Source organism: Peromyscus leucopus, chromosome 9 (assembly GCF_004664715.2).
Source record: "Peromyscus leucopus breed LL Stock chromosome 9, UCI_PerLeu_2.1, whole genome shotgun sequence".
NCBI lineage: Eukaryota > Metazoa > Chordata > Mammalia > Rodentia > Cricetidae > Peromyscus > Peromyscus leucopus.
In genome coordinates, this window is record NC_051070.1 from 76,334,205 (window position 1) to 76,477,223 (window position 143,019).

Here is a 143,019-nt window from a genome sequence, read left to right on the forward strand (position 1 = left end):
GCATGTGTGAGGGGATGTGCACGTGGGGGTCTGACGACAACCTCGTGGGTTGGTTCTCCCCTTCCGCCTCAACGTGAGTTCTGGGGCTAGAACGAAGGTCAGCAGGCTTGCTCGGCGAGCCTCTTTACCCCTGCGCCTTCTCTGCCCAAGCTGTAGACTTCTGAGCAGCTTCCGTTCCCAGCTGCTCCCCCTCTCTCCCGTCTGCACCTTGGGGATGGGAGAGTTCCTTAGGTCTTTCATCGTTAGCATCCACAGGAAGAGCTACCATGGCAGCCTGTGCCTGCAGTCCCAGGTGGGGAGGCGAGGCTGGTGGATCTCTGGAGTTCTCTGGCCAGCCTGCCTGATCGGAGGATGAGCTCCAATATTAGTGAGAGATCCTATCTTCAAACAGACAGTGGAAACCAGAAATTGAAAAGAAAAAGATGAGGGGCTGGAGAGACAGCTCAGCGTTAAGAGCGCCATCGGCTGCTCTTCCAGAGGACCTGGGTTCGAGTCCCAGCCCCCACATGGCAGCGCACAAGTGTCTGTACTTCCAGTCCTAAGGAATGTGCTGCCTTCCTCTGACCTCCTTGAGCACCAGGCATGCAAGGGGTGTGCACGTACATACACGACAGGCAAATCACTCAAACACATTAAAAAATGAAATTAAAATAAATCTGTAAAAGGAAAAGCACACACACAAAAAGGGGGGGGGAATAAAAATAGCTGGGTGTGGTGAAGCACACCTTTGATCCCAGCACTCAGCAGAGGCAGGTGGATCTCGGTGAGTTCGAGGCCAGCCTGCTCTATATAGTGGAACTTGTCTCAACAAAGAGTGAGAGTGGGAGGCCTGGCCCCGCCCCTCATCAGCCATAGGGTGGCATGGGCAAGGGGGAGATTGCCCCCTCCCTGCCTGAGGCGGGTGGGAGAGCGGGCCCTGAGGTCCTAAAAGCAGGAGAGCGGTCGCTGCCCCTCACCAGCTGCAGCACTTGGAAGAGCAGGCCCTGCACCTCACCTGGACAGCACAGTAGAGCTGGCCCTGCTGGTGCAGGTGTGGGCGAGCCGACCCTGAGGACACGAAAGCAGGAGAACCAGTCCTGCCCCTTGCTCGTTGCTGCAAAGGGCAATGCCAGAGAGCTCACCTTGGTGAGGAGGACAGGGAGAGCTGGCCGGCTGACCAACCCTGCAACTACCCAGTCCCAGAAACAGGGTTATGAGTTGGCCCACCCCAACATCCACCCCATCTATGATCTGCTGGAGCATGGGAAGGGGCACATCCTGCAGACCCAAAGCTACAGGATCCCCACGACACAGGGCAACAACAGGATACCCAAGAGGAGCCCCAGTGAGGGCCCAGTATAAATGATGTAACAGAAACCAGAGACCTTGAACCAGACCGATGACTCTGCAAGGAACACCTGCAAGTAAAGATATATGGACAAAGGGTTTACTGCGTGACTCACTGTGTCACACTGCAGCTTCCAGGACGAGATTTTTTTCTTTTTCTTTTCTCTCTCTCTTTTTAAAAAAACAATCTCTCTTAAATTTTATTTCATTTTATTTTGGGGGGAAGTTGCAAGGCAGAGGGTGGATACGAAGAGACAGGAAATGAATGGGCTCGAGATGCATGATGTGAAAGACACAAGGAAAAAATAGAAAGAAAGTTAAAAAGAAAGAAAGAAGACAAATTAGGATCAACCAAGCTTCCTGAAATGTAACATATGAGCAGAAACATGTATGCATCCTAGGTGTGCTGCTTGGTAACTTTATACAAAATGAACACATGTTCCTCGGGTATCAGCTAGCCAGTCTGAGTAGTAGGACTTTAGCTATAACCCAAAGTTCTCCTCATACCCCCCACCCCCTTCCAGTTACTAATCCCGACTTCCCACTTATCATACTCATTTTGCTTGTTTTTGAGTGTCATTTCTGATGGTTAGTTCTATTTTAGTTGCTGTATGGTATCCCACTATATAAATGGACCACCATTACCCATTCTCTGTTGGTGGAATTTGGGTTGCTGCCAGATTGGGCTGTTACAAATATTACACTTCTGGCCTGGCGATGGTGGTGCACACCTTTAATCCCAGCACTCGGGAGGCAGAGGCGGGCGGATCTCTGAGTTCAAAGCCAGCCTGGTCTACAGAGTAAGTACCAGGACAGCCAGGGCTACACAGAGAAACCAATCCTGTCTTTAAAACAAAAACAAAAACAAAAACAAAAACAAAAAAGCCCAACAAAACAAACAAAAACAAATTACACTGCTGTGAATATGCTTGCGTTCTTGTCTTTAGCTGGGCACAATCCAAAAAGAATTTTCACTCACAGTGTATACATACATTCATCGCTGATGGACACTGGAGATAGCCATTATGTGAGTGACGGTCTATTTTTGATAAGGGAAAGAACACAGAGCTGGCACCAGGCCCCAGATTTTTGGTCCCCTCTCAGGCTTGGGCTCACAGGAAGCCCAAGCGAATCACTTACCCTCTGCTTCCCCGGCTGTAAACTGGAAATAATTAATGCCTTCTCTGCCTGCTCTGTGATGGGAGAGCCCTCTGCAAACACTCACACAGCACAAATGTGAGCCGTCATCAAAGTGGCAGCTTTTAATTATCAATGAAAACTAAGGGGTTACTACACTTACGTGGGTTCCCATTTCTAATTAAGAAACCAGATTAGATGTGGCAGCTCCGCTAAGCACAGAGCATTGCCAGGCACCACGAGGGAATTCCCAAACATACCCTCAGTCTTGCCTAGAAGATTCCTCTCAGTTTCTCCTTTCAGTTGCCAAATACTCCAGGTGTCTTGTTCCCTCCAGTACCAACATGAGTTTGCTTAGTCTGGAAGCACCATCTGGCTGGGGTCTGCCTGGTTGGACAAAGTGTATCTCTCTGGGAAAGCCACAGGGCAGAGTTGGTCCGTGCCTCCACGCACTATTAACACACTGACTCAGTATTGCCGATGAGATGCTTTGGTGCCATGGTGAAATACCAAAGGTTATATGATACACTGACTCAAGAGCAGTAAAAAATAATGAATTGAAAGTATCCACATCTCGTGGCATGTTGGTTCCCATGAGGATAGTTACACAAGCAGGAGACAGTGCCCTCTCCTGACCACTGTCACACTTGCATGGCTGTGACGGGTTTCTGACTCACTAGACCAACTGGCTTTTTCCCTCGGGGAGGCCCATCCTGGAGTTATCATCAATCTTGAATAAATCATTTTTTGTTTCCTGCTGCCCTTTCCCCTTTAAACAAGCAAAATCAAACCTGTGATGGATAATTTAATGAGTCAACGTGGATAGGTAATGCTGTCCAGTTGTCTGATCAAACATATCTATTCATTGCTGTGAAGACATTTTAATTAATTAATTAATCGGTTTCCATTTTATTCACTTTCTTTTTTTTTTTTTTTAAAGATTTATTTATTTACTTTATATACAGCATGTATGACCAGAAGAGGGCACCAGATCTCATTACAGATGGTTATGAGCCACCATGTGGTTGCTGGGAATTGAACTCAGGACCTCTGGAAGAGCAGTCAGTGCTCTTAACCCCTGAGCCATCTCTCCAGCCCTCCATTATTCACTTTCATACAATGCCAGCCTATTATAAAACAAAACAATCCATTTCCTTATGATAAAAAAGAATTAGAACTATCACTACATACCTTAAATTGAAACAAAAAGCATTCATTCAGATGGTTTTATTGATGTGTGCTGTTGGACACCAGGTCCCAAGTAGCTGGGGATGACCATGAATTCCTGGGTCTCTTACCTCCTTCTCCCCAGTCCTAGAAGTGCAAGCATCCCCCATCATGCCCAGCCACAGTTGTGTGTGTGTGTGTGTGTGTGTGTGTGTGTGTGTTTTAAGGATGGAATTGTCTACTGTGAACAAAACAAAACCAAACAATAAAAAATGCAGGAACAACACCCCCTGAGGGACCAAACCTTAGGCCCTGCACACCCTGGCCGGGACCGACCTCCTGATGTGTGGCTGCCATGCACAAAGGAAAAACTAGATGGGATGCTAAGGGCTGGGAAGACAAGGAAAGATGGAGCACAGAGATGATCATCGAGGTTGTAGGCTAAACCTGCCCCCCAAAGCCAGAGTCCAATCCTGAAAAGGCCATTCAGGGAAAGGAATGAAGGTGTCGGAAGGAAGGCCAGGAGGGCGAAGCTGATGCTGACGAGGATGGCCGTAACCCTGCCCAGCGTGGAGATGCCAAACAGACCAGGCACAGAGGATGCCTGAAGGTGCTGCAATTGCCAAGTGCATCACTCTGGTGCCTATACAATTTTTTAAAATTCAAATGTTATGTAAACATTGGATTTCATTTTATTTTCCCCTAAGCTATCCTATGATGTCAGCATGCAGGACACTTCCTGGTATTATTTATTTATCTGTTCGTTCATTCATTCTTTATTTATTTAATATATCCTCAGCTCTGGCTGGCTTGGAATTTACTGTGTAGACCAGGCTGGCCTCGAACTCACAGAGATCTACCTGCCTCTGCCTCCAGAGTGCTGGGATTACAGGTGTGCGCCACCACGTCAGGCCACTTCCTCGGTTTTTTAGAGGAAGGAGAGAGCAGGTGCCACTGACACGTTTCCCAGGCTGCACTGGGAGGTTGGGGGAGGTGCCTTTCCTTGCTGGTTTTGAGATCTTCTTGGCTTCCAGAAAGAATTCCCTGATGACACATATAACTACAGTAGCCCAAACACCTTACAGTGTGGGAAAACTCAGATCCATTTCCTTCTTTCTTTCTTTCTTTCTTTCTTTCTTTCTTTCTTTCTTTCTTTCTTTCTTTCTTTCTTTCTTTCTTTCTTTCTTCCTTTCTTTCGAAGCATATTAATTTGTAATAAAGGAGTTTGTGTACAGTGTTGAAAAATCTACAACTTCTTGTTAAATTCACATTTGCACTTCACCCTTTTAAACAGACATTTATAACCATTATTTTATATAGATATAGATATGTAAATACAACATCGAGTTCAGTGATCCTTCAGCATTCTCCACTTAAATGTTTTTTTTTTTAACATAAAAACAGGTTACAATTCCAAAATCCAGAGTTATTTGAAACTGGAAAATATTTTCTCTGTAGAAAATAGTAAAAATGATAACATTTCCCAATAAGCCGTTGTAAGCCAAATAATAGCTGAATTATACATATATTGATTAGATTCTGGGATATAGAAGAAACCTAGCTTCATCTGTTCAGAGAGCTATGTTTTACTTAAATTGTGTAAATGAGACTCATATTCATCTTCCCCTTCACTGTTTGATTTATGGCAGACATTTTTCTATAGGCTAATCCATAATCTAAAAAGATTTTAGCCTCTCCTCCTGAATATCCTTTCATCTGCTCTATATGGTACAAATTCTTATCCTATATAGTGAAATGTTTCACTAAAGCATGCCCAGTGATTGGGCAAAACCAAAGCTTATTATAAGCCACAGTCATCCTAGGGTCCTCCCTGCTAGGGAGCCTCCCTGGACCTGTGGGTTGCAGTCAGATCCATTTCTGTGTCTTGCCTTCGACTCCCTTAAAAGCTGAGGGACTTTGTGGTGGTTTGAATAAGAATGCCCTCCATGGGGGGGCAGTGGTAGCCCACACCTTTAATCCCAGCACTCCAGAGGCAGAGGCAGGTGGATCTCTGTGAGTTCGAGGCCAGCCTGGTCTACAGAGTGAGATCCAGAACAGGCTCCAAAGCTACACAGAGAAATCCCGTCTCAAAAACAAACAAACAAACAAAAACAAAGAACAAAAAAAGATGAGCTTTGGGGTTGGGGATTTAGCTCAGTGGTAGAACGCTTGCCTAGCAAGCACAAAGCCCTGGGTTCGATCCTCAGCTTAAAAAAAAAAAAAAATGAGCATCTATTGGGTTCAGACAGATTCAATGTGGGCTTCCTTTTTAAGATTTATTTAATTTACTATGTAGACAGTGTTCTGCCTGCATGCCAGATCTCATTACAGATGGTTGTGAGCCACCATGTGGTCACTGGGAATTGAACTCAGGACCTCTGGAAGAACAGCCAGTGCTCTTAACCGCTGAGCCATCTCTCCAGCCCCCAAGGTGGGCTTCCAAAGCTCTTCCTTCAGGCAAGTCACACAGGAACCCTGTCTTGCAGTGTTCTACAGAGACAGTATGGAATGTCTTTTTGCCCATGCAAGTCTGCTGAAGTCTCCTTCGTAGTCTAAGGCTGTTAAGCAGAGTGTTCACATAGGCACAGTCCTTTGCGCACACGTAGCCATGGCAACTAAACTTGGGCCTCTTATAATGAGACCAGGCGTCTATCATGATGTCTATCATGATGTTTTCAGAAAGCAGTCCTGACAAACTACTTTACCACAGTCACCAGTCACTAACAAAAGCCACCCGATGGCTGCATTGTCAGCTCTTGGCCAAGGCCTTACTCACCGATCCCTCAGACATGTGCAAGGCATAAGAGAGCTAAACTGCTCTTAACTCTTTTCTCACAGTCCCTATTTTCTAAGATGTCTATAATTAACTTTATCTATTAACTTCGTAGTCATAAGAGGAGCTGTTACTATAAAAGCATCCAGAGCTAATGATTTTCTTCTTAGTTATCCAGTGGGGTTTTTATAATCTTGGGACATTTCCTGCAGTCAGCAGAGCTGCTGGGAAGCCTCCCACAGACGCCCATGGGTCTTCTCCTTTGGGGAAACTGTAAGCTTAAGCACAAAGGAGCATGTGAGACCCAGGAGGAAGCCACTCAACACATCTAGTTCAGCTTCTCCATTTCACAGACGAGGAAATGAGAACTTGGAATTGCTGTCTGTTCAGTTGCTTTTATTGCTGGTGTGTGTGTGTGTGTGTGTGTGTGTGTGTGTGTGTGTGTGTGTGTGTGTGTGTCTTTTTAAGACAGGGTCTCACAACAAAGCATTGGTTGGCCTTGAACTCACAGAGACCCACCTACCTCTGCCCCGAGTGCTGGGATTCAAATTGTGTGTTACTGTGCTTGGCTTGTTAGGCTGCTTTTGAATGTCTTTACCACAGGGAAGTGTGATGGTGAGCATTAACTGTCAACTTGACAGGATCTAAGAGTCAAGTGCCTGGGCATATCTGCAAAGAATTGTCTTGACTAGGTTAACCAAAGGGAGAAGACCCTCTGTAGATGTGGGCCCACCATCCCATGGCCTGGGACATATGAGTATAACACTCTGCATGGAAAGGAGAAGGGGGGCTAAGGACCAGCTTTATCATTTCTGCCTCTTGACATCAGATGAAGATGCCTCATCTTCCTGCTTCCTGCCTCCACCATGATGGACTGTGTCTCCTTCAACTGTGAGCCAACAAGTCCTTCCTGTCTGTCTTCCTTCCTCCTTCTTTTTTCTTTTTCTTTTTTTTCTTCTTCTTTTTTTTTTTTTTTTTTTTTTTTGGTTTTTCAAAACAGGGTTTCTCTGTGTAGCTTTGTGCCTTTCCTGGAACTCACTTGTTAGCCCAGGCTGGCCTCAAACTCACAGAGATCCACCTGGCTCTGCCTTCCGAGTGCTGGTGCTGGGATTAAAGGTGTGCGCCACCACTGCCCGGCTTCCTTCGTTTTTCAAGACAGGGTTTCTCTGTGACGCCCTGGCTGTCCTGGAACTCAATCTGTAGACTAGGCTGTCCTCAAAATCAGAGATCCACCTGCCTTTGCCTCTTGAGTGCTGGGATTAAAAATGTGTGCCACCACTGCCCAGTTTAAATCCTTCCTCTTCAAGCTTTTTTTTTTTTTTTTTTTGTCATTTTTAAATAAAAAACATTTATTCATTCATGTATGTTATGTATATGCATGTTCTGTCTTCATGCACATCATAAGAGGGAATCATATCCTATTAGATGGTTGAGTCTGTGGAGGCTGGGAATCGAACTCAGGACCTCTGGAAGAGCAGCTAGAACTCTTAACCTCTAAGCCGTCTCTCCAGCCCCCTTCTGTTTTTCTTAAAAGTCTTTCTGCATATCCCTGTCTTGCTGACCAGTCTGGCCTTGAAATGGTGACATCATCCCCTCCCACCTCTGCTACTGAGTGCTGGGATCACAGGCACCGGCCACCAACGCCACCATCCCTTCTCTGTTGCCCTTCTCCCTTTCATTTGTCTTGTCCTGGCCTGGGACTTACAATCCTCCTGGCTTCAGCCTTTGGAGTGCTGGCCCACAGGTAAGAACCGAACTATTGCTCTCTTCCCAACTTCCGATGTTTAGCACTGTAGTTGGCCTGAGACTTTGGGATGAATGGTTCCTGTGTATTTCCCAAACCTGCAGGAAGGGATGGTGTGGCTGCTTGCCGGCTAGCTGCTGACTTTATGGGCATGGCAAAAGGAAAGCTGTACCCAACATGCCAGTGTCGTCTGTACGGCATGTCCCACTCAAGGCTGGAGGGCTCCTGCAGACTTGGCTCTTCTTTGGACACAGCATCTGCCTGCCCTTCACATCTCCCCCAAACTCACACCCAAACCTGTGCTTCCTGTCTGTCCCTTCTACCCAAGAGCGTATGGACTTGATTGAGAAAATACAGCTGCGGACTAAGCAGCAGGTGTCCCCGTCCTGAGACAGGTTTTTCTGAAGGGCCTGCTCTGAATCTCACTGTTGTGCCTGTGAGGCCTTGATGAGAAAGTGATTAAAACTTTCAGAGGCTGTTTGACTCATCAATGCCACGAGCAGTGGCTGAGCAATTGAGGCTTTTAAAACTATGAACCTTTTGGAGTCTCAATGTAACAGCAGAATAGCAAGAGAAAGAAATCTGAAACATGTTTTATTCTTTTATACACCTTAAGTCACCTTTTTATCATTACTTAAGCTTTTTATCCTCAGACCTTTATAATTTGCTTTTATATACTTTTCTTCTTCCCAAAACATTTTTTAAAAAAATATGTCAGCTGAGAGTGTTTCCCATATCAATGACGTCACACCGTTCTAGAGGCTTGGTTCTCACTTATTTCCTTGGCTAGACTCTTTAACAGTCTACGAGCCTGAGACAGAAGTACCCTCCAGGCCTCAGATAAGCTCACATACAACCTGCCGTTCAGTGGGTGTTGCGGATCACCACCTCTCCTAATGACATGTGGTTAGGTATTTGCTCTACCCTGAGTTTTTTTTTTTTTTTTTTTTTTTTTTTTTTGGTTTTTTGAGACAGGGTTTCCCTGTGTAGCTTTGCACCTTTCCTGGAACTCACTTGGTAGACCAGGCTGGTCTCGAACTCACAGAGATCCGCCTGGCTCTGCCTCCCGAGTGCTGGGATTAAAGGCGTGCGCCACCAACGCCCGGCTATCTCTACCCTGAGTTTTAGCTGAACAATGAAGGTAGTAATGGGCTAAGTGACTCGTTCAATGTCATTTATCTAGTTAGTGGGACGCCCAGGGTTTACACACTAGGACCAAGAATGTGGGCTCTTTGTTCCTGTTTTCCTCCACTTACCTTAACAGCACAATAAAAGCATCACCCCATTGCTCCCTGTGTTTGAGGGGCTACATCCAGTCTCTGGTTCTCTCCACCACCAGGCCTGACAGCCTTGAATGTCTGACAATGGTCTCTTTGGGTTTGGTCTCTTTGGCTGGGTGTGACATGCTGGTTTATGACTCATTCATTCTCAAGAACACGTTTTGGTGGGTGTTAGTGGACATCAGGCTAACGAATTCCCTGGGGAGAAGACCCTGTACACTTATATTCTTAAAATCAAATGTTTCTTAAAGCAATTAATTCCCCCCCCTCCCCCAAGACATGATTTTTCTGCCCTGGAACTCGCTCTGTAGACTGGCTGGCCTCAAACTCACAGGGATTCGCCTGCCTCAGCCGGATTAAAGGCATGCGCCACCACTGCCTGGCTGAAGCAATTAAGAGAACTTGAGGCTTTGTGGTGTGATTTATTGCTACTGGAGGCAGGCTCTTGCTGTGTAAACCAGGCTGGCCTTGAACTTACAGTCCTCCTAAGTGCTGGCATTGCAGGTATGCAGACTGTTTTCAAAATTAAGTGTTTAGGTTCCATATACTTTATTATTATTATTTATTTATTATTATTATTTATTTATTATTTATTTATTATTTGTGTGTGTATGCATGCCTGTGCGAATATATGCTACATGACCCTAGTGCCTGCAGATGCCAAAGAGGACATCATCCACCAGAGGGAAGTTACAGATGGTTTTGAGCTGCCTGAGTTGTGCTGGGAACCCAACTTGGATCCTCTGGAAGAGCGGCCAAGTGCTTTTAACTGTTGGGCCATCATCTCTATCCCCTCCACATGCCTTTTAAAGACATGCCAGTTGTACACACAACTGAGCACCACATTGAATTGAAGGTGTGAGTCTGTACAGCACTGACCCATTCGACAACCTGTCATACCAAAGCCTATCAAGTCCTCCACATCCTTTTCCTCCCCGATGATGCTAAGCCTGCAAAAGACGTTTTCCGATGAATTAGGTGTGATTTCTGAGCACTAGCCATGAAAGGCGCTGGCAGCTAATGAATAGCAAAGCTTGGAGGATTCTGAGGCACCACTTTGCAAGCAAACTGACATCACAGCCACGTGCAGTCTGCATGGTGAGAACAGATGTCATTCACTACATGGAGGTCTATGTGAAGAATTAACCATTCTGGAATGTTCTATGAGCAGATGCTGCAGATGGGGAAGAGCAGAGTGCAAAAGGTGGGTATGAAGGGACAATAAGCTCAAAGCAAAGCCAGTCTGCTTCCCCCAGTTACAAGAACATTGCCATGTAACTGTGAGGTGGTCATGGCCGTGATGGGAATGCAGCTCTGACAGCCTGAGGATGACACACACCAGTGTGACAACTCAGACATTTGATTCTTCCTGAGGACCACAGGCTCTAGGGTTCAAAAAGATGCCCCCACAGCCAAGAGGGGGCACCTCCTACTCCAGGCAGCGGCCACATCTGCGGCAGTGTGACAGGCCTTTGCTGTTTATTCCCTGCCACTGAGAGGTCCCGTGGAGGGCCTCTCCTCTTGTTTCCAAACCAACACTCTCGGGCTGGAGGAAGCCAGAAGGAATCTGACCACACAGTGGGCCAAATTTGTGTGCGGCAGTCACCAGGAGCCAAGAAATGTGGTCATTGTTCCAGACTGTATGGGACAAAGAAAATCTGCATTAACTTGTGAGAAAAAAAAAAAAAAAAACATAACTGAGAACATGAGGTGCTTTGGAGGGACAGACACCCAGGGAAACTTCCTACCCACCCCTCATTTCAAGGCACCCTTCTCTATACAGCTTGTCTATCCTAACACGTATGGCTTCCAAGTCTGCTTCCCAACTGGAATATACTCTACTTGCCAGTGAGTTACTGAGAACATGACTGCAAAGCATGACTTGGATATTTTTCTTCAGTTTTATACACAGCAGAATGAATAGCATCCTAATATATACTAAGTGAAGGTTAGTTTCTATGCTAATACGTGTGTTAGGTTGGAGGGGCATTTTTTTCTTCCAAGATGAACACGAAACAATTTACACTGGATGTATAGATTTTTTATGTGTGTGTGAGAGTGAGTGAGGTTAAATGTGTGCCTGCTATACTTAGGATAACACTAAAACTAATTCTTAAAACAGGATGCTTTTCAGCTGGGCATAATGCATAATGGCATATACCTTTAATCCTAGCACTTGGGAAGTAGAGGCAGGCAGATCTCTGTGAATTCGAGGCCAGCCTGTTCTACATAGTGAGTTCCAGTACATCCAGGACTTCATAGTGAGACCCTGTCTTTAAACAAACAAACAAACACCCAAAAAACAAAAAACCAAGGCCCAAACCAACCAAACCAACCAACCAACCAAACAAACAAAAAACCCAACCCAACCAACCAACCAACCAAATTCAGAAATAATTTTCTCTCTAGTACTAGGAATTGAAGCCAAGGCCTCACACGTATGAACTACAGCCCCAGCAAAAGGAAGATGCCTTTGAGAATGCAAAGCAGAGGTAGAGGGTGGGATGAATAATTATGCTTGGAATTATTCCAGGCAAAGAGGCATGTCTGATCACTTCCTTAGAGTGCAAGCTTAGTGTTTGACAAGTATGTAAATTTTAACAAGCACAATCTAATTTTATCTAATATGACCTGCAGCATATTAGACATACATTACTTTGGTTATTCTAACACAGCAACCCAATCTCTGGCTAGAGGGAATAATGTTCCACCTTTTCCTTCTCAGTTCTGCGGACACTGTCTTATGGACAAGTAAAGTGCACAGGAAGCCAGTCAATCGCTGCAAATCACCCTGCAGCTCAAAGCCTGGAAGAAACCCAGTCTGTGCCCTCAGCAGTTAGGTAGTTTGGTGCATCAAAAAGGGCCACCTTTTGGACTCTGTCCAATTTGTACTGGATGCACAGGAGGAAGACATCTGTCACTACCTCACTGGCAAGAACCTCACCTGAGGCCCCTTCTACAAAGCCTAAGTCCTAATAAGTGGTCATGTATTTGGACTTTCCTACTTTAGCTTCTGGTACCGATCTCTTAAAGCATCTGAGAAGGAATGCAGGTACTGACTGAATTTAGTGCTCAAGGCGTCTTTATTTACCGTGTCCTGCACTGGCAAGTTGAAAAGAAGAGTCACTGGGCCATGTGGCAGAGCTGTCTCCTCCAGTCCAGTCACCCTCCACTAGGCTGCCCATCTGCTGCCAGGTCTTCTGTCCAGCCACTCCATCACCTTTGGCCTAGCAGTTACCACAGCTGCATACCTTATGCTTTAAGAACTGCTGACTACAGACTGGACTGGAACTAGCGGGTCTGACCTTCTGTTGCCTTTTGTAAGCTGTTCTCAGATGCACATTTTAAATGCTGTTCAACACTGACGCCTTGGAGCATAACTTGCCTTTATAAACACAACTTTGGTTTTCCATCAGTATGTGAAGCACTGCAAATCACTATACACTTCCAAAACCAGCCCTTTCATACAATCAGTGAACGCAGAGAAGAAATGTGTGCCAAACATGCCACCCAACACTCACCGATACTAGATGGACTTGACTTCCTATGGAGTTCTGTGAGAAGACAGCAGTAGGCAGCCAAGGCAGGGACATGGAACACAGAGAAACTCTTTAGAAAACAACATGCTACAAGGGCAGTCTGTGAAGACTCTAATCCTGGCCCCACAACAGTCCTGTGGGATATCTTCCTATATACGCTGTGAATGTGTTGTTCTGATTGGTTGATAAACTAAGGCTCCATTGGCCTATGGCAGGGCAGGATGGAGCCAGGTAGGAAAATCCAAGAGAGATAGGAAAGGAGATAGGGGAGTAAAGGGAAACACCTGCCACCACCCAAGGAGCAGCAAGATGCCAGCTGACTGGTAATGCCACAGCCACATGGCAACTTGTAGTTTAATAGAAATGGGCTAAGAGCTAGCTAGCAAGAAGCTTGAGCCATAGGCCATCCCGTTCATAATTAATATAAGCCTCTGTGTTTACTTGGGTCTGAGTGGCTGCGGGACTGGAAGGGACACAGGAAAACTTCCAGCTACAACATAAGGTCTGTGAGAGCTCTACCACTGACCAGCCTTAGTTTCCTCATCTATCAAATGGAGATAAAAACCTTTTGCCTTCATTTGTGAGGCCAAGTGGGACCATGCATGCAAATTGTAGAGGCGTTATTTCTTTTCCAAGGTGTTGGAATGACCAGAAATATGAATAGCAGAGAGAGCGAGCTATCATTAGCTCCCAGGAAATTCAGCAAAGCGAGAAGTAGGATGATAGGAGGAAGCACCACTGTCTCTGGCCTCTTCATCTCAAGACGTTAGAGCTGAGCCTTTTCCTTGAAAAGCTTCCCCAGAGCTCTGGCACCTATTCAGGATACACTAAGAGGTCTAAACCAAGACAGAATGGCTCATGGCAGAGTTCTATCTAGCCTGGCCATGAAGGAACCATATGGAAGTGCAGGGCATAGATGAGTGTGGCCCAACTCAGTGCACAGGCTGTCTCACTGACAGGAAAGTGTCAGGGATGAGGGATGGCCTTGGGGTTTTACCTAACTTCTTCTAAACTTGATTTCTTCTCTCTAAAGAGAAGCTACCCCCTTCTCTTCTAAGCATTTATTTGTTTGTATGTGTATGGATGTTTCACCTGCATTTTTGTGCCTGGTACCCACAGAAGTCAGAAGAGGACATCAGATCTCCTGAGTTAGACAGTTGTGAGCTGCTATGTGGGTGCTGGGAACTGAACCACGTCTTCCAGATGAGAAGTCAGGGCTCATAACTGCTGAGCCATCTCCAGCTCCCAAGAAGCTACCTTTTAAAACTACCTCAAACCACCTTTAAGCAACACTAGCCTAAATAACTGTTACATGAGGCTTAAAAAGACAATACAAACACAGTAACTTAAATTTTCCGATGACTTATTTCTGTGTGCATGCATTCATGTGTGAATGTATGTTTGTCATGATGCACATGTAGACAGAGGACAACCTTGGGTGCCCACCACCTTGAACAGCCTCTTGTGCCTCCCTGCTGCTGTGTGCCCCAGGGCAGCTGGCCCACAAGTTTCCAGGAATCCTCCTGCATCTCAGGTTTGAAGAGATTACCCAGCATGCATTACCACCCTGGCCTTATAGGTCCTAGGGATTCACATTCAGATTATCCTCATGCTGGGGTGTTAAGATCTTTACTCCACCCCTCCCCCATCTTCTCAATCCCTTAGCTTCCTTACAGCTTCTCCAAAGTCAAGACTTCAGCAGGGTTAGAAACCTGGATATTCTAAGATTCTATCACACCATTTCTAGGACCTACAAGTAGGATTCAGGCAAATCTCAACCAGGAAGTAGCCAGTGTAGTGTACAATGTCAGTTTTCACAACTTAGGGTGGCACACTCCCCCCAACTCTGAACAACTTATGTGTAAGTACTTTTTCCCACCACAAACCAGTATCAGAAAAAATGGCTTAATCTGCTCACTTAAGAGAACACACAGAACAGCTGGAGAGAGAGAGAGAGAGAGAGAGAGAGAGAGAGAGAGAGAGAGAGAGAGAGAGAGAGAGAGCACTTAGTGATGAAGAATGTCTGCTGCTCTTCCAGAGAACCCACATCAGGCAGCTCACAAACACTTGTAGTTCAGGGATCTGATGCTCCTTCTGGCTTCCACAAGCATACATCCAGAGACACAAGCACACATACGCATAAAATAAATGTAAAAACCACAGAAATAAACTTCACAGGATGGCGCACATAGTTCTCCTGATGTTAGATTCTATTGTGTGTCATATTTGAACAAATGTGGTCATGTTAAGATTCACTCTTGCTTTAGACATCCACTAAAGCAGAGAGGTGAACAGTTAAGAGTATTAGTATGGTGGTTAAAAAGGACCAGCCAGGCCAAGAAACTTAGCATGTATTTGTAGAGCAATGTCATTTCAAAATGAGAAAGCCAATCAACCAACTGGGCCTACCTCAGGATTGTCTTACATTTCTATTTCACTATTTCTTAGCTCTATTTTATTTAGGTGGGCACTTTCAGGCCTACAGAATATCAGAAACAACCCTAAAGGGTAAAAGGCTGCAATCTTTTCCAAAATTCTCATTCTTAGCCCACTCACACGATAGCTGTAAGGCTGACTAACTCCCATGACTCAACCTCATTAGGCTTTAGTGACCCTCACCACGTGTGACAGAGCAAAAGGAGTCGGGGTGGTGGGCACAGGGGTGGAGAGGTGGCTCCCTGACTTCAGGGAGAGATAACCTGGTTACAGAGTGGCCTAGCCTTAGGGGAGGTCCTCACTACAGGTATTGGCATCTTTTGCTGAAGATGTTTAGGGAGCAAGGCTCTTTCCAGGCAGACTGGTGGAATTCCTTAGAGAATGCAGGCATTGCAGGCCTTGTTTTCTTTAGAACTATAAACAGAAGGTTAACTGAGCTCTGGACTTTTTAGGGAAGCCTAGAATTGGGCCCCAGGAATAAAATACATGGAGAAACTGTGAAATCATGAAAACACATTTCTTAAGAAGGCTTTCAGATATTACACACAAAAACAAAACAACTTTACCTTAAAAATATCAAGTATCACATCTGTAATCTACTTCTAATTATAATCACTTCTTTAAGTAACTTTGTCTTTGCAAATACAGCAGCAGGTGATTAAACCTAGAATCTTCCATTTCTTACAGTTCATAGTACAAACGTGTATGTCTCAAACCACACTACAGGCAGCTTAAGTGAAAATGCCTAGACTGTAAAATACATCAAATTTACCATTATTCAGTAAGTGGAAAATCACAATCTCAAGAAAAGCATCACAAAAAACCTTTATAGAGCATACAAGTCAAATCTACTCAATGGCAACATGCCAGTGTCTGTTAATGAGTGATGATGGGCTGTGCAAAACGTTTGCACAGGAAAAACATCCTCTTACTTTGCACTCTTGAATAGTTGCACTGATCAGCACTACAATCTTGAAAGATATTCTTTTGCTTTTATTGTTGTTTCTTTGAGACAGGAGATCTGTCTATGCTTCCTGAATGATGGGATTAAAGGTGTGCACCACTACCACCTGGCTCTTGAAAGATATTCATGTATGTATGAATACACACACACACACACACACACAGAGAGAGAGAGAGAGGGGGGGGGAGAGTGAGTGAGTGAGTGAGTTTAACAAGCCAGGGACATGCCTTTAATCTCAGCATTTGGGAGGCAGAGACAGGAAGACTTTTTTGAGTCGCTCATCTACGAGCTCCAGGCTAGCCAGAGTTATATAGTGAGACCCATGTCAAATAAGAAAATAAGTATCAAATCCAATGCCATTTAAAATGCCCCAAGACAAATCTGTTACCTTGAGAGTTATTGTTCATTACTTTTTATTTAGGTAGCAGGTAATGGTGTGGCTAACTCTTTAGCACAGATGTGCACATCGGATGGACTCAGTCCGCAGATGGGTTCTGCAGCTACAAGTGTGCATGGATTCTCAGTCCCATCACCATTACTCATTTTTGTTTGACTTGGCAGAATTCTGAAAACAGTGTAACATTTGCTCCCCTAGGATCAGGCTTCTCTGAGGGCATGCACTGCTCTCAGCAGCTCCGCCAGGAAAGCTTGCACTTCTTTAAACATGGTAACGGTTAAAGGCTTGTGCTTAGACTTTACTTTCCAGAGCTTTCAATGCTGGCATTTCACAAAGCTAGCTCTAAATCAGAGGCTGAGGAACACATGGCACTAGTAGTTTAGAAATGTAGACAACTACCCCAAGTTTCAAAAGCTGTGTGTGTGTGTGTGTGTGTGTGTGTGTGTGTGTGTGTGTGTGTGTGTCTGGAAAGTGTTAGCTTGTGAGGTGCATCATGACTGTTTTCTAAAACGTTCTGTTGCCTGCCCTGTTACCCTCTGACAGTAAGATGAACAAGGGGAGAGTTCTTGGAAAAGAAGTATACACTGTAAAACCCCAGATTTCAACGTCAGAAGCACTATTCTTGCACACACCTCAATGTTTTTGCTCTATTTATTTAAAAATTTTTGTCAGCCTGTGTCAACAAATTTTGTAATTTGGACCAAACACTTATTGACAAGCTGTCTTTTTAAGAGACCAGTCCTAGTTCAGCATGGCTTATTCTGAAGAGAGCATTATTCTTTTCTTAGGTTAAAACACAAACAAAAATAGAAAGCCCTTTCTGGATTCTTTTCCTCATTTGGCTACCTTTTATTTTTTATTTTTGCTTTTCTTGATTGTATCTTGAATCCAGAAATATTCTACCCTGACAGCAACAAGAGAAATGTTGTAAACAAAACAAAAATAGAAAATTCTGCCATACCTTTGATTTCCACTTACATTAAATAACAGTAATAAATTTATTAAGTCCCAATTATCACTTGGAAAGTCCAAAGCACAGGGTTTAAATGGAAGTACTGTCCACAGCACAACATGCACGATGGATCATTAGATTCTACTAACTACCCTCCCCCCAAACACCAACAACAAAACAGCGGCTGATGAACTTGGCAGCTAATTATTGGCTTAAAATTACATAGGTAGGCAGGGCAGTGACGGTATGTTCCAGGGTCCAGATGCCCAGACTGGCAGGGCACCCCCAGGAGGAGAATTAGCAATCTTTTTGTGGCTGCTAAGCTTAATTCAATCATTATATCCAGTTCTGCCAAAATAACAAAATGTTCCTTTTAAAACTGCATTACATCCTAAGAATGGGTTTCTTGCTCTGCTAGAGTGCTAGAAAAATGTTGGTACCAAATGCACTTAAAAGTTTTAAGGCTTAAGTTAATGCAGGAGGTATCTTTGGTGAATCACTGTCTGAATGCACCTGGTAGTAAGATCAGTGGCATTTTGGGGTCACCAGTCACTGCCATGGCACCCCTGGCACACACAGCACAAACAAGCTCAAGGATCATGCTTTGCTGTGTGAAGCCGAAGACTGTAAAATCTCACCAAAAGCTGGACAAACCTCACATCTAGAGCAGCAGTGAGAAGAGGACAGCTCCAAGTTCCAAAGAAGTGGACCACACCGAAATGCTGAAGGCCACACCCACAGTTGACTTGGGCCATGACTTTCTCCCCATAACACCGTCTTAAACCTACCAGGAGGCAAATCCAGCATCCCTTTTTTCTATTTCTTTCCGAGACAGGATTTTTCTGTGTAGTCCTGGCTGTGCCGGAACTCACTTTGTAGATCAGGCTGGTTTCAAACTCAGAAAGCCACCTGCCTCTGGCTCCCGAATACTTCAATCTTCTTTAATCCCTTAAGTTGGAGTGGGAAAGGGTCTGTCATACAGGCCTTGTTGCTACTGGGAGAGCACAGCAGACTGCCTTCTAGACTCATAGCAGGTCCAGAAATGTCCTTTGGAAAATGTCCTTTGGAAAAGCAAGTTGTGCAGTCATGCACACTGATCGATCTAGATGGTTAAGTGTCTGCAGGAGCCACTTGCCAGCCTCTGCTTCCTACTGGTCTATTGAGAGGTCTGACCGTGGCTTTGTCAACTAGTTTCACCTCCAGTTGTCCTGTATACTACGGCCAAGCAACATGTATTAATTACATGTTTAATTCTGGAACAACTCAAATGGGTTGTGGTTCAGTCATTATGAGAATGTCATTTGGAATTCAGAACATTTTTTTTTTCCCATTAAAAAATGTCATAAATGGGGCTGGAGAGATGGCTCAGAGGTTAAGAGCACTGCTTGCTCTTCCAAAGGTCCTGAGTTCAATTCCCAGCAACCACATGGTGGCTCACAACCATCTGTAATGAGATCTGGTGCCCTCTTGTGGCCTGCAGAGATATGCGCCGACAGAATACACTGTATACATAATAAACAAATAAATCTTAAAAAAAAAAAAAAGTCATAAATGATGTTTATTTAGTTCAGCCAGTAACTTAACTTATAAGGAAATGGACCACCTTTTGTAAATGCTTTAAGAAGAAAATGATTTGCGAATTCCAAATTAGATTGTCAAGAAGGACATCCCTGTGTTGGCCCTGCTGTCTAGTGAGAGGAAAGTTCCCAGCTCCAGCTGCTGGCTCACACAGCTGGGTGGACATGAGGTCCAGCAGCAGCTGTCTCACTCATCTCCTCTTCCTACCTTCCTGAGGTTGGACAGTCTGACTCCTGTATTAAACCTTGTTTAAGTGCATGTGGCACCAACATTTTTCTAGAGCTCTGTCAGAGCAAGAAACCTGTCCTTAGATCATAATGCAATTTTGATAGGAACATTATCTTATTTTGGCAGAACTGGGAATAATGTTGAATTAAACTTAGCAAACACATACACAATACATTTATGTAGCTAAAATATAACAAGAGGTCCTGGTTTGTGTAGGCAGAGGACCTCAAAATGTTGAGGAGTCATGTTTCAATTAAGTGATTGTTTTCAGTTATATGGGAGTGCGGGATGATTATAAAAAAAAATACTTGAATTACTTTGCCAATTAAGTTACAGAGTCTATCAATAATCCATGTCATTTTAGATTGAGGGTACAGCTATATTTTAAACAAGTATTATCAAAAGCTATTTGATATACACAGCCACATTAACCACACTTGATTTGCTTTTACATTTTTATCTGATTGTACCCATGTGATGTTCTACATATCCAAACACATGAAGCAGGAACTCTCTGAGGTACAAAAGTTGTTCTTTCAGGAACGTCCTTCACCAACAGTGAAACCAGCCACTTGTGTATAAGCCTTCATGTGCATGTACATGTACTTCAAAAAGCAAGGCGCCATCTCTTCATCCAGTCAACTTAATGGTACTGCAACAGAAAAAAAGGAAAAAAAGTCAATTTCTAGAATGGTGTATGGGTGTCTATGTGAACATGACAGCCAGCAGAAAAAAAACAACTGTTGAACAGTACAAGAATGCAGTCATGTGAGATTTCTGAGTGCTCGTGAGAAAACTCCAAGAAATTAAGACAAGTCTTGTGACCTCAGTTTCTTCAATAACATAAAATTGATCTTGGATTGTTTTTGTCTCTTTCCCAGATGCATCGGACAGGAGTGAGTTTACTTCAGATTATTCATCACAGATGGCTATTGTTATTCATTTATATGCTTCTATGGAGAAACATTTTTGCTGCATTCAGCTTGCCCATCACATGTAGTTTGCACTTGTGACTGGACACTTTGCTCATGCGAATACTCTTGACCCTCAAAATATACAATGTCGGAGGCAATAGCCACTATATTTATTTAGTCCACCTCATTTATGGGCTCCATTCTCCCAGGTCCCACCCCTCTAGAACAGTGACAAGTGACAACCAGAACAGGGACCTGAAGTCCCTACAAGATTAGAGTGGGGATGCTCACACAAGGAGGTGAGAATTACAGGACAGAAACCAGGGAAGGCTTTGCCTGATGTCAACCTTGTGCATCATTTTTTCAAGAGAGGAGGGGCACAAGTATTAAAATCAGATATTAGACTGCTTGCAAGTATTCCTGGTTTCCAGAAGAAGGAACTTCAGGTGAAGGAGTATAGGACAGAGTCCAAAAGAATACTGAATAAGGCATAGAAAAAAGAGGAAAGATCCCCATCCAAATTTGGTCACTTGGGCATTAAGACTGTTATCAGCCGGGCGGTGGTGGCGCACGCCTTTAATCCCAGCACTCAGGAGGCAGAGCCAGGCGGATCTCTGTGAGTTCGAGGCCTGGGCTAACAAGTGAGTTCCAGGAAAGGCGCAAAGCTACACAGAGAAACCCTGCCTCGAAAAACCAAAAGACTGTTATCAAAATGCTTAAGGAAGACAAGGAGAATATTAATCATAAGGTAGAGATAGATAGTTCCTTGGAATGAATATAAACTGGATGATCAAATCTTAAAATTGGTAAAAGGGGCAAAAAAGTAGATTTCTCCTGCCCCTGTTCAGGCAAAACTGAAAGTAAAAACCGTGGCATCCATAACTATGCCGGCGATGACCCCCTCAGTTCCCTTACTGGAACCTCCTTTAGATCGGTTTCCTCCACTGCCTGAAGATGATCCAGAAGCATGGGGTGAGGAATCTGATAATCAATCTGATCTCATACTCCCCCCATTTCCTGACAGGGATTTAGGAGAGGCTATGAAAATGCCAAGTTTACAACCTAGGCAAGCTAGGACACAGCAGGGAAACAGAATTCATCTATCAATCCCCCAGCCTCATGAGCTGCATTTGGTATTTCCAGTGTAATTTCAGCAAAATCAAAATGTTTATCAGGGATCAGACATGGATATAAAGATTTTAAAGAGGCTTGTACTTCTTATGGACCTTACTGCTCCATACTGCTATGAATATCTTTTTGGTTAGAGCATTATTGGACAAGGATGCTTTATGATTTTCATGCAATTGTTAAAATGGTTCTAAGCCCTTCCCAATTTCTTCAAAGGCAAATATGGCTTACAGATGAAGCCCATGAAAAAAATCTGGCATCCAGGACTGAGGGGTGATCTGGAAAATGTCTCCTATGATATGCTGATAGGGACTGGACCAACAGATCATCAGTTGGATAACAGACCGCCTACAGCTCTCCCACATTAGGGACATAACTCTGGCTGCTTGGATGAAAATTGATAGGGGATCTGACTCTGGGTCTAGTTATATATGTATATGTAAAATATATATATATAAGTTATATATATATATATAATCATATAAGGTCCCTCTGAGCCTTATGTTGATTTCAAAGGGAGACTCAATCATGTCATTGAGAAACAAAAGGGGAACAAGTCCAAGCATTATCATTAAACAGCTGACATTTGATAATGCCAGTGAAGATCACCAATGAATAATTGGACTTCATGGAGAGACAGGAAATGTTATTGACTTTCTCAAGTCCTGAGAAATGTGGGGACTTGCAAACTTAGAGCAAAATTAGCTGCTTTTGAAACCCATACCCTTGAAACAGACCTCAGCAAAATGTGTCAATTGTGGCTGACTTGGCCACTTAACAAAGGAACACTCAGAATCTAAGAATTCCTGGCTTATGCCCTAAACACAATAAAGGAAAACACTGAGCTAAGGAATGGTGGTCTAAATTTGATAAGGACGGAAATACACTTCCTAGTAACAATGACAATACCAGTCAACAAGGAGATTAGAGGATTAAAGTAAAAAAGCAGTAACATTTGTGCCAGCTTCAGGCTGTAATCAATCTATTTCTTCAGCATAAACTACTACTCAAGGAAGAGCTGCTATCGCTATTCCTCGCCCTAAAGATATTCCCATTTCCCACGTATACAGACGGCCAGCCAAACCAGTGGAAACTCACGAACTGTGGACCAATAGCTGTGGAGTCCCCACAGGACTGGACTAGACCCTCTGGATAGGTGAGACAGTTGTTTAGCTTGAACTGTTTAGGGGGCCCCCAGGCAGTGGGATTGGGATCCGTCCCTGGTGCATGAGCCGGCTTTTTGGAGCCCAGTGCCTATGGTGGGACACCTTGCACAGCCTTGTTGCAAGGGGGAGGGGCCTGGACCTGCCTCAATTGAATGTACCAGGTTCTGCTGACTCCCCATGGGAGACATTGCCTTGGAGGAGGTGGGAATGGGGGGTGGGTTGGGGAGAAAGGCTGGGGAGTGGGCAGAGAGGGGGATCTGTGGCTGGTATATAAAATGAAAAAAAAAATTTCCATTTCCCTTCTTCAGTGTCCTTTTAAGTTACTTATAGGATATTGGGGACCTATACTGAATGTTGCAGTTTATTCATGAAAGGAATAATAGTTCATAGAAGAATCATTGATGAGAACTATATACAGGAAACTGCAGTCATGATCACAGTGCCCAATGACCTGTAAATTAATGCAGGAGAAAACAATTGTATAAGTGCTATTTCACAGAAAAATGTGCTTCGAGAGGAAGAATTTGGCAGTACAGATAAAACTGAAGTTTTAAGCACTTTATGATAAACCATTATTGGACTTAAAAATAACAGGAAAACCTTTTACAGGATTGATTCTGGAGCTGACTGATGTCTGTATTATAACATAGAATGGCCTCCAAATGGCCTGTTATGGAGGTAAATTAAACCCTCCTAGAGTTGAGAACTATGAGCTCTAACAAGATTAAACAAAGTGGTACAAAATTAAAATGTGTAAGTACAGAAAATATAATAGTAGCCCTACAGCTTTATGTTACTGATGCTCCCATTCATCTTTGGGGAAGAGACTTTTTACAAACTAATGAGATCTCTATTCCACCTCTACTGCTACCTATTCATAGGAGCAATGGCTAACGAAAAGAACAGGACAGCAACAAGGAAAGGACCAGGCAAAGAGTTGCAGGGAATTATTAAACCTACCTTTCCACAAGGGCAAAATCATGAACACAGATTGGGTTTTCCACAGGGGTCATTGAAAGAAATACCACCTCTAAAAATGACATGGAAATCCAGCAAGCCTGTCTGGACACCTCAATGGCCCCTTACTAAAGATGTGGTACCTGCACATCTGCATTGACACAGAACTCTAAATTTCTCTGGGCTGTACCTTAGTCTTCAGAGAATGCTTCTGCAGTATGCTCTTCTCTTACACAAACTTTTGCTGTTATGGGAGTGCCTACTAAACAATGGACCAGACTACAGTAGGAAAAAAACTTAACTTCTAGAAGGAATGAGTATTAATCAAATTACAGGCAATCTTTTAAATCCTCAAGGCCAAGGCATAATTGAAAGAACATAAAACCAATTACTAAACAATAAACAGGAGCACCAAAGGGTATTCTTGTACTTTATTTAATGTTAATTTTTTAAAAATTGTCTCAAGGCGGTATGTTTAGAAGAGCTCAAAAACATTTCTCTATAGAACATTCTCAACTGCCCTTAGATGGGCCTGTGTGGCTTAAATAATTCGAGACTTGGAAGCCTGGGTGGCTGGAGAAAAAAAAAAAATCAGGATTGGATATGAGTCTGTCATTGCAGAAAGATCCATGAAAACATTGTGAATTCCTCTTTGGCTCCTCCAGCCCTGGGCCATCAGAGATGATGGTGGAGGACCTCCAGCTAAAGGGCAAAAGATACCGAGCAATACACCAAAAGTCAAATGTGCTCACCCGGGGCCAAGATAAAGTCCTAAGCACCATGGGAGAGGTTATTTTACAACACACAGAGCTCCAGGTCACCTGAGAATCACTTTCTGGCGATGCAAGCTGCTTTGACCTGGGTATCTGCAGTGAGTGCCTCTGAGCACAGGTATTGGTTTTATGTTTCTCATTCTCCTCTGCTTCAACTTGTAGATGAACAGATACAGCTCCTGTTATCTTTACTAATGACCCGTGTTTGTGCCTGGACCACATCTGAATACATTACTGCATTTAATTTTCCTAGAGATTTAAATCACTTTCTATCTGCATAGGGCATTATAACATTTATGTTCCTATTAAAATTCTATAAGATACCATAACTACTAATTATATGAGTCTCTTTTCAAGCTACTCTCTAGATTTTTGTGATTAATATATCGTAACCAATAGTACTGGACATAGTCTAGATCTCTATTCTTCATGGCAGAATATTACAATGTTTTTCACTGTTTTAATGTTATTATAATTTGTTTGCTTATAGCATACTCATGCATCAAACAACAATTAGATTTAGCTACAACATCTCAAAATTATAGCACCCTGGATATCTTGAGCTTAAAAAAACCATAAAGGGGGAGACATCAAAGCATGGCGCAAGACTGGAGTCTTGTGAGAGATTTCTGAGTGCTTGTGAGAAAACTCCAAGAACTGAGACAAGTCTTGTGGCCTCAATGTCTTAAAAGACACAGAACTGTTTGGAATATGCTTTCATAGCCCTCCCAGGCGTAGTGGATAGGAGTGAATTGACTTCAGCTGTTGTTAATCATATGCCTCTATGGAAAAACATGTTTTTGCTGCGTTCAGCTCACCTACCACATGTAGCTGTCTGCCAGATGCAGACTGCCCATCATGTGTGGCTTCCCCCGCCACATGCAGTGGTCACAAGTAACAATCTGCAGGAGGCAAGACAGCTCAGTTCAACAGGATTCGGTAGCTGGTTCAAACTTTGGGAGTTTGAACCTGAGTAGTTTATTTTAGGCATATTTAAGTACAGTGCAATTTAGTGAAAAGTCTCCTGGTGATAAGTAACTCAGTCCCATGTGTACAATGACGCTTAAGACAGGAATACACAGAAACACTTCGTGAAGTACATATGACATCTTACATAAAGATGAATCTTACAGATTGACAAGTTCACGGTAAGTGTCTGGGGGAGGAAACAGTGTGGTCTTGACCACACATATCGCGCAAAGGTCACCAGGCTATTAACCACATCTCCTCCCAGTCTTCTGGGCGAAAACAGGTTATACATCTTCTCCTTAGAAGAGACAACCCTGTGTGTTTAACATTCCTGGTTCCCCTAGCGCTTCCACATCTCCTCCTTTTTAATTTTTAAATAAAAATTGTGGTCAAGGTTAAATGCACTGTTTGCATGGCCAGTTTAGTATAGGTAAGCATAACAGAATTATAAGAATAGCCAACAGAGGATCAAAGAAAGGAGAACGCTATCTTAACCATGACAGCCATTCAAAGGTCACCTGTGAGATTATCTCTATGCAAATCATTAATTTTACCAATGACAGTATGAGAAAAATCTGATACATCAAAGCAACACATCCCAGAAAATTACCGACAACTATGACTATATCTGAGCAATAATAATCCCTGGTAGCTCTATTTTGTAAAACTGTGGTTCTCAATTCACCCATCTCTGACAAATTTCTGCTCACATATTTGCTGTAGTATCAGTAGCTTTACTAATCAGACAGGCCATCTTTGAGACCTCTCCTTGTATTACAGTAATGACTTCTGGAACTGGTAATAAAAACGCTCTAGTGGATCTAACTACCACAGGATGCAACAGACGCAAAGAATCATCACAATTTTCAGGAAGAGCTCTATTCTAGTATCGACTGCAAAGATCTACTGAACACAATGGATGTAATATGGCCTCTCCCACAGAAACCTTTAAAACCTGCAGGAAGGTCATTACAAGCAGCATTTGCATTGTTAAAAAAAGTGTGCATCGAAAAGGCAGTTGTTTACCAGAGGGAAGAGTATAATTAGACGTGATACTGCAATAATGAGGGATAGAAGTACATTTAAAACAATGTACGAAACCCAAAAACAAACAAAAACCCACCACTGACAAGACTGTCAGGGGAGCCATATGAATATGGGCATCGGCAGATTCTGTTTTGTCCTGTTATTTGTGAATAATGCATGAGTAACTTCTATGTCATATAAATTTCTTTTTAAGAGCCCAGGATAGACGGGTCTCCTCTGTACAAAAAGATTGGTCTTGTTGAATGACACGCACCAAATCAAGCTGGGTTATTTTCTAAGCCATTGGCAACAGATAGCACTATTCTAGGTACAATAATATCAACTCTAGTAAGCAAGACATCAGAAATTCCTTTTTTAAATTTTCATACAACTATAATTTCCACTCTCAGAGCTTTTGAAAGAGTACTTAGTTATGCTAAAATCTGTATTATTCCATTTGGACTGATCTCCTTGATTAGTCCAACCAATATATCCATTCATGTGACTAAATATTTGTATACCATCTTTTGTTCAGACAACTGGTCCCAAAGAATTAAACAATCCTTAGCATGGCAAAACAACATCATACTGTTTATTACAGGTATACCTTTACCTCCCTCAACAAAAGTCATTTGGGATCTGAAGGGTCACGCTGAGAATTAACATGTAATATAGCCATTAAACGTAACAGCATCATTTTGGGGTCAGTTGTACTGTGTCCTTGTTCTTTCCCCAAGGTCTCAGCTTGTTGAGTTAAATTCTTGATGTCTCCCCAAGTTATTGGCTTACAATTCTTCCTCTTGGGATTCCGCTTCTTGATAGCTTTCTTGTCTACCTTGAGAACTTTGATTTGTCCATTGGACTCTGGGCTGCTCTCCTGGTCAGATACATCAGAATGGGAGCCACCTGGAACTTCATTCACTTTCTAGAAAAACACAAGCATAACCTCGCCCTGATGTTAGGTGAACACTGGGCCCTTCCACTCATTAGCCTCTAGAGCTTTCCATTTAACCTATACTTTAGGCTGTGTCTCTTTTACGGCAAAATGCTTTTGGGCAGCAGAAGAAATATTATCCTTTAAAGTGAAACAATTTAAAGTCAGTAGAGCTACATGCAGCATACTGTGTGGGGATTTAGGTGAGTGTCTATACCCCCTTTTTACTTTTAAAATTTGCCATTTAAGTACTGGTGGTGTTGTTCCACAACAGCTTGACCCTGTGGATTATAAGGGATTCTAGTAACATTATTAATTCTTTAAAGTATTTGCTGGTATAAGCAGGACCATTATCAGTTTTTAGTTGCATTAGGAGTCCTAGAGAGGAAAATGTATATAATAAATGAACAATGGCGTCCAAGGTTGTTTCACCTCTGTGAGCAGAAGCCAACAATCATATTAGAAAAAGTTTCAACATATTTTAAACCTCCAAATTCTGAGAGAAGAGTATATCTGTTTGTCAAATGGCATTAGATTTCAACGCTCAGGAATTAATTCCGTTAGCAGATAGCAGTGGGGTAAAAGAATTTAACAAGGACAGGTTCTGATGATCTGCCGAGCTTGGTCACGAGGTAGAGGATTACACCTGCAAAGATTCTGTATTTTGATGAAGTTCATGAGCGTTCTGAGTGATCTGAAAAGAATTAGGGATGAGGAGGCAGCCAGTACATTAGCTTGAGCACCAGTAGATGTTACTGGACCTGGTAAATCAGAATGAGCATGGATACAAGTTATAACACAAGGTTGAGTGCGTTGTCATAGAGACGGCTGAAGGGAGAAAAATAATGGTGAAGTAACGTTAGGAGCGGGCATGGGGTTAAGTCTTGCAGTTTCTAACAAGAACAGTTTGAGCACAACATGCACAATCAGTTAAAGTAGTCAATGGCTGAGAAGCATCTCAGCATGGCCCTTGGCCACTCAGATAGTGCAAAGGTCACCAGGCTATTAACCACGTCTGCTCCCAGTCTTCTGGGCAGAAAACAGGTTATATGTCTCTCCTGTTGAAGAGACAACCCAGTGTGTTTAACATTCCTGGTTCCCCTAGTGCTTATCTGTGAGCACAACGACCTCTGTGCCTCCCACATATAATCAGTGTATGTAGTTATTAACTTTATGGTGGCGTAAAATAAACTTACTATATAATAAATGCAGACATCAAGAATGCTGTGGCATACTTTGCAAAAAAAAAATTGGGGGGGGCGCGCAGGGAGAGAACATAGCAAGAAATTGTACTAATGAAATTCCGGAAGAAACTACTAAAAATGTTTGTCTTCAGAGCTGAGATGGTTATTAATTACTCAATGTAGAAATGTGCTTACTTATCTGGTGGTTTAGGAGTTAACAGATTGCTTTCTAAGAATAGTGGCGGTAGTGCCAGGTTCAAATATACCAGGGAGGGGGCCAGGTGGCGGCGGCGCACGCCTTTAATCCCAGTGTTCAGGAGACAGAGGCAGGAGAATCTGTGACTTCAAGGCCAGCTTGGTCTACAGTGAGTTCCAGGACAGCCAAGGCTACACAGAAACTCTGTCTCAAAAAAACCCCCAAACAAACACAAAAAAACCAAAACCAACCAACCAACCCACCCAACAAACAAAACAAAAAACCCAGGGAGAACTGTATGACATGGGCAATACCTATTATATACTCAGTACCCCATGTTCTCTCCATCAACCCAGACAAGCGTTTTCTCAAGCTGCTCTTTGATGTGATGCAGTAAAAGGACACCAAGAATTGTAAAACAGCCGCTCTGCCCAACAACACAGCCCAAGACACACGTCTGAGTCATCTAAGGGTCCTGAGGAGCATACTGCTCATCATAGTCCAATGTCTTTAGGGATCTCTGAGATCTTCCCTTGCTATTTTTAATAGCAGGAGTACTTCTGCTCTTTGAAATGCTGCACCTGAACCCCAAGTGCTTACATTTATTCAGTGTATAGATTCACAACCATCTAAGTATTAGAAGTTCTCTCATCTCCCACCTAGAACAATCTGCCAGTGTGTGGTGGTACTGTGTTCCCCAAAATACTGTGCACCCTAATAAACTTATCTGGTGTCAGAGACAGAAGAGCCACTAGATACAAAGGCTAGAAAATGGTGGCTCTCACACCTTTAATCCTAGCATTTCAGAGACAGAAATCCCTCTGGATCTCTCTGAGTTCAAGGCCACATTGGAAACAGCTAGGCATGGTGACTCGCGCCTTTAATCTCAGAAAGCGAGCCTTTAATCCCAGGGAGTGGTGGTAGAAAGAAGAAAGGTATATAAGGCGTGAGGACCAGAAACCAGAAGCATTTGGCTGGTTAAGCTTTTAGCTGATTAAGCTTCAGGCTTTCGAGCAGCAGTTCAGCTGAGAGCCATTGGGATGAGGACACAGAAGCTTCCAGTCTGAGGAAACAAGACCAGCTGAGAAGTTGGCCAGGTGAGGTTAGCTGTGGTTTGTTCTGGTTCTCTGATCTTCTAGTTCACCCCAATACCTGGTTCAGGTTTGATTTTCTTAATAAAAACTTTAAAGATTCATGCTACACAACTGTTAATGCGACTCTGACTGCATTGTCAAGAACAAGCGCAACACTTACATGGGGGCCACCAGGCATTGGTGGAGCACCAGAAGGTCCTGAAGGCACTTGGTAAGGATTATTCGGAACAGGATGGGGTCCTGGTGTGGGGTATGATCCTGCAGGGCCAGGATATGGTGCTGGTGGTCCCCAGGCTCCCGGTGGCACAGTGCCCCATGGAACAGGCGGTGCTCCTGACACTGGAGGAGGAGGAGTGGGATATGGCCCTGGAGATCGATATGGCATATTAGGATGCTGCCCCCCAATTCCTGGTGCCCAAGGTCCAGAAGACATGGATCCCCATGGACCTAAAGTACCAGCTGGATCTGTGGGTGCACCATATGGCCTAGGTAGCTCCGGAAGGGGCATATTTGGCGTAGCATATGGCCCTGTGGGGCCAGGGCCTGGCACAGTAGGGGCTGGATAAGGACCACTAGGTGGGGGACATGATGGTCCAGAAGGAGGAAAGGGTGCTGGGGGTCCTGGTGGTAGTCCAGTTGGAGGCATGGAGGGATACATTCCTGTTGGTGTTGGTCCGAAAGGCACAGTGGAGGGTGCTGCAGCACTTGGTGGGAGTCCAGATGGCACAGCAGGTGGAGCACTTGGGTTATTCCAAGGGTTGGAGCCTGGCCAGCCTTGAGGAGCCTGGCCAGCTTTTGTATTGCTCACAGCAGATGTTTTGGCAGAGGATGGTTCAGGCAGTGCATCTGCCAACTGGAATACAAAATAGATATGTCTTATCTGTCTTATCCAGGGCAAGTCCAAGCAAAAGTCAAAGCAAACATGGCGATAATCCCATACAAACTATACACAATCCCCGGGGATTACAAGCCCCAGTGGCACCTTCAAAGACTAAATCCTCTTAAAAAAAGCACTTGAGATGTTATCTTGAACATTAACTTCACAGTGCAAATTCTCCAAAGCTCAATTTTTCTAAATACAGCTAGTTCTGTGTTTCATTTCTGAGCACTGTAAATAGAGGGCAGTATGGTAAATAGGACAGGATACGATCTCTACACTCGACTCTCAACCTTTACTTTTTTAGTTTCAAGAACATTTTTGTGGTTAAGTTCAGCATTAAATGAGGCAATTTACATAATGTTGTAAATACAGTTTAAAGTAAAATACATTATTTTTAAGACAAGGTTTCATGTAGCCCAAGTGGACCCTCAATAAAACAACTTATTTTTATGTATGTGTGCATGCTGGTTGGTTTGTTTTGCCACCTTGACACATGCTGGGGCCACCCCAGAAAAGTCAACTCCAATTGAGAAAATGCTTTTGTAAGACTGGCCTGTAGGCAAACCTGTGAGGCATTTTCTTGATTAATGCCCACCGTGGGAAGTACCATGCCTGGGAAGGTGGTCTTGGGAAATATAACAAAGGAAGCTGAGTGTGACTCCAAAGAGCAAGCCAGTGTTCCTTCATGGCTTATGTTCTAGTTCCTGCCTTGAGTTCCTGCCCTGGCCTCCCTTCATGACGGATTATGAGCTCTAAGATGAGGGCAAGCTTCTTCTTCCAAGTTGCTTTCTGTCATGCTCTTTATCATAGCAACATGAAAGCAAACTCATGCCTTCATGAGTTTATACAAATAACACACATGCCTGGAGCTGGCAGAGGCCAAAGGATATTGGACCCCTGGAACTGGAGTTAATATGACACACACTTATACACATATATAAATAAAAATAAATCTGAAAAAAAAAAAACAAAACATATGCCTAAAGTCCAAGCATGTATCTTTTTAAGTTACAAAGCCATAGATGCCTTATAGTTAGGACCACGTGGTTTATTTTGTTTGAAGTTGTCCACTATTTATAAGGAGACAGGGTCTCACTGAATAGGCCAAGATTGCTTGGAACTCACAAGCTTCCTGTCCCAATCTCTACAGAGCTGACATTACAAATGTATACCTCCTTCCCTGGCAGTATCATGTTCTCCTTAAAAGAAAAAAGAAAACAAAACAAAACAAAACAATAAAATTTAGCAAGGTTCAACTTACCGAAAATTCATCTGACATTTTCCTAAAAAAAAAGAAAATTTCAAAATTAGTATTTGTATTTTATACATTTTAGAAAGATTTTTTTTTTGTGTATACATTTTACTTACATGGAATCTTTCTCATTTATGTTTTCTTTTATATAGGAAATTTTTTCTATTAAAATTGAGATGACCATACCAACGTCATTCTTGTCAGGACTGCATATCATCTACCAGTGGGCTCTCACTGTCCAGGCTAATCTCAAACTCCTGGGTTCAAGCGATCCTGCATCGCCAAGAGATCCTTGGTAGAAACTCCTTGAATCTCTCACATGATCAAGTGTAGACTTTACAGCTCAGCTTGAACCACAATTTACGGTACATTTTTATTTATTTATTTGACAGCAGGGTGAGGTATATTTTATCTTATACTCCCAGGTCACAGTCCATCACTGAGGGGAATCAGGCAGGATCCAAGTGTTATGAACTGAAGGAGAGGTCATGGACAAATGCTGTTTACTGACTTGCTCAGCTTCTTAAACATTTTATTTTTGAGATTATAATTAATCCCCCCTTCCTTCCTCCAAGCCCTCCCATATACCTCTTCTTGCTCTTTTAAAAACCAATTACTGTTACATGTATGTGTGTACACACATATATATTCCTAAACGCAAGCTGCTCTGTCTGTATAATGCTGCTTGTCATGCTGCCTGTGGCAGCAAAGGTTCTGTTGAGCACCGGCGTAGCAAGCACACTCATCTCTCCTCAAGTCTAACTATGCATAATCAAGAAAAAGCACCAGAAGTGGAACAGAGTCAAACACGCAAGCTTACCTAAATCCACCCAGCACAACCTATGCAAACTTATGCTGTATCCTTTAAACTTCAAACAAACAAACGAAACCTCTGGATATTACCAAAGCTTTATAACCTACTTTAAATCACGGCAGATTAACAATCTTTTTAAACCCAAGGCCCCAATTATATTCACTTCCTGTGATTCCTCTGCCATCACTGAATGGACAACTTGCATTACTGTATTCGACAGGGAATCCAGGGCAAGTGTTCATGCCGGATAATCTATATTTATATATTTATTTTTGAGACAGGATCTTCTGTATATCAGTCTGGCCTTGAACTATAACAGAAAACGACCTCGAATTTCCGATCCTCCTGCCATGATGTCTGGTTTACGTGGTGTCCCACCCTGTACCAATTTTCAAGTTGAAGTGTAACCAACACTGGATAAAGTGCAAAGTTAAGTGTTCACCTTAAGCTTGGCCCACTACAAACAAGATACACTTCCATTCCTTTCTGGTCACTGACCCCTGCTGTCACTTTTAGCCCTGAATTTGCTTGTCCTTGACTGTATCACTACAATAAAACAGGTACTCTTCTTCCCTCGTCATTAATACTTAGTGATACATCATCCCACCAAACCATTTTGTTAGATGGCAAGAAAGCTGTTACGTGAGACAAAAAACTTTCTGCAAAGGCCCTTTTAACTCTCTTAATGGTATTTATTAATCTGTCTCTGCTTGGGTTTTTGTTATGTAAATTAACTCATTTATTAGAGGCTAGGCGGTCTCAAATGGTAGCACGTCTGGTCTCTCAGTCCCTCCAGTTTTCTAATGGAGACTTCACTGTGACCTCAGAAGTAGTGTTGCAGGTTCAGGACCCGCCAGCCACTGTTTTCATGCTGGGATCAAGAAAAACGGACCTTGGCGGTTCCTGTTACTGGAGTTGTATCCATGCCAGTGGATGTCCACACACTCCAGAAGAGAATTTGACATTGCTGCTGCTGCTGTTGCTGTTATAGCAATGGCGGCCACCGCTGCTACTGTTTCTGGGATTACCATCTCATAATTGCTTACTACAGCTAGCACAGTGGAGACCCTGGCAACAAAAGTAGCTACCACAGTTAGTTAATCTTCCATTCTATTGGGCATGATAAATTGAATTCAGTAGTTATATACATCTCGATTGGCTTTGAAAATTATAAATTTATAAACTCAAGTTCCAGTTGCTTTTGGGATACTATCTTACAAGGACCCCAACGTACAGTATGGCTCGTTAAGGAAGGGAATGGCTCAGTTGCCTTTAGCCTACTGGCTATGGGTGAGATAGGACCTCTGTTGGTCTTTTCTGTATCGAACACACAGATTGCAAAGTGCCACTTTGAGATCTTTGGCAGCAATTAACTCTGCAGCTCACACACGATTGAGCCGGTATGATAATGAGTATTCAGAGACAGGTAATGCCTGGGGGGCACTCACCAACCTAAGACAGAGCACCTGTGTGGCCTGAGCAGGCGTCTCCATGACAGATAAGGTGACCTGCTGACATCCCACGCAACCCAAGTCAGAAGCTCATTTTTTTTTAATAAAAGGGGGACCTGCAGGGTCCTGGCCCCCGTTTTGGGTAACTGTTGCCTTGCTTGTAGACCTTGACCTTGATATCATCCCTATGCTAATTCCCTGCCAGGTTCCACCCTCCTGAATGCTTAAGGGAAGTTCCTTGTCTGTGTATCCTGAACAATGGGCATTAACAGCTTAGATGCAAGATTGTAAAACATCAGTAGCGAACTTCTGCCCTCCAGGGTCCTCCCATTGTGCTGTAAGCCTGTATTTAAGACCTCCTACCCCCTTCAAGAAATGACATTTGACATTTAAAATTTAAAATATATATATAATTGAATGAATTCTGCGAATGTAATCTATGAATACCACAAATGGGATTAACATCATGAGTGTTAAATAATAAATATCATGAGCGTAATTTAAAAAAATAAATAAATAAAAAAAAGAGGATAAACCTCTGGAATGGATTTATTCACACCACAAGGGCCATTAAATACTAACTGTTTACCTTACTCTTCTTGCTCAATTAGTAAATCAGGGTAGGATCCGATGTCAACAATTACATGGATTCTGATCCTTGCTGTATTACTAACAATCAGCTTTAAAGAGTGTTATAGAACTCTATGGATTTTCAGATTTCATTTGCATATTATTATGGAAGGATATGAAATCATTATCTAGCTAGTAAGCGATGAGATTTTCTCATGTGAACTGAATTTGTGATTATGAAAATTGTCCAACCATCTCCCATCCCACAGGCAGATACTTTTTCTATTGATGGCCCAACAGGTGAAAATGGTTGTTTTGATTCATCTATTTTGGTTACTTCCTAAATCCTTAAATATTGTTTCAGTTTCTTCTTATGTTGTAGGATTCTTTTCATCAACAGAAACTGCTTGAATTTTGTCTTCATGTTGTTATGCTTGCATTACTACAGGAACTACAACTTCTGGTCAATACCCATATATATCCATTGTTTATTTCATACTCCTGCAGTATGAAACTCTAACCTCCCTGGTCTTGCTGCAGAAGGAAATAAACAAGCTGATGCATTAACCTGCCCAATTTTTACTTCTCCAGAAGAAAAGGAGGGGTGTGCATCTGTCATCGCACATGGAGTCACTGAAAGATCATGCATTCCTCTTTGGCTCCTCCAGCCCCAGGCCATCAATTCAATGGCAGTGGAGGGTTAGGAGACCGTGAAAGTCACCAGAAAGATAGCAAACCTCCAGCTAAAGGACAAAAGGAGGTATCAACCATATTACCAGAAGTCAGGTCTGCCAACCTGGGGCGGAGTTAACAACCTGTGCACCAAGGGAGAAGTTTCTTCACTAATGACTCTGTATTTATGAATGGACTTTGAGACTATAATAGACTCATTCATCCATCTGAAGAAGGGACTGCATTTAACTTTTCCTAGGGATTTAAATCACTTTCTATTTGCTTAGAACATTATAACACTTGTTTTCTATTAAAAGGCAAATATGGGCTTACATTCTACAAGATACCAGAGTCATAAGTCTCTTTTCAAGCTATTCTCTATCAATAAAATGTAACCAATAGTACTGGACAGTTTGAATTCCTGTTCATGGTGGCAGAGTATTACACACAATGATTTCACTGTTCTAATATTATCATACTTTGTTTGCTTATAGGATATCATACATCAAATGACTATTAGATTTATCTACAATGTCTCAAAACAAAACCACTCTGGGTATCTTGCATTTAAAAGAATCAAAAGGGGGAAGATGTCAGAACACGGTGTAAGAATGGAGTCATGTGAGGAGATTTCTGAGTGCTTCTGAGAAAACTCCAAGAAACCAAGACAAGAGTCTTGTGACCTCAGCTCCTTCAAAACAACAGAACTGTTCTTGGTATATGCTTTTGCGTCCCTCCCAGATGGGTGGGATGGGAGTGAGTTCACTTCAGATTATTCATTACAACCGGCTATTGTTACTTGCTTGTGCCTCTATGAAAACACATTTTATCTTTTCTCAATACAGCTTTCCCTGATGATTATACATTTTACTCATGTGACTCCTCTTAACCCTCCAGTGTATAAATTGTCTGATGCTCTGAATAAAGTGGATTATTGCATGAGGCTTCAGTCCACTTACTGGCCCTATTCCCATTCTCCCAGATCCCACCATTCTAGAGAGGTAAACAGTACGATGCTGGAGCTTCCTTGCAGAAGGTCACAGCACCTAGGTTTTCTCAAAAACTATATCAAACACCCAACTGTACTGATGCCAATGAAGTGGTTGTAAATTTTAGCATATAAAAAAAGAAGTTTAGCCGGGTGGTGGTGGCACACGCCTTTAATCCCAGCACTCGGGAGGCAGAGGCAGGCGGATCTCTGTGAGTTCAAGGCCAGCCTGGGCTACCAAGTGAGTTCCAGGAAAAGGTGCAAAGCTACACAGAGAAACCCTGTCTCGAAAAACCAAAAAAAAAAAAAAAAAAAAAAAAAAAAAAAAAAAAAAAAAAAGAAGAAGTTTAGAACCTGGCAGCGGTGGTGTCAAAGCAGGCAGATCTTTGAGTTCGAGACCAGCCTGGTCTACAGAGCGAGTTGCAGGACAGCCAGGGCGAAAAATCAAACCAAATAAATAAAAAACAAAACAAAAAGCCAAAAAAATAAGTTTAGAACCAGGAGTATTTTCAGGTTGGGTGAGATGGGGCACCCCATCTTCTGGAGGCCATGGCATTGAGGCGGGAGGGCTGGGAACTTGTGGCTAGCCTGTGCCACATACACATCTTAGGCTCAAACTCAAAAAGGACACTTTCTTCTTTTTGCACAACTGAAAGCTTTTACTTCCCAAACTCTCCATTACTATTCCAAACACTGGCTCTCCTCCAAGAACAAGGTATGGGCAGACAGTGCTGTTTGCTTTCCTTGCTTCCCAGTTTCCTCCCTGTCAGATAGGGTCTCATTGTTCCCAGGCTGAAAAAGACTTATTTCCTTAGGAATAAAAGTAAAAAAATATAGTGTAAATATCTTTCGCCAGTCACTGGAAGAGGAAAAATACATCAGTAATTTCTATGGTCTTTCAGGCAATCATCCCATCCAAAGTTTAAGAAAGCTAAAATCTGGGGGCTGGAGAGTTGGCTCAGAGGTTGAGAGCACTGATTGATCTTCCAGAGGTCCTGAGTTCAATTCCCAGCACCCACATGGTAGCTCACAACCATCCGTAATTCCGTAATGAGATCTGGTGCCCTCTTCTGGCCTGCAGTCATACATACTGTATACATAATAAATAAATCTTAAAAAAAAAAAAAAAAAAGAAAGAAAAGAAAGCTAAAATCCTTGGCAAGAGCGGGGAGAACAAGGGAATCTGTGGCTGATATGTAAAATTAAATTAAAAAACAAAATTAAAAAAAAAAGAAAGCTAAAATCCATTGAGTTACTAGTGACAACTGGCAAGCAATACTTCAGAAGGCCATCAACAATCTTTTTTGACAAAAGCAGGTTTCTTAACCTCTGTAAAAGCTGCAATTCCTAGATACTTCATCGACCAAGAATCTAAACAGACAGACACACATACACACAGATATATAAATTCAGAGAAACCAAGGAAAATCAGGACTTTTGTGATTTTAGTGTGAGTGTTAATATTCTGATCCCACCCCTTGGGGCCAACCCCGTGTCCTGAAGCAGAAGCCCCTTCTTAAGGAAAAACTCCGCCTTGCTCTCTCTCCCTCCACCCCCTTTCTTTCCTATCCTCTCTTCATCTCTATTATAATAAACATTTCCGAGCAATGTAGCACCTGGGTTGTGCATGTCACCCGCTGTCCCACCACCATGGCCCCATGGTGTAGATCACCGACCGGCTAGCTCGCCGCTGCATCTGCCCAGTATGCCAGCTTGTTTCCCTGAATGCGTGGGGTCCCCGAGTAATAATTCCTAACAGTGACAACAACAGTGTGTTATACCGAACACAGATTCTGAATTAGGATCTATGTTAGCTTTTAGTACTGGCTAATTTATCAGATTATATTCAATTTTACAACTGAGTATGTAAAAAAGCATGGGACATTCTTGAACATTTAAAAATTCCTAGTATCGTTTATAAATTATTCATATTTATTAGAACCCAAGTGTGACACACTGCTGGACTTTAGGGGCAATTAGTGGCATGGCATAGACATTCTTGGTGTCTCTGCAGTCTAGAAGTAAGGGAGTATTAGGTTAAAGAGAGGCTCCAGGGTAAGAACAGTTTGTATAAATCTGGGAGGGAGAACGGACAGTCGGTGGAAAGCGGCCATAGTTCAGACTGGTTGGAATACTGAAAGAAAGCAAGTTCTAGCAGAGATCTCTAGACAAGGATCCAAATCCTTTAACTTTCTAGCTTACTTGAGTCCTCTTCTGTTTCTGGACATACTCAGAACGGGCCAGTAATGCTACACAGGAACTAAACAGGACCCCATCTGACCAAGTAACTAAACCAGTGCTTGGAAAATAGATAAGCAACAATCCAATTCTCCTTCTTGCTATTTTTAAGTCACAAACATATATATGGGTTTGTTCCTGTCAATGCAGGAGGCTAGAAGTGCAGAGCTCCCTGAAGCTGGAGCTATAGCAGCTGTGAGTGGCCTCCTGTAAATGCTGGGAACAGAGCTCCAGTGTTCTCCAAAGCAGTGCATGCTTTTAACCTGAGCCACCCATCTCTTTCCAATCCTCAGCCCCAGCTTCCCCTTTTTCTCATTTAGACACAGTGCACAAAGGTAATGGAGTAGACTGTCTGTCTGGCCTCTGGTCAAATCCAGTTAGCCGAGTCTCATGAACGAGTCAATGGTTATTTCCCAGGGATTTGCTGAGGCTTACAAAATACTGTAAACAAATCTCTTAAATCACTGCCTAGCACAGAGCAAAAACTCAACAAACGTTAACTTTTACAGCTGCTACAATGTGACCACAAACCTTTGTCTATTTTCAAACCAGAAAGCTTAGAAAATGCAACCTCCTATCCGAAGTATGGCACAAAACTTATTGGTGCCAAAAGGTGACCTGACTGTATTTATCCATTTTATTTCCCATTCACCCCCAGCCATGAGCATTTACGACTGCAGTATTTTTTTTTTCCTTTCTCTGAAGTTTTGAGGACTGACTTTAAGGCCTCACTGGAGGCCAGGCCCTCGCTCAATTACTTGAACTACCGGCCCACCCTGTATAAATTATTAATACTGGGTTAACGGCCCCCAAGTCTAGGGGTGTTACCGCTCCTCTGAAATAACAGTCTTTATAAATTACAAAATCTGAAGATTGCTGAATTCCTAAGCACCCTGGCCTCGAGACTCAACCTCAGTTAAGAGAAGGAAGATGGACATCGTGATTCCTTCTGCAATCAAAAAGCACATTCCAACTTCGGCAACTGCATTAAAAAGTTTGTGAAGCACATTAGTTTTACAGAGTGGTTCCTACACAGCATGAATAGGAAAACTACTCTCCCTAGGCCAGGAGCACCACGAAACAAAGACTTTCGAAGACGACCCGGGTAGTGAGGGTTTGGCTTCAAACACAGGCCTTTACCACACCGGGGGGACACGTGTGCATACCCACAGCAGGCTGTAATGGATCTGAGGTGGGGTCTGGTTTGATTCAACACTAGGATTAGTGAAATGCATTACTTTCGGTTTTCCAGGCAGAGAGGAAAACGGTTCAAGCGCTGGTTGATCTGCGCTTAAATCTTACAAATGGAGAACGTTGCCCAGCCCTCGGCACATTCTGTCCCGGGGAGTCATTTCACGAGTGGGTGATTACCAACAGCCAGGGCCTTGGCGCACAGACCCGCCTGTCGAGGAGGATTCGGGTCTCCTGCACTGCCGGTTTGTATCAGCCATCAGCGGCAGGGACACCGGTGGCGGGGCATGGCGCAAGGGGAGCCAGACAAGATGCTCTTCAGGGCTCAGCGAACAAAGGGAATCCGGGATCAACCGGAGCGAACCGGCCCCCGGCGGATCCCGCCGGCGGGAGTGTGGGGGAGGGTCGCCCGCTCCCGCCCCACCACCCCACAAGTCTGGCGTGACGTGGTCGCCCGGGGATCCGAGCGGCGCAACATCAGACCCGTCGGTCGCCTGCTCCCGGGAGGAGCCTCCGAGGCGCCCGGCCGCCGAAGGTTCCAGAACCGCCCGGCCCCCGGGGACCCCCGCGTCTTCGCGCCGTCCCCCGCCGGCCCCGCGCCCCCTGCCCGCACCCCGCGGGCGCCAAAGCAGACTCACCCGGCAGGATCCGAGCCCTAGGCGCGGCGCAGCGGCGGCGGCGGCGGCGGCGAGGAGTCCGGAGAGACGAGCAATGGAGAACCGGCCGGAGGCCTGACGGACCAAGGCGGCAGCGACACGGCTCCTCCTGGCACCGGAAAGGGAAGCGCGGAGGCCCGCCTGGCCACCCGTTGTTTCCGCCCACCCCGCCCGGCGCCCCCAGCCGGCCGCCCACAAAATTGCAGGCAGGACCGCGTGGCTCCAGGAGCTAGGGCTGTTTTTTTTTTTTTTTTTTTTTTTTTTTCCTGGGTGGAGCGCGGGAAAGCTTCACCGCTTCCAGAGTTCAAAAGACCCCTCAACGAAAACCTCTCTGGCCATGGATGCTCAAGGCAAGCCCGTGGCTAGAAGCAGATTTTGGACTCCCTTCGTTCAGCGGTTTCTGCAGCCAGGCTTCAGGCTGGCTGTTACAGTCCACCAAAATTGAGGGTTAAAAGATGAGGGAAGGGGGATGACTTTGCAAAGGGGTTGTGAATGACAACTTTTGAGAGCAATCTATGTCTGCAGAGACTGAGTGGCTAATTAGAATTTCAGTGCTGTGGAAGGATTGGAATGTTGCAGGTCCAGATGCTAATTACCTTACCTAGCTCTAGCCCTCCAGAACAGAGGCCGATCGTTGCCCGCCTCGTTGCCCGCCTCCGTTGAAACTAACATCTTGTGGCAATAGATAAAAACCTTTCGGAATGTACTAACAGACAACTAGCTTCTACCAACAGCTAAGAATGTCATCTGAGGGCATTTTAAGCCTATAGAAAAGCCTCCTCTATCCTGATGTACCTGTCTCTCCAATGTACCCCACCAGTGTATTTTAAACCTACCTTGATGTATGACTTTGCTGTTCTATAAAACTTTAAAAACTTTTGGTACTGGTTGAGGTAACCTAAATTTGTGTTTTGGCACCGTCATTTAAATAGCTCCAGAATGAGCCATCTTACTCCCTTTAAGTTTTTGAGAACAGTGGTTTCTAACTTGTGAGTTATGATCCCTTTGGGGGTCGAATGACCCAAAGGGGCCGCATATCAGATATTTATATTACAATTCATAACAGTAGCAAAATGACAGTTATGAAGTAGCAATGAAAATAATTTCATGATTGGGAGTCACCACAACATGAGGAACAGCTGTATTCAAGGGTTGCAGCATTAGGAAGGTTGAGAAACATTGCGATAGATGAGGGCCGTGGCTTTTGAGACTGGCTTCTGGTTCTTGTGGACTCAAAACTGATACATCAAAAAGCAAAGTGTAATTACATCTATAAATTCTTCAATTTTTCCTTTGCAGGCCTTTGATTTGAATATATAGGGTATGCAAGGTCCCCAGGAAACCCAGGACAAGTCTCAACTCAGGACCTGTGCCTCCCACCCTAAGCCTCTCAAGGACAGTGGCTGCCCTCCCTTTCCCTAGCCTGATACCTACATAACCCCAGCCATCTTGACTAAGTGCTCTCTTGGTCTCCCAGCCTGCTCTTGGCCTCTTAGTCCTCGGTTCTTTTGGTCTGCTCCCCATGGCCTGGTTCAGTTTGTGTTGTGGAATAATCTTTTTGTACACTGTGAAGATGCGTCTCTGCCTAAGGCACCTTCTGATTGGTTTAGCAAAGAGCTGAATGGCCAATAGCTAGGCAGGAAGAGGTTAGGTGGGACTTCTGGGGATAGAAGAAGACTTGGAGAGGAAGAAAGGCAGGGTAGCAAGCTAGACATAGAGGAAGCAGGACACATACAGGAGAGGTAAAAAGCCATGAGCCATGTGGCAGCATGCAGATTAATAGAAATGGGTCAATTTAAGTTCTAAGAGCTAGTTAGAAATAAGCCTAAGCTAAGGTTGAGCTTTCATAATTAATTATAAGTCTCTGTGTCATGATTTGGGGGCTGGTGGTCCAAGAAAGTCTGCTACAAGTTTGGACCCTTCCAGGTGCCTCTAGAGGTTCTCTCCCTCCTATCTACAAAAGAATCCCTCTCCTCAACCACACCCAGGAATGGTCATGTCCTCCTAATCATTTAAAGATAGGAATCCTTTCTAAGATAAAAACACTGGCCAGAAACGTGGCTCAGCTGGTTAAAGGTCTTGCTGCACAAACTTGACAGTCTGAGTTTGACTCCTGGAATGAAGATAAGTAACTCCACAAATTGTACTTTGACCGCCACACCTGCCATGTGACATCTCCCTCTACCCTCCCCCAGCCCCCAATAATAAAGAACTGAAAAACAAAACCACAAGGCTGGGGCCAAAGTTTTAGATTAGCAGGTAAAGGTGCATGCCAAAAAATCCCGACCACTTGAGTTTGATCACCTAAACCCATGTGAAAACCCAGATGCTGTGGCCAGCAGTTGTAATTCTGGCACTCCTGAGGTGAAGCTGGATGCAAACAAGGAGAGACCCTGCCTCAGTCAAACCACAGGAGAACCAGCCCTCAAAAAGTTGTCCTCTGACTTTCCCAAGTGTATCAAGGTATGCTCCTGAATTTAACATAGATGACACAAATCTTTAAAAAACAACAACAAAGCTTTTGGATTTCATACATGAAGATTTAATTAAGTGAAAATTTATTTAGATCCAAGTTTTTTTAAACCCACAAATGTTTGTCAGGATTAGAAAGTTGAGATAGTATGGGTCACACACCATGATTGACAACACAGCTTTATGAAATCATTAGGTTCTGTATATTCAAGTATATATAGTTTATACTTGGCTAAAAAAATGATGCAATTCTAACAAAGCCATCAAAATTTAAATAAACTTTCTTGAGTTTTACACCATGGCTCCCAAATCTGAAAGCTTAGATTTGATTTATGACCATGGCAAAAATCATCTTTATTTCCTGCAAATGTAATCAGCTTTCTAAATAAGGCAAATATCAGTTTACACAGATCTTATGAAAGGCAGGAGGAAATTGCAATCATCTAACTGTAGAGTTTGAACCATAGACCCAAATTGTTCCATTATCTCCATTGTCAGATCAAGTCAAGAAAGCCTGTTACAGACTGAGTGAATGTGATTTTGTACACGCCACAAAGGTGCTTTTTGAAAACTGATCATTCTCAATTAGTACTGTATAGCTACTCAGAAATTATTTTCAACTGTGCTCCAAGGGATATCTCTTAGTGAATGAACTTTCAGGAAACCAAGGGACAATACCATTACCTATGTTTCACAGGCAATTAAGACAAAAGAGGATTTAGGATTGAGTAATCCATTCCAGATTACAAATTAGAAACACTATCTTGGAGTTAGTTTTGCCCCAAAGCCTTTTCCACTGGATAACCATTACTTTATATTTTTCTTCATCTTTTTTTTTCTTTTGATTTTCTTTTCTTTCTTTTTGTTGAGACAGGCTCTTGTTATGTAGCCTTGGCCTGGAATTCAGAGATCCACCTGCCTCTGCTTCCCAAGTGCTGGGACTAAAGGTGTGCACCATCACACTTGGCTAAATAGGCTATTTTAAATATGGTTTTATCTTCAGGACTGTCTTAAAGTTAAGTCTATAGTCTGTGAAATTTGTCCTGCCAAAATAAAAATATGCTTGTCTACTGGATTCTGATTATAGTTAAAAGTGACAAACACTTTAAAGAGAAGAAGGTAAGAGATCTCAAAGCACCTGTTTCACAGGAAAGAAGTGCTCTATTACATGGATCTATAAAAACAACCCAAACTTCAGAGACAGGAAGTTGATAATCTGATTCATCTTAATGGCTTTAGCTCATGAATAAATGATAAAGGCTTATGTTTTTTCTTATAAAAAGATGATGAGTCTTATTTGCACATTTGTTTTATATTTTAAAAGATTTCTAATTACTAAAACATTCTTTATCTTATTTGTAGTAAGTCAAAACATTAAGTGAAAGCCATTCTTTGACCACGGTTAGCCATTAGCTGAAAGTCAGCAAAGAACACAGGCTTGTTCACCAAATCAATACATCTAACCACAGGCTGTCTAAAAGCTTCCTTTAATATTCCTATCAGGTTCCTTTTAAATTAACAGACTCCCTCCATAGAATTATTCAGGCCAATGACATGGTTATGTATCAAAAAGATCACGTAACTCTTCACAGAAAAACACCCAAGGAAACGAAAAAGAACCCATTCAGCATATTTCAGGAATTACTCAAGATGTAGGCTTAGTGAAGAGCAGAAGGGCCTGTCCTGAAAAGCCTCACGAGAAATGGAAAAGTCAAGTTCATTTCCGGATTGTGCAGATGATTCCCAAGGCAGTTAGCGTCTGGTCCAGACGAGCTATTAGCGGTAAAGTAGTTCCCTTTCCCTGGCAAGGCTTTTCCCTGAGGTAATGCCTAAATTTTTAAATTTTAATATCTTACCCTGTTTCTTTTAGCTCCATCCTCTCTCACAAATAAACTCTACACAGTTCTGCCAAACCAACTGCATTTCTTTCTTTTTTGTGTTTGTTTTGAGACAGGGTCTCACTATGTAGCCTGGCTGGCCTGGAACTCACTCTGTAGACCAGGTTGGCATTCAACTCTCAGAGACCTGCCTCTGTCTCCCAAGTGCTGGGATCAAAGATGTATGCACCCGGCCCTGCACTGGACACCTTTTCATCTGGAATTGACACTATTCAAATGGTTCAAAATTCAACTCAAGAGTTACAACATTTCTGTTTAATTTAGACTTGTGTACTTCATAAAATTTATTCATTTTAGCTATTTAACTCAGTAAATACATTCAATTTTTTTATGAGTTAGTTTTTGAATATAGATGTTCTTCACAAAGACACAGGGAAAGTGGGTAATTTCTCTAAATTCAAATTCCCTAATATTTTTGTCACTCTTTTCTCTTCCCTTCACAATAACTAGCTCTCTTCTCAAGTCTTTACAAATCTCTACTTTCCAAATTCTTTTCATTGTAGTAAGTACCAAAGGAAAGATACAGGACATTTCAGCGTAAATCAGTCTCTCTCCTGTTCTCACTTAATACACACTTCAAAGCTACACATATGGCAGTATTCTGAAAATATTAACAGTTGTTAATACCTTGAAATTGAAAAGAATAAAAAAGCCAGAGAAAATATATCATAAGCAATCAGTCTGAAGTATATTAAAAGCTAATCAGATCTTGACTTTCATATAAACACTAATTTTACCACTATAAAAGACATGATTATATTTTACTTTTCTTTATAAAACTACCTTTTAACAGAATATCCGTAAGCTAGTCATCCCTTAGATAGTTCTGTACTGATAAAAAGTTACTTGTAAAAGAAAAATATTAAAAATAATTGTTTCACAGAAACAGAAGGTTTTATCAAATTCTGATAAAAAGCTGTATTTATGAGTAGAGTCTTACCACACTATAACTTTTGCCACCAGATATGGAGACTTAGGAAATGTTATACTGGTTAATAAGATGAGCATCTCAGCAACTTCAAAAATGCCACAGCAAAGATGAGGTAGTCGGAGACTCCACTTTCAGGAAGGGTCAGCATCATCTTTGGAGGGTATGTAGTTATCTGACATGTGTTCATAGCCTGAGCCTCATTACATCTCTAAGAGGCAATCTTGAGTGGCCACCTATTCACAGAGATCAAGACGATCTTTAGACCACTAAGGAAAAAAAATTCTAGAAGAGAATGGTACCATTTTCCCCATTTTAATTTTGTAATTGGTGAAAAAATTAAAGCTATTAGTTTTTGTTTTTTGTCTTTTGGTTTTTCGAGACAGGGTTTCTCTGTGTAGCTTTGCGCCTTTCCTGGAACTCATTCTGTAGCCCAGGCTGGTCTCGAACTCACAGAGATCTGCCTGCCTCCACCTCCGCCTCCCGAGTGTTGGGATTAAAGGCGTGCGCCACCACTGCCTGGCAAGCTATTAGTTTTTTTTTTTTTTTTCTTTTTTCTTGGGGTGGGGTATTGAGACAGGGTTTCACTCTGTAGCCTAGGTTGTTCCTGAACTCATGGTAATCCTTCTGCCTCAGTCTCCCAAGTTCTGGGAATACAAGCATGAACCACAATGATCAGTAAAAGCTATTGCTAGAAAATGTTTTCTTTACATTAACAGCCTCCCAACACTGGGGAAGGCTACTTTAATGTACATGCAACAAGAATTAAGGAAAAAAAATTTTTTTTGAGACATATTCTCACCATACAGCCGTGACTGGCTTAAACTCACAGTAACCTTCATCCCTCTGGTTCCCAAGTGCTGGGATTACAGGTGTGCATCACCATAGCAGCAAGAAACATTTGTTTTAACTTGGAAACTTATGAGGCAATGTCCTGTCAATCCAGGTTGAAGCAAGTTTTCTAATACAGCTGAACTAGCATCAAGAAATCAATTACTAGCCAGGTGTGGTAGAGCATGCCTTTAATACTAGTGCTTGGGAGGCAGAGGCAGGAAGATCTCTGTGAGTTCGAGGACAGCCTGGTCTACACAGCAAGCTACAGAACAGCCAGGGATATACAGAGAGACCCTGCTTCAAACAAACAAACAAACAAACAAACAAACACAAAATCCAACCAACTAAACAACATCAACAGAACCAAAACAAATAATAACAGCAACAAAAAAGGAAGAAAAAGGGAAAAAGAAAGAAAAGTGAGAGAAAGAAATCAATTACTAGCTCTTCATGGTGGTTCAAACCTGTAATCCTGAAACTCAGGCTGTACTATCTCAAACCTGAGGTCAGTCTCCGCTACATGGAGGGGGTGTCTCTCTCTCTCTCTCTCTCTCTCTCTCTCTCTCTCTCTCTCTCTCTCCACACACACACACACACACACACACACACACACACACACACACACACAAATAAATAAAAATTACTACAATATTTAAAAGGGGCAGATAGCCTATCACAAGGAAAACTGGGCAATCTGTGATCAGTCACTGAGGAGAGAAATAGGGCACCAGTCCACGTGTCTTTCTTACTGGTTACTCCAGGCCAGTGATGGTCCTAAAACACTGTGCTGCCCTTAAGATAGTAAATGTGAAATATTATTTTGTCCTCCTGTCCAGTATGTTATATCTTGGAGCTATTGCTATGTCTTCTCTTTTTTGAAGCTACATAAAATATATGTTAGTTCTGAAGACAGAAATAATTATTTAGGTTGTGAAGACCAAAAGCAATATTAAGCTTCCTAAATATTGAACCACGTGTTTTGTTTGCATCTTTATTTAAGTTCAATTTAAAATAATGAGAAACTATTCAGGTCTTTTTGTTACTGGTGGATACAGTAGCTGTTTAGAAACTGCCTATATCCCCCTGGGAACCAGAGTTCCTAAGAAAGAGCTAAGTAGATGTAACAGTCCATAAATTAATATAGAAAAACTCTAGTTGCCTTAGCAACTCCAAGCTTCTAATACCGCTGTTTTAACTGTAAAGCTTCTAGTAAGAAAGGAATCCAAGTTGCATTATGACGTTATTCACCTCTTCCAGGGTGAAGGGCTGCTGTATTTGGATCTATTGACAATCCTGCCATACTGCCGAACAAATGCACCTCTAGATCGTAACATTCTCTTTCCATTGGCCAGATTAATAAGAAACAAACTTGCTTTAGTTCATATTTAAAATGAAAACACACTGTTTCACTTTAAAGCATTTTGTTGCCTAACATTCCTATTAGCAATTACAAAAGTCAATTACATTATCATGGACGGATTACAACACTCATCTTTACTGAAGAATTTTAAAATGAAAATGGGAAAGATAACTATTCTGCCATATAAGAATACTGATAGCGTACATTAGCAAAATATTCCACATGTAGGAAAGGGCAGAAGATTACTTAAAAAAAATACAGAATATTCAAATGTATTTGTAACGCCTTGAAATTTCAAATATGCCTGGACCATATGTAAATTAAGTGGAAAAGTATATAATTTACACGGTAAAAACAAAAACCAGACACCTGCTTAAAAATATATAACAAGTGTATCATAAGAAAAATAAATTCATCTGGAATTAAAATTTAGGGCAGTTTTATTTTGGATTCTAACTGCCTTTGTAGAAAAATTCGAAGAGGCATAAGAAAAATAAGATATGAAATGAAAATATGTATGCAAGTCCACATTCCTAACCTCCCTCCATCATTGTTGCTCTGGCACATCAATCCTGAGTAACCTAACTTTCGATTTATAATGGTATTCCTTCAGATACAATTTCATAGGAGAAGGAACTGGCAGGGCATCAATGCCATCGTAAGTTGTACAATTACAGATGACTGTTCTGCAAATGTGCTGCAAGGAAAAGGGGAAGGTCCGGATTAACGGAGTGGACAGAAGTGGTTCAAAGAACATACAGGCGCTGGGGTCCTTATAATGTTCTAGGAGCCCAGTAATGTCGGGAGAATGGAAGACACACGGATCATGGGCATCAAAGCTAAAGTTGTGATTCCACTGTTCAATTCTCGCGTGAAGAGAACGACTATAGCGTCTAAAACTAACGGAGAATAAATAATCTTCCTGTGCTGAGTCTCGAAGTAAAAAGGTGCCCTCTGGCTTTCCTTCTAACAGAGCTTCGGCTGCATATTTATCCATAACACCCCAGTAGCATGGATTGTTACTGATCTGAAGGAGGTCTGGTACAAGGCAGTGAACGTAATCAATCTGGGTGTGGTGCTTGGGAGGGGACTCCAACTGCAGGATTTCATCATCCATTTCCCACCTGGGCTTGTTTCTTTTTCTGGAGCTTGTGCACAGTGTTATAATTTCATCCTCTGAATCCATATCACTATCTTCTATGCTGTTATTTGTGACCAAGTTCATCATAGAGCCAGTAATGTGACCACCTCTACATGAAGCACTGCTGGTAGTTCCGACACAGGGCTGAACACTGGTCTGCGAGAAACAGGGTATGTCTTCTTCTATGTTTCTTCGCTTTAGCTGGGCATCCCTCACTTTACTCTCAGATAAGTCTGTGCTCACCCATTCATCTGAATTTGGACTTACAGGAACAGTATGTCGTTTAATAAAATGCCACCTAAAGGCTAAATCCGATCGAGGTGGGAAAGGGCACTTATCTAGCATGAGTTCACTGATATGAATTTTTCTTTTAGATGGAAGCCCTGAAGAGTGCCGACTACTACAATTCATTATTGGAAAACACTGGCCCACCGCATCTTGCAGTTTCTGTTTAAGGGATCGGCCTAAAAATCTGTGCCCACAGGAGTGGTCCAGGTCCAGCTGAATGGACGAGCAGCTGTGTTCCCTCTCTCGGCCCCTTCCGGGAGCTTCAGCCTTCTCTCCAGGACACACGGTTTCCGACTCAGAACAGCTCTCCCTCTTTCTGGACCAAGATAACTTCCTTCCGCTCCACACATAGCCATCCTTTCCATCAGCACTTCTACTCCGGCCTGTTTTCGGCCGCACATCTACGTTTTTACTATTGTTTTCAGCCATTCTGAACAAATTATTTACAAATCCCAGTGTTAGCAAGACTGCATTTTCAGCTTTTTTGACAGGAAGTTTCTTCTGGGTACTTTCTGGATGAATCTAAGAAAAAGAAGAAAGGAAGTCATTAGCAGCCTGTTCATCTATTGGACACAAGATAAGAAGCAGAGTCAGTCTATGAAAGGACACCACCATGCTGTCAGGCAGCCCTGGGTATCCCGTCCCCACGGTACAGTGCTGCTCTACCATATTGGGATAATATTTCCTCATACCATGAAGGTAAGATGATGGAGTCCTTTCTCAGAGCTAAATTTCAGTATGAGTCCTCTCTCAGGAATAACACATGCTTGGATAGGAATAATTCCTACTTTTGCAGTTTACTTTATGCCTATTTATCCTTCCCTTATTTTTCTTTTATTGGTTTCTTGAGACAGGGTCTTGCAATGTAGCCTTGGCCAACCTAGAAATCTCTATGTGGCCCAGGCTGACCTTAAACTTGCAACATTCCTTCTGCCCCCAATTCTACGCTAGAAATTACAGTCATGTGTCACAACATCTGACTTTCACTTTCTTTTTCTTATTTCACAACAGGCCAGTGAATTATGAGAAGAGGCGGTTACAAATCTATGAGCTAGTGCTCAGAACTAATACCCTGCATTGTTTCTTCTCTTGTTTCCATTTCTACTGATTAAAATACCAATTTGAGTTGTACAGTGTAACATGAATCTATTAAGTAAACAATTACAACTGAGCAACAGGAATGCCAAGTAAATATTCCTAAGAGTTTTGCCAATTAATTCCAATAACTAGTTACATCATTATCAGTCTTTGCAGTTTTTAGAAGTATTCTACTCACATAATACTCTTACATTCTTTATCATTTGAAAACAAGCAGGTACATTTCTACAGGGCATCCCTTGGCTACACATACTAGAATTCATAATGAATTTATGTAAGTATTTTGAAAACCTTTTCTTAGTCATTTGAATTCTGTGTTTGTGTGTACCATGTACATGCAGGTGCCTGAGGAAGATTAGAAGGTATCAGGTCCCCTGAAACTGTAGTCAGAGGTGGTTGTGAGACTCCTGGTGTGGGTGCTGAGAACCAAACCTAGGTCCTCTACAAAAACAGTACATTCTCTTACCTTCTGAGCCATCTCTCTAGCCATACTTAGGTGTTTTTGTTTTTTTTTAATTTTTTTTATTTATGTGCACTGGTGTTTTGCCTGCATGAAGGTGTCTGCTAACCTGGAACTGACCTGTCACGTAGGTGCTGGGAATTGAACTCAGGACCTCTGGAAGAACAGCCAGTGCTCTTAACCACTGAGACATCTCTCCAGCCACCCTACATAAGTGTTTTCAAGTGAAGCAAAAGTTAAGCTAGGGCCAGGTGGTGGTGGTGGTGGTGGTGGTGGTGGTGGTGGTGGTGGTGGTGGTGGTGGTGGTGCACGCCTTTAATCCCAGCACTCAGGAGGCAGAGCCAGTCGGTCTCTGTGAGTTCGAGGCCAGCCTGGTCTACAGAGCGAGATCCAGGACAGGCACCAAAACTACATGGAGAAAACCTGTCTGGAAAAACCAAAAAGCAAAAAAAAAAAAAGTTAAGCTAGGAACTGAGAGGCAGGGTCCTATAATTCCAAATATTTTGCAACTAAAAGCCGAATTTTGTATCTGTCAGAAAAATCAGTCATTTAATATGCTAATTATGATTAAGTTTCTTAATTTCAGAACATTAAAAACCTCAACAGTCAAGTGATGTGGTTAGAGACTAATATATTTTAAAATAAAATCCTAATTTTACCTAACTTTTCAAGCAATACTATCACTTAATACTGCCTTTATCTTCAACAGTATTTTTTTCCCCTCAGAACAGAGGCACATGAGTTTCCATAGTCAAAGAGCCTGCTAAATATAAATAGTACATCATTCTAAAAGCTTAGAATTCTAGAAGTAATGAAGATAGTTTGAGGATCCCTACTGTAAAATCTGAAATGCTTCAAAAAAATCAAACTTTTAAAGTGTCAGCTTGTGGTCACCAGAGGAGGATTCTACATCTGACCACGAGGTTGGCTATAGGCAAAATACAGGCACATTAAAAATGCTGTGTAAGATTACCATCAGGTTATGTGTATAAGATATATATAAATCATGAATGAATTTTTCAGACTTGGGCTCATTCACAAGATATCTCATTACATATATGTAAAAATTCCAAAATCTGGGAAAACAAACAACATTTAAAAACACTTCAGGTCGCAAGCTTATCAGCTAAGGGAGACCGAGGTAACCCAGAGAAAGAAAGCCTTACAAACAACTACAGGTAAAAGTGCTTCTCAACAACACTGGAGGTTAAAGATGAACTTCTTACTTTGAAGGAAAAGGAGCCAGAGCATCAAACAGAGGAGAGAATAGAGCTTCCTATTTACCAACACCTCACTTAGTCATGGATAGGGTGTTCTCTAAAGTGGGGTGTAAACTCTAACAAGACACGCAGCCAGGAGATATGTACCCACCAGAAGGAGTTCTGGGGAGAAGATAGGAGGACATCTCCTGACACACAGGAAGACAACGCCAAGGTCAAAGATCAGTGTCGGAAAAGGTCACTGAGAGAGTGATAAAGCAAATTAAAAAAGATTAGATGACAACTCTGAGGAGGTCATTGCCCCCTCCCCCCCATGTGTGCTGGGGGTTGAACTCAGGGCCTTGTTCCTGGTAGGAAAGCTCTCTACCACTGAACTACATCCCAAATCCTTTACTTTTTACTATGTAGCCCAGATGGGATCCACCTCTCAATCCCCTGCCTCCTGAATGCTAAGATTATAGGAAGCTATCATGGCAGACTAAGCAATCCTAATTTCATAGAATAGCATGTTACAGTTTTCAAAGTAGAAAGAAAATTTACCTTGCATTTCTTGGTTTCCTAAAAGTTAAAGTGTATGAAATTGATTCTTTGCTTGACGATGCTTTCATAACTCACTGTCATGTGGTAATCTGCCTGAGGCTACCCTGGAGGGAAAGGTGGAGTCCTAACATGCTGAAGTCAGACCAGCCTGCTCCATGTCTACTCACTTAGTGCAGTGTACTGCACGTGTAAGATGAGGGATGGATTTTTGGACTGTAATATTTGAAGTAAAAGAATCTTTATAACGTTATATTGAGATATGACTATAAAAATTGTGTTAAAAACCAGGGTTGCAAGTTATCGAAAGATACGGTATTTAAATTAGTTGAGCTTTCGGGGCTGGAGAGACGGCTCAGTGGTTAGGGTACTGGCCATTCTTCCAGAGGACAGAAGTGGGCAGCACTCACATCAGGTGGCTCACAGCTGCCTTACCTCCAGCTCCAAGGTATCTGATGCTCTCCTCCAGCATCTGTCTGTCTGTCTGTCTGTCTGTCTCTCTCTCTCTCTCTCTCTCTCTCACACACACACACACACACACACACACACACACACACATAAATAAAAATTAAAATAGTTTTAAAGTAAGTAAGTTAAACTTTTTTTTTTTGAGAGACAGGGTTTCTCTGTGAAAGAGTCCTGGCTGGCCTCGAACTCACAGAGATCCACCTGCCTGTGTCTCCCGAGTGCTGAGACTAAAGGTATGCACCACCACCGCCTGGCTCTAAGTTAAATTTTTAAGAGGAATCCAAATCAAATTTTCTTCTTTCCCAAAATGGCAAGTGTTCTAATTTCACTTTTACTGAGCTAACGGTGACTCTCCAAAGTGACTAAGCAGATTTTTAACAGTTTACATTCCATAGCATAGGTAACCTCTTAACAACTTCTAGAAAAGCCTTTGCTACAGTTAAGATCATATTAGAAAAAGGTAGTTAGGATGTCCAGACCATGTTGCAAAAGATATTCAGAATGTCTTCCATTGTACAGAAAGAGTAACAATCCATCATGTGAGCTATGCATGGTGGCACAAATGTACTCCTAGTATTTGGGAGGTGGAGGCAGGAGGATCAAGAGTTAAAGCTTATCTTTGGATACATAGTGAGTTTGAAGCCAGCCAGGGCTACATAAGATCCTGTCTTAAACAATCAAACCAAACAACCAATATATCATGTCAAAACAATAACAACAAAAACCCCTCTTGTATCTTCCCACTTAAGGACTGGGAGGGATTTTTCTAATATCTTTCAAAAGCCTCATTAGATTTGTGGTGCTTGGGATCAAACAAGGTTTCACAATGCTCTTTTAATAATACATCCCTAGCACCCCAAATTCATTTATTTTTGAGACTGGGTCTGGAACTCATTATGTAGATCAGGTTAGTATCTACATACTGAAAGAGTATGAACTCACAGAGATTTGCCTACCTCTGCCTCCCAAGTGCTAGATCTAAAGTCGTGCATTACTATACTTGTCTCCAAATTCTTAAAAATATAAAAATTCTATCATACTGTTCCCAATAAAACTAACATGGCTCCTGTGGTGTTTGAATAACAATGGCCCCCGTGATTCATATATGTGAATGCTACGTCAACAGAGAGTGGCATCATTTAAAAGGATTAGGAGGTGTGGCCTTGTTGAAGGAAGTGTGTCTGTCACAGGGGGAGGGCTTTATGGCTCAAAAGTCCAAGCCAGGTTCCAGAGTCTCCTTCCTCCTGCTGTCGGCAGATCCAGATGTAGACCTCTCAGCTATCTCTCCACCCCATGTCTGCCTACATGCAGCCATGCTTCCTGCCCTTGGAGAAAATGGACTAAACCTCCGAACTGTAAGCCCGCCCCAGGTAAAAGCTTTCTTTTTTAAGAGTTGTTGTGCATGGCCTCTCTTCACAGCAATAGAACACAGACTAACACAGCTCCAAACAGCCAGCCATTAGTTCTTGAAAATGTCTTCTTGTCGTCATCATTGCTCTTTACAAGGATGGGGTTAGAATCCAGGCTTCATGCATGTTGGGTCAGTGCTCCACCAAGCTGATTCTTGGAATTTAAACCCAACTTTGTATAGAAGAAAAGGAGCTACAGAATGGTTGGGTGGCTCTGTGACCAGTTTGGGTGCAGTACAAAATCACAGACAAGACTTTGAGAGATGGAACACACTGAAGAGTGAGTGTCAACAGCTAGAGAGAAACTCCCCTTCCTCTTTCTTTTTAAAGAAAAGGAAAGACTCATTTGGGAGAAGCTGCTTTGGTTCCTGATTCAATATTAATTTTTTATGAAGGGAGCCATGTTACACACAGCCCTGGGGAATAAACAGTGACATTAAAAAAAAAAGCCATTATTTCTTAATGAGCAAGAGGCAAATGTTTAAAAAGCAAGTTTACGTAAAAGCCACTTCAAGAGAGCAAGTTTCCAGATCCAACTGCCATGATAATGATGAGAGAAAAAAAAATTAATGTCCATATGCTAATTTCACTAACAAAAGATATAACTTTCTATTGTGCAAGACTAGGAAGGTAATTTTAACTCAAGTAAAAGTTAACAATGAAATGGTTAAACATTATCAGGAAAACTAATTTGTATTCTCTATATTGCTGGATAATAGAGCATATTTTATATGTGTGACTATAAATTATTTATTGAACTACTTATGCCTACAATGCCAATATACATTTAAGACTCGAATTCTAATTTCTAATACTAACCCAAAATAAATTTGATGATTCAAAGAGTAATTCAACATACTAAATAATTCACAAATATATTATTATTGTGATAGCAATTTAGTCCTGTGACTTTTCCTATGAAATTTGTGACTCCAAGTTTACCTGCAACCACCCTGCCCAATCTCCACCAAAGCAGTCAGATTATAGCTTGATATTTAAGTTGGATGTTGAATAAACATTTAAGCTTCACAAATGGAATTTGTTGGCTAGCAGACAACAGAGGAATTCCTTGGAATATTACATCAAAAAGTGAAAATAGGTTGTACAGGAGAAAAAAAAATTGAGACGAAAAGTTTTCCTTCTCTAATTATCCTTTCTCTAGTAATTTTTAAAAAGTTTTCTAGCAAAAAAAATTTTAAATTTACATTTATTTTCTAGAAAGTATTTAAAAGTATACCCTTTAAAGAGTTAGCCAGGGCTCACAAGGCTAAACTGGATGATAATTACAAAAAAAAACAGCAAAGAAACAAAAAGGGCAAACCCAGACAAAGCCTTAGTTTAATACTAATAATAGTTAATACGATTACTCTTGTTTGCCCTCCCCCCCACTTCTTGCACTCTCCTTTCCACGCACAGCTTGCTCATGCCAGATTCTTTAATCTATATATATTCCAGTAAACAAATGATGGAGACCACTGTTAACAGTAATGTATATTTAAAAATATGCTAAGGTAGACTTTTTAACTTTCTTACTACAAAAGTTATGTTAACTTGAATGAATCATTTCATTATGTACACATCCATCGAAATCATATCGTATTCCATAAGTATATAAAATTACTATTTGTCAAAGTAAAGCAATTCGACTCAAATACTTACTCTGGGAAAAAAAGGTGGGGCTCCTTGTTAAACAAGTTTGAATAGTACTCACTTGCCAGACCATCACCCACATTAACAAAGTTTTTCAGAGGCCCTTCAGTAAAAAAATCTGCTTAAGGCACAGATTCCTGCATTTACCACAAACCTTTTTTGTAGAACAGAATTTGGGGAACATTAAAATGATTGTACATCCCATAAGTTCATGAGCTTATGAACTAAATATAAAGAGATGTATCTAAACACTTCTCAACTGAAGTCAGCTACTGTAGGAAAAAGCGCAGGCAGGAAACCAACGGCTGGAGCACAGTGATGCAGGCAAGCCCAGGAACAGGTCAGTAACCTGGGGCTCTACTCGGGTTTGTGTTACACACACACGCTGTTCTTCTCATAATGGACTCGGTAGCTTAGGCCCCTTATCCATAGGTACTATGAACATACCCTTCTCTGAACAATGCACATAGCAACCCGCTAGCAACACAGGGCCCCCACCTACATCAAGCTATGCCTACACCCCTTTTCAATCAACTATGCGGGTTTCTCTTCCCACATGGGCCAAGGAACAGTTTTTATTCAAATATATTCCCAGTATTTCTTGGTCCTGATCTGATGTAAATTGACTTTAGGTACATATGCAGTAAAACAAAACTTGTGTCAAGTTCATTGTCAGAGAATTCCCTATTACTCTCTTATGCCTATGCATAATTGGATGTGTATATGATTAAAGTCAGATGCATTTTGGAAAGAAACATGTACAGGAGAAAAGTGACTATATGACCTAATCTATCAACCCAAACAGGAAGCCACCCTCCCCATGCCCCTTTTAACTAAATTCCTTTTTCTCTGAGCCCACAGAAAGAAGCCCCAAATGCTAACTGGGGCCCTTGAGAACCTGGGTTCATGAGGCCCACTGCTCCCTAACATTATGATATTTTTATTGCTTTGTTTAAATAATTTCCTTGCTACTTTTGCAAATATGTGTGAGCTTTTATTTCAATTCCATAAATAAGGGGCCAAGAATCTGGAAACACTCGACTCTGGCCCTCAGTCCCTGACCACCACACAAAACCTGGCTTCCTCAAAGTGGAAGGAAGAGCCAACAGATCCCCCCCCCTTTTTAAATTTTATTTATTTTTATTTTATGTACATTGGTGTTTTGGCATGGGTGTCAGGTCCCCTGGAACTGGAATTACAGACAGTTGTGAGCTGCCATGTGGGTGCTGGGAATTGAACCTGGGTCCTCTGGAAGAGCAGTCAGTGCTCTTAACCGCTGAGCCATCTTTCCAGCCCTGAGCAACAGACTCTTAGAACCGGAATATTTAAGATTTGTTATTAAAACACTTTATGGAATAAACTGAATAGATGTATTTTCCTCCTAATTTGTAATTTTCAATTACAAAACTTAGTGTGTATTGATTAATATATGGAATATTCAAATAAGTTTAAAAAAAAAAAAGGAGGTACAGATCACTGGTAGAGAACTGGATTAGCATGCATGAGGCTCTGTGATCAATCTCCAACACTGCAAAACTAGCCAAAAGTATAACTCTTATTAAACTTGATTTTCTCATTTGTAAATTGGGACACATTTTTACAGAGTTCTAATTAAAATGTATGAAAGCAGCATTCAATGAGATTAACAAAAATAAGTACCACCAAGAACTTTTCTAAAAAAAAAAAAGAGGTGAAAAAGTGGCAAAAATAGCAAGAAGAGGCACCAATGGCTATGCATTTAAGGCTAGAAACTGCACACCAACATATCGTGGAAATCTGAACATATACTAGGTATGGTGGTACATGCTTGAAACCCTAGTACTTGGGAGGTCAATGCCAGAATATCAGGAGTTCAAGGTCAGCTGAGCTACACAGAGCCCAACTCAACAAAACAAAAACCCAAAAACTCTGAAATTGAAAAAGCTCCAGTATTTCTAAAATACCATAAAGCATAAAGCACATTACTCTTTAGTTAAATGTGCTCCTTTAAACAAGCTGCTTTTTCTGTGACTGATACAGGTGTGTGTACTACCTGTGTAGAGGTACCCCGAGAAGCCAGAGGAGGGATTCAGATTTTCTGGAACTGAAGGTAAAGAAATTGTGAGCCATCAGATGCATGGTGGGACTTGAACCCAGGTCTTCTAAAAGAACAGCAAGTGCTCTTAGCTGCTGAGCCATCTCTCCAGCCTCAAAGCTTTAAATGTTTAGATTCCTTAAAAATACTGAGCGAAAATAAACAAACTTTTAGTGATAAATTTTTTATAGTTTCTTTTAAAGATATTTCATTTTATCTTATGTGCATGGGTATTTTGCTTGCATATCTTGTCCCTGGGAATTGAACCCAGGTCCTCTAGACCTGGACAAATAGAGCAACCAATATTCTTAACCTCTGAGCCATCTCTCTAGCACACACATCCCCTTCCCCGACACATTTATAGTTCCTTACAAGCTAACTTAACAAAAATTTAAACAGAAATACTGGGCAAGAGGGTTTTTTGTTTTTTGTTTTTTTTTTTTTTTTGGAGTGGGCATGGGAGAAGTAGCAGGTCCCTCTACATAGCCCTGACTGTCCTAAAACTCACTATGTAGACCAGGCTGGCCTCAAACTCAAAGATAGCCACCTGTGTCTGCCTCCTGAGTGCTGAAGCTTTGAAAAGGTGTGAGCCACTATGCCAGGTTTTTTTTTTTTTTTTTTTAATAAAAAATAAAAACTACAGATCATTCTTTTCACTACTTTATAATAATTATATATGATTACATTTAAGGTAAGTAACACACTTCACCCAAATACTAGTAGAATGTGAATCTAGATTTCAATTTTTTAATGTTTTAATTTTAAAAGCCATGTGTGGTAGCACAACCCTCTAATTCCAGGACTTAGGAGGTGTGAAATAGAATCTCCAGCTTGAGGTCAGCTTAGACTACACAGCAAGTCTGAGACCAATACCTGTCATGATTAAATTCTGATTTTTATGAAAACAGCTTGATTCAGAGGGAGTATGGCAGCCTGTCTTGGAGAGTAAAAGAACTGGAGTCTGACACCGGGAGGTATGTGACTTTGGTGAATCAGAGCATTTCTGAGTTTTAGTTTTCCTAACTATAAACATTGCAGGTATGGTAGAGCATGCCTTTAATCCTAGCATCTGGGAAGCAGGGACATTGATCTCTGTGAGTCTAAGGCCAGCCTGGTCTACCTAGTGGCCAGCCAGAGCTACAGAGTGAGACTGGTTCAACAAAACAACCTCAGAACCACTGAATATGGTCAGGGAGCTTAAAGGCCCCAGGAGTGAACTACTGTCATTATTCTGTTAAACGGGCATAGTATCAAACTGCCTTCTAAATTCTTATCTCTGTACCGATAGATTACAATAGATTAGCACATTTCTCAGGCCTTATCAGAGAAGTTTCTTTGTATAGTGAATGGTGGTTAATAAAGAAATTCCCGATTGATCAAAGTACAGAGAATAAGTGTTAATGCATTCAGCTACAAATGGGACATCGATATCACACACACCCCAAAATTAAGGGACCACTGTGGAAGATGAAGAGAGATTTCAAGAGCCAGAGGAGAACTGGGGTGAGGCAGTGACTTCTGGACATGACAGGACCATTGAATTAATAAACTCACAGAGGCTGTGGCTGCCTGCACAAGGCCAAGCCAGTTAACATACTAGTATGGAGTGGGGAGGTACTTATGAGACCCCACCCTGAACTGACAAACTACTGACAATTGATGGCTTCTAGGGGAGGAAGAGTCAGTTTTCTTTAAGGGTGTGGTAACCATGTTCCAGTGGCTGGCCCCATACTCCTAAGTATATGGGCAACACCAATTAGACAGTGGGAGCTATTACAGTGGGTACAGGCTGGAAGAGGGTGGGGAGGTAGGAGTGGACCTCGGAGGAATTGGGGGGAACAGTGAAATGGTGGTGAATATGATCAAAATACAATGTGTGAAATTCTCAAGGAATAAAATGATATTAAAGTTGATAATGTCCCTCTTGCTCTGATAAAGTCAATCCAGTGCTGCCAAGGTAATACAAGAATCAAATGCCTGCTGTTTCCCGTAGAGGAACTGGGCGGCTGAGAGCAGAGGCACTTTTACTATAGTCCCTTTTGTAGCTTACTGGGTCTCTACAAGTATTATTTCCTCCCAGAATAAATGTTATTAACATTCATTCATAATACATTTGGAGAGATTAAAAAAAAATTTTTTTTCAATATTTAGCTCTCCTCAGTTACTGTTACCCTCTCTCCCAGCCTCAACTTCCATAGTAATGATAGGGTTTTCTCTGTAGCTTTGGAGCCTGTCCTGGAACTTGCTCTGTAGACTAGGCTGGCCTTGAACTCACAGAGATCTCTGCCTGTCTCTGCCTCCTGAGTGCTGGGATTAAAGACATGGGCCACTGCTGCCCGGCTATAACGATGATTTTTTTACATCAAGTATATATTCTATTAAAAAGAAATTTATGGGCCGGACTGGAGAGATGATTCAGGAGTTATGAATACTTGCTGTGCTTGCAAAGGACCCAAACTTCAGTTCCCAGAACCCGGATCTTGCAGTTCACAATAGTTCACAATTGCCTGTAACTCTCCAGGGGATTTGATGCCCTCTTCTGGCCTCTGCAGGCACCCTCTCCCTCTCTCCCCGCCCCCTCTTCTCTTTTCTGTTCTCTCTCTCTCTCTCTCTCTGTCTCTCTCTCTCTCTCTCTCTCTCACACACACACACACACCTCCCCCCACATTTTTTATAATTAAAAATAAAATCTTAAAAAAAAGCTCTGCTGTAGGAAATACTGTTAAAGTTTCTTGGATAACTGTGTAGGCTTATATGACATTATTTATATAGATAATATTACCTTTCATAGAATGCTAATATATCTATGTTTTCTCAACCTATTGCCCTTGAGATCAACACTATTTGTGAACCTCAGAATATTAAAGTGGTCACAGTAGGGCAACTAACCTTCAGTGTAACTGAATCTCCAATTCTGGCTTTGTTTTCAGTGAGTTTATTCAGATACCCACTCAAATGGGATATGCACTGGTAATAAACAATTCATCTGGGAAACTTTGGTACCCATACCAGAATCTGGACATAAGTATCATTTCCACTTTGGGGGTGAGAAATCTGACATTCAGGAAACTAAAGACACACTCACACTCAAGGTCATACAATAGGTTAGAGTTAAAATTAAAACTAGAACTGTTTAATCCTCAGGCTAAAGCCTATCCACACCCGTGAAATCAGCAAAGGAAATATTATCTTAACCTGTGAATAAGGTTTGATTACTCGGGCAGAGAGAATGGGCAGGCATGCTGACATTGTTCATAGTTTTAAAATCAGGTGGTAGTACAGATACTGTGTCTAAAGTATTTACAACTATAACTCTTGTTCCTCTTTGCAGGTTTCTGAATGTTGAGCTCTGAAAAGCATTACTATGAGATCCCGTGATATATTCGATATATAAATAAATATCAGCTCAACTTGAATCTCACCCTGTACCTAATAATTTTTATTGCCCAGTTACTTGGGCAAAAGATTTATAAATTGGTCCATCTAAAAACTGAATAATTTCAAAATAAAACTAAGTTACTCAGAAACCATCATCTCAGGTACTTTCGTTCCTGTAGAAAATTAACAACTAGATATTTTAAAAGAATCTCAGGTTCTTTTTGGGCCAACTACTCTTTCTTTTCACTCATATACAACTCTGTCTATTTGGAACCCTGGTTCTTACAAAATGCCACCAGAGCAAGAATACCACGGTTTGAGTAACTAAGCTTGCAACTTTTTAGAATGAATCGAGACTGAAGGACAGGAAAAAAATATACCTCTACAACAGAAAAATGTCTCAGGTGATAAAAATAAGTGACTGAAACCGGATGGTGGGTACCACAAAAAAACTGAGAATTTCCATAAGATAAACACTAAGTAAAAAAAAAAAATCATCATACTTTTCAACAGAGACCAATTTACTAATATAGAGAACGTGAAGAACCAAGAAAAGCATAAACCTGACGGGCCAAGACCTTACTTAGCACAGGATGTGTTATGAGTTGCAAGGATGAGAGGAAGCGTTCAACAATATAAATTAGAACTCTTCTTTCCGATCTAAACGCACTTTAGTAAACTTTGGGTGGGATCTGGACAGGAAACCCCAGTTAATTCTCCTAGGCATCATTTAGCTAGAGTTGCAAGAAAGCAGAATGAATCCATCCTTTATCACTACAGAAAACGACAACGTGAGGGGCACGAAGGAGGATGGTCAAGAATAAAGGCTTGACAAGGTCTGTCTCTAACCCTGTCCCGAGGAGCTCGATCGGTTCAAGGAGCCGAATATGGTTGCCTGGGAGGAGAGCCTGGAAGGGTAGGCGCAAAACCCCAGCCCCTCACGGCCACCCTTCCCCCTTCTCACCTCTCTGAGCGCGACTTAACCGGGGCTGTCCGAGGAACCGCCGCCATCACCGCCGCCATCACTCGGCGCTCGCTCGCTCGCTCAAATGCGGAAGGGAGGCCCGGCCACTCCCGCTCCTCGCGTAGCTCCCACCAGGCGGATGCCTCTCTGCCAGCGCCTTCCCCCGCCCCCGCTCAGTCAGTCCGGTGTCAGACTTGCCGCGGTCTCCGCCTGCTCTCCAGGGACCGCCACCACTTCCGGGTTCCGCTCCCACCTTTTCTTTCAGAGCCGCCCCAGCCGCCGGCTCTGGGCTCCGCGGCGGCGCGCCGCTGACGTCAACACCCGGCGACCTCGGTCAGGCCCTGCGCTGGGCGGCGGCGGCGGGGGCGGGCGCGCGCGTGCGCACCGGGCCAGCGCGCCAGAGCGCGGGAAGCCGCTCCTTGCGAACTGCTCTTCCCTCGCACGGGAGGCTGTTGCACCCTTCCTGCTCCTTGTTCGCTTTGCCTGAGCCTGCAGAGGTGAAGCTTGTCAGCTCCCCGTCCGGCCGTGACGTGCTGTTGCTCCTCGGGTGAGGGGAGCAGGACTGCGTAGCGCGCAGAGGACCGACCTTCCGTCTGAAAATACTAGTTCATTCAAAACCGTTCAGCTAGGCAAAGGGAAAGATGCCGGCCACACAGAAGCCCATGAGGTATGGACATACGGAAGGACACACCGACGTCTGTTTTGATGATTCTGGAAGGTAAGCGTCTTTGGAAATTTAAAAAAAGGGACTACTGAGGTGTGAGTGTCAGCGGTCATTTACTGCACGTACAGTCACCCCAAGATGACCGATGCGGAGGGAGAGAGGGAGGGGTAAACAGGGACGTCTGTTTCCTGAGACTTGTTTGCCTTCAACTGTCGTGGGAAGTTAAAGTCCTCTTCCCAGAGGAGCGTCTTCTCGCCACTCACAGTTTCATTCGGTGTCACGTTCATTTCATGAGCTCGCTCACTGCATACTGCTTGTCAAATCCCTCAGCCCGTCGGGAATGGTAGCTTCCTTTGGCTTTAGTAATGTTATTTCTCTTTGTTCTCTTTCCTTCCCTTTTCTTTTTAAATTGCTGACTCCGAACCGACTTCGTTGTGTTTCATTCCTAAACTGTTATTTTACGAGGGCTATTCCCTTCTCTTTAGAAAAACAGAAGGTGTGTTTATTTTGTTTCATGTCTGTGTGTGTGTGGCTAAGTATATTTGAGCTGCCATGTGAGTGCTGGGAACCGAACCCAGGCCCTCTGAAAGAGCAGCAAGTGCTTGCAGGCCTGAGCCATCTCTCCAGCCCCCATATTTCCCATTTATCTTTCTATGTGCCATTCCTGTCAAGTACTGTTAAGTTGTGTGACCTCCAATGCCACACCTCTCTGTTCATTGATCCATAAAAAAAAAATTGTGAGTCTACCTTTGTGAGGGCTAGAGATAATGACAACAAGCCATGACCATTTCCTTTATTGAAGTTAAGGTCTTTTTGGATTAATAGGCATCAGGCACAAATTAATTACAAAACACGTATATTTAGAAACACACTTAGAACTACTAAGTGATGTGTGCAGTGATAAGGATATGGTCAGAGAAGGTGTGCGTTAGAGGACAGAAAGCTTCTCTAAGGGCGTGTCTTGAAATGAGAACTGGAGATTGAGTAGGTATTAAGAAATAAAGATAGGCCAGGGATGTAGCTTAGTGATACTACATTCCCCCAGCCTCCTGAAAAAGAAAGAAAAAAGAAATATAAAGAGTTGGAGGCATGGTGGTAGGGTGGTGATGTTGGCAGTGTATGTTCAAAAGACCAGTAGAGCCAGGGGCCCTGCTTGCTTAAAAATGAAAAGGTATCCATAGTAGAAGGTGAAGTGATGTTGAGCTTCGTGAGATGGCTCTGTGAAGGTGAACAGGGAGTGTCCTATGCAAGGCCTTCTGCTTTTTATCTTGCTTGGAGAGGATGGGGAGATGGCCAACCAGAGTTCAGATGGGCCTCTGATACCAGTGGTTAGGAAGTGGAGGCAGGGGATTCTCAGAGCAAGCTAGACTACCTGAATTCATGCGTACTGGGTTCAAGAGAGATCCTGCCTCAGTATGTGAGAGCTATAGAGGAAAACATCTGATGTTAACCTCTGGCATTCACATGCTTGTGCCCACACATGCACCTGTACCCACACACATATGAACACACATAAACACAAGCATACACACAACATACACACACACTTGTATGTACACACAAAAACATCTTGTTTTTGTCCTAACAGTGGGAAGGTCTTGAATGTTTGAAACAGAGTACAGCTATTCATAGAGTACATGCATGGAGGATGAATTAGTAGGAGATGCTTTGGTTAGTTGTGTGGCAGAAATGGACACTTAGAGTGGATATAAGCATGGAGAAAACAGGTAATCAATAGGATAATTCAGATGTTGAGGATAGGAAGATGTCTGATAGTATCTGCCTATCTGGATGTTATAGTTGAGGAAATTATGCTGTCGTTTGTAAGTACTGGAAATACTTGACACTTGAAGGGCGTGGTTTAGAGGGGAGCAGGGAGTACAGAATAATGAGTTTGCCTTTGGACAAGGTTAGTGTAGGATTTCTTTGAGATGTTCAATGAGAAATGTAAAGAAAACATTTGGAAATCAGAAAAATGTGAGCAAGGGATAGAAATAGACATGCATGCATATCTTTACTTGATGTCTGTCAGGGTCAGGATTGAAGTCTTGACTGGGAACATGAGTGGAGTTGTCAGCATGTGTATAGATAATTAATACCAGTTGCCATTAATTTAGTTGAAATCACCTAGAGAGGAATGAATATGGTGAGAAAAGGGTTCAAGGGCTAGGCCTAAAAATTTAGATATTACTTTAGAGGAGGGACAGCCCACCCCCAAGGAGACCTTAGAAAAAGTGCCTAGAAAAAGAAGAGGAGGTAGTACCTGTATCAAGTGCCCTTGGTGGGCCAAATTGAAAAAGAATAGTAGATTTATTAACATAGAGGAAATCGATGATCTTGTATAAGTTTGGTGGGGCAGAAAGAATAGTTGGATTTGAGTCAGGAGAACAGAAGGGAAGGAATTGGAGTTAGTGAGGATGACATTGTCAGAGAATTGGATGGCATGTGGGGTCAGGTGAGAGATTACAACACGTATGTGTGTGGAGATGATTTCATAGGGAATGAGGAGTTTATGGGTAGTGGGTATCCCGAGTAGGTGAGAAATTCACAAGTGTTAAGTGAAGGTAGAATGGAGAGTAATGTCAACCATAGATTCTGCTTTCTCAGTCTAGCTGGAAGCAGTTGTTTGAAGATGAGAAAGAAGTTTGAAAGAAGAGGAGTAGGCATGAGACTAGGAGAGAAGAAGAGTCGATGGACTAGGGAGCGTTAGGGGACATGATGTAAATGCCTTGTTTAGGGCTCAACACTGAGAAGTCACTTACCCACCTTGTGCATTCATGAGTCTCTGCATTCACTACTGTTAATTGGAAATATCGGCTTCTGTCATAAAGGCTGAAAGTAGCATCTGTAATGCACATAAATATTTGGAAGGCAGTTTAAGGTTATTCAGTTTAGCTAAGCAATAGTACTGAGTAATCTTCTGAAAGGGTTACTGTACCAGGAATGGGTTCCCCTTTGTGGAATAGACCTTGAATCCAAACATCACTTTGGTTACCCCCATAACTGACATACCACATATATCCACACATATGCCTAGAAGCTGGTGTCCTAGAATCAGGGTCTCTTATAGCACAGGCTGGCAGGTGAGACCGACTGCCTCCCAGACACTGAGATTATAGCCTGGCTAAACACTTTCTTATGACCCTTTCTCATTTTCCCATTTAGAAATTAATCTTTTTTTTTTTTTTTTTTTTGGTTTTTTTTTTTTTGGTTTTTCGAGACAGGGTTTCTCTGTGTAGCTTTGCGCCTTTCCTGGAACTCACTTGGTAGCCCAGGCTGGCCTCGAACTCACAGAGATCCGCCTGCCTCTGCCTCCCAAGTGCTGGGATTAAAGGCGTGCGCCACCACCGCCCGGCCTCATATTTTTCTTTTAAACATTCATTTTATTCATATTCTTTCCTTCCTTCCCTCCCTCCCTTCCTCCTTTTTTTAAAAATTAAATTTTTTTTTTTTTTGCCATTTGCCCTATACTATTTTTATTTAGTTTGTAGGGTTTTTTGTTTGTTTGTTTGTTTTTGCAAGACAGGGTTTCTCTGTAGCCTTGAATATCCTGGACTCAATCGGTAGACCAGGATGGCCTAGAACTCACAGAGATCTGCCTCTGCCTCCTGAGTGCTAGGATTAAAGGTGTGGGCCACCATCACCCAGTGAATTTTCAGTTTTTTTATGTATCCCGATAGGACATTTAAAAAAATGAACACAAGCACTTGGGAAATGAGACGTTTGAAAAACAGGCTATAACAGATGCATGCAACTATTTTAATAATTGTTGGGTAATTGAGCTCATATATTTATTCAACAAATATTTGCTATAATTTCTGTGTGTCATATGCTGCTTGGTACTAGGAATATGATGGTGATAGATGCAGAAATAGTCTCTGCTGTTGCAGAGATTATGTACTCAACTTTCTCTTACATTATTACAAGAAATAATTTTGTGCCAAGGAGGAACTGTAGAGAACATTAAACTCATCTTCATTTTGTAGAATGAGAAGTTAACAGTCTTTTATTGATGTTTATTTATTTGAAAAAAATGAGAAAAGTATTCACAAATGTCTTGATTTTGTTTCAAAATATATAAAAGGAGTATTCCATAAAGAGTATTTCTGAAAGGTGGCATTTTAATATGTGCATGTCCTTCACAGTTTTATTGTGACTTGTGGAAGTGATGGTGACGTGAGGATGTGGGAAGATTTGGACGACGACGATCCCAAGTCCATTAATGTGGGAGAAAAGGCATTTTCATGTGCCTTGAAGGTACAATCAGTTTACTTGATGTGAAGTAATGCTGGCATGTTACTTTTATGCTTGGGTGAAAAATTATATAAAAATATAAATTTTTCCTTGCTGCATTTCCTTTATTCTGTACCATATCTTTGGGGAAGCACTTAGTTTTTTCATATTTATAAAAACCATTTACTATGTATGGAATGTGTGTTTGCCGTTGCATGTCGAATCCAGCAGAGGGCATCAGGTCCCTTAGGGCTAAAGTTGCAGGCAGTTGTGAGCCACCTTACATGCTGAGAACCCAACTCAGGTCCTCTGGAAGAGCAGTAAGTGCTCTTAACTGCTGAACCAAGAATGAAAATATTTCTTATAAAAGTTTTGGCCAGGCGTGGTGGCGCACGCCTTTAATCCCAGCACTCGGGAGGCAGAGCCAGGCGGATCTCTGTGAGTTCGAGGCCAGCCTGGGCTACCAAGTGAGCTCCAGGAAAGGCGCAAAGCTACAAAGAGAAACCCTGTCTCGAAAAAAACAAAAAACAAAAAACAAAAAAAAAAAAAAAAAAAAAAGTTTTGAATATATTGCATGCATCTTTCTTTATCACCCCTACTCCCTGTTTTTGTTGTTGTTTGTTTCTTCTTCAGCCAAGGCTAGCCTTAGACTCACTGTCTAGTCAAGGGTGGACCCTTGAACTCATGGTCCTCTGGAACCTGAACTCCTGCTTCCATCTGCCAAGTGGTGGGATTATAGGCATGCTCCACCGGTTTGTGTAGTCCCGGGGATCAAACCCCAGGCTTTCCTGAAAGCCAGGAGAATCCTCTCCCAACTGAAATACATTACAGCCCAGTATCACTGTAATAGCAAAGTTGGAAGCAATTGAGAGAATTCTTAGAGAATTTGTTTTATAATTTGGTAGAGCCACAAAGTATATAGGAAACTACTAAAACAGGGTAGCTTTTGTATATCTGCATCGGGAAAGATGTTTATAACAAGTGAGAAAATTAAAAAGTTGTAGACATATCTGTATCGTGTGATGTTAAAAATACGAACGTATTTGCGTGGGTTTAGGAAAAAGTTAAAATGATATAACCTTCATATGTTAATAGAGATTACTTTATAAGAGTAGAAAACTCTTTTTTTTCTTTTTTTTTTTTTTGAGACAGGATTTCTCTGTGTAGCTTTGCACCTTTCCTGAAACTCACTCTGTAGTCCAGATTGGCCTCGAACTCACAGAGATCCTCCTGCCTCTGCCTCCCAAGTGCTGGGATTAAAGGTGTGCGCCACCACCACCCGGCATGAGTAGAAAACTCTTTGCTCAGGGCACTTTTATATTGTGTTTTTCCCTCCAATAATAGTCATGCATTGTGTTGTATGAAAAAGTGTGTAAGGAAGGAAATGTAAATGAGGTATTATATATTAGTTTGCTAGTCCTTGTGTAAAATTACCACACACTCGGTGGCTTAAACCCCTAGACCACGGTTGCTTCAAAGAGGCAACAGGATTGACTCTTGCTGTTCTCTGAGTGATGATCTGTTCCTCGTCTGCCTTCTGGTTGTCAGAGTCCGAGTCAACCCATGTTTCCATATCACTCCGTGTCAGCAACAGGCCTTGCCGTGGTCTTTATCCTGTTCCGAAAGGCATAGTTGTATTTGTTGACAGGGCTGCTGTAGTGGCTTTGTCTGTGGATGTCGTCTTCTGAAACTTTTTTCTCTAACTCTTGTGAGTCTTCTCATGTTGATGATACATGGCATCCATTGAAATGTAACTCTTTTTCTTACCGGAAGTTAAAAATAATTACAGGCCAAAGATTGGCTGGTGAAAGGTAGAATTAAGTTTTCTAAAGCTAGGAGACTTTTCTTACTAGTGTTTACTTTAGACAAATTGTATACTGATAAGTTCTCTCTGGGCATGAACTACATTTATAATTGTCATAAACTACATTTGTAAGGCTTTGCGGTTTTTACAGGATTTTTCATTATGGAGATACTATTAGCTGATTTGGATTTGTTATGCTAGCATGTCTAACCTTTATTTTTCTTTAAGAATGGAAAATTGGTCACTGCAGTTTCTAATAACACCGTCCAAGTCTATACATTCCCTGAAGGAGTTCCTGATGGCATACTAACACGCTTCACTACAAATGCAAACCACGTGGTCTTCAATGGAGATGGTACTAAAATTGCTGCTGGGTCAAGGTGAGCTCAGCTCCCATGCAGTGGTAGGACGGTGATAGTTTCAGGACACTGTCCACTTTCATTGTTGTTGCCAAGTCTTTAATAAAGGGTTTTGAGGACAAACTTGTGAATTAAAAAAAAAATTAAATATATTGCTTCTAGTGCTGAAAAAGATCAGAGAAAGGTAATAACTTGTTAGAAATTTTTTAAAAAATTATTTCAGGTAGACCCAAAATCCAAATTTTTGCAGAATCTTTTTTTTTTCTTTTTCTTTTCTTTTTTTTTTTTTTTTTTTTTTTTGAGACAGGATTTCTCACTGTAGCCCTGGCTGTCCTCTAACTCCCTCTGTAGACCAGGCTGGCCTCTGCTGGGTCTAAAGGTGTGCACCACCACACTTGGCTTCTGCAGAATCTTTTAATTCTCCTTTTGGGTGGGGGGGTGGGGGAACTTGTTGAATTGTGAGGTAGGATGTGATAGTACTTTCTAAAATGGTTGTAACTGTTAATTAGATTAGCAGTGATAGCTAGAAGTATCCAGAAAAGCCATTTAGGTAGTGGTTATATTTTAACAAGGTAAGAAATTTTGACTTGTTTATTTTCAGCATTTTTATTGAATAAAATGAAACAGCAAGTTACTAAATTTGGGTGAGAGTTTGCAAGTTGTTATAAAAGAATTCTAGCAATCACTCTTGTTTTTGAAATGTTTAAGCCATGCTTTAGAAGAGGGTTTTGTATTGGCATTTATTCACGTGCTTCCTTTGCACTGTTACAGTGATTTTCTGGTCAAAGTTGTGGACGTGATGGATAACAGCCAGCAGCAAACATTTAGAGGCCACGAGGCCCCTGTTTTAAGTCTGTCTTTTGATCCCAAGGGTACCTTTCTGGTAAGTCTTTCATTCCTTTTTCATTTTCTTCAATGTGTTTAAAGCTATGGAAGAATTGGTAGAAAAATTTACCCTATTGGTAAAAAACTTGTTTTATTATTAGTTGAACCAATTTCTAAGTGGTATTATGGCTGTAATTATAGAGAAATACATTGTTTATTTCTGCAGGCATCATCTAGTTGTGATGGAACTGTCAGAGTGTGGAATGTTTCTGATCAGGTAAATTAGTAAATTTAAATTTAAAACATTTTGCCCATTTCTATGGTATTTTGGGTGTTACATAATATATTATTGGTCCAAATAGTTATTTATCTTTATAATCTGTTTCTATGAGTAACATTAAGCATTGCTTTCATTATTCCAGAATAATCTGATAGAAACATAAATATGTTTAACAATAATTGCTTTTACATCAACTCATAGGAGGAACTAAATAGTATTTAACTTTTAAGCTTGATAAATTAAAGGGGGCAATTTAGTCATATATTTAGAGGATAACTATCCTCTATATTAGATTGTATTAGATGTTGCTGATAGAGAAATAAAGACAGAGGCCACACCTGATCAGAAGAGTGACATAGAAATTAAGCTTCTGCTAATCAAGCCTGGTACAGGTTTTTTTAAAAAGCTCTCCAGATGGGCAGAGGAAACAGTCTGGTCTCCCTGAGGCAATCAGTGGGTTTGCCATCACACAGATACTGTGGCTTTAGAAAAATATCCCTCATAGATAGACTTCAGTGGCCACAGTTCTGCCTGAAGTCTTGAAAGAAGTTCTGACTTTGATAACTTTGATGCCTTACCATTTTATGGCAGACCATTCGAAATTTATTTACTTTTGTCAACATGTTTAGTTTATTGAGGTCTTTTCTGGTCTTTTTGGTTCGTGAAAGTCGTGTTTGCTTAATGTGCACAGAAAATGCTCTTGTAAAGTTTCTACTCTTCATGTATCTGAAGGACTTAAAACAGAATAGGTTAATTAGTTGTGATAGTTAAAAATGTATTAAGTTGCTTTTTCTTAAGGCATAACAAATGGAGGAAACCACCTGTTAAATTTGTTTTGCATCTCTTTTGAAAGAAATTTTGCTAAAGAGGAGTAAATTTTCTTTTTGAAAAAACAGACATGTGCTGTTAGTTGGCCAGTACTACAAAAGTGCAACGATGTGGTGAACGCCAAGTCCATCTGCAGACTCGCGTGGCAGCCCAAAACCGGGAAAGTATGTGACTAAGCTTAGTGTTCAACCCTTAAATTACTTCTTTCAGTCCTTGTTAATTTTTAATGTGAAAAGTTTGCTTTGTATTGTAATTTTATTTGTATAATATGTTTTAGAACTCTAAGCCAAATAATGAATACTGAAATGCTTCAAGAACCATTTTAACTTTAAAAAATTTTACTACATGTATGAATGTGATGTTTGGGTGTATACATGCATGCCGTGACATGCTTGTAGAGAGGACAATGGACAATTTTTAAAAAGAATCCACGAAAGCTTGAGGTGTGGGCTGGCAGGATGGCTCTATGGGGTCAATAACAATGTATAACAAAATGTACCATTCTATGAGATTGCAAATGTCTTAGGTGTTCATTTATAGGGAACTGCTTAAATAAATTTTGGTAGTCCTGAACGTTAGATTTTCTCTAATTGTTAGAATGAGGAATATCTTTCAGGTTCTTATGAAACAGACTTTAAGATATAACTACAAACTCAAACTATCAAGCTACAAAGTAGTAGGTATAGATAGAATGTTAATGCTTATTAATAAAGACATATCACTATACATGAATACTTAAATATATTTACTTAATATTTATATTTTACCTAACATAATTATAAATACTTATATATACACACATGCATATGTACATATGCATTCTTTGTTTTATTGTGAGAAGGGGCTCATGATCAAGCTTGCTATGTAGCTAGGATTTCAGGCTCATAAGCATCCTGCTAATATTCATACTTTTTTTTTTAAAAAAAAAGATTTATTTATTTATTATGTATACAGTGTTCTGTCTGCACATACCCCTGCAGGCCAGAAGAGGGCACCAGAGGTTGTGAGCCACCATGTGGTTGCTGGGAATTGAACTCAGGACCTTTGGAAGAAAAAGCAGTGCTCTTAACCTCTGAGCCATCTCTCCAGCCCCAATATTCATACTTTTACAGTCTGCTTGTATTTGTCCTTATGAGTAGAACTGCTTCTGATTTGGAGAGACTTTCAGGACAGACCCTTCCTTTTAGATCTTGTGAATATTTTTTTCTTTAACACAGGGACTGGCTGTGTAGCCCAGAAGTCAGGATTCTCCTACCTCTTTCTGAATGCTGGGGTTATGGGCATGTATAACCATACTCAGCTTTCATAAATTGAGTGAGCACTTAGGAGTGTAGATTCACTTTGGTAACATATTTACTAAAATTGGAATGATACAGAGAATTTTAACATTGGCCCCATGCAAGGATGACATGCAAATTCATGAAGCATTGTATATATATTTTTAATTCCATGTTATATAATAACTTGTGTTATTTAAAAATAAAATACATTATTAGATTTTTAATTAATTAATTTTATGTGTTTGTATGTTTTGCTTGCATGAATGTCTTCTGCCTCATGGGCATGCCTGGTGCTTGAGAAGGTCAGAAGAGGGCATTGGATCCCCTGGGACTGGAGTTACAGACTGCTGTGAGCTGCTATGTAGGTGCTGGGAATCAAACCCAGGCTCTAGAAAAGCAGCCAATATGCTTAGTTGCTGCGCTGTCTCTTCCGCCCCATTTTTATTTGTTTGTTTATTTGTTTATTTATTTATATTTTTATTTATTTTTTGGGGGGAGTTTTTGAGGTAGGTTTTCTTTGCGTAGCCTTGGTGGTCCTAGAACTAACTCACTCTGTATACCAGACTGGCCTCAAACTCACAGAGATCAGCCTGCCTCTGCCTCCCAAATGCTGGAATTAAAGACATGCACCACCACCGCCCAGTTCAGCTTCACTTTACTAAGCTTTTTAAATATGGAAAAATATACTTTTTTTTTTTTTTTAGTGTTTTGATAGTGCTGTTTTTTGTTGTTATTTTTCTTCCTAAGTCCTGGGCCTTGTGTATTTAAAGCATATATTCTTCCACTGATCTATCTCCCAGCCTTTCTACAGTTTTATTTTTTCTACTTATCTGTTTCTTGGAAGAGTATACTAAGCAAGAAGTTGATTTCTTTTTTCCTCTCAAGGCATTAAAAGTATTATGGAGCTAGTGAGATGCTCGGCAGGTAAAAGTGCTCGCTGCCAAGTTTAACTACCTGAGTTTGAGCCCCGAGACACACCTGGGAAGAGAGAGCCAACTGCTGCACATGCACATGTGCAAAATAAATGAATAAATATAAATGTCACTTTAAAAATTAAAAAACCAAGGACTCTGGCTTGATTTCCCAGCAGCAAACGAGGTGGACTTTTAGATAGAAGGCTAGATTCTGAGGCTCGAGAAATGGCTCAGCGGTTTAGAGTACTGGCTGCTCTCTCAGAGCATATTACCATATAGCGGTTAACAGACAGACATCTGTAACTCCAGTTCCAGGGCAGCTAACACTCCCCTCTGGCCTCCACGGGCACCGTGTGTGCAAGTGGTGCAGACATACAGCAGGCAGCATGCACACATAAAATCAAAATAAATAAATTGCAAAAAAAAAAAATAATAATAATAAAAGGAAGCTTGCCTTTAGGAATAGTTTAAAATATAGTAAAGGTGGGTAAAGGTACTTGTGGCCAAGCCGACAACCTGAGTGTGAGCCACAGACCCTGACAAGGTGGAAGAAGAGAACAGACTCTTCCTACCAGTTGTCCTCTGATCTCTCCGCGTGCACTGAGGCGTGCTTGCTCTCTCTCACACACATGCACAGTATTTATTATGTGCACTAGCTACTACACTGTTGCTTTGTTTTTCATTGAAAGTAGTAGAGTGATGTTCACTTGGTTTTTTTTACTTATCAGGATTTCAAATCAAGTGAGTTTTGAGTTTTGTTAGTAGTAGTTGAAATTCAAATTTGCTCTTACGTCTTGTGAGTTTGCCTAGATTAGCGTTGTGTTCTTTTCCTCTGCAAATTGAATTTTTGTAATTTTATTTGTCTTTCCCAATAGTTACTAGCAGTTCCTGTGGAAAAATCTGTTAAGCTGTACAGAAGAGAAACTTGGAGTAATCCGTTTGATCTTTCCGATAGTTGTATCTCTCAGGTAGGTTTTGTAAGTGGCACCTGGAGTGGTAACCGTAGAGAGGATTTAATGCATACTTCACTAAAAGCAGTTGTTCACTATGAAGCATGTGGGCTGGAGAGGTGACTCAGTGGTTAGAGCACTGGTTGCTCTTCCAGAGGACCCAGGTTTGATTCCCAGCACCCACATGGTGGCTCACAACCATTTGTAACTGCAGTTCCAGGGGATCTGATGCCCTCTTCTGGCCTCCATAGCAATGCATGCAGATGGTACCCAGGCATACATTCAGGCAAAACACCCATACAGATAAAAATAAATAAGTGGACATTTATAGGAAGTAAAATTACCCTTAGCTTGATATTAGAGTAAATTTTTCTTGAATTTTTATTGTGAGTTTCAGTGAGACTTGTGATTCTAGTCTCCAGAACTTTAGTAGAAGAAAGTTTATAGGTTTTTTTTTTCCTTTTTAAAGATTTATTTATTTATTTGTTTGTTTGTTTGTTTTTTAGGCAGGGCCTGTCTTAGTTAGGGTCTCTATTGCTGTGAAGAGACACCGTGACCGCAGCAACTCATATAAAGGAAAAACATTTAACTGGGGTGGCTAACATTTTCAGAGGTTTAGTCCATTATCATCATGGTGTAACATGATGGCATTCGGGCAGACACGGTGCTGGAGAAGTAGCTGAGAGTTCTACATCTTGACTTGCAGGAAGTGGCTGTCTCACTAGGCATGGCTCCAGCATATGTGAGATCTCAAAGCCCGCCTCCACAGTGACACACTTCCTCCAACAAGACCACACCTAATAGTGCCACTCTTCAGGGGGGCCATTTCTTTCAAACCGCCACAGGGTCTCACCACATAGCCCTGTCTGGCCTGACATTCTCAATGTAGATCAGGCTGGCATTAAACTCATAGAAATCTACCCGCCTCAGTCTCAATAGAATTAAAAATGTGTGCCACTACGCCGGGCTAGATGATTCTTTTTTATTTTCAGGGTATGTGGTTTTTTGCGTGTGTGTAAGTGACTGTGTATGTGCCTGGTACCTGAGGAGGCTAGAAGAGGGCTCTGAGTCCCTGGCACTAGCGTTCTGGATGGTTATGAGTTGTCCTGTGGGTGCTGAGAACTGAACCCTGGTCCTCTGCAAAGGCAGCCAGTGCTCCTAACCACAGAGCCACCTCTCCAGCACCTGGTTAGTTTTCTTATTCTGTCTCTATCTTTCATTTCCTCATTTCTCTCAAATTTTAGGCCGAAAATTACTGATCTATATTCTTTCTCTCTCTATCTTCATGTAAGTTTTTGCAGTTAAAGACTCAGGGTAGCAACAGTGACTTGCTGAGGTTTGTCTCATTTACTGGTGTCTTCATTTGATAGTGAATGGTAGGAAGACACCCTACCCCCACCCCCCACCCCCACTTTTTCTTTTCAGGATGATAACATTGTTTTGTATTGTTATATTTCATTGTTAAAATTAGGTAGGTACTAATTTTCTCTTGTCTAATAAAACAACATATGCTAATAGCTGAATATTATTTTAAAAGGTTAAAAATAAATATACTTTTGCCATTTAAAATGTAATTAGAATAATATAGACTAGAGATTTAAAACTATTTGGGGGTAATAAAGTGGGTAGTTTCAAAATGTACAACATTATTATTAACTGTTTCTTTGTAGACACTCAATATAGTTACCTGGTCTCCCTGTGGGCAGTATTTGGCTGCAGGTACTATTAATGGCTTAATTGTAGTTTGGAATGTGGAAACCAAAGACTGCATGGAAAGGTACAATTTATTGTTCTTGTTTTATTAGGAAACATTTGCACGTTTTGACTGTTAATCAAAATGAAAATAGCTCTTAGTTCTGAAAACCATTTAGTTTTTTAAATATTTATTTACTTATTAATTGTTTGTGTGTATGTGCACACTGGAGAGAGCCTGCATGGCGCAGGGTACTGTAGTGATCAGAAGACATTGCATGAGCCAGTTCTCGATTCGTGAGGGTTCTGGAGATCAAACTCAGGCTTGGTGACAAGCATCCTTACACACTGAACCATCTCTAGTACCACGTAATCTTTTCATGTTGAAATTTACCTAGAAAGTAAAGAAATGTAGTTTGTATTTGTTTTTGGATGGTGCTGAAGACTGAATGATTGCTAGACAAGGACTCTACTACTGAGTCACATTCTCTAGTCCAGTTGACTGTATCTTTAAAAGAACCCACTTTTTCATTTTTAGGGTAAAACATGAGAAAGGTTATGCAGTTTGTGGCCTGGCCTGGCATCCTACTTATGATCGAATATGTTATACTGATGTGGAAGGGAACCTTGGGATCCTGGAAAATGTTTGTGACCTCGGTGGAAAGGTGTCAAGCAATACGGTAATGTGTAGCATGCTAGAACAGGCTTTTCCCAGTGTTCTGCCATTGTGTAGATTTAGAAAAGATGAGTAAACTGCCTTATTTTCTTGTGGAATTACAATTTATGTTTCTATCTTAGATGTTCAATAATCATCTGTAATAAAGCTATTTAAATTTGTTCAATCTAACATTGCTCAAATATATTTCACAAGGAAGCTTTGCTTCCTCCACTGAATGCTTTTCTAAGTGATTATTTTCTTTTTTACTTCTTTGTAATTTTTTTTATAAAATACTATTTTTGCATTTTGTGTGATGATTGTTAGATAAATGTTTTAGAGCTAAAACTTAAATTTAATAACCGAAACAGGTCTCAGTTGGCTTATAAGCCTTTTCTGCTCTGAATTAGGCTCTACTCTTAAAGCTTCCTGGCTACCTCCTCTGCTTGGTCATTTACCCTTCTGGAGTGCTTTGAGCTCACAATCTTGTTTTATATCTCCTTGCTTTTGTTCATTCATCTTCCTTGACAAATGTACCTTCTCATATTTCAAGTTTTAGTGTAGACTTCTATTTGAAGGCTGCAGAATAAATGCTCCCCCTGAAAACCCTATTAAAGTGAAGAGTCACATAGGATAAAGAAGACAATTGAAGCAGTGCTAGAAATGAAATTTTTCAGAGTAAAAACTCAGAAAGATTATTTTAAATTGGGTTTTCAGAAGGTTGGATTTAAATACTGCAGTGGTGGAGAACTAAGGTACACCCCAGCTTGCATGACTAAATCCTCAAGATGGAGAACTTCATAGCATTAAGCACTTCCAAAAGTGGGGCTGACAACAATAGATTTGATTCAATGAGTAAAGAGACCCTCCAGTCTCAGTGTCAGATGGACAGAAAGGTAACCCTTCTCCCCAAATCCTCATGTCTACTTTAGCAGATGTTGGAAATTTGTTCTCTAGAAAGGCAAAGTCGAGTCGGTATTTGGTCTGGGAATTCTGGACACAGTTGAGTAGCATTAGATGAGGGAAGGTTTGGAAATACTGTACTGAAAATAGTTTACATGAAAGTGATGATGCTTGGATGTTAAAATTCCCAGTTCACTTGTATGTGGCTCCTTGCTCTGTTCTCACAAGGAGCTTCTTTTTTGGTTGTTTCTAAATTTTATTTATGAATTAATACAAAATATTCCAGATCAGTGTATTCTAATCCTCCCCTCCTTCGTCCTAGTTAATTGAGAAGGGATGTGATTCATAACTAACTCTCTTTACTGTTAGTGTGTAACAAGTCTCAGAATTTTTAATTTGAAAAGGAAAATTTTCAGTTGAAAAAATTAAACAATATATTTATTCATCAACATGATACAATTTAGAATTGTAACATACAGTTAAAAAAAAACCAACAAATTTCTCAGTGTTTTCAACTCTAATATAACTCTGAGAGGCAGAGACAATAAATCATCATTCCCGGATATTCTCAAGTTTTGAAAACTATGATACTTTGAATATACTTCTAATAATCTTTACATTATATAATTTGATTAGTTAAAATTCTTATTTCAAGAATAAAATACACTAAGTAGTACTTAGAAAGAAATACATCCTACAAGAACATTCCATGAAAAGCACAATTTAAAATTCAATTCCCTCTACTGGGCAGTGGTGGCACAGGTCTTTAATCCCAGGACTTGGGAGGCAGAGGCAAATGGATCTTTTTGAGTTCGAGTCCAGCCTGATCTACAGAGTGAGTTCCAGGACAGCCAGGGCTACATAGAGAAACCCTGTTGTGAAAAACCAAAACAAAAAAAACCCAGATAACAACAACAAAAAAATTCAAGCCCCTCATGGAATCATATGTGGACCCTGCCCATTTAAAGATTTATTTTGCACTGAAAATGTTATACCTTGAAAGAACATTCAGAACACTTACACAAAGTGACTGTGTATGTGAACTCATAGAAAGTATTTTCCTCTAAATATATTGTGGTGAAATATTTCAAATACTTTTGGAAAAAGGCATCTTGGAAGTTACAGTGACCTCACTCTTGCTCCTTCCAAGGTCACAGCACTTCTACCAGATTCCCACCTTCCCCTCCACTCTGATTCTGCCCTGGTGAAACTGCCTGAAACTGGCAGTATCCATGATTCCTTCCTCTGCAGGGTGGGTGCGTGCGTGCAGTCAGGTGAACTTCAAAACCCGCTGCTGTTTTTGTCCAGCTAAGTCCCCTTTACCACGAGCTTTTTCATGGACACCATGGCAGTATAGGGGCTGCTTTACTGACCCTTCATGGTGACTGCATGTTATTGAGGAAGTTGGGGCTCCCTTTTGTGGATTCTTAGTTTTATTCATAAACTAATTTAAAATGGACTTAGGAGGAAGCTTGAGGACTATTTTATTAGAAAGGAAAACAGTAGTAGGCAGGTAGAAATTCCCAGCAGTTGTGGAGAGCCTCGACAGAGATGGATTAGAGTCATTCCTTTAAACTAGGCATGGAGGTCAGCAAGCCGCTGTGGAAAGCTGGGCGGGTGGGTCGGAGTGTCTTGAGAACAGCCTCGGGAGCCAGTGTCAGGGAAAGCAAACCTGGTCCTTTAGCAGAATCTGGAAAAGAGGCGAAGCTACGTTTTTGAGTCAAAAAAGCAGGCAGCCTTAGCAGTGCTGTGTGATGACGGCACTTCAGGTGGCTGCCTGCGTGTGGTGAGTGCACACACGTCTATCTCTAAACCTGGCCTGTCCCCAGGGTGCAAGGCATTTAAAGTAAAAGTATTCGCTAGTCACTTTCAATCATAGGTATGTGCTTGGCAGAGTTGATACACGTCTCTAGGAGCCAGGTGTGTTGGCTGTCTGGAGTCCCCGCACTTGCTAGGCAGAGCAGCAGGACCCGAAGCTTCAGGTCAACCTCCGTGGCATAGTGCGTGTGAGGCCAATGTGGGATATACGAGACAGTGTTTCAAAAAACCAAAAACACAAAAAGGTTGCCCTTGGGATCAAGGCTATACATTTATGTGCAAGGAACTTTTATCTCCGGCGTTACGTTCACAGCCAAAGAAAAAGAGCCGCCTTTTGCCTGATTGTTGTTCTAGATCACTTACTACTGTGTTCTAATTTCATTTTCCAAGGTGTCTAGTAGAGCGGAAAAGGATTACAATGACCTTTTTGATGGAGATGATACAAGTAGTGCTGGCGATTTCCTAAATGACAATGCGGTTGAGATCCCTTCTTTTCCAAAAGGAGTTATAAATGATGACGATGAGGATGATGACGACCTCATGATGGCTGCAGATCGTCTCCGACGGCGAAGCCATGTCTTGGGAGATGATGAAAACTCAGTTGGTATGAATTTGACTTTGTGCGTGTGATCATCCCCTTGCTGATTAGTTTTCCAAATGTTATTAAAACTATCAGAGATGGCTTCATTAGTGTGTAGCGCTACATTCTAAATCCTATGTTAAAAAAATTTCAAGTCAACCATGTAAGCCTTTTTAACAAACTATAAAGTAAGCTATAGTCCAAACAAAGAGGAAATAATAGAGATTAACTCAGTGAAATTGACAATAGAAAAGTTAGAGACGGGGCTGGCTCAGAGGGTAGAGGCGTTTATGCCCGGCTTCGTCACCCGAGTTTGAGTCCCAGATATCCCACGAGGTAGCAGGAGAGAACTCAGTTCCCAGAGTCATCCTCTGACCCCGTCCACACACGTGTGCCGTGGCCTGTTCACATCTGCACTCAAAGACACAGGAAACTAAATGGGCCAGTAAGGCGGCTCATCAGGCAAAAGTGCCTCCCTGTTAAGGCTGACAACCTGGGCTCGGTCTCTGGGACCCACAAGCACATGGTGAACACCACTGAGCCATCTCCACAGCCCCAGAGCTTTAAAGACAATTATGATTGTGTGTGTGTGTGTGTGTGTACGTCACAGCATACATGGAGCTGGCTCTCTCCCTCCACCTGTATGTGGGTTCTGGGGATCTAAGTCGGGTTACCAGGTTTGCACAGCAAGCAGCTTTAACTGCTTAATCATCTCACTGGTCCACCCAGAACGTCTTTAAAAACGAAATAGAAATTGATTTCTAGAAATCAAGGATTTGTAAACTGAGTTTGTACTGCAAGTGGGTGGTAGCTAACAATGCAGTGACTACCAGCAGAGTTTGGTGTCCTTGCCTAGGCTGATGGGAGACACCATGTGTTCCTCCTCCCGGGACCTTTGAATCGTCACTCTGCGTCTTTAACATGCCGGGGGAGGCGACTCGTGTGTCAGCTATTGCTCAGAAATGTGCGAGTGTCACTCTGCTCTTCCAGAATGTTTTTCTTTTTGTGATTGTCTTATACTGCTTTGTACTGTAGATGCTACAGTGCTAAAAACCGATCTTCACAAAGAGGAAGGGGAAGATGACCAGGCGGGCAGTCTTCACAATCTCCCCCTTACAAAACCCCAAAGGCCATTCTACGATGGGCCCATGCCAACACCCCGACAAAAGCCGCTGCAGCCCAGTTCTACACCCGTGCATCTCTCTCACAGATTCATGGTAAGCCTTCTTTTTCACCTAACTTTTAAGTCGTTTTTCAGCATTGCTTCCTCCCTCCTTATTTGATGGATTGAAACATAATTTAAAAAACTTTGCTTAAGTGGGCTAGAGCATTTTGATTGATGTAGTTTTATGGTGGGTTTATTTCATGGTTAACTAAAATTTTTAATCTTATTTCAATCTTACTATTGAAGATTGTGTTAATTCCTTTTTGCAAAATGAAATAACATAAAAATATGACTATGTATCATGTAATACTTGTTGGGATATTTCCAAACCTTATTTCTCACAATCTCACTGAGTATCCTAGAACTCACTATGTAGACTAGGTTGACCTCAAATTTGTGATAGCCTCCTGCCTCTGCCTCCTGAGTGCTGGGATTATAGGTGTGTACTGTCATGCCTGGCTATATTTTTTATATAAAATATTATTTGGATTGTAAAACATTTGTTGGAAGATGTTTTTTAAGACAATTTTTTTTCTTTTTGTTTCTTTTGGGACAGGGTTTCTCTGTGTAGCCCTGGCTGTCCTGGAATTTGCTCTGTAGTCCAGGCTGACCTCGAACTCACAGAGATCCGCCTGCCTCTGCCTCCCGAGTGCTGGGATTAAAGGTGTGTGCCACCACCGCCCAGTTTGTTAGATGTTTTTATTGAAGACATAGTCTTGGCATACATTTTTGTGTAAATACAAAGAGTGATATTTTATAATAAAACTATTGTTATTAAAATTCCCATCAAGAAATACATCTTAGTGTCAATATTTTATTTATAGCTACGTTAACATTATGCTTTTCTGGCCTTGGTGGCACCAGACGTGCACATGGTGAATATACATACCTACACGCAGGAAACATACTCTTACACATTAAAAAGACAGACAGACAGACTAGGACCAAGTGTGAGCCTATAATGTACATAAGTGAAAAATAAACTTTCTAAATGGTAGCAATTTACATATTTATCCTATAACAAACCAGTTACTTGACCAGAAAAATAAATCTGTGGCATTTACATCTTTATTTGTGTAGAAACGCAAAGTTCGAGGTATTTGTTTTGAAGAATGTAATGGCTTGGTTAAGTGCTTTTTCAATTGTATTACTTATGTAATTCTTACCATGTTAAACACTCCATTTGCCATTTGATTCTGTGACTTTTTATAAAGGAAAGAATAATTAGTCATTGTAGCTCTCATATGACCACTGCTTCTGAAGCTATACTGAGTTAGATAAAGTGTGGTAACTCTAGGTCCAGCTTGAGTTACAGTGTTGTTAGTCAGAGCTCTTGCAATGTAGCCTTAGGAGTTGCTGTTCTTCTTACTTGATCTTACATACTCATAGGTGTGGAACTCTGTTGGGATTATTCGCTGCTATAACGATGATCAAGACAGTGCCATAGATGTGGAGTTCCACGACACCTCCATCCACCATGCAACGCACCTGCCCAATGCATTCAATTACACAATGGGAACTCTTTCCCATGAAGCAATTTTGTTGGCCTGTGAAAGCGCTGATGAGCTAGCAAGGTACATAGGGGGAATCTGGCACTGAACTGTTAGATCAAATTGTGTCTTCTACTACAGAACACCAGAAACTAGAACTGGGTGTAAACACAGTTCACCTCAGAGTGTTGTGCTCCAGTTGTCTCCTCATTTGCATCTTCTGCATGGGAAAATGATAGGATGTAATTTATAATACAGTAGAGATGAGATTATATTTTGTGTTGTTACTGCTGTTACTATTATTACTGTACCATTCATAGAACATTCAGAAAATGAAAGTTCCTTTCATTCCTTTGAAAATTCCCTTTAGAATTCTCTCAGAATTAATAGTTTTATATGTATCCTTGACATCTTTTTTGTATGAACCCTCCTTTTAAAATTTAGTTTATTGTAGTATAATTTATATACAAGAAAATGTAACCATACTTCAGGTTGATGAGTTGACAGATTTGTATATACTTGTGAGTAAGTACATACTACAGAGTATAGAATATTTTTTATTATCTGAAAATTTTCTTATTTCTTTTTTTTTTTTTTTTTTTTTTTTTGGTTTTTTGAGACAGGGTTTCTCTGTGTAGCTTTGTGCCTTTTCCTGGAACTCACTTGGTAGCCCAAGCTGGCCTCGAACTCACAGAGATCCGCCTGGCTCTGCCTCCCGAGTGCTGGGATTAAAGGCGTGCACCACCACCGCCTGGCTTCATATTTCTTAATATTAATTCAGTCCTAGTCTTGAATAACTGCTGGCCTCAGTTTTTTTTTTGTGTGTGTGTGTGTGTTTGTTTTGTTGCCATAGATGAGATTTGAAATTTTTAAAGGATGGACTAGTTTACATGGTTTGATAGGTAGACAGATATCCTTTTTGTTCTCCTTAGACATATATTACAGCTCTGTATATTTCTTTTTTATTTTAAAATTACTATTCGGAAAGTTAGTTTTTCTTCTGTTACCAAATTCAGGTGGTACCTGTATTCCAAATTCATAGAGAGAAAAGACTGGAAATACATTAACTTGTAGCAGTGTTAATAGTTTTACTGATAATACATGATTCCTTTTTCTTTCTCGCCTTTTGTTCTTTTGTTCTTTCATGGTTTTTTTTTTTTTTTTTTTTTTTTTTTTTTTTTTTTTTTATCCAGAACTATTGCTTAAAGTTTTGCTACTTTGTAATTGGCTAAAGTCTTGGTTGTTGTTTGTATATTTATGGTATAGAAATACTTCATAGCCTTTACATCCTATTTTGCATTCAGTATTTTGTAAATATGTTCTTATATCTTCAAATATCCTTAAAAAATATGAGTCAACAGATTAAACATAGATTATTTTAAGTTTATTTCATGGGTTTGGGATGTAACAGACACAGATTATTTATCACCTTTAAGGCAGTGGTTTTATGCCTGATACTAGACATGCACACACGCACACACACTACCTCATGAATTTCATGATTACTTCATTAAAATCAATTGTAGTAATAAAATAGAAAAATAAACTTTGGCATCATGATTAGTTATGTATAAAAATATCACATATAGCTGCATGCCTTTAATCCCAGTACTCGGGAGGCAGAGGCCGGTGGATCTCTGAGTTCGAACCCAGCCTCGTTTACAGAGTGAGTTCCAGGACAGTCTGGGCTGTTATATGGAGAAACCTTGTCTCAGGGAGAAAAAGAAAACCACATGTAAAACTTCAGTTGTTTCTGTCTTGTTTTATTTCTTAGCAAGCTTCACTGCCTGCACTTCAGTTCCTGGGATTCCAGCAAAGAGTGGATAGTAGACATGCCTCAGAGTGAGGATATTGAAGCCATTTGTCTCGGTCAGGGGTGGGCTGCTGCTGCTACTAGTGCCTTGCTCCTCCGGCTGTTTACTATTGGAGGTGTTCAGAAGGAAGTCTTCTGCCTTCCTGGACCCGTGGTGTCCATGGCGGGACATGGAGAACAGCTTTGCATTGTTTACCATAGAGGTGGGTTTTTCCGTGTCTTACATGATAACAGTATCTTGAGTAAAATGGAAACTATTTGAGCTATTTTTTTTAATTGTTATTGACCTCCTTTTGTTTTGATTGTATACCTCCTTTTACATTTACTTAGTATTTTCATCTCTGTAGTCTTTGAATTTAGAAAATTCTGCTGCGTTACTAAGCAAGGAAAATGAGGATGCTTCATTTATTTATAGACTGTTACAGAGGGAATTCCAAGGTAAAACCTGGTTTTTGCATGTATAAAGTGTATCTTTTGGCAGGTCCACTGTTGAGTATAAATACCTCAGAATAACCTACAACTTCTAGTGTGATGGACCAGAGCAACCATGAGTGTGGCTTTTCAGAAGCAGGGACCTCCTTTTCCTCGCTCTGTCCTTATCTCGCCCCCTGCCCTCCCTCCATGTTAACAGAGACCTTAGCGAGGTTACTGATCAAGGTTATTTGTTTTGTTTTCAACATCACTGACCACTCTTTTTCTCCTTTTGGCTCCTCCTGGTGTTGACTTTTTGCTGGAGTTAACTTCATCTTCCCTGGTATTCTCGGAAGGTCAGAGCCTTGCAGTCTGTTGACAGCGCAACTACAATAAAAATTAGATTCTCCCTAGTCGGCGGTGGTACACGCTTTTAATCCCAGCACTCAGGACACAGAGACAAGTGGAGCTCTGTGAGTTCGAGGCCAGCCTGGTCTACAGAGTGAGTTCCAGGACAGCCAAGGCTACATAGAGAGACCCTGTCTCAAAAAACAAACAAAAAATAGATTCTCTGTTGCCATTTTGTACATATGTGCAAGTGTAACTGAAATTAAGGTCTTAGGAGCGATATTTACTCTTTGATTTCACCTTTTTAAAATGTTATTTGCAACTCCAAACTGATATCATGACAAGTGTCAAAAATACAACTTAAAAGCCAGGTGTGGTGGTACACACCTTTAATCCCAGCACTTGGGAGGTAGAGGCAGATAGATTCCTGCTTTCAGGGTCACCCTAGTCTACGTAAGAGTTCCAGGTGAGTCAGAGCTCTATATCTGTCCAGGCAGTCAGACCCTGTCTCTACAAAACAAAAAAGCCACCCCAAAACAGTTTGAGAAACTACTGTAGGGGATTTTATTTAAAAATGCGGTTTTAAATATGTGTGTCCATGTCTTCTAAATTGGTATACTAGTCCTACCTCATACTTTGTCTGTGGGCATCCATATTCAGTTGCTCATTTGAAAAATGTGTGTTGTGTTTTCACTGGCCTTTCGAACTCATCTTAGCCATATAAGTGAAACCTTTACAATTTTTCTTCCAAACGTTCTGTTTGAGCAGTTTGGTCACCTCGGTAATTAGCATGTTAACAGTTCATATTAACAAACGCTCGTTCGAGGCCAGCCTGGGCTACCAAGTGAGTCCCAGGAAAGGCGCAAAGCTACACAGAGAAACCCTGTCTCGAAAAACCAAAAAAAAAAAAAAAAAAACGCTCAAGCCACATAAACTCCTTCAGTATGGTCAGAACCTGTTTTGATCTGTGGACTAGCCCATTCCAAGTCTGTCTCATTTCATAAACTGACACCCACATGTCATGCTGCATTGCTGGTCATGGTCGCCCCCACTAGTCTTTGAGCTCTTAACGCTGGCATGTTAGTCTGTTTGCTGCATAGCTGCCTGGGTGATCTTTCAAAAGCATAGCTCGCCTCCCTTTTCTACTTACGTTTCTCTAGCTTCCTTTCATTTTTATAGTTGCAACCAAACTACTTGCCAGAACAAGGCTTTTCCTGGTCCTGCATGATCTGAACTTCATCTGTTTCTTCAGCCTCCTGCCTTTCCATTGTCTCTCAGGCTGCTGTGGTCATGCAGGCCACTCTGTTCTGTGAACTCTTCATCCTTATTTCTGTCTTAGGACCTTTCCAGTCCCTGTTCCTGTGTCACTGTAACCAGTTTTTAAACGTGAGCCCATATGAGGTTATATAACTGAATGGCAGTCACCAAAAAATTTAGCAATGGTAAAAGGCTTCTAAATGCAACCATAAATTAATTCAAAGCGTGCAGTAAGTCTGTAGTGTTCGTATAAGGCTTGTCTTTGTTGGTGTGACTTCACTGGGTTCAGAATGCCCAATATGCACTCGGAACTGTGCCTGCCATCCCACCACCTGAAGCACCTTGACTAAAATGTATATGTTATGAGTTCAGTGTGTTTGCTGTCCATGGGAAGTTTTCTACTCTTATAGAAACATAATGGTTTAATTACTGGAAACAAAGACAATATTTTCCTACCATCATTCCTCAAATAAGTATCTTTGGATTGGACTGTGTCAGGATGCTTGATTGTAAAGCTTGCTATTTTAGTCTCATAAAAAATGGTGAATGAAGCTGGGCACTAGTGGCGCACGCCTTTGATCTCAGCACTCAGGAGGCAGAGGCAGGTAGATCTCTGTGAGTCAAGGCCAGCCCGGTCTGGTAAATGAGTTTTGGATTGGGATTAAGACAGAGTATCCAGCCATTTCTGAATTGCCCTGTTTAGTTTCTTTTCCTGTTGCTGTGATAAAGTACCTGTGTGAGACAGTGGTGGTACAGCCTTTAATCCCAGCACTCGGGAGGCAAAGGCAGGTCAATCTCTGAGTTCGAGGCCAACCTGGTCTACAGAGAGAGTCCCAGGACAGCCAGGGCTACACAGAGAAACGCTGTCTTGAAAAACCAATAATAATGGTGATAATGATGATAATAATAGTAGAAAGTACGGGATATAACCAGCTTGAGGAAGAAGGGCTTACTCTGGCACAGTCCATCATGGTGAGGATGTAAAGGCAATCATCCTTATTAAATTAGCTGGTCACATTCCATCCACAGTCAAGAAGCAGGAAGTGGTGAACACCTGTTGCTCACTTCCCTTTCTACATTTATATAGTCCAAGATCGTGACAAGGAAATGGTGTCGGTTATGGCCTCCACAAATGTTCCTGAGTGAATGAATAACTGCTTTCTACAAATAGTCAGTGTAGTATATTAATCTGTTTCTAATGTATCAGAACGATTCTTTGTGTGGGTTAACCATAAAAACAGTGCTATTTTAAGAATGTGTCATAAAGTTAATTCCAGAATATAATTCAGACCTGATGATGGCTGAATAACCTCTGGTCCTGATCCATATATGCATTTCTCTAGGTACAGGGTTTGATGGAGATCAGTGCCTTGGCGTTCAGCTGCTCGAGTTGGGGCAAAAGAAAAAACAGGTTTTGCATGGCGACCCTCTTCCTCTTACAAGGAAATCCTACCTTGCGTGGCTGGGGTTTTCTGCTGAAGGCAAGATAATTTTCTTTCTTTATAATAAAAACATATTTCAAGAAGGAAATAATTTTATTATTTTCGTCTTTATTTAAAAATACTGTTTATATTTAAGTTTTTAAATTTTACTATGACATGGAAACTGCAGTTGTTATGCAGAATAGTGATTGTTCTCTTCATGAGAATTCTGGTGAGAGAGCTTACAAAGGCAGTTACGTTTGTATTGTTATGTTTATTTAATTATGTGTATGTGTGTGCCCAAGGAGTCCAGAAGAGGACATTGGATTCCCTGGAGCTGTAGTATAGGTGGTTGTGAGCTCCCTCTCTGTGTCCTGGGCCCCAGACTGTGGTCCTCTGTAAGAGCAGCCAGTGCTTTCAGCCGCTGAGCCACTTCTCCAGCCCTGGAGAACTCTATTTTCCTGGTATTTATTTATTATGTAGCAAGTAGAAGGTACAAATCATTGATAAAATTATATCTTTCCCTGTGAATTCTACTCATAAGTTAGTAAGTTTCTAAAATTGTGCTTAATCTATGTGTGGCTCTTGAACACTTGAACTGTGGCCATTCTGAATTGAGATATGCTATAAATTAGAATACTGGATTTTAAAAATTAGTGTTAAAAAAAAAGGAATATAAAAAAACTCAGAGCCAGGCAGTGGTGGCGCACGCCTTTAATCCCAGCAATCGGGAGGCAGAGGCAGGCGGATCTCTGAGTTTGAGGCCAGCCTGAGCTACCGAGTTTGTTCCAGGAAAGGCGCCAAAGCTACACAGAGAAACCCTGTTTCGAGAAACCAAAAAAAAAAAAAAAAAAAAAAACCCTCAGTAATTTATGTACATCGACTACATACGTACTAAGTCATAATATTTTGGGCATATTGGATTAAATGCTAAAATTTCTTGTTTAAAAGTACTATAATAAGATTAAAGTTACATTTGTCGGTCACATGGTATTTCTCTTGGGCAGTCCTATTACTGACCTGTTTACAGTAGGTTGTAACAGGTGCTTTGAAGAGTGCCTTATTTAAACATCTGCTAATTCTCAAGGGCTTAAATACAGCTTACTAGGAATGACCACTTCAATGACCACTGGTTTACTTGAAAACCTTGGTTCATCTTGACTGTATCAGCCATTTCTGTTGGAAGGTTATTGGTTATTTACGCTTGAATAATGCTGCCATGAGTAGCCTCCATTTCTCCAGCTTTTTCTTTTCCCAAGTGCCAACCAGGTCTAGCACCTGTGGGAAATGGTAGCCGATAACAAAAGGGGTAATTTGTACCTTCTGAGGAGGAACAGTAGGTGGGCAACAGTGATGTGTTCACTCTTTTCCTAAGAATTGCTTCCCTGGGAGCTTTTGACAGAACAGGAATAAGACCATTAAAGAAAAGAGGCATAAAACAGTGCCAAAGCATTACTTTAGAGCAAGTGCTGGTCATTGTACCATCTTTCTTAACCAGGAGACTTCAGATGATACGTGTTTAAACTTTTTAAAAAGTTGAATTGACTTGAGATAATTACTGTTATATTCCAGCAGGGGGCATAGTTTTCATTGAAACTGTTTTGTCGTTTTGGTTTTGGTTTTTTAAAATAAATTTTAGTCAGATTCAGGGTGGTTTTTTTTTTTTTTTTTTTTTTTTTTTTTTTTTTTTTTTTTTTTTTTTTTCCCAGTTGGGGCTGTGTGGTAATGAAGTTTTTCAGAAAGCAACCTTGAATTATCTCCCCCACTTTTTGCTTTTGAAATGGAAGTGGAATCCTTGGTATGTCTTTTGAAGGTTTATTTAACAGTGCATAGCTGTATTTTCAAGTGATTTCTTTGTTGTTGGTATTTAGGTACTCCTTGTTATGTGGATTCCGAAGGCTGTGTTCGCATGCTTAACAGAGGCCTTGGGAATACATGGACTCCTATATGTAACATAAGAGAACACTGCAGAGGAAAATCTGATCACTACTGGGTGGTTGGTATCCATGAAAATCCCCAGCAGCTAAGGTGGGCTATTCCACGGTGTAGAAAGTTGACTGAGATAAGATCTTGCTGTAGAACTGAGTCTGGCCTCTTCACTCAGGCAGTCCTCCCCCTGTCTCCTGAGTGCTGGGATTTACACTTGTACACTTGCCTGGCTCCACTTCTTCTTTGTATGAGACTCTCTGTGCATTTATTTGCTTTTCGTCTTCTGTCAGCTGATGAAGGGAAAATTAAAATGTGATCTATCTATATTACTGGGCTGTAGAAAGTTATAAATTGCTGATACATACTTATAATGTAAATGAACCTTGAAAACATTATGCTAAGTAAAAGAAATCAGGTTTTAAAGGACTACATATTGTTTGATTCCACTTATAAAAATATCCAGAATAGGGTATCTCCAGAGACAGAATAAGTCAACAGGAATTCCTATATTCTATTCCTGGCATCTCTAGGCAGACTATGAGACAAGACAGGAGTGTTTGTGGGGGCAGAGGGAGGAGTAGTCTACATTGTGGGGATTTGAGAAGAGAAAATACAGTCTTTTTAGACAATGCAAAAGTGAATTTAGTACCATAAAGGTTTTTAATGCTTATTTCCACGTTTGTCTAGAATCTGCAGAATTCCATTGTTGACATACTTAGTATTATAAGCTATATTAGTTGGCTGGGGATATGACTTATTGGTAATGCTTGCTTAGCATGCAGGAGGCCCTAAATGCCATCCTCTGTACAGGGGGAAATGCAATTTTAATTTTTAAAGAAAAATCTGGGCGTGATGGCACAGCACTCTGGAGGCAGAAGCTGCTGAATCTCTGAGTCTGAGGTCAATCTGGTCTTCAAAATGAGTTACAGGTCAGCCAGGGTTACTTAATGAGATCTTGTGTTTTGTTTTGAGACTACATTGATTAACTTTTAATCAGTGTTAGAATGTTTGGTTGTTCTCAGAAACTTCTTGTCTTTCTATTTCTAGAAATAAAGCTATTTAGTAGTTTGAGTTAGAGTTAAAGAATTCATATTACGTCTTAATAGGAGGTTATGGTTTGAACCCATGAGGAATTTTGCTGGCCTCTCTAGTGCTTACTAAAGTTAAGATGACTCATTTTGTTTCATCTTATTATTTGAGACAGTGTCCAACATGTAGACCAGGCTGGCCTAGAACTCAGAGAGCCACCTGTTTTGCCTCTGAAGTGCCAGGATTAAAGATGTGCTGTTCACAACTGTAGCTCTAGCTCCAGGGGATCCAGTACAGTCTTCTAGCCTCCTGGGACACCTTATATACTTGCACAAAGCCACACTCGGCCATACTTATAATTAAGAATAACAAAATTTAATTTAAAAATTATTTTGGTTTTTTTGAAATTGATTCTCATGTAGCCCAAACTGGGCTCAGCTCACCATATAATCACAAATAGCCTTGAACTCCTGCTTTCCACTCTCCTGAGTGCTAGAATTGCAGGTCTGTTCTATCACATTTAGGATAGCCTTACAGTACAGTGCACATTTGAAACCCTGAGATGCTAAGAAGTCTGCTTATGGGGGCTGGAAAAGTGGCTTCCCAATTGAGAGCTCTTGGTGCTCTTACAGAGAACATGGATTTGATTCCCAGTACTCACTCATGGTGGCTCACAACCATGCATAACTCCAGTTCCAGGGGACCCCTCTTCTGAACTCTATGGGCACTGGGTATGAATGTGGTACACATAGTACTCATACACACAAAATAAACACATCTTTAAAAAAAAAAATTAAGCTGGCTAGTGGTGGTGCACACCTTTAATCCCAACAGTTAAGAGTCTGCTTGTGAAGAATTTATTTCTGCCGGGTATGGTTGAATTGGAGAATTGGGACTAGCTCAAGGCTAGCCTGAGGTTTGTATTGTGACTGTGGTTCAAACACAGAAAGGGAAAAAAATGAAAATGTGTTTAGTTCTGTGCGTTGAGATAGGGTATTTTCATACTTTCCTTGGTCTTATTCTAAATAAACAAAGATTTTTTTTTTCAGAGGTTGGAAAGTGCTACTCAGTCACTGCTGCTGCTGTTTCCTCCTCCTCCTCTTCCTCCTCCTCCTTTTTTTGAGAGCTTCTTAAGGATTTGAGCCTGGCTGGCTTCAGCGAGAGGATAACTGTGTACCACGGTGCCTGTCTGCTCGTTCATTTACACTAATTTAGAGATGATTGTTTTCCTTTGTATGGTAGAGATAACTAAAGACCAGGGAAGAGACCCTACGCTTTCTTCAGTAGTCTACTGCTGTGTTTAATGAAACTTACCGTCCTTGCTATCAGGAAAGTTATTTAAAATTTCTCAAGGCTTCGGTTTGCTCTTGGTGTTTGTGGTAAAGATAGTGTGGGCTTTGTTACTCAGAAAGTCAGTGTGGTATCGTTCAAGGTCTATTGTTGTTTTATTACTCTTTGGGGGGCCCGCCACCCAGCTCCCAAATAAATCACACATGGAGGCTTATTCTTAATTATTCTTAATTATTAATTCTTAATTATTCTTAATTATTCTTAATTACTTAGCTTGCTCAGTTTCTAGCCAGCTTTCCTTAACCTTAATTATCCTGACTATCTTTTGTCTCTGGGCTTTTCCTGTTCTCTTATTTCTGTAAATCTTACTCCGTGGCTGGCTGTATAGTTGGGTGGCCTGCCCTGATGTCCTCCTACTTATCTGGCTCCTGGATCTTTTTCCTCTATATAATCTCTCTGCACACCAGCCCCGCCTATCCTTTCTCTTGCCTCTATTGGCCGTTCAGCTCTTATAGACCATCAGGTGTTTTAGACAGGCACAGTAACACAGCTTCACAGAGTTCAACAAATGCAACATGAACAGAAGTGGCACACCTTCAAATATTCTACTTCAAGGTCCACAGCTCAGTCTCTGAGTCATGCTGCCTGATGCGCAGCCAGGTCGTACCGTTTAGACTTCGTGCCTTTTCCTCAGCTCTTGCACAGAAAGTACCCATCTCAGAACTGCTGGGAAGGTGAAATGATTTTGTAAGTAGAGTATACATAGACGGTCCATGTCACCAAGTGAGTAGTGTCCATTGAAGGTTAGCTGATAAAAATTAGGGGTTTTGTTTGAGACAGTGTAGCTCTTACTTGTAGTCCTGGCTGTCTTAGAACTCACTTTGTAGACCAGGCTAGCCTCAAACTAAACAGATCCACCTGCCTCTGCCTCCAAGTGCTGGGATTAAAGAGGCATGTGCCATTGTGTCCAAATTCTTTCCATTCTTGGTCACAGGTATTTTGCTTTGTGGTACATGGTTAATAATATTTGTTTCTTTACTATTTTGTTTTGATGATGGGGTTGGAGAGGCAGTGCTTGAGTCTGAATGAAGGGCCTCACAAATGCTAGGCAGGTTTTAAGATTATCTAAGACTATCTCTACCTCCTATCACTTTAAATGTGTGTTTTGTTTTGTTTTTTTTTTTTTCAAGACAGGGTTTCTCTGTGTAGCTTTGCACCTTTCCTGGAACTTGCTTTGGAGACCAGGCTGGCCTCAAACTCACAGAGATTCTCCTGCCTCTGCCTCCCGAGTGCTGGGATTAAAGGCATGCACCACCACTGCCCAGCTAAATGTGTTTCTTAACACAATTTAGGGAGTACAGTTTGTTAAAAATAGTTAAATAAGGGCTGGAAGTACAGTTTAATGGGAGAGGCCCCAGTTTCAATCCCAGAACTTTAAAGTTAATTAATTGATTAATTTGTGAGTTCAAAACACCTTCCTTTAAGTATGAATTTAAAAATAATTGCTGTAGTAGAGATAACATCTATACTTGTTTGTGGGGAGAAACCTACAGGTTCTCTCTGTATAGCCCTGACTGACCTGCAACAGAGACCTGCCTGCCTCTGCCTCCTGAGTGCTGGGTTGAAGGTGTGCACCACCACACCCAGCTCACTTGTACTTCTTTTGAACTGAACTTCTGTTTAGCAAAACTGCTATCATTGTTGCCTCCAAAGAATGTTTTCATGATTACTAGTGATTAATACATAACTGGGGTTAATTTATCTGTGCTATTTTCTGTGAGCAAAGAGCAGCCTTCTTCCCTTTGCTCTTTTGTTTTTAAAAAGACAAACCTCTTTAATGAACCTGCAAGTACATTGGTTTTTCTTTTCTATTGTGTATGTGTATGATGTGAGTGGGTGCATGAATGCTGTGTTGAACACGCAGAGGTATGAGGCCAGTTTGTGGGAGTGGTTTATCTCCTTGGCCCATGGTTCCTAAGGGTATGGAACTCAGGCCATCAATCTTGTCAGCAGACCCCTTTACCCACCAAGCCGTCTTGCTGGCCCGGATTCGTTTCTCTGGTTGTGTTCACTTAACAAGCGTTGGTTAGAGTCCTGGCTGCACGTACTATACTACACAAATCAAATGCCGCCTGGAAGAGGTAGGCTCGTACAGTCATGTTCCCGAATGTGTGCTTTAAAGAGGTGTGACAACGGCCCCTGAAACCCAGAAGAGAGTCTGGCCGGTCCAGAGGCTAGTGTAAAGCTTGCCTACTGCAGAGGGATAATCTGCACACTGGCCATACATAGTGTTCTGTAGCTTGACAGTTTTTCAGTTCTTCCTTTAATATAATAACAGAACAGATTCTGTGATCAGTTAGAAAGGCAGTTGAAGTAGCTTTGTCTCCTTAGTAACATAGCTCACCCTTTCACATTTCCTACTCCAAGTAGTTTAAACATGGTTTATAAGAAACGTGTTCATAATAGACAAACTCTACTAAATTAGCAGTCAAATGTTACACACACACACACACACACACACATACACACGCCTCAATTCCTCCATGAGGAAAAAGTCTTTAGTTCAAGCCTTTAAAGCTAAGAAAATAATATGATCAGTGTCCTGCTGTGATGTACAATGGCCTGGAAAGTGACTTTTAAATAAAATCCTAATCGTATCTTTTTTCTTTGTGGTGAAATCAAGGAAGTGTTTGAGTTGGGAAAGGTTAAATAAAAGACTGGTCGCTTTACAGATAGAATGTTCTTCCTGCTTGTTAGTGGCATGCATGTGTGTCCTTGTCCTCTGTGAATGCACATGCCCTGCCTTTTTCATTCACCCAAGTGGCAGACTGGTCCTTGTGACTAAGTGCATGGCAGTTTCCACAGCAGGTTTTTCACGTTTGAAGTGTTCATACTCCTATCTCACACTCTGTGCTACAATCTCTATAAAACCATAAAAGAGAAGAAAAAAAAAATAAGATTGTATGCTAAAAAAAAATTAGTTTGTGGTTTTGTTGGTGTGGTTGGTTGTTTGGTTGGTTGGTGGTTTGGTTGGTTGGTTTTTTTGTTTCCTCTGTGTTGCAGCTCTGGGTGTTCTGGAACTCTGGCTTTGTAGGCCAGGCTGGCCTTGAATTCACAGAGATCTGCGCGTGCCTCTGCCTCCTGAGTGCTGGGATTAAAGGCGTGCCGCCATGCCCGGCTCACATTGTCAAACAGTAAAGAAGAGGTTGACATTTCATGACAAAGGGGCATGTATCATGTGAACAGCATTTTTGAGTGTGGCTGCTTCTTAATTTCTCTGGTGGGCATTTAATAATACTAGGAGTAGTTATGAAACATTTGAAATCCACGGGCCTATTAGAGTAGCATTACTGTTCGTAGTTCCTAACTGCTGAAAAGATTTTATTTTAGCAGCTTTGGTCATCCTGTAGAAAGTCTTTAAGGTGGGACTTTTTTCTTCACTGACAGGTGCATCCCTTGTAAAGGGTCTCGGTTCCCTCCCACCCTTCCACGTCCCGCCGTGGCCATATTATCCTTTAAGCTTCCTTATTGTCAGACTGGGACAGAGAAAGGCCAGATGGAGGTATGCAGATGTCTTAATACTCTCAATTTGATAGTGAGTACCCGTGACACAGAAGACTTTAAGTCATCACAGCGGCCAGTGTTGAGTATTACTACACAGTGATTAAATAATGCAGTAGGGCACTGCTTGTGATCCCAGGGCCACCTGATGTGGTCATTGTCACAGCTTCCAGGGCTCACTGCAAAGGAAGTGGTTATGACTGGGAGGGCCTTACCGGGGCTAGGCCTTCCGTGGTAGGGTCAGGTAAGCCTGCTGCTCTCTGACCATAAACTCATCCTACTCTAGACCTAGCTCTGTTGTCCTAAAAGACATTTGAAGTCTTGCAGTTAGTTATTCTAGTTAGGAAACAAGTCATCTACAGGACTAGTTTACCGAGTTCTCTGAGAACTAATTAATATAAGAGATATAAATATTATGCGAATACACACATAGACACCTTTTTTTAAAAGATTGGAACATAAGGCCGAGCTATAATACCACATTGAAATTAGAGTTGTAAAATAAGCTTATATAGAAAGGAGGGTTTCAGAAAATAGTTTAAAGCTGGTATTGTAAGATGTACCTAACACTTGAGGGGTATTAAGGGGATGTTAAAGGCTTTATGTACTTTGATCCATTTTGCAGGAACAATTTTGGCATTCAGTCTTGTTTCACAACTACCTTGATTACTTGGCTGAAAATGGTTATGACTATGAGGAGAGCACTAAAAATCAGGCAGTAAAAGAGCAGCAAGAACTTTTGATGAAAATGCTTGCGGTGAGTAGAATGTGCTGAAAAAAGGAACATTTAATTATTCTGTCTTAGTTTGGGTTTATCTTGCTATGAAAGTTCACCATGACCATGGCAACTCTTATGAAGAAAACATTTAATTGGGGTGGCTCGATTACAGTTTCAGAGGTTCTGTCCATTATCATGACAGGGAACATGGAGAATGCAGGCAGATGTGGTGCTGGAGCCAAGAGTCTACATCTTGACTCAGAGGCAACAGGAAATGGACTGACTGTCACACCGAGGGAAGTTTGAGAAAAAGAGACCTCGAAGCCTACTCCCACAGTGACACACTTCCAACAGAAGTGCCCAATTAAACATGTGCCCTCCAGCCTCCTCCAACAAGGCCACACCTAGTAGTGCCACTCCCTATGAGCTTATAGGGGCCAGATTCATTTAAATTACCACATTTTCTTAGGTTGAAATCCTTTTTTTCTTTAAAACAGGGTTTGTCTGTATAGCCCTGGCTATTCTGGAACTTGCCTTGTAGACCAGTCTGGCCTCAAACTCAGAGATCCACCTGCTCTGTCTCCTGAGTGAATAAAGGCATGTGCCACCATGCCCAGCCCTAGTTAGAACTTACACACTAAATTCTACCATCTAGGGTTTATAGATTTTATCTTTTCTCTTAAAATTTCTATCTTCCTCTTGATGTTACAGTTAAAACATCTGAAATTTTTCCTGTAGCTAAGGCCATAGGTGGAGAGTGAGCTTTCCTGGAGCTGTGCCCACCCACTGTGCCCCAGGTGACTTACATGTCTGAGAGCCATTGTTGTGACTCCTGCTTGTCTACACCACAAAGTTTAGGTGTGGACTGTTCTAGATCTCCAGGGTTAGAGAGTTTTAAAAATGTCCTTGGGCATTTGGATTTCCCAGCCTTTTGTCGTAACCAGTGGCCAGGTCTGGTGCCTTGGGGTCTTCACTACATTTATTTTTGGAGCAGGGTCTCTTAGGGTTCCTTGTCCTCATTTCAGCTTTGTTTATTGAAAGGACTGTAATCCCATGTCCTCTCCACTGGATGTGTACTGTTGACCTTTGAGGGAAGTGACTGTCAGTTCATTCTAGCTCCTGCAGGAACCGCGCTGCCCTCTGAGTCACAGTTCCTCCTGATTAGAAGCGCTCCCGGGACTTGCCATACCAGCAGTCTCAGGGAGCCTCCGGTGCACGTGTAGAGCTTCTTGCTCATAGGTCAGGTGTGCAATTACAAGTGCTCCAAGACCTCTGGTGTCCTTCCCAGTGGCAAGAACTCATTTTGAGCTTGAGTTATCATGTGCTGAATTTTCAAAATTCAAACCAAAAAGAGCCTGTATTTTCTAAGATGTATTAAGTGAATGGTCCTCCTCCTCCTCTTCCTTTTTAATATTTACTTTTACTTGATGTGTACGAGCATTTGCCTGCATGTGTGTGTATGTGCCATGTGAGTGCCTGGTGGTCACAAAGGCCAGAAGATGGTGCTGGGCCCTCTGGAGCTGGAGTTCCAGAGAGTTAGGGCCAGTGTGGGGGTGTGGGGAACATAACCCGAGCCCTCTTCAGGAGCAGCAAGTGTCCTTGGAAAGAACTAGAATCGACACAGGACACCTCAAGACCAAGTTCTCATCACCAAGAGATTTAATTGTCTCAGAGGGTCAAAGGGCAAGGAAATAGAGACAAAGACAGGAGACAGAGGATGAGGGAGAAGGAAGGGAACAGGGAGAGGGGAAGGGATGTTTGCCCCAGAGAACAAGGACTGCCTCTGGGTAGAGAGGAGACAGACACGGCCCGTAGTCAAGGGGCGGTTTATAAAGGGAAAGGGGGAAACCCCGTGTTAGGATGAGCTGGCTTGTTTTGACTGGGCATGTTAATTGGGGCAGCCAAAAGGGGGCTTTTGATTGCTGGACTGCAGTACTTTGATAGCTGGACCCTGGTGGTCAGCCTCAGGAGGAGGAAGTAGCCAAACAAGGGAATGGACCTTGGTGGCTACCTTCAGGAATGTAATCTATGGTTTAGCTAGGAGGAAGGGAGGGAAAGGGGCAGGGCCTGCCGGAGCCATGTTTGCCGTGCTCGAGACTCTGGGCCCTTCCTTCGTAACCACAGAGCCATCCCTCTTGCTCCACAGCACCCTCCGCTTTATATTATAGACATAATCAATGCAGTGTTAACTTACGAGTTGTGGAGCTGTTTCTGTAGTTGAAGGTCACAGGCGTACATGAAATTTTAAGGATGTTTACTTCTCCCATCCAAATTCACTTAATAACATTTGTTTGCAAGTTCTGAGCAAAGTAATAACTAGTTTTGCTTTAATTCACCTTTTAAAATTCCCTGCCCTGTTGTGATTGGTGGTAGCTGGAGAAGCATTGGGGAGAGCTACATTTGAATTTTGAACGGCTGCCTTTTCATGCAGTTAACATCTGAAATATGTCAGGTCTCATTGAAGCTAAGCTACTGTTTGTAAATGCGTCATTTTATTCATTAAGTCGCCAAGAAATACTGCCGGTCAAGCCAACCCACCATTAATGGAAGATACTTTTCAGTTTTGCAGATGTAACATTGTGCATTATAGAAGCGATGAGATAGTTTGCCCAGAAGACTGTTTTTGGTTTTGCTAATCCTGTTGGTTTTTTGATTTTTTAAGTTTGACTTAACAGGATTTGATTTTTATTTTCCCTGATTAGCTTTCTTGTAAACTGGAACGAGAATTTCGCTGTGTGGAACTTGCCAGTCTAATGACTCAAAATGCTGTCAACTTAGCCATTAAATATGCTTCTCGCTCTCGGAAATTAATATTGGCTCAAAAACTCAGTGAACTTGCTGCAGAAAAGGCGGCTGAATTGGCAGAAACCCAGACAGAAGAAGAGGAAGAAGAGGATTTCAGAAGAAAACTGAATGCTGGGTAAAAGAACAACGGCCATTTGAATTTTCCTTCACTGTCCGGAATATGAAATGGGTCTTGCGTTTGTTCCTTAGGGAATAATACTGTTGTCCATCAGTTACAGTCACACCACTACAGAATGGAGCCAGCCACGGGCCAGAAACAAAGTTGAAGAAGACACTGAGGACAGAGAAGAGACTGTTCCAGAAGAAAAACTGGAGTCACACAACCACGGTGAGACAGGTTTTCACGTCATGAAAGATACGGAGGCTCAGCAGGTGATGGCGCTTGCCGTGCCGTGCTGGCAACCCAGGTGCCACCTCCAGAGTACACCAAAGGTAGAGCGAACTGACTCTGCAGAATTGTCTACAGAGTGCCCTCCTCCAGCAGCAGTAAATTAAATAAATGAATAAGAGGGGAAAGCTATCGAATTACTTTTCCAGTTTGGTTGGCTGAGGGAAATAGAATTCCCATATTTTTTCAAGGTATCACTGCTGTCTAGATGTTAAGTATCGAGGATGGCTTCGTCTTCCTCTCTGACATCGTATTGTTTTAATTACAGGGCAGAACTTATTCCAGAGTTCAAATTCCCCTGATATGCCAGCGCTCAAATCAGGTGAGAAATATCTGGAAACTTGGAGGGTGTAACAGTGGCCGTAATCCTGTCAGAAGGGGATAGGTACCAGACGATGTCCTCATGGAACGCTGACAGCAGACACTAGAGATGAATTCGCCAGCGAGGGAGGAGTGGATGGGAGCAGGGACAGAGGAAACACTGTGTGTGAAGACTGCAGCAGAATACAGGAGGAAAAGAGCAGTTAGTTCAGTCGGGCCTCAGAGGGATAGACAGCAGGCAGATGGTAAAGATGTTCCAGACTGTGGTAAAAACCACAGGAGGCTGGTAAGTTCTAAGCAGAGGCTGCTGTAGGTTCTAAGCAGAACCTAACCACACGTGATACTGAGGAGGAATGGACCTAAGACTATCCAAGTGAGACCGAACAGCTGGGCTTGGGCTAGAGCAGTGGTAGTAGAAAGAACAGGTAGCGTTGTTGAGGTGTTCCTAAGGTGCAAGACGGTTCCAAGGGAAGAACAGTAGAGCATCAGAAACACGAGAGAAAAGCAAACAAGTTTAAGGGGAAGCTGATGTGTTGCCATTAGCTAAGTAGGTCATAGTTAGGCATTTGCTTCAAAAACTCTTGAAATAAATTTAAAACCATTGGCATAAGTAGAACAGTTTATACCTTGGGCACAGGTGAGCATGCGTTAGAGAGTTTTTAAAGCAAGAAGAAACAGGAGCCTCAGTTGGGGATTTCCAGCATTTAAGCATTTGGTTACCGAAGGAGGGCTGGACCTTATACCATTGTATGGAGAGGTGTACGGGCGAGGAGGAAGTGACGGCAGTAATGTCAGTGGCTTTGGAAACATTTGATAGGGTTGTAAGAGAAGGTGGTAGTTGAAGGTGTAAAGAGCGTTTTTGAGAGAGGCAAATGAAAGGGGGTAAATGTCAGAAGACGGGAGGCATCAGTAGGTTGTTTCCTTGACGGGTGGGCGTGGGTGTCCGCATTCAAGGGATTATTCACCTTAACACCATGTTGCATGGCCACCAGAGATAAGGGATCTACACACTGGTGTGTTTTATAGCAGCAAATTGGGACAGTTCCCATCTAACGTTAGTTTGTCTCAGAAGAAGGAAAGAGGTCATCTGTATTTGTTAATTGTTTTAAAGTTACATGGGGGCCGGGTGTGGCAGTGCACACCTTTGATACTAGCACTAGAGAGGCAGAGGCAGTGGAGATTGATATTAAGTTTGAGGCCAGCCTAGTTTATTTACATAGTAGTTCCTGGACAGTCACACCGACTTAGTGAAACTCTGTCTCAAAAAAAAAAAAAAAAGTTGTACAGTACCTTTGTTTTCATATAATACAGACTAAAATATTCTATTTACTATTGTGAAAGAAGTTACCTTTTAAAAAACCAAAACCACTACTGAGAGTTTTTTTCTTGTAATAGGTGCAGTTTTCTCTAGCAGCCAAGGACGGGTAAACCCCTTCAAGGTAACCAGTGTTGTTTTCTGTTTGAATAATGTCATTAAAAGATATTTCCAAATGACCTCCTTAGACTCTGAGGGATTAAAGACAGATCCCTGAGGTCATTCCCATCTAAGCGTTCCTCTTAATTCTGAGTACTGAGTGCGCATAATTTTGAGAGGTTCTCCCTGTTTGTCTTTGGGGTGTGGTATTTGAGAGAATATGCTTCAGTCTCGATTTGGGTTGTACTCCATGGCTTCATTTCCAAAAAGGATACTACAGTGGGGCTGTTTTCTTCTTCAAGTATAATATGCTCTTTTCTCTTCAGGTGCTAGTTAATTCCAAAGAACCAGCTGTATCGATGAATTCATCACGCTCAACTAATATTTTGGACAATATGAACAAATCCTCCAGGAAGTCCACCCCTCTTAATCGAGCAGCAAATAATGAAAAATCTCCAGTTATAAAGCCTCTCATTCCCAAGCCAAAGTCTAAGCAGGTACTGCTTTGGTGGCCTTGTGCCCTCTGTGCTGGGGTAGATGAGGTGCCTGGGTTTATCTCTGTGTGGCTGGGGAGTATGTTCAGTCCTGGTGTAGCCCCAGAATCCCCTTTTTAAATGCCTGTATGTTTGTCCCCAGACTCACACATCTGTTTGTTTTCATAGGCGTCTGCAGCATCCTATTTCCAGAAAAGAACTTCACAGGCGGACAAGACAGAGGAAGTAAAAGAAAATCCTAAAAATTCATCATCTGAAACTCCAGCTATATGCCCTCAAAACTCGGAAACCCAAAGGTCAGTACGAAGAAATTTGAAGATACAGTGTCCCAACCAGGTGTGGTAGCTTATCCCTTTAATCACAGCACTTGGGAGGCAGAGGCAGGCTGATCTCTGTGAGTTCCCAGGCCAGCCTGGTCTACAGAGCAAGTTCCAGGACAGCCAGAGCTACATAATGAGACTTTGTTTCAAAATTAATTAATTAAAAATAAGATTGTAAATTAATTGTAAATACCTTTATCATTTAGGGTATTTAGAATCTATTCAGCCTCAGCATAGTGAAAGGCAGTCTAGACTGCAGGTGGACTAAACATGAGATTCTGGGGTCAGGCTGCTTAACTGTTCAGTCTCGGGTCCTGCTCTTGTTCTCTGATCTCTCTGAGTCTCAGTTGCCTGGTTTATCAGTTGTGTTATTTCCAAATCATAGGGCTTTGCTGTGAGGTAATACACACAAAGCGTCTAGGATGCGTGACAGCAAGTGCTCAGAAACTGAGATCTTTCCATTAAACCTTCTGATGGTCAAACAGTCTGTGCAGAAGGTATAACAGAGTCCAGTCCAGTTCACAGTGTGCTTTGTCCACGCTTTCCCTAGTGATGGTGCAGGAAGAACCCAGGTCAGCGGAGAGGGCGTGAGGTCGGGAGGGCTGAGAAGTCAGCACGGGTTCAGATAGCTGCTTGGTAAATGATGAGCCTATGAGTGACAGCTGGGGGAATTCTCAGGCCAGACGGGCTCAGAGAGATTGCAGACCTTGAACCTATAAACACAGAGCTGAAAATGCCGAGTTCATGTTTCTGCACTGACAGATGTAAAGTAAGTGGTCCTCCTGAATTACCCTGCAAAGGATTCCAGCTCACAGACCCTTGTAACACAAATCTTAAAAGGTCTTATAATAAGCCGGGCGTGGTGGCGCACGCCTTTAATCCCAGCACTCGGGAGGCAGAGGCAGGCGGATCTTTGTGAGTTCGAGGCCAGCCGGGGCTACCAAGTGAGCTCCAGGAAAGGCGCAAAGCTACACAGAGAAACCCTGTCTCGAAAAACCAAAAAAAAAAAAAAAAGGTCTTATAATAAAAAAACATAACAAAAAACCCAGAGCCAGTTATTGGGGTGAAAGCTGAAAGATCAGAGGAGCAGAACAGCCACTAGCTTACCTCTACAAAATCCTCAGCCTCAAGAAAGCGCGTTCCTGTTTCCTCACGCCTTGTATATCTTTCTGTGTCCTGCCATATTACTTACTGGGATTAAAGCTGTGTATCACCGCTGCCTGGTTCTGTTTCTCTCATGTAGCCCAGTGTGGCCTTGAACTCACAGAGATCCATTGGGATTAAAAGTGTGTGCCAGCACTGTCTGACCTCTATGTCTAATTTAGTGGCTGGCTCTGTCCTCTGATCCCCAGGTAAGATTTATTGGGATACTCAATATATCACCACAGATCCTGCAATGCCCAGGCTCTTGAAAGTAATATGGATATTATTAACTAGTATAGTTGTGTCTCCCTACTTTATATGATTCTTGAAAGGCTGATGGTTAGTTACTAATTTCAAAGGTCATGTGATCTTTTAATTAGTATATTTCCCATAATCTTTTTCACATAATTATTACTTTAGGCCGAAGACTGGGTTCCAGATGTGGTTGGAAGAAAATAGAGGTCATATTCTTTGTGACAATCCTAACTTTTCAGATGAAGCGGACATAATAAAGGAGGGAATGATTCGATTTAGAGTATTGTCCGCCGAAGAAAGGAAGGTAAGAATTACCGTGTTGAGATGAGACCTCGGTGGATTTCCCAGGTTTAAAAGTTCTTTTATGTGCCTTTTTCGTTGGAAAATTGAATACATCAAAAAAGCCTTGGTGAAGAGGAAATTAGATGTGGGTGAATTTTGACAAGTGGACTTGTAGTTGTTACTGAGCAGATAACTTTAAAAGCTACCTGTGTAAATGTGTGTCCTTTTCGGGAATACTCCCCCAGAGGGATGCTTTAGTTATGAACTGAAAACAAAAGGATTAATAAACAAAAATGAATTCAAACTTTAAACTACTGTTTTCAAGTCCATGAAAGCAGAAAATTTTTTTTCTTCTTTTTTTTTTTTTTCTTTTTTCCGGAGCTGAGGACTGAACCCAGGGCCTTGTGCTTGCTAGGCAAGCGCTCTACCACTGAGCTAAATCCCCAACCCCAAAGCAGAAAAAATTTAATGCTATCTACTTACATGAGAATAATTCCTTTTGTTGGCGCTTTGGTCCAGCTTTCACACAAAAATTAGTCTGGGAGCTGGCTCGCCTCTGTTGTGTTTAGGAATGAAGGAATGTGGGTGGTGTGCCAATTAAACCTCAGACTTTACTTCCTCAGAGAGGTAGTGCACGGTATATGCACCTCTTGGTATAGACACCCCTGGTGCAGACACTGGCTTTGATGAATTGGGCTTTATGAGTGATAGGTATTGCATGATCCAGAAGCTAGAAAACAACTGTTCCAGCCGCATTTAGAACCTTCTTAGCATTGTCATTTTTCTATATAAATTGACATGAATGAATTTGTCACAAAAGAGGGAGAGACTTAACAAAATTTGTGATTGTGTGGTTTTTGTTTTGTAATTTGGGGGAGTTTTGTTTTTTCTATGTATAGAATGTAGGGCTTTGTGAATGTTAGGTAAGCATTCTCCCACTGAACTACATTTTCATCCCATGATTATGGGGATTATAATCCCATGGCTTTGGGGAGTATTTGGTTTTGTGACAGGACATTGCTCTATAGCCCTGACTGGCCTGGAACTGACTATGTGAGTAAGGCTTGCCCCACACTCTGGGCAGTCCTCCTGCCTCTGCCCCCCCCCCCACCATGTTCCCCCATATACTGAGACTATAGTGTTGAGCCTAGTTGCTGACTATGTTTTGTTTTAATTGAAAATGTACATGCATGTGTATTTGCCTATATGTATACATGCACACCATGTTTATCCTTAGTGCTCAAGGAAAGTACATTCTTTGTTTCCCACCCCCCAAGTACATATGGTTGTTGGTTGTTTGTTGAGACAGGATCTAATTAATTAGCCCAGACTGCCCTTGAATTCTTGACAGTCCTGTCTCAGCAGGCTCCCAGGTGTCCAGAATTATAAGTGTTCAGTGCCACACTCATGTGGACATTACCTTTGTGAGTTGTGATTTGAACCCTAGTTATGAGACAGGCTGAGCCTTTCTGTGTTACCCGTTGGCCATTTGTGTGTATCTTGAGATATCTGCTTAGAATCTATTTTGTGTTTTTAACCTGATTGTTTAGAGTTTTGCTATTGTTTACAAAGTTGCTTAAATATTTGGCTATTTACACCTTGTTCAGATGGTTAGTTAGCAAATATTTTCTTCCAAAGAATAAGAAATCTCAATCTGTCAACAATTAGAACCTTTAACGATAAACCTAAAATGTCTAGTGCTGATTACTGTTCTGTCTACAAGGACATACCCGTGGAAGTAAATAGACCATTTTCATGCTGTTTTCTTCTCCAAGCATAAAATCTCTTCACCCACTGTTTTACAAAGGCATGGACCAACAAGGCCAAAGGAGAGCTTGCCAGCGACGGAGCCGAAGAGAAGAAGCGAAAACGTGAGATCTGTGAGCCAGAAAACCAGGAAGAAGCATCGAAGGAGAATCTGGAACTGTCTAAAAAGCAAAAAGCGTTAGGTCTTTCCACCAATCAGAAACTGTCGGCTTTTGCATTTAAACAAGAGTGAAGGAAGAGTCGGGAAATATTGAAACTTGGCTCCAACTTTTGATGAATCCTGGACTCGTTCTGGTCGTATGGAATGTATTATTATAATCTCGTGTGTTTAGAGACAGGGGGTGGGCAGGGGTGCAGCTCGTTGTGGAGTGCTTGCCTAGCATGCACAAGGCCCTGGGTTCCATCCTTATTGCCACAGAAGCAAAAAAGATGAAATAGCAATTTACTGCATCAGAAACACAAGGTAAGAGCTGTCTGTGCAGATTACTTGCCTTCCCCAGACAGAAGTGTCACGAATACAGTTACTACCAGGGACACCATAATTTTTACTGTTTCTTACCTTTAAAAATCATTAAAAGCTCAGTCCTGAGACCTCTTCACATTGTAGTACCTTCTAAGGTTTCCTCCCTCCGTTTATGTTTCGTAGAAGTGCCATGGCTGTTGGCTTCCCAAGTGAGTTATTATAGACTTGGGAACTTGTCAACTTGACCTCAGGACTGTGGCTTTAAATACGGGCCCCAAAGTGTAAATAATCTTGTAGATGAGATATGTTATTTTATGTGTCTGGAAACTTTTTTCATCTCTGGCTTTCTGTTGTGTTTGTACAGCCTGGGTTTTTTATATAAATAAAACTTATTTGTCTTGATGTGGTGTTAACATTGAATTTCCACGTTGTGCCACATCATTTTGAAGGCCTTACTTAGAGATTGTGGCTGTGTAAGCATCCATGCTGCTGGGTGATGCCCGTCTTATCAGCAGCAGCAGTGTTTTGCTGGGTGAGTCTTTGAGAGCGTGATAAGACAGTAGTTAGAGGAACGGAAGTGTCCAGCAGCTCCTAAACAGGCACGGTTTAATTATTTTGTGCATTGGGGGGGGGGGGGGTGAAGTGCAGGTTAGTACGCCACGCCTCAGGTGTCGGTCCTAGCCTCCACCGTGGTTGTTGTCTGCAGCTGGCCATGGGCTTCTGGGATTCTCCTGGCTCTACCTCTCATCCCACCGTAGGAACCCTGGGATTGCAGCTGTGTGCTGTGTGCTCAGCTTCATGTGGGTTCCGGGGATCGTGTAATGGGTGCTGTACTCACTGAACCATCTCCTCAGCCCCACATTTTGTCTATTCTAAGTGGAGATTCATACAAACCAAAACACAAAGTATGGATGCAAATAGTAAAGTGGGGTGACTCGCAATCAGGCATAGTTTACAGGTTGAAAGGAATCAAAGAAATTGAAAATTTAGTGCAGGAACCAGAGGATAGTTCTTCTCCTACAGTGACTGAGGTTGGGAAGGGTACACTTCAGCTCAAGGACAGGCACATCACTGAAGAAGAATCTAGCAATTATTAACTTTGTATTAGTTTGGTTAGTTCTGATGTCACACTTTTTTGGTTTTTGTTTTGTTTTGTTTTGTTTTTGAGACAGGATTTCTTTTGTATAGCTTTGGACCTGTCCTGAATCTCACTGTAGACCAGGCTGACCTTGAACTCAGAGATCCGCCTGCCTCTGCCTACCGAGTGCTGGGATTAAAGGCGTGCGCCACCACCGCCGGCTCAGCTTGCTTTCTTATGCTACCCAGGACTATGCCCAGGAGTGGCCCTGTCCACAGTGTTCTGGTCCCTCCCACATCAATCACTTAGAAAATACCACACAGACTTGCTTACAGCCCAATCGGAAAGGCATTTTTTCAGTTGAGATTACTTCTTCCAGGTGATCCTAACTTGTGACAAGTTGACAAAAACTAAACAGGACACATACCCTGGGTAGAGGCACTCCCATGCTGAGCCATGAGACTCGCCCCACAGAGAAACAAAGAAGGCAAACATCAAATCCAAACTATATGCTTTCTAGTTCTCTGCCTCCCCTCCCCGACACGAACTATGTGGACAATGTGATCTCAAACATGATTGAGGGAATCTATTCTTTTTTTAATTATTTATTTCTGTTTTATGTACATTGGTGTTGTGCCTGCATGTGTGTCTGTACAAGGGTGTTGGATCACCTGGAACGGGAGTTACAGACAGTTGTGAGCTGCCATACAGGTGCTGGGAATTGAACCTGGAAGAGGAGTAGCACTCTTAACCATTGAGCCATCTCTCCAGCTCCAGGGGGAGTCTGTCTTAGGTATATGATCCTGTAGTAAGAAATTAACGCCCCCCACAGTGTCTAGTGTAAATTCATATTCCACATAGGACATGATAAAAAGAAAATAACTAGCCACTTTAAAACAACACATGCCTAGAATTCGAAATGTGTCATTGTGCCACAGAAAGCAGAAGGTGTGGCTGATCTAGTTTCTCCTTAATCTGTGATGATACTCTACAGTGAAAGAACATAGACAGAAAGTAAACAACAGTATAAAACAGCCAGCAAAACCAATAATTTAGAAAAATATGACGAGAATGACAAAAATAGAAAAGAAAAAATACAAATCAATGATCTCTGAAAAAGAAATGATTAGCTACAAACAGTGTAGATATGGAAATGGCTGTAGTTTATATATCAATTTTGGCAAGGCTTCAGGTGGTGGTCAAACACCCATCTGTATTGTGAAGATACATCACAGCATGTTTAAAGTCAATAGTTAAGAGACTAGTATGTAAGGGAGAATATCCTAGAACATATGATGGGGCTAGTTATGTCACTGAGGAAGAAGGAGTTTGGACATCATCATCTCACGCCCACTATTTCCAACCTATTTTACTAGAAGACCTGCCCTGTGGACTCAGAGACGAAGAAAGAGCAGACACAAGGACACAGAAAAGCTGGGACTGGGCTCCCTGATAGAGAAGCTTCCGGACTATGGAAGCTCAGTGTGTTTATACACAGTTGAACGGGGCGGAAGGGTCATTGCATACAGCTGAACAAGGAGGCGGGGTTATTATATACAGCTGAACAAGGAGGCGGGGTTATTATACACAGCTGAACAAGGAGGCGGGGTTATTATATACAGCTGAACAAGGAGGCGGGGTTATTATATACAGCTGAACAAGGAGGCGGGGTTATACACAGCTGAACAAGGAGGCGGGGTTATACACAGCTGAACAAGGAGGCGGGGTTATTATATACAGCTGAACAAGGAGGCGGGGTTCTATACAACTGAACAGGGCAGCAGGTTTAGCTACTCTATAGGAGCAGGGGAGCAGTATTTCCAGCCTTAAATATGGATGATGGGAGAGAAGGCTGCAGTGGACATTGTTTGCACATGCTATCAACATTTACATTGGGATCACAAGAAAGCTATGCCATCCCTCGGAGTCTCACCTGGGAAAGGCTTTGCTTCTCCCATGGACTGAGGCATTAGTCCTTGACATAGCTGCCTTATGTCAACTACACACATCCACTCAGGACTTTACTCACTCCCTACAGATGTGCTCAGACATTGACTGGTACATACAGGTAGCAAATAAACACACGAAAAGATGTTCAGTAACATAGGGTTGTTGGTTTTTTGTTTTGTTTTGTTTGTTTTCAAAAATATGCATCTAAGTTCTAGAGAGATGGCTCAGTGGTTGAAATCAACTGCTGCTCTTGCAGAGGACCTGGGTTCAATCCCTAGCATGTACATCAGGCAGCTGGCAATTGTCTGTAACTCCAGCTCCAAGGGTAGTACCAGCCATGTACACAGTGGACAGACATACATGTAGGCACTCACACATACACATAAAATAAATAAAGCTTTTAATAAGAGAATATGTATGTGGTGGTGGCTCATGCCTTTAATCCCAGTACTCAGGTGACAGAGGCAGGTGGATCTCTGTGAGTTCAAGTCCAGCCTGGTCTATATAGTGAGTTCTAAGACAGCCAAGGCAATGTAGAGAGACCCCTTGAAAACAAAAAAACCAACAAACCAAACAAAAATGTTTCACCCAGGGTTGTAAGTGGTCACCTTCAAAGAGTGTTCCTCTGAAGGCTGGCTTAAAAATTAATAGCTTTTCTAAACGGAGGATATTAATGTGGTACAGTAAAATAGGGATACTATGACATTTCCCTCTAAAACAAAAATGCTACAGTAACTGATAAAAAAAAATTGTAGCTGGTTGTACTTAGACAAATAAAAAAACTTCAAACTCTACATTGGAAAACAAAACCCACAAACATACAATCCAATCAGCAGATGAGTAAAATGTGCAGAGACAGCAAATGAACAGTGAGACAATTTTCAGTAGTATTTATCATTTCGGATGCAAATTAAAATTGCAATGAGGTACCACTACATGTCTGTCAGACTAGCCACAATGAAAAGTAGTGGTTACAACAAATACTAACTGCACATTTTGCTGGTAGGAATGTAAAACTTCACTCACTGTAGTACAGCCTGGCAGTTTCTTTCAGAACTGGAGTAGAGCCATGCATAGTGGGAAGCACCTGTATACCAGCATTTGGGAGACAGACACAAGAAGAGCAGAAGGTCTAGGTAGGTCAGCCTTAGCTACATTGCAAGTATGGAACCAGATGGGGCTAGATGAGACCCTGTCTCAAAAATGAACAACTAGGGATGTTGGTAGAGTCCATGCCTAGCATGGACAAAGCCCTGGGCTTGGTCCCCAGCACCATATAAAACAGTGCACACCTGTAAATCCCAGCACTTTTGAGGTAGAGACAGAAAGCAAAAATTCAAGGTCATCCTTGGCTACATAGCAATTTTGAGGACAGCCTAGGCTCCATGAGACTTTGTGCCCCCCCAAAACAAACAAACAAGCAAACAAACATAGAAATAATACAGAACCCCACTAAAATGAGTTGCCCTGTAACTTAGCATCTTTCTTCTGTATTTATCCCAGAGAAATTAATTTTAATTTGTAAATTGTAAACTATTCATGCTCTTGGACACAACCAGTCACCTAAGTTGAGGGTACCTCAACTGCGAATTACCTACCCCATATTGACCTGTGGGCATGTCTGTGGAGCATTTTCCTAACTGCTCATTGATGTAGTGGGCCCAGCTCAATGTTCGTGGTGCCATCCCTAGGCAGGTGGGTCTTGACTATAGTGTTAGTTACTTTTCTGTTGCTGTAAAGAGAAACCATGAGGCTGGGTGGTGGTGGCGCACACCTTTAATCCCAGCACTCGGGAGGCAGAGGCTGGCAGATCTTGTGAGTTCCAGACCAGCCTGGTCTACAGAGCGAGTTCCAGGAAAGGCACCAAAACTACACAGAGAAACCCTGTCTTGAAAAACCAAAGAGAGAGAGAGAGAGAGAGAGAGAGAGAGAGAGAGAGAGAGAGAGAGAGAGAGAGAGAGAGACCATGACCAAAGCATCTTAATAGAGAAAACAGTTTATTGGGGGCTTGCAATCTCAGAGAACTAGAGTTCTTCATCATCATGGCAGGGAGCATGACAGCAGGCAGGCAGGCAGGCATGATGCTGGATCAGTGGTTGAGAGCTCACATCTTGATCCACAAGCAAAGGGCAGAGAGAACTAACTGGGAGTCTTTTGAAAGTTCAAAGCCCACCCCCAGTGACACACCTCCTCCAACAAAGCCACACCTCCTAATCCTTCCCAAACAGTTCCACCAACTGGGGACCAAGTATTCAAACATATGAGCCTATGAGGGCCATTCCGGTTCAAACCACAGCTATATAAGAAAAGTAGCTGAGCAAACCAGAGAAGGAAACCATGGTCTCTGCTTCAGTTCCTGCCTCTGTCTTTCTGCCTTGAGTTCCTCCCTTGATGGTAGACTGTAACCTGTAAGCCAAACAGACCCTTTCCTCCACCAAGATGCTTTTCACCAGTGTGTTATCACAGCAACAGAAAGCAAACTAGGGCACTCTCCAAACACCCCTCCGTGAGTGACTAAACAAATGATGACATTTGCATACAGCAGTCTACGGTGCAGCGACAACACTCTGTACAGTCAACACCTTGTGCTAACCCCAAGAATATTGTGCTGTGTGAGAAAGCCAGTCTCGACGGATATACCACACTGTAACAATCAAGGAATGACACAGGGCCCTGCAGAGATGGCTCAGTAGTCAAGAACACTTACTGCTCTTTCAGAGGTCCTGAGTTCAGTTCCCAGTATTCATGGCAGGCGGCTCATAACTGCCTGTACTGCGTGTAACCCCATACGCTGTTCTGGATTCTGTGGGTAGCTGTACACGTGTGTCTTATGTTCACATGTACACAAATACACAAGAATAACACACGTCCGGAGAGAGAGAGAGAACTTCATGGTTCAGGAGCTAAGATGATAGAAGGGTGTGGTCAGGGGGCGGCAAGAGGGATCCTGGGATGATGGCGATGCTGTAGTAGTTTCCATTGAGTAGCGTTGACCAAAATAACCAAAGCTATGCAGAGGAAAGATTTATTTTGCTCGTCATTTCAAAGGGCCCAATTCAAACTTTCTTTGCCCCAGGTGCTTGGGCAGAGTATCAGACATGATGAACAGAGCTACGAACAGGAAGCAAAGAGAGGACTGTGGGATATGATATGGCCCTGAGGTCAAGTCCCTAGTGGCTCCTGTCTTTCACTAGGCCTCACCTCCTAAAAACCATCACAAATCAGGGGCTGGAGAAATGGCTCAGCAATTTAGAGTACTTGTTGCTCTTGCAGAAGACCCTAGATGGGTTTCCAGCACCCATATGATGGCTTACGACCATCTGTAACTTCAGTTCCAAAGGACTGGATATCTCTTCTGACCTCTAGGGACATGAAGCACACATATGATGCATGCACATACATGCAGGCAAAACATTCATACCTAGCCAGGCGGTGGTGGCGCATGCCTTTAATCCCAGCACTTGGGAGGCAGAGGCAGGCGGATCTCTGTGAGTTTGAGGCCAGCCTGGGCTACAGAGTGAGTTCCAGGAAAGGCGCAAAGCTACACAGAAACACACACACACACACACACACACACACACACACACACACACACACACACAAAACATTCATACCTATAAATAAATCTAAAAAACATTTTTTTAAAATCATAAAATAGCATCAGCTGGGGTCTGCACATCCCCCCCACAGGCCTGTGGGAAACATCCCTGTACAAACCACGGTAATAGGAGAGTTGGCTTACTTTAGTTATGAGGGTGGCTTCACGAGGCTGCACATGTTGTAGAATTGCACACATACATGCCCCACACGGACACAACTGAGTCTGCACTGGTCAAATGGAAGTTCACTGGTTTGTAACATTTACTTCTTTGGTTTTGATATTGTATTATAGTTGTGTAAGATTAATGCTGAGGAAGCCTGGTAGGGGAGCCAGTAGCTGGGGATATCCTACGTCTAGTGATAAGAAGCCCTAAATGTGGCTCTTTTAGCCTAGGGGGGAAAGGTTAGATTCTTTAAAAAAAAAATTGTGCCTTTAATACCAGCACTCAGGAGGCAGAGGCAGCACATCTCTGTGAGTTTGAGTCCAGCCTGGGCTACAAAGCAGGTTCCAGGACAGCCAGAGCTGTTACAAAGAGAAACCCTGTCTCAAAAAAAAAAAAAAAAAATTTACATTTTTGATTTTTTAGATTTATTTTATATGTATGAATGTTTTGCCTGCACGTATGTATGTATACCACTTGCATGTTTGGTGTCCTCAGAGGTCAGAAGAGCACATTGGAATGGTTGTGAGCCACCACGAGGATGCTGGGAATTGAACCCAGGTCCTCTAGAAGAGCAACAAGTGCTCCTAACTACTGAGCCATCTCTCCAGTCCCTACATTTATTTATTCATTCATTCATTCATTCATTTTCAGGTGTGTGTGTGTGTGTGTGTGTGTGTGTGTGTGTGTGTGTGTGTGTGTGTTTATATGTGGCATGGAACATGTGTTTAGGAGAGACAACAACTTTCAGGAATTGCTTCACTCCTTGCCACCCTACGGATTCCTTCCGTAGATCAAACTCAGGTCATTGAGTTTGGCAGCAAACACCTTTACCCACTGAGCCATTGTGCCAACTTAAAGAGAGGTGATTTTGATTTCACTTTCTTCACTGTGTTTGAAACTTTTTCTTTTATCCCTAGAATTACAGCAGTCATCTGAGTGAGAGAGTGGAGACAGGGACAACAGTCTAAGAATGACTGTGGGCAAATGTGCTAAGAGCTGGAATCCTGGCCAACATACTGAGTGCCCAAGCCATGCTCACAGCATCACGTCCAGGCTTGGGGTGTCTACACGGCTCAAGGCATTGACGCTCAGCCATGGAGGGCAGGGGACTTGCTTCACCCTTCAGCCTCCCACAAATGGAATCAGATCTCTCCAGGATGGAGGCAGTTTTCCGGGGATTCCAGCATGCATCTAGCTATGAGAACTACTGACTTAAGCTGATTTTAGTAGCTATCCAGTTTCTAGCATTAAAAAAAATAATAATAATAATTACCTGGGATAGCATCTTACTGAAAACACTTATTTTAAGTGAGAGAGTACACAGGACCCTGGAGTATTGAAAAGATCAGAACCAGTTCATTTCCCCATCGGCTTTGGTTCAGCCATCTGTGAAACTTTCCTAACATTGACATTAATTTCCACAAGTTCTTGGATGACTGACTGGCACCAATGTACAGTGAAGTTGCAACACTAAAAATAGAACCAGCCAGAATAATGATGAAACGTGGTTTGGTCCTCCGTCTTGCTGGAACTTCTCCTCTGTATTGTCACTGGTAGTGTTTCTGGCAGGATGGTGGCCCTCCCTCGGGCTCGGAGGCAGCATTGTGTCTGTCCTTTCCAAATGCTAAGCAACCAACCAAAGGACCAAGAGATGCTGGCATGAGGATCCGTTCCATTAGCTTCAGAAACATCTGTCATGGTTTTTCACATCTGCATTTAGAGGATCACTGCAAACAACAAAGAAACAAGCAGACAAAAATCTTTGAATTAGAAGTGGGTGGTGGTGGCAGCGGTGGCAGCGGTGGCGGTGGCGGCGGCGGCTGCTGCGGCTGCGCACGCCTTTAATCCCAGCACTTGGGAGGCAGAGCCAGGTGGATCTCTGAGTTTGAGGCCAGCCTGGTCTACAGAGCAAGATCCAGGACAGGCACCAAAACTACACAGAGAAACCCTGTCTCAAAAAGCCAAAACAAACAAAAGACAAAACCCCCCAAAAAACAACCAAACCAAAAAAATCATAAAGCTGTTGGTCACTGCAGTGTTTCAGACTTGACTGAAAACAAGCACATCACTTGCTGAGTTGCTGAGTTACTTGTCCTTTGGCCACTCTAGAGGCCCTATAGTGACGGGAAACAAACAAAAATTTAAAAGTAAACCCACAGAATTAATGAAATGTAAAAGTGGCGAGGAGTGGGAAAATATCCATGTCTAGAATTCAATAAACTTTAGGGAGACAAAACGAACAAACAAACAAACAAACAAACAAACATAAAAGAGGTCAGTGAACCAGGCCTGGAGGCTAACAGCCTGGAGGCTTGTCCTGCACCTGTCCCTAATGTTGGTGCAAAAATGCGGATTCTGATGGACCGGTCTAGAAGGGGCATGAGGGCCTGCATTGCTAACTCCTTGCAGGTGACGCCACCAAACCTGTTCTGGTCAGCAGGTCACAAAGCAAGGTCTGCTTGTGGAACCTGAGAGGGACTTAAGACTAAGAAGAGGTGGGGGTGGCGGAGTGGGGGCTGGAACCACGGACATTCATTACAGCTCTAATGTGGGGTCTGAACACCCATTCTCCATCCACACAGGACACGGAAGTGACAGAGTTGTAGCCAGTCTGTCCTGTAGAAACCAGGTTCAGCGTTGCCCACTCTTAGTTTAAAAAAAAAAATCTAGAATTTCTGTGAAGCATCCTGACTTTGTCCTATTTTGGGCAGCAGACGGAAGGCTTCTGTGTTAAAGACAAGCAGATTTTTCTAGGGAGAACCAGAGTTGCGCGTTCTGACACTCCTGGGTTCTTGTCCGCTCACAGCGTTGAGGAGGAGGGAGCAAGCTGAGCTGAAGCAGCCTGCAGATGCCAGTGTGTATCGAGGATTCAAAACCATGAGGATCTTGAAAACCAAAGGGTCTTAGACTGGATAGTTTTATGTCATTTTGACACAAGCTGGAGTCATCTGAGAAGAGGAGCCTTAATTAAGAAAATGCCCACATAAGATGGGGCTGTAGGTAAGTCTGTAGAACATTTTCTTAATTAGTGATTGATGGGGGGAGGGCCCAGCCCATTGTGGTGGGGTCATCCCTAGGCTGGTGGCCCTGGGTTCTATAAGAAAGCAGACTGAACTGGGCAGTGGTGGCGCACACCTTTAATCCCAGCACTCGGGAGGCAGAGGCAGGCAGGTCTCTGAGTTTGAGGCCAACCTGGTCTACAGAAAGAGTTCCAGGACAGCCAGGACTACACAGAGAAACCTTGTCTGGGGTGAGGGGAAGCAAGCAAGCGAGCGAGTTGAGCAAGTCATGACAGCAAGCTGGTAAGCAGCACCCCTCCATGACCTCTGCACCAGCTCCTGCCTCCAGGTTCCTGCCCTGCTTGAGTTCCTGTCCTGACTTCCTTTGATGATGAACAGTTCACCTGGTGTGGTGGTTTGAATGACAATGGCCCCCATAGGCTCATGTTTGAAGACCAGGTCCCCAGTTAATGGGACAGTTTGGGAAGGATTAGGAGGTGTGGCCTTCTTGGAGTATGTGCGTCACTGGGAAGTATGCTTTAAGGAAGCAGGTTTTGAGGTTTCAAAAGCTCACACCAGACCCAGTCTCTCTCTCTCTCTCTCTCTCTCTCTCTCTCTCTCTCTCTCTCTCTCTCTCTCTCTCTCTCTCTCTCTCTTTCTGTCTGTCTCTGTCCCTCAGCTACTGCTCCAACACCATGGCTGTCTGCTTCCAACCCTCTGAAATTGTAAGCAAGGCCCCAAATAAATGCTTTCTTTGTAAGAGTTGCCTTGGTCTTGGTGTCTCTTCACAGTCATAGAGCACTGACTAGGACACCTAGGAAACACTCCCCCAGAACAATCCATGATCCCAATACTGGCCCTGTGGAGAATGGATTCTCGAAGGCTACTTGCTCTGCAGTGGGCCATGGCTACAGTGATGAAAATGTTAACACTTTTCCTTTTCCTTTCTTCTTTTTTTTTAAAGATTTATTTTATTTTTTTGCCATCCATATCTCCAGTTCCAGGGGACTTCTATATGGTGCACATAATACTCACACACACGAAATAACTAAGTCCTTAAAAAAGATTAAGCCAGGTGGCACACACCTTCAATTCTAGCACTAGGCAGGAAAAGATAGGCAGATGTCTGAATTCAAAGCCAACCTGGTTTACAGCAAGAGTTCCAGGACAGCCAGGGCTGCAAAGAAAGACCCTGTTTCAGGAAGGATTTTTTTTTTTTTTTAAAAAAAAAGATTTCTTTTACTTTTTAAATAAAACATTCACATGCAGAGGCCGGAGGCTTTGCACTGGATGCCCTGGAACTGGAGTTACAGACACTTGTGAGTCACCCAGTGTGGATGCTGGGTATTGAACTTGGGTTTTCTGAAAGAGCAGCAGTGTATGCTCCTAACCACTGAGCCATCTCTCCAGCCCTAAGGTAAAGGAACTATGGGTATTCCAATAGTGGCATCGACAGTTAACATAAAATAACTGGTTTTGTTTTTGCAGGGAGGGCAGACTCAGTGGCACATACCCTTGATCACAGCTCTCAGGAGGCAGAGGCAGGTGGGTTTCTGAGTTTGAGGCTAGCTTGGTTACTTAGTGAGTTCCAGACCAGCCAGAACTACCCAGTGACACCCTGTCTCAAAAACTAAATAAAAATCAATCAATTAATTAACGGTTTGTTATTGAACTAAGTGACGGTGGTGGAGGGAGATGGATTGGGTTTTGCCCTGAATGACATGCCTCTCTTGAAAGCAAGCCACAAATCAACAGGCAAGCACGGTTCAGCAAGGTAGAAAAATCTACAGGTGTAAGATAGTGTTATATTTATAGCTTTAGTTTGTGGAACCTAGAGGTCTCTGAAAATTAGTGATACATTTCAAGAAGCTGATCTATTGGTTATGAGACTTAGATCAGATGCAAAAATAAAAACAAATGGCTGTTAAGGGCCCTAAAATTGCCTGGGCTAATTTAGGCTTCTGACCTATAACATTCCATCTCTTTCCAGTCTCGATGGTCTAGTCAAAGGCAAGGCCCCTGTGAGATCTTTTGCATAGACACACCTTCTGTAGAGAATTTCAGGTCACAGCTCCTACCGCTGGCCATGCGCCACAGTGCGTATGTTTGGAGGCCAAGTGTTTTCTGCCCCAGGAAGCTTGGAAGGATGTGATACAGATGACGCTAAGTGGGCAGGAGAGTTGTCGTCAGGGGAGAGAAATAGTTGTTGTAGCCATCCGTGGAGGCGTCCTGCATCACGGTACTGTTATTAGCCATCTGCTCCTGTTAATTTTTGCCTGCCTTTGGCATCTGATATAACATGTACACATCACATAACAAGAGTTTGTGGCTAATAGAGAACAGAGCTTAAAATAGGTAGTGAGCTGGGCAGTGGTGGCCCACGCCTTTAATCCCAGCACTCGGGAGGCAGAGTCAGGCAGATCTCTGTGAGTTCGAGGCCAGCCTGGTCTACAGAGCGAGATCCAGGAAAGGAGGAAAGGCACAAAGCTCTACACAGAAAAACCCTGTCTTGGGCTAGAGAGATGGCTCACAGGTTAAGAGCACTGACTGTTCTTCCAGAGGTTCTGAGTTCAATTCCCAGCAACCACATGGTGGCTCACAACCATCTATAATGAGATCAGGTGCCCTCTCCTGGCCTGCAGTCATACATGCTGTATACATAATAAATAAATAAATCTTTAAAAAAAAAAAAAAAGAAAGAAAAAGAAAAAAAAAAGAAAAACCCTGTCTTGAAAAACCAAAAGAAAAGAAAAAAACAGAAACAAAAACAAAAACAAAAACAAAAACAGGCAGTGTGGTGCGTATTGGTAATTCCAGTGCTTAGAACAAGGGAAGTCAGAGGATTGGCAGCTCGCTGACACAGCAAGAATGATTTTCTAAAAAACCACCCAAATCAACAACAATAAAGAAACAGGGCCAGTGAGATGGCTCCGTGGGTAAGCATGCTTAGAACGCAAGCCTGACCACCTGAGTTTGAGCTCCTCACCTCCACAGTGGAAAGAGAACTGACTCCCTCAAGTTGTTCTCCAATTTCCATGAGCTCTTTGACCTGTACCTTGTGGACCCACTCATGTACACACACACATCATGCACACACACATGCTCACACATACACACATCATAAACACACACATACACCATACACAGAGTTGCAGAATATGTGTTTATTTATGCAAAAATGTGTTGCATTTGTTTAACTATGTAAAGATGTATTGCATTTGTTTAATTATATGAGATGTAGCTGGGTGGTGGTGGTGCTGTCCTTTAATCCCCAGCACTTGGGAGACAGAGGCAGAGATGAATCTTTGTGAGTTCGAGGCCAACCTCGTCTACAGAGTAAGTTCCTGGACAGCTAGGGTTGTTAAACAAAGAAACTCTGTCTTGAAAAACCAAACTAACTAACTAACTAACTAACTAAATAAATAAATAAATAAAAATTTAAAAAATTGTGAAGATGTGTTGCTGTTTTACCTTGCCTGCCTAAGGCACCTGATTGGTCTAATAAAAAGCTGAATGGCCAATAGCAAAGGAGGAGGTATAGGTGAGACTTCCAGTCAGGGAGAGTGAGTAGGAGGAGGAATTTAGGCTGGGGGGTGGAGAAGAAGAAGAGATGCCAGGGGCCAGCCAGCCAGACACGGAGGAAGCAGGAAAGTAGGACATACAGAATGAAGGGTAAGCAGGTTAAATTAAGTTATAAGAGCTAGTGGGACAAGCCTAAGCTAAGACTGAGCATTCATAATTGATAAGAAGTCACCATGTCTTTATTTGGGAGCTGGTTGGTGACCCAAAGAAAATTCCAACTACAACATCAACATACCATACACACATACACACGCACGCATGCATGCACAAAGCATAGCGTAGCTGAAAGGGGAAAAAGGTAGCAGATGAGGGAAACTGACAGCCAAGCCAACGGAGAATCCCTTGCACATCATCATACTCTGTAATTTACCTGACGCCATTCCTCCCTGTCTCTGTAGTCGTCTGACGGTTGTTGGCTTGATTCTTGTTTTTTAGAGACATGGTCTCTTGTCCCCTAGGCTGGCCTCTAGCTCACCATGAAGCTGACCCTTCTGCCTCTACCTCCCACTAAAACTTACTACACCATGAGTACTCTGGTTCTTAAAATACTCAAAATAATCCACTTTCTTCCAATTCCAAAGCTATAGCCTCATACCAAGTGGCTAGTTCTGAGAAACACTGATCTTGAGCGTCTAAATTATTGTAACTCACATTTTACTAGTAATTTCACTTGTCACATTGTTTTGCTCATACATGAGTTCCTAATTTACATAAATGTCAGGACTTTTGCACAAGCTTAGTTTCTTACCTCTGTGAAAACAAATGCAATCCAGTTAAGTAAAAAGCAGCTGGACTTTAAAGGACACACCCTAAGGACAAGACTCCTCACCACTTTTGAATGGAAAACATTAAAAAATGTTAGCATTGTTTAGTGTGTTGGCGTATGTCTTTACTTCCAGCACTGAGGAGGCAGAGGCAGGCCAATCTCTGTGAGTCTGAGACCAGTATGGTCTACATAGTGAGTTCCAGAACAGCCAGGGCTATAAAGGAAGATCCTGTCTCAAAACAAAACAAAAAAAGGTTTAAAAATGTTGACACTACAATTTATAAAATAGCTATTATAAATGTGTATGTATCCTATCCCTTCCTCCCTCCCTCCCTCCCTCCCTCTCTTCCTCCCTCTCTCCCTCCCTCTCTCCCTTCCTCCTTTCCTCCCTCCCTCCCTTCTTTCCCTTTAGGAAATTGTAGAGTGTATTGAAGTTGTATCTTTACAAAGATTTGTATCTTTAAAGAAGTTTTTAAGCCGGGTGGTGGTGGCGCACGCCTTTAATCCCAGCACTCGGGAGGCAGAGGCAGGCGGATCTCTGTGAGTTCGAGGCCAGCCTGGGCTACCAAGTGAGTTCCAGGAAAGGTGCAAAGCTACACAGAGAAACCCTGTCTCGAAAAACCAAAAAAAAAAAAAAAAAAAGAAGTTTTTAACCTTTATTTTTATTCTATATGCATGGGTATTTTGCGTGTTATGTGTGTCAATACAACACATGCATGCAGTTCCCGCAGAGGCCAGAAGGGGGAGTTGGATCCCCTGGGACTGGAGTTACAGATGGTCATCTACTACCTGGTGGGAGCTGGGAATTGAACCAGGGTCCTCTGGAAGAACAGCCAGCACTTTTAATGGCTGAGTCATCTCTACACACACATGCACACACCCACACGCACATTTTAGACATGAATCAAGAGAAAGACGGGCTCTTTGTTTTTCAGACAAACAGGCGAGAAAGGGAAGGAAACTCACAAGTTCCTACTGAGAGCAGATCAGTGCTCCGTGAACACTGCCATTTACGCACAGGGATCAAACCCCAGTTTTGCTCAGTGTATCAGAAAATCTGGAAATAATTTCATCAACTTGATCGCACTTAAAATCTTTCACAAATTCTGTCCCATTTAAAAATCATTTCACAGCTTTCCGAAAACGTTCCCAGGCTATGTCAGTCCCTGGCTCCGTTGCCTGTTTGAGAAACACTGTCATCTCCAGTACAGAACTGGGCTTTTCCCCCTCGACACGTTTTCATGTTCTCAGAGAGCAGGCTTCATTTTTCTCACAGAGCTACCTCTCTTCTTCCTGTTTGGTTGGGTTATCAGTTCGAGGCCAGCCTGGTCTACAGAGAGAGATCCAGGATAGGCACCAAAACTACACAGAGAAACCCTGTCTCGAAAAACCATTAAAAAAAAAAAAAAAGCCCACAAAAAAACAAAACAAGAGCTCCATAAAGTTACACATGGCTGTTCTGTTAGCCAGATGACACAGTTGCTTTTTATCACAACACACACACACACACACATCCAAGTAGCTGTACATACACACATAGTTTTGAAAACTTTTATTAGAATATATTAATTGTAAATAATTTCCCAAAATATTTCCCAAAAATATTTAACTTAGAGTTGTGTTTATGCATACGTATATATGCAGGTACCCACGGAGACCACAAGAGCCATCGGATCTCTTAGAACTGGAATCACAGACATTTGTGAGCCTCACATGGGTGCTGGGATCTGAACTCTGGTCCTCCAGTAGAGCAATGAGTGCTCTTCACTGCTGAGCCTGATCCCACTGGTTTCAGTATCATATTTTCATACATACACACTTCATGTGTTGTGATTATGTTTACATATATCCCCTTGTGTGCCCCCTGTCTCTGCCCCCCTCCTGACACTTCCTCTTTCGAACTATCCCCTTTCTACTTTTTTTTTGTAATTATCTTTCTTTTTTTTTTTTTAAGTGTCTTAATTTATTTATTGAACAAATACAAGTGCCAATCTACTTTTTTTTTTCCTGGGGATTCTTGCAGCCTGACTGACTAGCAGCCAGAGTATTTCTTTATTTATTCGACATTTAGTAAGCAGAGATATATTCATGATATTCCAAAACATAGATCACATCAGTTTTGGTTTCGGACATGTATGTATCTTCCTTTTGCTCATATTTTAGTCATCATTAATAAACTATGACAGAACAGATGTTGGGGTGAGGGAATTTCCAGGATCCAGGACCCTGAATGGCTGACAATTGTCTAGGGGTATCTGTAAAACAAAAAATAGGTGTGTGCTAGATTCAAAGACATCTGGCCACCTTATCTAATGGTTGGAAAATGTTTGGGATGTCAGGTGCTTCCTCACCCCTGGGTGGATCCCTGGGTGGTATCAGCTTAAGGCTTTTCCTGGATCTGGGTGTTGCCTGCCAGTAAGCCTGTCACAGAAACTGTATCTAGGCCCCTAAGCCTGTCATGGCTGCTGTGTGGTCAAGCTATTTTGGGGCCCCTTCACAATGGAATGCGGGTGGGCCGGATCTTGTTACAGGTCATTTGCAGGTAAACACAGCGGCTGTGGGTTCAAGAGTTCAACAGCCCTGCCATGCCCAGAAGACAGTTCCACACCACCCACCTTTCATTCTCTCTGCTCCCACTTCTGCCCTGCTTGGAGGCTCTGAGGGGGCTTGATGTCCACTTATGGCTAAGCATCCAGTACTCACTTATTCTCAACACTTCGAGGGGGTCACGTAATTGTTTAGAGACAGAGTCTCTATATAGCTCAGGCCGACTTTCAAACTCATGATCCTTCTGCCTCACTCATTCCAGATGTTGAGGTTACAGGCATGCACCCACACATTCAGTGAAACCAAAAATGTTAAACAAGTCCTTTTGAAATTATTATTTTTTAAAGTATGTGCATGCATGTATCTCTGTGTAGGGGTATGTGTACATGAGTGTAGGTACCTGTGAGGTCAGAGGCATCAGATCCCTTTGGGGCTGGAATTATAGGTGACTGTGAACCACTAAGAGTAGGTACTGGGAACTAAATTCAAGTATTTTGCAAGAACAGCAAGTGCTCTTAATCACTGAGCCATCTCTCCAGCTCCATTAAGTGAATCTTATCTACTTAAGATTTCACCCAAGTTGTCAGGTATGATGGTATGTGCCTGTAATCCTAGGCCTAAGGCAAAGGGTTGAGTTAAGATCATCCTGTGTTACAATATAGTGAGTTCAAGGCCAGCCTGGGCTACATAGCAGAAGGGAAAAAAAAGCTACAACAGCAAAATATTGTAAGGTAGGCAATCCTGGGCTGGAACTTTCTATGTATCTGAGGATGAGCTTGAACTCCTGATCCTCCTGCCTCCACCCTCTCAAGTGCTGGAATAACAAACAGGCTGCCATGCCCTGCTCCAGTCCCTGTTTCTGAGTTATGAGTGCCTGTGTGTTTCTGAGTCAGTTTTGTTCCATGTAAACAATGTACCAACACAAGTGCTCAATACACACACACATACAAAAATAGAAACATGTAAACAATGTACCAACACAAGTGCCCAATACACACACACACACATGCAAAAACAGAAAACAAATGTTCTCCAGCTTTCATGCCAATTCACTTGTCAGTTTTCAAGTGGTGTGATTGGCAGCCTGAGGCAGTTTAGAAGTGAAGTTTAAAAATGTAAGTGATAAAAAAAAAATGAGCTGGTTTGCTTATTTCTCTTAAGTTTTTTTTTTTCCCCCCATTTAAGGTGAGTATGGTAGAACACCCGTCAGCCATCAGCACTTCGTGAGCTGAGAGGACGGTAGCCTGGGCTACATCATGAAGTTCCGGGCCAGCCAGGGCTACCAAAACAAAACAAAACAAAAAAAAAAACCCAAGCTCTGTTTTCTTTATAAATGAAATTGTAAGGACTTCTGGAGATCATCATTCAGATTTACAGATGGGACAAGACTGTTGATAAAGTTAAACTCAAATGCCACATACAGCCAAGCATGATGGCGCACATAGTAAATTCCAGGACAGCCAAGGCTGCATGGGTAGAACTTGTTTAAATAAATAAATAAATAAATAAATGCCAAAGCCACATTCAGTTTGGTCTTGAGTGTGACCATTAGCTACTTTTGTTTGTGATAACTCTCAGAAAGGGATTGTAGGCAGTCTCCACAGCTGCTGAAGTTCTGTCAGTTGTTGAAATTCTCATTGGAAAATTGATTCCTTATTTATTTACTTTATGTGTATGGGTGTCTTGCCTGCATGTATATCTGTATACTACATGTGTGCCTAGTGCCTGAGGAGGCCAGAAGAGGGTGTCGGATACCCTGGGACTGTGGTTGCAGATGTTTGTGAGCTATTTGTTAGGTGTACTGATCTCTCCCTTTCCTCCTTCTCTCACTGAACCTGGAGAGAGGCTGACGGTCAGCAACTGACATCCGTCCTCCCCCATCACACATTCCCTGGGTCACGGGTGTGCCTGACCACACCTGGCTTCTACGTGTGTTCTGGAGATAGGGATTCTGATCCTCAAATTTGTGCGTCCAGCACTCTGGCCTGCTGAGCCATCTCCCCAGCCCCTGCTAAGAGGTTTTTGAATGATGAGCTAGAATGTATATACCAAGACCTGACTAACTGGTTAAGTCCTTTTAACCTAACTTGTTTTGTAATCAGAGGTAGCCCTTTAGTGAGCAGAGCAGAGAAGTCTATGTCCACCAATCTGGAAAAGCCTCCCTTGAGTTTTCTAAGTTCTTCTTCTTCTTCTTCTTCTTCTTCTTCTTCTTCTTCTTCTCCTCCTCCTCCTCCTCCTCCTCCTCCTCCTCCTCCTCCTCCTCCTTCTTCTTTGTCTTTGTCTGTCTCTGTCTGTCTCTCTCTGTCTCTGTCTCTGTCTCTGTCTCTCTCTCTCTCATTGTTTGAGACAAGGCCACTCTATGTAACCTTGGTTGGCCCACAACTCACCATTTGACCAGGCTGACTTCAAACCCATAGGACTCTGCCTGCCAAATTCTGGGATTAAAGGCTGCACCACCATGTCCAACTTGCCTTCCTGTCTTATTATTGCAGGGTTTAGTCATTTTAGCAATTTACTCTGGGTTTTAAAACAGTTTCTATTGCATCAAAATTTAGACATAGCCATCCATAAGTTTACACACACACACACACACACACACACACACACACACACACACACACACATATACAAACATACCTTTTGTTTCATTGTCCAAAGCATCTATTTTACTGGATAAAAAATTTAGAAACATCAAATGCTTCCCATATAAACTATAAAGCCAAGTTATCATCAGTTAAATTACCTAATTTTCTAAGTATTGGAAGTTGATGCACCATAATTATCAAATATGAATCCAACGGGAGCATCAAATGATTTTTCCCAAATACTTCCTTCTTCTTGAATTGCTGTTTCTCACATTCTCAGGGCTTCAATTTCTTCTATGCTAACTGATGGGGTGCGTTCTGGATTGATTTAGGTAGGAGTTTTGAAGGTAGCTTCCTGAGTTTTATTCCAAGGCTGGATCTCCTGCTTGTCAGGTCTGTCCTGCATATTTACTTCATGAACCTAGTCTGGTATGCTTCAGTCACTTCTGGTCACCCCTTACATATGTCTCACCAGAGGGGCCAATAAAGTTGCTTCTGATCCAAGAATTCGGTCTGTTATTTCAGGACTTTCCCATGAGGCCAATGTCTACCCTGGGGAGGCCCCCTGGTCCCCCCAACCTGTTGGGTTGGAGGGAATGAGTGCCTTTTCAGGGTTTTTATGATCTGGTGCTCATGGACCATCAATGCAAAGAGGGTGAGGGTGCAATGATAGGAGAAAAGGCCTGTGGTGGCACCTGAACCAATGGGGAGGGTCCAATGAATGGGTACCATGTTGGGTGCCCTGCTGTGGGATGGTCTGTATGTCAAATTGCTCTGATTGGTCAATAAATAAAACACTGATTGGCCAGTGGCCAGGCAGGAAGTAGGTGGGACAAGGAGAGAGGAGAATTCAGAGAAGCGGAAGGCTGAGGCAGAGAGACACTGCCAGCTGCCGCCATGACCAACAGCATGTGAAGACACTGGTAAGCCACCAGCCATGTGGCAAGGTATAGATTTATGGAAATGGATTAATTTAAGATATAAGAACAGTTAGCAAGAAGCCTGCCACGGCCATACAGTTTGTAAGCAATATAAGTCTCTGTGTTTACTTGGTTGGGTCTGAGCGGCTGTGGGACTGGTGGGTGACAAAGAGTTGTCCTGACTGTGGGCAAGGCAGGAAAACTCTAGCTACAGTGCCCAAACCGTCAATGGACAGTGATGGCTCCGCTTTAAAGAAGACACTTTATGCTGAGTCACACAAGGGTGACCGTGGCCCAGAAATCAGAATTCAAGTTGCCCTGAATGGCACGCTCCATCCAGAGAGAGGACATACATGTTTCTCGTCACAGAACAAAAGGAAGTCCTAATTCAATACATTCACCAACCATCGCGGTGGTCTACGAGAACGCCAGTGGGAGGGTGGGGTCGAGGGTTGTCGCAAAGCAGGAAAGGCCCGTGTGCGGATCCAGAGATGCGTGCTCAGCGTTAGGCTTGGCAGAGGCTGGACGTCTATCAACGTTAAGGACACATTCCAGGAAACTGCTCTCTTGGTTCTGCGACTGTAAGGTCAAGTGCAAAAGTTAAAGGGTCTAAGATAATCAGCCAGTGTAATCTCGGCTCCCGACCTGTCATGTCCCATCTCTCCACAGTGGCCATGTTCTAATAAGCCGAGGTCAAGTTCTCTGCAGCATCTTGAGTGTAGCTGTAGGATCTTTTGTTTAAAACAATTTAAAAACCTATATCCGTTTATGTTGTGTGGGGGAGGCGCACGCATGCCACAGTGTGAATGCAGAGGTCGGAGGATAACTTGTGGGAGTCGGTTCTCTCCTATGTGGGTCTCAGGAATCAGACTCCGGTCATCAGGCTAAGCAAGCATGGTTACCTTTAGAGTAATAGTCCATTTTCAATGGACCGTTACTGTGGGTTTGGATGTGTGTGGGCATGCCTGCCACGCTGCCCATGTGGAGGCCAGAGGACACCTTTGTGGAGTGGATGATCTCCTTCCACTTTCATGTGTGTTCTCAGATATTGAACTCAGATCAGCCTGGCTTGTGCAGCAAGTGCTTTTACCCACTCAGGCATCTCACTGGAGCCAGGGACAGCTTCCTCAGGGAGCTCCAGTCTCCTGTGATGATGGGTCAGAGGGAAGTCGGTCTAAATTGACCTTGTCAAAGTAAAGTGGCAGCTTCTGGAAAGGGGAAGGAGTCAGAATACTAACATCCTTTGCTTAGAAAGTAGGAGGTCAGTTGGCTCTCTGTAGTGACTAGAACAAATGTTAAGACTTCATCTGTTGATTGAAGATATTTGCCCTGAGAAGAATTAAGAAAAGTGCTATCAGTATAGAGGATGAGGGCTGAGTAAGAGGGTTAATTCCCGTCTTTAGTAGTAGTAGGTTAAGTCTATGTCCTAAATTAATTAGTAAGAAGTAGCAGTAAGGACGTCTGGTCAACACTGAAAGCTCAAACAAGAAGGACTAGTTCAAAGCTGGTGCCTTATGGGGCCGGAATGATGGTTCAACATTGGCTGCTCCTGCAGAGGCCCTGGGTTCTGTTCTCAACCCTGATGTGGTGGCCATCCACTTGGAACTCAGGTATCAGGAGATCTAACACCCTCTTCCGGTCTCCAAGGACACTTAAACACACATGAATACACACACAAGAAGACACACAGACACATAAATATATTTAAAAAGCAAACAAGAGTTGGTGCTTTAGAAGAGCAGAGTCAGGAACGGAACTGTGGCTTTCTGTTACAAGCTAGCTCATTGTTCACAATGATGCTTAGCCCTATGTGTGCAATATGAGTAATAGTGAACATGCCTATACCAAGGTACGTGAGTCTATATTCTAACTATCCACGAGTACATATTTAAAAGTCTGTCAGAGGTGTAGTTCGAGAAAACTGGCAGAGCAGAGAGTGTCTCAGTTCACGTGAGAAGAAAACACACTGAGGGATGGTGAGTCGGCGGCTCAGTAGGTACAAACTTTACTTTCCATGCAAGCCTGGAGACCTGAGTTTGACCCTGGGGCCGATATAAAGGTGGAAGGAGGGAACCTGTTCCACAAAATTCTCCACATATGCATCACAGCTGCATACTACATACATCCACCCCACCCCACCTCCCACATATACACATATACACCTACATATGCACACACCTACACCCCCACACACCCCTACACACAGACATTCACACATACACATACACACATATACACACATACAAATATACACCTACAGACATATGCACACACCTACACAGCCACATACCTACACACACCCCTACACAGACATTCACACATACACACATACCTACACACACACATATACACATATACACCTACATACACATATTCACACACATATCTACACACATACCCCACACTCACCTACACACACAGACACATACCTACACACATACACACATGCCTTAACAATCATCCACACCTACACACAAACACACACAACAGCCCCCATACCTACACACACATACATATTTACACACCTGTACACACAAAACAATGAATAAAAGTCAATAGTAAAAGAAAACACATTGAGTTCATGCACAGCACTGATGGACTTAAGAGAGAGAAACAGATGAAGCAAGCATTAATGTTTACGGGATCCGCATGCCATTACCAGGGTGTGGAAATCTTTTTTTTTCAAGTTTTTTTTCAATCTGAAGATACAAATTTAAATGTTAGTTCTTCTTCCCTTTCTGCATTGAGCATTTTACCATCTTTGAAAAACAGAAAAATCTGATGATGCAAAGGAAGACTCAGAGGGAAGAATGGACTGCCCATAGCAGAGGACCAGGCAATGGCTGATCAAGTCCAGGAGAGTGAGGGCCAACAATCAGGCAGTTAGTGTTAGCCCCGGCTTTGGTGAGAGATGCTTCTCTTTGCAGAGGGCAACAGTTAATCCAGAGTGTGGGAGTCCGTGGGAGTCCAGCTCCGATCTGCTCCCACCTATCGAAGGGTTCTTGGGTGGAGGAGAGAGGAATGAGAAAATATTAGAAAGATAGAAGGAGACAATAGGAAAGACAGATGCAGGATAGCTTCAGGAGGGCCCTGGGTCAACACCCAGCTGCCCAAAGCTTTATTCAAAAGGGCTTTTTATAATATGCCAAGGGGAGAGGCAAAAGATCTCTCCCTTGCTAGATGAAAGCACACTGTAGAGCCAAGTGTAGACCCTTCCAAACACTTTGTAACCATGCCCCTGGCAAAATCATCCCATTATTCAGCCCTGCTGGGTAAAGCAAGCTCCGATTCTCTGACCCTGAGTCAGGTCTCACTGGGAAGCCTCTATGGGCCACCACTAACTGGTAGAAATGCTGGAAGAAGTGACTGTCGAGTGCTCAGCCTTGAAGCAGACATTCAGTTCATCCCCTCCAAGACTCAGAGAACATTACGGAGAAGGGGGCAGAAAGAATGCAAGAGCTGAAGGATGGGGAGGAGTGCTGTGAGATGCTGTCTGCTGGACATGAACTAACAGCAGCTGTGGTTGCCTGCCAAAGAGGGGTCTCATCAAGGGTAGAGAAAGTGTCTTAGTCAGGGTTGCTATTGCTGTGAAGAGACGCCATGACCACGGCAACTCTTATAAAGGAAAACATTTAACTGGGAATGGCTTACAGTTTCAGAGGGTTAGTCCATTATCATGGCAGCTTGCAGGCAGACATGGTGCTGGAGAAGGAGCTGAGTGTTCTACATCTTGATCTGAAGGCAGCAGGAGACTGAGAGCCACTAGGTAGGGTTGAGCTTCTGAGACCTCAAAGCCTGCCCCCAGGGACCCACTTCTTGCAACAAGGCCACACCTACTCCAACAAGACCACACCTCCTAATAGTGCCACTGCCTATGTATGGGCCAAGCATTCAAACACATGAGTCTATGGGAGCTGTTCCTATTCAAACCACCATATAAAGGGTTCACGAGCCTCACCCTTCCTGGTGGAGCCTTTTGGTGGTGAGTAGTTGTGGGAGAGAGGGAGTCATTTTCTTCAGTGGACTAGCCTAAGTTCCCATGTTCCAGCAAATAACCTTCCCCACCCAAGTTAAACAGCAGGACAGGGCTGGAGAGATGACTCAGCAGTTAAGAGCACCAGCTGCTCTTACAGAAGACCCTGGTTCAGCTCCCACACCCACATGGTGGCTCATAATCATTTGTAACTCCAGCTGCAGGGGACCTGACACCCCTTTCTGGCTTCCTCAGGCCCCAGATACACATGTAGTGCACAGACATACATGTAAGCAAAACCACTCATACACATAAAGTGAATCTTAAGACACATACACACACACACACAAACACACACACACACACACACACACACACACATGCATGTACGCACGCACGCACGCACGCACGCACGCACGCACGCACGCATGCACAAAACCCAACCAACCAACTCTGCAGGCCAGAAGAAAACAAACGGACATGAGAAGAGAGAGGAGGCCTTGCTGGGAAAGGGAAGGGGTTTAGCAGGGAGAGAGCGGAGGAAGGAGGATGAGGGTAAAAATGTATCATATATATGGATGAAATCATCTAAGACGGGTAAATAAAAGAAATCTTAAAACTTGCTTCTCTGCCTTTTGTCTAAAATCAAGTGAAAAATCAATTTACAGCCACTTTTAAATGTAGAGTTACTACAAAATCATGTTCGAAATAGTATTTAGACACGTAAGAACTAGAGTAACAGATGTCCTGCTCTTTGAGTGACCTGTCTGTGTCTTGTCTGACAGAGTTTGTGACTGGCCTGGTGGCTGAGAAGTTCAGGCCTTGCCCAGAGGCACTGAGTGAGTGGGCAGGCAGAGGCGACTTGTCGCCCGTCTGGAGCTCTTCCGAAGAGAAGACGCTGGCGGTTCCTGACAAAAGGCGAGGTTGGCACTTCTGGGTCAGCCGATAATGTTTTTTATTGATTGTGTTCAGTGTGTTGCTTCAGGCTGCCCCTTCGAGATGGCTAATAATATAAGATAATCTGATAGCTGTTAGTGTAAGTCCAATACTTTCTTTTTCACTTGTTTTGACTAGTAATTAATCTTGTTGAAAACGTGCATGACAGGGCTGAGGATGTAGTTTGGTGACAGAAGACATTCCCAGCAATGGGTCTGTAACACCACAAAACCAAATACGTTCCTCATTTATTAGTAGTATTTGCTGACTGCTTAGCAAGTGAGAGGCACTGGGGCCATTAGTGTGTGTGTGTGTGTGTGTGTGTGTGTGTGTGTATACATATATATTAGACAGAGTCTCATGTAGCCCAGGCTATCTTCAAAATCACTATGTAATATCACAGATGATCTTGAAAGTCTGACCCTCCTGTCTCTACCAACTGAATGTTGGGATTACAAGTGTGTGCCACCACATCTGGTTTATACAGGGCAGGGGATCAAATTCAGGGCTCTATGCATGTGAGGCAAGCATTCTAGCAACTGAGCTACTTCCTCAATCCAAGCAGCCATTAAAATATCATCATTCCCATTTTACAGATGAGTCTGCTTAGAAAGGTGAGGGCTGGCATGTGGCTAAGTGGTCGTCGCCCTTGCCTGGCATTTGCAAGTCCCTGGGTTTGATCTCCAGCTCCGCAAAGCCCACGATATCTGTAAGGGAGCTGGAGGGATAGATCAGTGGTTAAAAATTCCTGCTTCCTGACAGGAGACAGCCACCGTGCCTAGCTGGAATGGCTTGCTCTGAAGAAGCCCCACTTCTTCAGGGACTGGCAGGATCGAGAGAACACTAGGTTCAACCAGCCGGTGTGCACGGTCAGCAGAAGGTCTGGCAGGAGGAAGTGCTTTGCATGGCCCCCTGCCCTGTGTCCTGCCCCTTCAGGCTTGTAGTGAGGTGCCCTAAAGTGAGATTCCACCCCAAGGTCCGAGCTGGCAGAGGCTTCAGCCTGGAAAAACTCAGGGTGGCTGGTATCCGTAAGAAAGTGGCTGTCACCATTGGCATTTCTGTAGACTCAAGGAGATGAAACAAATCCACAGAGTCACTACAGGCCAGCGCGCAGTGTCTGAAGGAATACTGCTCCAAGCTCATTCTTTTTTCCAGGAGGCCTTCTGCTCCAAGAACAGAGGCAGTTCTGCTGAAGAACTCAAAAAAGACCACACAGCTAAGAGGACCTGCGATGCCCATCTGGAATGCCTTACAAAAAGGAGAAAGCCAGATTCATCACAGAGGGAGAGATGCACTTTAAAGGCCTTCGCCAGTTTTCTTGCCTAGCTCCTTGGCATCCGAGCAAAATGGGTGAAGGAATCCGGGAAGCTGCAGAACAAGATGTTGAAAAGAAACAGTAATACGCTGTTGGAGTAATACATTTTCAGTAAATCAAAAACAGAAAAACAAAATAACAACAACCCTGAAGCGTGATCCTAATTAATCAATAAAAACCAGGAGTCAGATATTGGGGTAAAGCTGAAAGATAAAAGAAGCAAAGGAACGGCCACAGTTACTTCTTACCTCTCTGAATCCTCAGACCAAAAGGAGGGGCTGAGATCCTGTTTCCACCTGCCTTATATTCATGTCTCTACCTCCCAGTTGTGCTGGGATCAAAGGTGTGAGCCTCCCAAGTGCTGGGATTAAAGGTGTGAGCCACCACTGCCTGGCCTATATGGTTCACTAGTGGCTAGCTCTACCCTCTGCTCTCCAGGAAAGCTTTATTTGTCAAAACACAAACAAAATATCAGACCCCCCCTCCAAAAAAAAAAAAAAAAAAAGAAAAACCAAAACTTACTTTTCTTCCAAAAGACCAGAGTTCAGTTCCTAGCATTACAGCATACATAACACATAGCTAACAACTCCCTGTAACTCCATCTCCAGGGGGTTGATGTTCACTAGCACCTGCACTCACACACACACACACACACACACACACACACACACACACACAGGCACACATACAAAACACCAATAAAAACTACCCTCTTTCAAAACTAGAAAGCTACGTAGTTTTTCAAATGTCAAATCACTTATGGTGTTCTCTTTATCTTAGATTTTTATAAATACAGAGTAAGAGAATGTGTCTTAAATGCAAAGAGTCAGGTAAGGTGTCTGTCTACACTTAGTACAAATTCAGAGTTCTGGTATGTCTGAGATTGTCCTAACATGACAGTAAACGTTGGACTCTGTTGTTAAGGTATTTTACCAAATTAACTAGATAATAATAATAAGCCATTTGTCATTTTGGAGACAGAGTCTCACTATTTTTCCTTGGCTCTCCTGGAACTGGTTATGTAGCCCAGACTGGTCTAGAACTTCCAGAGATCCATCTACCCCTGCCTCCTGAGTACTGGGTTTAAAGGTGTGAACCATCAAACCTGTCAAAAGCCATTTTTAAAAACTGGCTACATAAAGAACATGAGGTCTCTCTCTATATACAGTGGAATAGTATCTGCTTCTGGAAAATAATGAAATCTTACCATCCGGGACAAGGATGAAACTTAGGAATATTCTGTTAAGTGAAATAAGCCGACAAAGAAAGAGAGAAAGAAAGAAAGAAGGAAGGAAGGAAGGAAGGAAGGAAGGAAGGAAGGAAGGAAGGAAAGAAAAAGAAAGAAAGAAAGAAAGAAAGAAAGAAAGAAAGAAAGAAAGAAAGAAAGCCCCACATGGCCTCACTCATTGTGGCAGTTTGAATGAGAATGGTCCCTCAGAGGCTCATATCTTTGAATAGTTGGTCCCCAACTGGAACTGTTTGGGAAGAATTAGGAGGTGCAGCATTGGAGGAAGTGTGTCACTGGAGGTAGGCTTTGAGGCACCGGCTATTTCCAGTTGGCTCTCTCTCTGCCTCTTCTCTGAGGATCTAAGCTCTGAGCTACTGTTCCAGTGCCATGCTCCCTGCTGTGACAGCTGACAGATTTCTGAGGCAGCACACTGAGACAGAAGACAGAAAGAGACTGGAGTCTGGCCTCAACTGATGAGACTGTTGATTAGCACATGCATCGAGGGGCGGCCTCTCTCCCATGAGGAATGGAGGGGTCTGCCAGGGGAAAAAGCTGACTGGGACCTTTTATAGGGACAGGGGAGGGACTTGGAAAGGAGGAACTTGTTCCAGCTCTAGGGAGCTACATGTCTCTCCTGCAATTTTTCCTTCAGAAAGTGTTTGCCCAAGGCAAGGTAGGGCTATTTTGTCTCAGTGGGCATTCCTTTCTGGCACCTTATCAATAGTTATAGACTCAGTTAATGCTCTAGAACCATGAGCCCAAATTAATGAGCTTTCTTTTATAAGTTTCCTTGGTCATGGCGTCTTATCACAGTAATTGACAAATAACTAAGACACTAGAATATGGAATTTTAAAGTGATCTCATAGGAGTTGAGAGTAAAATGGTGGTTCCTAGAGGCCAGGCAGAGGAGGGGAGGAAGATTTAGGGAAAGGTAGCCTTAGAGGTATGAAGTTACGGTGTTATCTTATGGATACAGGAATAGGTTCGTTTTCTCAACTGATTGGACAATTAAAGGGCAGAAAAAGTTTGAGAGTCAAACAAAGCCAAGGTTTCTTCAAAGAGAACAGTTCTGTTAGGGCTTCAAAGAGAACAGCTCTGTTAGGGCTTAAAAGAAAAGCCCCAGAGCAGGCAGGCTGTAAACCTCAGCAGCTGCCTGAAAGAGAAGAGAGAAGAGAAGGAAAAGGCCATCTCCTGAGTTAAACCAGCATGGAGGTCACAAGGTGAGGGAGGAATAAAGCCCAATGTGTTAGGGAAAGTGTAATCAGAAAAGAAAAGAAACAGCTTTTTTTTCTTTCCCAGAAAAATGGGCTGGCTTATGAAGCAGCATGACCACACTCAGTGAGACTGAGCTGGATGGGCGGGAAGCCGGGCGGTGGGGTGGTGGTGGTGGCGCACGCCTTTAATCCCGGTACTCGGGAGGCAGAGGCAGGCGGATCTCTGGGAGTTCCAGGCCAGCCTTGGCTACAGGTGCAAGGCTACACAGAGAAACCCTGTCTCCCCCCCCCCAAAAAAAAATCGGAATGTGGGAGGGAATTCTGGGAGGGGAACGTACAATATCTCATTATAGGGATAATTATTCCACCTATCTCTTTAGAATGGCTTAAGGCAGTGGTTCTCAACCTTCTAATCCTGTGACCCTCTAATGCAGTTCTTCATGTTGTGCTGATCCCCAACCATAAAATTATTTCATTGCTGCTTCATCTTGCTACTGTTATGAATCACAATATAAATATCTGATATGCAGGATATCTGATATGTAACCCCCAAAGAGTTGCAGCCCACAGGTTGAGATCTATTAGCTTAAGGTGAGCCTGCTTCCCTGGGAGTGTTCTTTTGGCCAGGTGATTGACCTGCCCAGATGCATTAACTTATTTTGGGTAGCTTGGCATGTTAGGACTCCATCCAGGCCAGGGAGTTCATCCTCTTGACCAGAAGGAGCTGGTGTCCTTTAATGGGTCTTTACTGTTGCACTGTCAGTTACAGCTGGATGACAAGAAGAAGTTCCTCGGGGCCATAATACGACATGCAGCCCGTAGACAACAATAACGCACTGCCTTCTAAAAGGCTACATGAAGCAGTCCTGAGAATTCTCGCTATAGAGGAATAATAAATGGATGGATGTGATGGTGCACACTTTTAATCCCAGCATTCCTAATGCTGAGACAAGCAGACCTCTGTGTGTTGTAGGCCAGCCTGATCTGCACAGTGAGTTCCAGGATAGCCAGGGCTACATAGTGAGAAATAATACATGTGTAAGGAGAGGAAATAGTAAATATTTGAAGACAGCTGGTTTGCATGCTTTAAACATTACACAATGCGTACATGTATTAAAACATTTTACTTTTTGGATATGCACAAATTTTGTTTTTATATATTGGAGGACAAATTTAATTTATTGAAAATTGAATAACAAGACCAGGCATAGTGGTGGAGGTCTTTTAATCCCAGCACTTGGTGTTGTAAAATGGCATTCTTGAGAGGCCTTGGCAGGTTTAGGACAAGGTGGTCCTGGGTGAGGCATGCCATGCAGATGTGACATCCAAGTAGAAAGTTTTATTATTAAAGGGAGAGGGGAGAAGAGAGAGACAGAGACAGAGAGAGAGGGAGGGGAAGAGAGAGGGAAGGAGGGAGGGAAGGAGAGAGAGAGAGAGGGAGGGAGGAAGGGAGGGAGGGAAGGAGAGAGGGAAAGAGGGAGGTAGTATTACCTCTGGAGAGATGGAGGACAGAGAGAGGGTGAAGGGGAAGGAGTCTTTTTAAAGGGACTGTAGGATGACGCCAGGACGCTGGGTGGGCCAGGGTATTATCTGCTTATTGGGCAGGATTCCAAGAAGTGCATCTGAATGCTGACCTTTGGGAGGCAGAGGCAAGTGGTTCTCTGTGAGTTTGAAGCCAGTCTGGTCTACACAGTGAGTTCTAGGACAGCCAGAACTACATAGTGAGACCCTGTCTCCAAAAACAAACAAACGAACAAACCCGCCAAAAGAACAATATGTAAATGCAAAGTGGCTGCCTTATGAAATATTTACAAAAATAAAAGTAAAATAGAAACATGACAGAAAGTTTTGCTGTAGTATGGGAAAATGTAGAAAAATGGCGAAATAAAATGTAGATGATTGGGGGAAGGTAATAAAGTAAAGGCGAAGAAAATGTTTGGATAAAGGTAAACATTAAAAAGAAACACAGCAAGCTAGGCATGGTGGGCTGTGGCACACACCTGTAATGGCAGTACTCATTGGAATGAGGCTGTGATATGAGGAGTTCAAGACCAGCCTGGGCAGCGTAGGAAGACCCTGTCTTGAACAAATCAAGCCAGAACCAATCAACAACCATCCAACAAAAATCCCCAAACGAGGCTGGCAAATGGCTGAGCACTCAGGGTAAAGGCACTTGATGCCTGATGACCTCAGTTCAATGTCCTGAACCCATGTAAGGCGGAAGGAAAGAGCTGACCCCACACAGCTGTTCTAGACCTTCACACGTGCACTTTGGAACATGCGCCCCTCTCCCTCGGGTCACACGTGAACACACAGTAAAAAATTCAATAACTTAAAAAAGCGAATAGAAAAATATAGACGTACAAGAAAATGACTGTAGCCGGGCGGTGGTGGTGGCGCACGCCTTTAATCCCAGCACTTGGGAGGCAGAGACAGGAGGATCTCTGTGAGTTCGAGGCCAGCCTGGACTACCAAGCGAGTTCCAGGAAAGGCGCAAAGCTACACAGAGAAACCCTGTCTTGAAAAACCAAAAAAAAAAAAAAAAAAAAAAAGAAAGAAAATGACTGTAAAAGGTGAAATTATGGGAGGTTTAAATCATTTTAAGATAATTGTTATTTTTCCAATAACAACGTCTTATTGGAGCCAGGGAAATGGCTCAGCTGGTATGGGTACCTACCACTGAACCTGATGAAGAATTCAGTCCCTGGAGTCCACACAGGAGAAGGAGAGAACCAATACTCTCTCTCTCTCTCTCTCTCTCTCTCTCTCTCTCTCTCTCTCTCTCTCTCTCTCTCTCATCCTTACTATCTCATTATTAAAATATGATAAGCTTGTTTATCAATCACAAATAAAACCCCTACTTAATGGATAGCAGAGTAAATGTCCTGTCTGTAGGGATTCAAGCAGTACAGGTTTGCTTTCCTTTTAAATCAGATGTGGAAAGGATAAAGGGATTTAAAAGTGAAGAATATTTACACTAAAACATGGAAAATTTATACACTGTTTGCTAAATGTCTTGGCAATAACCCGAGTGTTATTTTATCTTAAAGTTGCATGCCAGCCTGTCCCAATGGGAAGAGAGAAAATGTCAGGGTAGACCCTTTGTGGGGAAGCCAGAATATTTCCTGGGTCCTTTGTGACTATTAGCAAATGATTTTGAGGGTTCAAAGAAGGACTATATCTTTTCCTTAGGATCAGAAGACCCAGGGGGGAAAAAATTGAACATCTGCTCTATTTATGTGGTGCGAACTATTGCACTTCTAAGGGTCTGTGGCAGCTCAGTAAGGACTCTTGGCTCAGCACTATAAAATCCCGGGAGAAAGACAGTGGATAAACATAACATTTGCTCATTTCCCTTAAGCAGGTATAATACTAATATTTATGGGAGCTTGCAAAGAGCCACTTGATGGAGGAGCCTGAATCGGTTCAAATGTGTGTTGCTGGGATACTGTGTCCAGAGGCAAATAACCGAATTGATTTCCAGGATATGGTGACGCTAAGTAAGTGTGTGGACAGGTGCAGCCACACAGACAGCAGTTAGGCTTTTGTTTTCTAAGTCTTAGATGAAAGGCTTTCTGCTGTTCTGCAGCAGAGCTGATAGAAGACAGAGGAATGAGGAGGATAAGAGATGTGTCTTGGCTATGGGCATCCTAACAGCTACTGCTTAGGGACATTTGCCAGAGCCTTTTTGTACACGCTACTTCTTATTTTACAAATAGTTTTTATTTCCTTCCAGTGAGAACATTGCAGTGCAGAGAGACGAAACATTTCTCCAAGGCCACAGAGTAAATGAGGACTCGGGAATCCCAGTCTGCAGGGCTTCAGTCTGAGCTCTTTGCCTTGTTTTGGGCTCCTTATCACAGTGGCCAAATGTTCATATTTTAGTGGTCAGAGGAAAAAACAATTTTTTTAGTAGTACTGGAGATTGAACACAGTGTGTCATCCCTGTCAAGTAACTAAGCTGCACCCTCAGCCAGAAGAACATGTTTTCAAATAAAACTTTCAAATAAAATACGAGAAAATTCTCTTTGGGGCAGAAGGAAGTTGATCATGGCTTTGAATTTCAGGTTTTTTTTTTTTTGTTTGTTTGTTTGTTTGGTTAGTTTTTTCCTGGGGGGAGTCAGATGTATGTTTGCCAGGAAAAATGTTTCCTGGAGTTTATCTGATATGTTTTATGGGAAATATTTATGGTTTCAGGTTTCAAGTGTGAGGCCAGCATCCTTCAATTACGTGTTCTTAACCCAGTGTGAAGGGAGGAAGTGTGGACACTCCTAAGATGGGAACAGTCAATTGTCATTTAGTAGGAAAAATGTGACCTTGAGGCATCCTCCCAGGCTGACGGAACTTCATCTTTGTGTAAGGATTACGACATCTAGATTGCAGACGTATCTGGGAGATCTGGATTTCCACAACCATGGGTTAAGAGCCACACTGTTTCTGAATCAAGTTTAGCCTGACCCCAATCCCATTTGTCAAATGTGTGTGTGTGTGTGTGTGTGTGTGTGTGTGTGTGTGTGTGTGTGTTACCAGAATGGGGAGTTAAGGGCCTGCTTTGGGGTGAATGGGACACAGGAAGGTCTTTGCCGTTCAGTCCACCTGTTTGCCAGAGAGATGCTCTTTGGCCAAGCCAGCCAGCTCCCTCAAGGCAAGCACTTCCATGTGCCCTCTGAACTTGAACTCTTAGTCAGCCTTATAGACCAAGTGCCTTTGTGACCCAGAGAGACTCTTCCAGTTCATGCCAGGTTTCCATATGTATGGCAGGTCGGTTACTTGGCAACACACTGTGGTTTCAGAGAGAGGGAGAAAATGAGAGGGAAGGGAGGAGGAAGACAGAGATTTTCAATGTTTTATTCTTTGACGGTTTTATACATCAATATAATGAGTTTTCACCCCTCTTACCCTCTCCTATCAACCCCTCTCCTGCTGAAAACCTTTTCCTAATCAGCCCCCTACTATTTGATGTGCCCCCCCTTTCTCACTGAGTTCAATTGTGATTGCTTGAATGAGCACCAATTGGGGATTATTAGTTGGAGCATGGACAAGTTATCCATGGCTATACCACTGGAAAAAATGGCCCACCTTCTCACAGCATCCACTAACCACCTGTGATCCCTTGTGATGGTTAAACAGTGACGGGTGTGGTGAAAGTCTTGCATTGATAACTAACCACAGCGGCAGCCAGTTTGTTAATGAGCTGACCACGGCACCGTTTCACTGGTCCCCAACTTTTTTTTTTTAAGATTTATTTATTTATTTATTTATTTATTTATTTATTTATTTATTATATATACAGTGTTCTGTGTGCATGTACACCCACAGACCAGAAGAGGGCAACAGATCTCATTACAGATGGTTGTGAGCCACCATGTGGTTGGCTGGGAATTAAACTCAGGACCTCTGGAAGAACAGCCAATGCTCTTAACCTCTGAGCCATCTCTCCAGCCCTCGTCCCCAACTTCTGACTCTTACATTCCCCCAGGTCCCCTTTCTGGATGTCCCCAGAGTCTTGGAGGGGGTGACGGTAGATGTCAAGGGCCAACACTTCTCATCACTCTTCTCTGCACTGCTAGGAGATGCAAGCCTGCCATTGATCTTCAGATGGTAACCCCTCCCTCCAAGCCCCACACCAAAGCACCAATCCTTACGGAGAGTTTTAAAGTTAAACTTCATTCTTCTCGATTCTAAGTGGACACACCTTCTTTTTTAAAAAAATATTTTAAATTGTGTGTATAAGTGTGTGTCTATGTTTGGACACGTGTATGTGAGGCCTCCTATTGTACCCATGGAGGCCAGAGGCATTGGATTCCCCTGGAGCTGAGGTAACAGGGGATTATGAATCAGCCAACATGGGTTTCGGGAGTTGGATTTTGATCCTCTGTAATATTAGTTAGTATTCACTCTTGACTGCTGAACTATCTCTCCAGCCCTGTCTTTTATTTCTTTCAATATAATCAATACTGTGCATGTCATAAAAGGGTAAAAACCGATTTTGACATTGTAGAAGAGGAAAGAGGAAGCAGGTTCATTAGAGTTAGAGAGTTAGAGCAAGAAAATGAGATTGCTTGTGTGCCAGTTATTTTCATCTGTGACAAACACCTGTCAATCACCTTAATGGGGAAGGGTTTCTCCTAGCTCATGTTTACAGAGATCTAGCCCGCCATGGCAGGAGATGCACAGTGTCTCCAGCTCTGCATGAACAGAAGTACAAGGCAGCTTGCTCACACCTCAGTGGATTTAGAAGCAGACTACCCTGCTGGAACCAGAGGGGTACCTCATTCTACAAGGAAGCCAAAGGCACCTCTGTTCAGAGGTCACAGGATATATATATATATATAATGTTTATCACACACACATATATACATATTATATTATTATTATTATTATTATTATTATTATTATTATTATTATTTTGGTTTTTCAAGACAGGGTTTCTCTGTATAGCCCTGACAGTCCTAAAACTCACTCAGTAGACCAAGCTGGCCTGAAACTCAGAGATCCACCTGCCTCTGCCTCCTGAGTGCTGGAATTAAAGGCTTGCACCACCCTTCCAGGCATAAATAAATATTACAAATAAGTATTTTTAAACCCACAAAGTCTTTATTGTATTCAGGCAGTCAGCTTGTCAAACAGGGACTTTGAGGGGCATTCCCCAAGAAGACACAGCTGGCCCCATACCATGGACATCATAGGCTCAGTCTAGGCTCTTGCCCGTCATCACAGCTGCAGGTGGTCGGATGAAAAGGAAGCACCCAGATAGAACACAGGCCCCTGCAGGTACCCTACTTGCAGTTTGTCTTCCAACAATGGGAGATGTAGGAAGAATAGAAGGGAGGAGGGCTCAGGACCAGGTAAGGCAAGATTGTACCACCCAGCCTGGCTAGACCCAACACCTATTTCGGCCAACAAACCAAGTGTGTGGCCCTGACCTCCCAGCAGGACAGCAACCAGGGACACAGGCACATTGTGACAGTCTCTGAAGCTCACCTTCAGAGACCCTTGCAGTGTGAACAGACATTCCCTGCACAGCCAGAGCTCCAGGCATGGGCCTGTGTAAGTGAAGAGACCTAACTTAACATTAGTAGTGCAGCCACAACACGCTGCAGACTAACAATACTAAGACTGGGCCTCACCCTTACAATCACCAGGAAAAGCCACAAACTGTACCTGTGGGGCACAAATCAGAATGGAGACAAACAAGTACTAGATGCTCCAGAACATTAAGGATAGCTCACATCACTGATATATATATATAAGTTGCCAAGTTCCTTGCAGCAATGCCAGCACCAATTCCTGTTTGACAAGACTTCTGTTGCCCCACTCCTGCCCAGTCAGGAGTTCAACCCCCATCCGAATCTGGAATTCCCCTACCCGCTATCCTTTACTCCTTAAAATCCCTGCCTCAATTGAGCTCAGAGCTCTCCCTGATCCAACCACTGTGTCTGAATGGAAGGGAGCCCCAAGCTCGAGCTTGCAATAAAGGCTCTTAGCTTTTGCATATGAACTCGGACTCCTGATGGTCTGGGGGGGGGCTCATGACGT

The 143,019-nt window shown here is 42.4% G+C and overlaps 3 protein-coding genes, 1 non-coding gene and 1 pseudogene across 5 annotated transcripts; 3 read left to right on the forward strand and 2 right to left on the reverse strand.

The window, feature by feature from the left end:
* Positions 1–17,400: 17,400 nt before the first annotated feature.
* On the reverse strand, positions 17,401–40,714 carry Mapk1ip1l (mitogen-activated protein kinase 1 interacting protein 1 like). Of its 2 annotated transcripts, none has more exons than XM_028873577.2 (4): positions 40,557–40,709; positions 32,004–32,025; positions 30,023–30,715; positions 17,401–20,173 (listed from the first exon to the last, which is right to left on the reverse strand). In XM_028873577.2, exons 2-4 carry the CDS (start codon positions 32,019–32,021, stop codon positions 20,165–20,167), a joined length of 720 nt encoding a protein of 239 aa, XP_028729410.1. In that variant the 5' UTR covers positions 32,022–32,025; positions 40,557–40,709; the 3' UTR covers positions 17,401–20,164. The 2 variants fall into 2 exon arrangements, with proteins under 2 accessions (XP_028729410.1, XP_028729411.1); XM_028873578.2 differs by lacking the exon at positions 17,401–20,173 and adding an exon at positions 24,099–27,379 and having other exon boundaries at positions 40,557–40,714.
* A 6,967-nt stretch (positions 40,715–47,681) lies between these two features.
* Socs4 (suppressor of cytokine signaling 4) lies at positions 47,682–63,052 on the reverse strand. Its single transcript, XM_028873579.2, has 2 exons — positions 62,754–63,052; positions 47,682–50,017 (listed from the first exon to the last, which is right to left on the reverse strand). The coding sequence occupies exon 2, from the start codon at positions 49,922–49,924 to the stop codon at positions 48,614–48,616; it is 1,311 nt and encodes a 436-aa protein (XP_028729412.1). The 5' UTR covers positions 49,925–50,017; positions 62,754–63,052; the 3' UTR covers positions 47,682–48,613.
* An 89-nt stretch (positions 63,053–63,141) lies between these two features.
* On the forward strand, positions 63,142–107,024 carry Wdhd1 (WD repeat and HMG-box DNA binding protein 1). Its single transcript, XM_028873580.2, has 25 exons — positions 63,142–63,471; positions 67,563–67,674; positions 69,683–69,834; positions 70,585–70,696; positions 70,865–70,915; positions 71,815–71,910; positions 74,816–74,908; positions 76,561–76,667; positions 77,121–77,262; positions 80,349–80,562; positions 81,574–81,755; positions 83,093–83,277; positions 84,968–85,209; positions 88,366–88,503; positions 90,315–90,471; positions 96,139–96,253; positions 96,878–97,009; positions 99,673–99,890; positions 99,988–100,103; positions 100,432–100,485; positions 101,880–101,923; positions 102,225–102,395; positions 102,561–102,688; positions 104,276–104,414; positions 106,200–107,024. Exons 1-25 carry the CDS (start codon positions 63,395–63,397, stop codon positions 106,389–106,391), a joined length of 3,369 nt encoding a protein of 1,122 aa, XP_028729413.1. The 5' UTR covers positions 63,142–63,394; the 3' UTR covers positions 106,392–107,024.
* LOC114696068 lies at positions 73,081–73,185 on the forward strand. The gene has a single exon (XR_003734956.1). It is a non-coding gene; the product is annotated as a U6 spliceosomal RNA (small nuclear RNA).
* A 23,021-nt stretch (positions 107,025–130,045) lies between the features above and the next one.
* On the forward strand, positions 130,046–133,122 carry LOC114695961 (annotated as a pseudogene).
* Positions 133,123–143,019: the final 9,897 nt, after the last annotated feature.

Excerpts from the sequence above, each read along its gene's own strand:
- Socs4 (XM_028873579.2), bottom strand. The coding sequence starts at position 49,924 with ATGGCTGAAAACAATAGTAAAAACGTAGATGTGCGGCCGAAAACAGGC.
- Mapk1ip1l (XM_028873578.2), bottom strand. Across the intron at positions 27,380-30,022 it reads CAATGCCTGGTGGCCCCCAT|AAAGTGAATGAAGTTCCAGG; the intron begins GTAAGTGTTGCG and ends GTGTTTTTCTAG.
- Wdhd1 (XM_028873580.2), top strand. The coding sequence starts at position 63,395 with ATGCCGGCCACACAGAAGCCCATGAGGTATGGACATACGGAAGGACAC. Across the intron at positions 99,891-99,987 it reads AGAAGAAAACTGAATGCTGG|TTACAGTCACACCACTACAG; the intron begins GTAAAAGAACAA and ends GTTGTCCATCAG. Across the intron at positions 100,104-100,431 it reads ACTGGAGTCACACAACCACG|GGCAGAACTTATTCCAGAGT; the intron begins GTGAGACAGGTT and ends TTTTAATTACAG.